At 48.6% G+C, this 114,174-nt stretch overlaps 1 pseudogene across 1 annotated transcript; it reads right to left on the bottom strand.

Moving 5' to 3' along the window:
* Positions 1-11,930: 11,930 nt before the first annotated feature.
* On the bottom strand, positions 11,931-84,435 carry LOC147101924 (zona pellucida sperm-binding protein 4-like; annotated as a pseudogene). The gene is made up of 12 exons (XR_015073317.1): positions 84,418-84,435; positions 84,253-84,307; positions 83,981-84,170; positions 83,587-83,734; positions 83,357-83,429; positions 82,624-82,734; positions 13,324-13,497; positions 13,069-13,166; positions 12,860-12,993; positions 12,560-12,749; positions 12,169-12,316; positions 11,931-12,011 (listed from the first exon to the last, which is right to left on the bottom strand). The product of XR_015073317.1 is annotated as a zona pellucida sperm-binding protein 4-like (transcript).
* Positions 84,436-114,174: the final 29,739 nt, after the last annotated feature.

Genomic DNA, 114,174 nt, shown 5'->3' with positions numbered 1-114,174 from the left:
ATAGTTCAGGTGCAGTTGAGGTACTTTCCAACGAGGGGGAAAGGCAGGGCAACTAAAGTCAGGGCTCGCTGGATGATGAAAGAGATAGAGAATATGATGAAGCAGAAAAGAGCGCGTATGACAGATGTCAAGTTGCAAATGCATCTGAGAATCAGGCTACATATAGAAAGGTCAGAGGAGAAGTGAAAAATCAAATAAGACGGGCAAAGAGAGGGTATGAGAATAGAATTGCAGCCAACATAAAAGGTAATCCAAAAGTCTTCTTTAGGCATATAAATAGTAAAAGGGTAGTAAGAGGAGGGGCGGGGTCGATTAGGGACCAAAAAGGAGACCTATTCATGGAGGCAGAGGGAATGGCTGAGGTACTAAATGAGTATTTTGCATCAGTCTTCACCAAGGAAGAGGATGCTGCCATAGACATAGTAAAGGAGGAGGTAGTGGAGATAATTGATAGGATAAAAATTGATAAAAAGAGGTATTAGGAAGGCTGGCTGTATTTAAAGTAGATAAATCACCAGGAGCGGATGGGATGCATCCTTGGATGCTGCGGGAATTTAGGGAAGAAATCGCGGTGATACTGGCCATAATCTTCCAATCCTCCTTAGATACGGGGGTGGTGCCAGAGGACTGGAGAACTGCAAATATTATTCCCTTTTTCAAAAAAGTGTTTAAAGATAAACCCAGCAACTACAGGCCATTCAGTTTGACCTCGGTAGCGGGGAAGCTTTTAGAAACAGTAATCAGGGACAAAATTAACAGTCGCTTGGAAAGTGTGGTTTAATTAAGGAAAGCCAGCATGGATTTGTTAAAGGCAAATCGTGTTTAACTAACTTGTTTGAGTTTTTTGATGAGGTAACAGGGAGGATTGATGAGGATAATGCAGTTGACGTGGTGAACATGGATTTCAAAAAGTCGTTCGACAAAGTGCCACATAATATGCTTGCCAGCAAAGTTGAAGCCCATGGAATAAAAGGGACAGTGGACATGGATACGGAATTGGCTGAGTGACAGGAAACAGAGAGTAGTGGTGAACGGTTGTTTTTTGGACTGGAGGAAGGTATACAGTGGTGTTCCTAAGGGGTCGGTTCTAGGACCACTGCTTTTCTTGATACATATTAATGACTTGGACATGGGTGTACAGAGCACAATTTCAAAATATGCAGATGAGACAAAACTTGGAAGTATAGTGAACAGTGAGGAGGAGAGTGACAGAAGTCAGGAAGACATAGACTGGCTGGTGAAATGGGCGGACACGTGACAGATGAAATTTAGCACGGAAAATTGTGAAGTGATAGATTTTGGTAGAAAGAATGAGGAGAGGACACATAAACTAAATGGTCCAATCCTGAAGGGGTTGCAGGAGCAGAGAGACCTGGGGGTATGTGTGCACAAATCGTTGAAGGTGGAAGGACAGGTTGAGAAAGCAGTTAAAAAGGCTTACGGGATTCTGGGCTTCATAAATAGAGGTATAGAGTACAAAAGTGTGGAAATTGCAGTTGACTTTAAATTGGCAATTGCCGGTAATGAGAAGAGTCAGCTCCACAAGTGTCCCTCTTAAGGAGGCAGCAATAATAGAATTTAGACACCGAGTCTCATTAACTCGAGAAACCTATAATTTTAAATGATAATCGTGTTGTTTGTGTCAATGAGAGACTCGGTACCTTGCGGTGCAGCGAGGCAGCTTCCATCCCGTGGACATTGGGGAACATTGATTCAGCACCACACCTAACCCCTCTCAGAGACCCCATCTCCTGGAATCAGAGTGATACAGCACCGAAGGAGGCTGTTCGGCCCATCGTGTTTGTGTCGGACTTTGAAAGAGCAATCCAATAAATCCCAGTCCCTGCTCTTTCCCCATGGCCCTGCTAATTGCTCCTCTTCAAGCACATATCCAATTACCTTGGGAGTGGTATTTCTGAATCTGCTTCCGTCATCCTTACAGGCAGCGCATTCCAGATCACAACAACTCGCTGTGTAAACAAATTCTCCTCATCTTCCCCCCTGGTCTTTGGCAATTGTTTGAAATCAGCGTCCTCTTGTTGCTGACCCTACTGCCAGTGGGAACAGTCTCTTCATATAATCTCTATGAAAACCCCTCATAATTTTGAACATCTCTATTAAATCTTCCATTAACCTTCTCTGCTCTAAGGAGAAAAACCCTCAGTTTCTGCAGTCTCTCCACATAACCGAAGACTTTCATCCCTGGAACCATTCCAGTAAATCTCCTCTGCACCCTCTCGAAGGCCTGGACATCCTTCCTAAAGTGCGGTGCCCATTACTGGATGCAATACTACAGCTAAGGCCTAACCAGTGATTTTTGAAGCTTTACCATTACTTCCTTTACTTTGTCCCTTTATTTATAAAGCAAAGGATTTTTAAGAGCCATATGAACTTCAAAGATTCGTGTACGTACACCCCCAGATCTCTCTGTTCCTGCATTCGTTTAAAACGGTACCATTTAGTCCATATTGCCTCTGCTCATTTTTCCTCCTAAAATGAAACACTTCACACTTCTCTGCATTAAATGTCATCTGCCATGTGTCTGCCCATTTCACCAATCTCTCTCTGTCCTCCTGAAATCTGTTACTATCCTCCTCACTGTTTACTACATTTCTGAGTTTGGTATCATCTGCAAACTCTGAAATGATGCCTCCTTTACCCAAGTCCAGGTCAGTAATAGATCTCAAGAAGAGCAGTGGTCCCAATACCGCCCCCTAGGGGACACCACTGTAAACCTCCCTCCAGTCTGATAAATATCCCTTCACCACTACTCTCTGCTTTCTGTCTCATAGCCAATTTAGTTTCCAAGCTGTCACTGCCCCTTTAATCCTGCTGTCTCCTTATAACTCCAGTGTAGTGGAAGGATATCTTTTCAAACTCCCCCAGAGATCCCATCTCCTGGAATGGTCTCGGTGTGATCCCTGTAGTGGACAGATCCCTGTCCAAACTCCTCCTGTTAAAGGCTCTGAGAATCAGAGGGTGCATCACTAGTCCAAATGGAAATGACAATGTCAGCAACACCTGCCATGGTACAAGCCCTGGCCCGTGGCTGAATGGAATTCCAGCCGTGGCCAGAATCTGGTTGATGCAATGTTCATTCTGAAATGTAGGACTGAAACTTGTAGACCCCGGAAAATGTAACAGAGCACGGCGGGGCCCGTGGGTTTACTGCCACCTCCCAATCACCTATTATATGGTTTACAGTCATTTGTGTCCGTAGATTGTGAGTGATGTCCACTGTACAAGAGACATGGTTCGGAGAAACTTACAGAACACAACATCCACTTTACAACAACAACTTGCATTTATATAGCGCCTTAACGCAGCAACACGTCCCAAGGCCCTTCCCAAAGTTATCACACAGCAGGCCTTTGACCGTGTGTGGCGAGAAGGTCTCTGGCATGCCTTGTGGATGTTCGGTGTTCCTGAGAAACTTGTCAGACTGTGAGAGAACATCTCCCAGAAGTCCCTGTGTGCGCTGGAGTGGACAGGGAACTAGCGGAATGGTTTGGATCAACAGTTGGGGTGAGATAAGGGTGCACATTGTCACCTGGTAGATTTAGGGGGAGAAATTCGGTGTCGCCCCGTTTGGGGCTCAATTATCGGCCGGGCCCAATGTTTAGCGCCTGGCGCTAATTATCGCCTCCGACTGGAAACTTGGTGTTTATCACCCCTGGAGGTGATTGGAGCGCTAAATCAGGCGCTACACACCTGTCTTAAGGCGCAAAGGCCGAGGAGCGAGGCGCTAACTCAGAGCGCGGGTGAAGCGCAGGTGATGTCAGCTAGCAATGGAACACAGACGCACTGGCACCGACCAGTTCTTAAAGGGGAGGATGGATCTTGCTCTCCAGCCACATCCTGCTCATTGCAGGCTTGAATCTCGGCCTGGACAGACCTGTGCCTAAATTTTTCAGCCAAGGACTATGGAGAGGGTAAGAGAACGAGCTCAGCGCTTCAGTGACCGGGCCTTGGAGGCTCTGGTTGGTGCGGTGGAGTGCAGAAGAGCTATATTGCAGCCTGCGAGTGGGAGGAGGCTATTGCCGCGTGACTACAGAAGAGTCTGGAGGGAGGAGCCTCATCACGTCTCCTCCAGGAGCATGGTGCCCAGGACCCACATCCAATGTCGCAAAAAGTTCAACGCCCTCACTCGGGTGGTCAGGGTGAGTGGCTGTTGTTCAATACCTCTCCATCCCTCCATCTCAACCTCACTCTATGGCCACAGGGTCTTAAAAACCCAATGCCCAACACTTATCCAACATGAAGATTCACCAGACTGATACCTGGGATGGCAGGAATGACGTATGAAGAGCGATTGGGCTTATACTCGCTGGAGTTTAGAAGAATGAGAGGGGATCTCATTGAAACTTATAAAATTCTAACAGGTCTAGGCAGACTAGCTGCAGGAAGGATGTTCTCGATGGCCGGCGAGTCCAGAACCAGGGGTCACAGTCTAAGATAAGGGGTAAGCCATTTAAGACTGAGATGAGGAGGAATTTCTTCACCCAGAGAGTGGTGAACCTGTGGAATTCTCTACCACACAAGGCAGTTGAGGCCAATTCATTAAATATAATCAAGGAGGAGTTAGATATATTTCTTAAGGCTAAAGGGATCAAGGGATATGGGGAGAAAGCAGGGACAGGGTACTGAATTTGGATGATCAGCCATGATCGCATTGAATGGTGGAACAGGCTCGAGGGGCCGAATGGCCTACTCCTGCTCCTATCTTCTATGTTTCTGTCTCTGACCTTCCCTTTTGTTCTTTGCTTCCCTCATCCCTTTCCCTGCCCCGACACTTGCTTAAGCATCTCTTACATCTCTAACTTATTCCAGTTCTGACGACGGGTCATTGACCTGGAACGTTAACTCTGTTTCTCTCTCGACAGATCAAAAAAGTTCAACGACCTCACTCGGGTGTTCAGGGTGAGTGGCTGTTGTTCAATACCTCTCCATCCCTCCATCTCAACCTCACTCTATGGCCAGAGGGTCTTAAAACCCCAATGTCCAACACTCAACCAAGACCTAGGGCCATTTCATAAAACACACACGCACATTCCACACCTTGCACACATTGAGGGTTATTCAACTATGGGAGGCACAACAGGCAAGACCATGGCGGCACATTTACTCAGACACCGTCATTTTTCTTGCAGGCCAAGCTATGTCCTAACAGGCCACAGCAGCAACAGACAGGTGGAGGGCCACCTCAGGTGCAAACACTCAGCGATCTTGAGGTGTGCGTCCACAGGATTGTGGCAATCCAGGTGATCAGTCCCATCACCCATGGAGAGGTTGACCCCGTTCGGGACAGCAATGGTAAGGTCATCAGCTTTCTCTCCTCTCTCATTCCACTTGTCCCTCACAACACCAGCCTTTGACACTTTCAATCCAACTTAGTAAATCGCTGCACTCCTTCCTCCCTTACTGCCCCCCTGTCCTGATGCTAAAGCCACTCTTGTACCTCCCTGTTTTCAGATGGTGATTCACCAGCTGAGGAGACGGGCCCTCAAGCTGCTAGTGGGAGTGAAGCCATAGGCGAGGAGGAAGAGGAATCCGGAGCCTCAGCGCCACCCTCTCCCAAGGAAGCCCATGTCCACACTGGGACCACATCTTCCCTGGAGGGGCGCAGGGTCTGATGAAGGTGAAGCTCTGGGACCCAGCAGGCTGCAGCAATGCAACGGGGGTAGGGAAGCTCGGTGTCCTTCTCCCCAGAGGGAGTGTAGGCCAGCGAGTCCTGCTGCACTGGACGCAGAGGAGGAGCGGCTCATCATTGAAATGAAGCCCCAGGCGGTGGAAAGGCACACTCAGCTCATGGGTGCAGTGGGAAGGGTGCCCCAAAGCATTGATGCACTGGCAAGGAGTGTGGAGCACTCCGCTACAGCACAAGCAGACACAAGTTCTGCTTAGTGCTGCTATTCAGTCACTGGCTGCCGTGATCCAATCGCGGACTGCTCTCCTGCAGTCTCAGATTGAGGCCACGCAAGCACTGACTGCTGCCATCATCGCTGGTTCGGACACATTGACCCGGGGCTCTCACGGTACTGCAGCAGGCCAGCATTCTGTGCTCCAGCAGATTGCTCCGGTTGCTGAAGTGCTGCCCCGTGGGAGTGCCAGTGTGTTGGTCAAGCAGGGAGGTGCTGTCCTCGCTCAGGTTGACAGCATGCCTGCTCCCACCACTGGCACTTCCCCATTGCACTTGCCACCAGCTGTAGCCCAGACTGCTGCTACCTATACAGAGTTGGTGCAGTCTGCAGCCGAGCCCCCCAGACCCAGAGCTGGTCGAGGCCGTCCTTCAAGGGCATCTGAAGTCTCAGGTTCTGACAAGCAGCAGCCTTCCACCAGCGTGCTGCAGCCACTGGGGCCCCATTCTGGAGGAGCAGTAGGGTGGGAAGGGGGCAAGTGGCCAAGGGAAGGAGATCACCCTCGAAGGGCAAACAGTAGGAGGCCTGACAAAATGTTAGTAATGTTTTTATTAAAGGCCGAGGTTCATGTAATTACTTTTGTTTCGTGTTTTGGCCATTACCTCCAGGTTGTGAGAACCAGTTATGTTAATTAATGAATTGTTGTGTTTGTTTCTATTAGTTTGTCATGAATAAATGACACACAGTTTGTAAAACAAAAAGTTGTTGTATTCAAAATGTACATGTTTGGCCTTTGGAATCATTGCTGCCTTGGCCAGCTATAGGGATTGCGGGTTGCTTTTGATCATGTTGTTCTCTATGCCAGAAACCATTTCCTGAGTAGGGGCCTAGCGGCGTCTTATCAGCCGTTGATGGACAGCCCTTGCAGTTTCAACATTGTTGCTGATCATCCTCCTCTTCCGGTGGTGCACCAATCCCTGGTGGCATTGGCTGGGTCCTGAGGATTGCCAGGTTATGAAGAATGCAGCAAACAACTATGAAGAGGGAGACTTGCTCAGGCGAGTACTGCAGGGCTCCTCCCGAGTTGTCCAGACAGCAGAACCGTTGCTCGAGGACGCCGATCGTCTGCTCAGTGATGTTCCTGGTGGCGAGATGGCTCTCATTGTACCACAGCTCAGTAGGGGTGTTGGGGTAATGGAGCGATGTCATCAGCCAGGTGCAGAATGGATAATCCTGGTCTCCGCAGAGCCAACCACCTCGCTGTTGCACTGCCTGGAAAAGCTCTGGCACACCACTCTGGTGCAGGATAGAAGCATCGTGGCTGCTGCCAGGATAGCAGTCATTGACAGCAAGTATCAGCTGTCTGTAGTCACACACCAACTGGACATTAAGCAGTAGAACCCCTTGCGGTTTCAGAAAACCTCTGCATTCTTCTGCGGTGCCCGCAGTGCCACATGTGTGCAGTCAATGGCGCCCTGCACCGCCCACTATCCTTGCAAAGCACAATGCACGTTCATGGTGTGGCACCCCACTAGTTAGTTTGCCAAATGACCCATTTATCCTGACCCTTTTCTGTTAGCCAATCCTCTATCCATGCTAAAGTATTACCCTCAACACTGAGCTCTTATCTTGTGCAGTAACCTTTTATGTGGCACCTTATTGAATGACTTTTGGAAATCCAAATACACTACATCTACTGGATCCCCTTGATCCAGCCTGCTCGTTACATACTCAAAGAATTCTTATACATTTGTCAAACACGATTTTCCTTTCTTAAAACAGAACATAATAGTAGCAGGAGCAGGCCATTTGGCCCATCGATCCTGCTCTGCCATTCAATAAGGTCATGGCTGATCTTCTACCGCATCTCCACTTTCCGGCACTATCCCCCTATCCCTTTGTCAAAAATCCAGCGATCTCGGTCTTGAATACACTCACCGCCTGAGCCTCCACAGCCCACTGCGGTGGAGAATGCCAAAGATTCACCGCCCTCCGAGTGAAGACATTTCTCCTCCTCTGTCCTAAATAGCCAACCCCTTATTCTGAGACAGTGACCACTGGTTCTAGACTCCCCAGCCAGGGGAAACCTCCTGCCTGCATCTAGCCTGTCAATCTAAGAATTTCATATGTTTCAATGAGATCACCTCATTCTTCTAAACTCTAGGGAATATAGTCCCAGTCTACTCAATCTCCTCATATGACCAACCCCCAGCCCAGGAACCAGTCCGGTGAACCTTCGTTGCACTCCCTCTATAGCAAGTATATCCTTCCTTAGGAAAGGAGACCAAAACTGTCCACAATACTCTAGCTGTGGTCTCACCAGGGCCCTATATAATTGCAGTAAGCCATCTTTACTCTTCTATTCAAATCCTCTTGTAATAAAGGCCAACATACCATTTGCTTTCCTAATTGCTTGCTGTTCCTGCATGTTAACTTTCAGTGATTTGTTTATAAAGGACACCCAGGTCCCTCTGAACACCAACATTTCCCCAATCTCGCACCATTTAAAAAATGCTCTGCTTTTCTATTTTTCCCCTACCAAAGTGGTTAACTTCACATTTCTCTACATTATATTCCATTTGCCATGTTCTCACCCACTCACAGCCTGTCTATATCCCCTCAACTTCAATTCCCACCGAGCTTTGGATCAGCAAACTTGGATATATTATATTTGGTCGCCTCATCCAAATCATTGATGTAGATTGTGAATGGCTGAGGCCCAAGCACGGATCCCTGCAGTACCCCACTATTTACAGCCTGCCAGCCCAAGAATGACACATTTAGTCCTACTGTTTAGTGTTAACCAATCCTCAATCCATGCTAGTATACTACCCCCAATCCCAAGGACCCTAATTATGTTTAATAACCTTGTGGCACTTTATCAAATGTCTGCTGAAAAACCAAATGCACCACATCCACAGATTCCCCCTTAACTGTGCTGCTAGTTACAAACTCCAAAATCTCCAATAGATTTGTCAAACACGATTTCCCTTTCGCTAATCTGTTGACTCTGCACAATCCTGTTATTTTCTAAGTGGCATGTTGAGTTCAATGAAGAGGGACCAAGGACCAAGGCAGCTGAATTACATTCTAACTTTGTATTTGACACCAACATGATTCTTGCTCGACCACATTTACTGACCCATGGAGCTGCTCTCCACTCCTTCCATGTATTGAAGATGCAAGACCTCACCTTTCCCTACATTGAACCCAATGTGCCACTGACCCATGATCCTGGACAATCCATGGCCCAGAACACACTACCCACACAGTCCCAGTTTGGGGGGCTTGGATTGAAATTTTTCAATCTGCATCATTGCTGTGGGTCTTGCAGAAGCCCCACAGTCCCCACTATGGATCTACCTGCACCTGTCAGTGGGTGAAACATGGGGCCCCTGCCCCATTACCACTAACCATGGGCCACAGTGGCTTTGGTTCCGTAACCATCATCTTTCCCATAATTCAGGTCACATCTTGAAACTAGACCAATGAAAAGCAGAGCATTTCTTTCATCAATACTCCTGTCAGAGTTCTGTGCAGCAGCTCAAGCACCACCTGGCTTTGGGAAATCTCTGCTGACTGATCATTGTTAACTCCACATTCTCCAAAGTCAAACGCAAAGTATCCTGTATGGTCTAAACTAGTTTCTCAGCAACTGAAACTAGACTAGCCAATTGATAGTGACCTACCTTATCCTATTTATTCCCTCAATCCCAGACTTCCTGTAGAGGTTGTCCCCACAATAAAGGCTCCTTCAGGCACCAGTGATTGAGGAAAGCCTCTTGTGCAAGAGTTCCACTCCACACTGTGGGCATCACACCCCACATTGAGTGGGGTGACTGGATTAGCGCTTCCTACAGTTCCAGATCAGTAAGGATAAGAAAGGCCACGACGTCTCCACCCTCAATTGATGTGCTAATACTCCCCCTACTGCTTTATTGTATTGACTGGAGTTTTGATCGATACTGGAACTGGATTCCAAACCGTTGCTGGAAGGTTGGTCACAGCAGCTGTTGAAGACCAGGAGTGAGCTTGCCACTACTGGTCTAGCGAGGCCCAAAACAACCCAACTAGTGGTTTAATAAAAGCAGGAAATGCTGGAAATACTCAGGTCAGGCAGCCTCTGTGGAGAGAAAGAGTTAATGTTTCATGTCGATGACCCTTCATGGGAATGGGTAAAAGTTAGTGATGTAACAAAGTTTAAGCAAGTACAGGGGCAGGGAAAGGTGTGTGATAGATTTCAAGACAGCCAAACTGGTGCAATGGGCAGACCGATGAAATTTAACACAAACGTGCTAAGTGAAACATTTGGTGGGAAGAACGAGGACAGGCAATATAAACTAAAGGGTACAATCCTAAAGTGGCTGCATGAACAGAGAGACCTGGGAGTATGTGTGCACAAATCATTGAAGGCAGCAGGGCAGGTTGACAAAGCAATTAAAAAAGCATATGGGATACTGGGCTTTACAAGCAGTGGCATGGAGTACAAAATCAAGGAAGTTATGATGAACCTTTATAAAACATCAGTTGGCCTCAACTGGAGTATTGTGTCAATTCTGGGCACCGCTCTTTAGGAATGATGTGACGGCCCTAGGAGAGGGTGCATGGAAGAATGATTCCAGGGATGAGGGATGTCAGTTACATGGATGACTAGAGAAGCTGGGGTTCTTAGAGCAGAGAAGTTTCAGAGAGCAGAGAAGGTTGAGAGCAGATTTGAGAGGTTTTCAAAAGCATGAGGTGTCGAGACAGTAGATAGAGGGGAACTGTGGCCATTGGCAGAACGGGCCAGAACCAGAGGACACAGATTGAAGGTTAATTGTAAAAGAACCAAAGGGGACATGAAGAAAAACCCATTGTGTTTTTTTACTCGGAGTGGTTAATAACTGGAATGCACTGCCCGAAAGGTTGGTGGAAGCAGATTAAATCGTGGCTTTCAAAAGGGAATTGGATAAGCAACAAAAAAAAATTGCAGGGCTACAGGGAAAGGGCCGAGGAGTGGGACTAGCTGAAGGGCTCTTGCAAACAGCAGGCACGGGCTCAAGGGTGACAGCACAGAAGGAGGCCATTCTCTGAATACAAGACCAGGGTTCATGTATAACAGGAGTTTATTGTCCAACAGACACATCTACATTTCCATGGAGCTGCACTCGAAGCCCACCCTGCGGCGATGGTCCATTTTCCACATGGCAACAGTCCCGACCAACAGGGCCACGGAGAGCAGAGCTACCCCAACTGCTGCTCCAGGAAGAACACGGGAGGGGGAATCAGCAGCAGCATCTGTGGGGAGAAGGGAGGGTTAGATAGGCACCAGTTACTCCATCACTAGACAGTAGCAGGGGCCTCCTTTACCTTTCTCTTCCTGGTGGATCCCAGCACCCACACTCATCTTCCAGGAAAATGATGGCTCCATCAGAGGTCACCAAGGACCCAGCCCGGTCATCGGCGCTTCTTCACCTCTCTGGGGGAGACAAGAGGCAAGAGTTCAAGGTGGGCGATTCAATGTGCAGCTGTCTGAAGCCCTGAATCAGGTGTAAAATCCGATGGCCCAATGTAAAACCCTCGGGCAGTGAGTACCGGAGAGATTGGACTGCAGTTAAACACTGTTCCCTCACTGTCAGACTAAGATTCACTCCTGATTCTCAGAAGGACCCGCATCAACCCAGCAAAGTTTGCAGTCGTTGACGGGTCCAATGGCCAGGCTGGTCTCCTGGGGAAAGAGACCCGTTTTAAGCACTAGTTTGACGAGCGGTTACACTGGACATACACACATTGCCCAGGTCTCCCCGCCCCCAGATATCGGTTCAGTTCCACCCGGGAACTCCTGGTGACAGCAGGATGCTGGATCAATATTCAAGGCCAGAGGTGGATTCCATTCAGAACCAGTGCAAGATGTGCTCAGAGCCCCTGAGCCAGATTGCTATTCTGCTGTAGACTAACTGGGATAGAGTTGAGCGGGCATATTGAGGACACTGCTCCTGTGCCCACTGTTGGGCCCTTGCTGAGTGAGCCCAGTGTCCAGATGCCCCACACCCACCCCTCCACATCAAGGTTCAGTTTCTAGTCAGATCCCAGCTACTTACTGGGGCTGCAGGGAGCCATGCAGTTCTCTCGGGTGGAAGGGAAGCAAACCTCAGCACTGCAGTGGAAGTGAACCTGGAAAGAGACAGTGCGGTCTGGTCAGTGCCACAGCTCCCAGTCAGGAGATTTATGCTTTTACAGTCAGAGGGTCAACAGGGGCCTCCTCACTGAGCAAGACCCAGGGAACAAGTTCAACCAAGAGAGCCAGAGAGAAAGACTGAAGGAAACTCACCTCCCCGCTCAGAGCCCGGCCCGAAACTCGGTCCCAGAAAGCGAAAGTGCTGACTACAAACCGATTCTGGGGAGTTGGGAACGGCGAATGGGAAGCGGCGTCTACCGGGAGGAGGCGGGTTTTGTAATTGTCACCAGTAAAGGGGCACCTGGAACAGAGAAAGAGCGGGTTATATGGAGAGGGCACCTGGAACTCCCAACTACAGAGTTACAGCGGCACATCAAAGCAAAGTCCCGAGATTAGACTAGATAAAGAAACCAGTCCATTCAAGTCACCAATCGTCAACCTGGAGCTCAAATTGGTTTGATTATTGGCCGTTCCTTCACCCAGTCCATGTCGCCCCCCTCCCCAATCACCAGCCTGCCCCAAGGTCCCTCACTCGCTGCCTTACCTGCCCACCAGGAGGTCCCATCGGAGCCCCGAATGCGGCTCGGGGGTGGGGGTCGCCCAGCAGTCATTGAGCACCAGCACAAGGGACGGATCGTTCCGGTTCAGGACTCGAACCTCCACAAACACGGGGTCCCGGAGCACACTCAGGATCGGGTAGTCACTGGCCACGTACCAGCTCCGGTAGCCACCATCTGGAAAGAGAAAGATGAAGGACGGCCACTATTGAGAGAGAGAGAGAGAGAGAGAGAGAGAGTGAGAGAGCGCCTGAAGTTGGACACTAACCATCAGCAGCACTCGCTACCTCTCGCTATTCTCAGCTCCAGAACCAGGATCCCGGCCTCAGTGGCAGGCAGTGGCGGAGAAAGGCTGTAAACTCGGGGCTTCACCTGCAGTTCAGACTCCTGGCTCCCCTTGTAACTGCACTGGACATGGAGCCTGCAAGAGAAAGGACACGGCTGGAGAATTCAGCTCCTCACCTTCTCTACCCGCTCCATGTGCTCCCAATCTCACCTGAAGGGGCTGTCCCGGGTCACCGATCCCAAAGCTCCATCCAAGATCTCAAACTGACCCAACACATCCGTTTCATAGACGGCGTTCACCCCGTCCAGCTACAAGAGACAGAAGACCATCATTACAGAGAAATTGAGCAAGTCTGCCATTGCCTGATCACATGTCGTGTCTTTAAGGGCCCCCATTGCCCTTTAGACCCCTTCTTTCCCACCCGACTGACAGCCATTGATGGGGCTCCCAGCCCACAATACCTACCCGCTGAGTAGTGCCACACTCAGTGACTGCGAACTGAAAGAGCACAGTGTCTGCAGAGGCCACGGTCGGACTGCACTCCGCGTCCATCCTTCAGATGGACCGTTGTCAGGTCTACAGAAGGCAGCGTCAAATCCTTGGAGATGGCGATCAGGACCCGCCCATCCTTGGTGCACACTGCAAGAGAGTCAATGAAAGGCGGTTAGTTGCTGCACGGGGAATGGCAAGGGAACCGTTACCGGGAGGGGGAGAAACTCCGCCCAGCTCAGCATCAGCTTCTAGTTTCCTTCTCTCCCCGTCCACTCCCCAATTCTCCATCTAATGGAGACGGTTCACCAACTCCAGCCCTACTGGACTGGTTACACAAGACCTGCATCAAATCCACACCCTGTCCGGTCAGTGCCAGCCAGGGACGGATCTTCACTCTGCCCTCCTATCCTGGGGCGCAATTCAACCATCAGAAGTCCCAAGTCGCATAGAGAAGGAAGGAGATCTCCTGGGTCAGGATCTCAATGATCAGACTTTCAAACTGTAGAACTGAACACAGTTCCTAAACCCGCCAGCTCCCGGACTGGAGAGGTTGGAGACTCCAGCTGATGATTCAGGACAGGAGGAGAGAGGATACTGTCCAGGGAATCCCCAGTGCAGTTGGATTGCGGCTGGTCCTGGGAAGCCCTGGCCCAGAATATAGGCGAGCCGAGAATACACCCACCTGGCAGATTGTGGAGTGAATAGAAACACGGCGGCACATCCCGGCATCAAAGCAGCAGCCTCTCCGCACACACTCACTGCCTTCAATTCCCCCAAAGCCGCAGTCTTGGCGGAATTTGGGAGACAGCCAACATTGATCGGCGGGGAGAAGGAGAGAGGGCGACTGAGATGAACAGATTGTAAGAAAGAACAAGCCCAGAGCCCAGAACCCGCAGCCCCTCCATTCTAACAAGCGAGACTCCCAGGTAAGTGAGGCTGTGGAGCCGACTCCCCCTTTTTATCCCCTGTTTAACCCGCAGTAAATGAATGGTCTGATTGGCCCACGGGCTCCCCATGTGAACCCGTATTCCCACGGGGCACACGGAGATATTGGGGCCTTGTTTAAACTTATTTTTTTTTTTTTTATTTTTTTTTTTTGTGTCACTCTTTTATTTAAATCTAGTAATACTTGTTACAATACATCAACTTCATAATAAATCCATTACATTCATTAGCCGCAATAAAACAAAGCCTTAAAAACAGCTTTAGGACTAACAGTACAAATGCAGTGGTAAATTTTACAGACAAATCAACAATATTAACAGTACAGGTACCCATAGTGATAAACAATTTTACACCAGTCCTATTGGCAATCTAGTAACTCTTCATTTTTGCTTGGTATTACCTGCTGTCCTTTTTTTAAATGTTAATATTCATGTACAACATTACTTATACAACTCATCAATTACATAGTAAATCCATTACATTCATTGACCACAATAAAAAGGATAAAGCCTCGAAAACAGCTTAATGGTCAACAATATAAATACAATAATACATTTTTACAGGTAATTCAATAATGTTTACAGTACAAACTGCCACTGTTTAATAAACCAAGAAAAGAAAGAACCCGTATTCGCCAGTCCTACTGGCATCGTTGAATCATTCAGTCATTCATTCCTCTGTTCGTTCGCTCAAGTGTAAATTCCATTGTGAATGTCTGCGTGCGTGCGTGTCATTTGTCTCCCTGCGTGCATGCGTGCGTTCGTTCATCCGTCCAGACAGGCCTCACGCTCACCCAATAGGATGCCGACCTTCATCCTGGGGAGCGAATTTGAAGGGGCTGCTCCTCGATTTTTGGCTGCACTTCAGTCCCACGCTCCTGATCTTCGGTCACCCGGTGTGGAAGGGAGCGGGCAGGTCGGGGGACCTCCTCGTGGGACTGCTCCTGGGCCTGGCCAAAGTGGCCATTAACTGGTCCAGGCAGCGGGCGGTCCAGGGGGTTGTTCGGCCCGACTGCCTGCCTCTCTTCCACGGCCACGTTCACCCCTGGCTGGCCCTGGAGATGGAGCACGCGGTGTCCGCCGGCATGCTCGAGGCCTTCCGAGACCGATGGGCACCGCAGGGACTGGAGTGCTCCATCACAATAAGGAACAGTACTTTAATTTAATTTCTTCAATTTCCTTTTAACCTTTTTTAAAGTTACAGCACATGGTCATAGAACCATCGAATCATAGAATGGTTACAGCGGAGAAGGAGGCCATTCGGCCCGTCTAGCCCGTGCCGGCTCTCTGCAAGAGCACTTCAGCCAGTCCCACTCCCCCGCCCTTTCCCCGTAGCCCTGCACATTTCTTCCCTTCAGATACTTATCCAACTCCCTTTTGAAAGCTGTGATTGAATCTGCCTCCACCGCCCTTTCAGGGAGAACATTCCAAATCCTAACCACTCGCTGCATAAAAAAGTCTTTCTTACGTGGCCTTTGGTTCTTTTGCCAATCACCTTAAATCTCTGTCCTCCGGTTCTCCACCCTTCTGCCAATGGGAACAGTTTCTCTCTATCTACTCTGTCCACACCCCTCATGGATTTGAACACCTCTATCAAATCTCCTCTCAATTCTCTCTGCTCCAAGGAGAACAACGCCAGCTTCTTCAGTCTTTCAACGTAACTGTACTCCAGACCGGGGAATGAGGTTGGTCAGGTGGAGCAAGTTTCAGTAGGTGAACATTTAGGGAACAGTGATCATAGTATCATAATGTTTTGGTTAGCTATGAAAAAGGACAGAGAGCAATCGAGAGTAAAAATGTTTAACAGGGGAAAATGCAACTTCAGTGGGATGAGAACGGATCTGGCCCGGCTAAACTGGAATCAAAGATTGGCAGGAAAAACTGTAATGAACAATAGGCTGCCTTTAAAGAGGAAATAGTTCAGGTGCAGTTGAGGTACTTTCCAACGAGGGGGGAAGGCAGGACAACTAAAGTCAGGGCTCGCTGGATGATGAAAGAGATAGAGAATATGATGAAGCAGAAAAAGAGCGAGTATGACAGTTGTCAAGTTGCAAATGCATCTGAAAATCAGGCTATATATAGAAAGGTCAGAGGAGAAGTGAAAAATCAAATGAGGGGCAAAGAGAGGGTATGAGAATAGAATTGCAGCCAACATGAAAGGTAATCCAAAAGTCTTCTATGGCCATATAAATAGTAAAAGGTAGTAAGAGGAGGGATGGGGCTGATTAAGGACCAAAAAGGAGACCTATTTATGGAGGCAGAGGGTATGGCTGAGGTACTAAATGAATACTTTGCATCTGTCTTCACCAAGGAAGAGGATGCTGCCATAGGCATAGTAAAGGAGGAGGTAGTGGAGATAGTTGATAGGATAAAAATTAATAAAAAAGAGGTATTAGAAAGGCTGGCTGTATTTAAAGTAGATAAATCACCACGAGTGAATGGGATGCATTCTAGGATGCTGCGGGAATTTAGGGAGGAAATCGCGGTGGTATTGGCCATAATCTTCCAATCCTCCTTAGATACGGGGGTGGTGCCAGAGGACTGGAGAACTGCAAATTTTATTCCCTTGTTCAAAAAGGTGTGTAAAGATAAACCCAGCAACTACAGGCCATTCAGTTTGACCTCGGTAGTGGGGAAGCTTTTAGAAACAGTAATCAGGGACAAAATTAACAGTCACTTGGACAAGTGTGGTTTAATTAAGGAAAGCCAGCATGGATTTGTTAAAGGCAAATCGTGTTTAACTAACTTCACGAGTTCTTTGATGAGGCAACAGGGAGGATTGATGAGAGTAATACAGTTGACGTAGTGAACATGGATTTCAAAAAGGCGTTCGACAAAGTGCCACATAATAGGCTTGCCAGCAAAGTTGAAGCCCATGGTATAAAAGGGACAGTGGACATGGATACAGAATTGGCTGAGTGACAGGAAACAGAGAGTAGTGGTGAACGGTTATTTTTTGGACTGGAGGAAGGTATACAGTGGTGATCCTAAGGGGTCGGTTCTAGGACCACTGCTTTTCTTGATACATATTAATGACTTGGACATGGGTGTACGGAGCACAATTTCAAAATATGCAGATGAGACTAAACTTGGAAGTATAGTAAACAGTGAGGAGGAGAGTGATAGAAGTCAGGAAGACATAGTCAGGCAGGTGAAATGGGCGGACACGTGGCAGATGAAATTTAACGCAGAAAAGTGTGAAGTGATACATTTTGTTAGAAAGAATGAGGAGAGGACATATAAACTAACTGGTACAATCCTGAAGGGGGTGCAGGAACAGAGAGACCTGGGGGTATGTGTGCACAAATCATTGAAGGTGGAAGGACAGGTTGAGAAAGCAGTTAAAAAGGCTTATGGGATTCTGGGCTTCATAAATAGAAGTATAGAGTACAAAAGTGTGGGAATTGTAGTTGACTTTAAATTGACAATTGCCAGTAATAAGAAGAGTCAGCTCCACAAGTGTCCCTCTTAAGGAGGCAGCACCAATAGAATTTAGACACCAAGACCTAGAAATTCAGTATAGCCACATTTGGGGCGCTACAGCATGGCGTTCGCTAACTTTTGCGCCCGGCGCAACTTAGCACCACCTTCGCCGATATTCAGTTGCATCGCCCCAAGAGGTTGCTGCTGCGCTAAATCAGGCGATGCACGACTATCATTAGGCGCTAAGCCGGCGATCCAGGGTGCAAACACCGAGGGCGGGCGCAGCGCAGGTGCGGCGAGTTGCTCATTGAGGGCAGACAGTCAGGCGCCGGTCAGCACTTAAAGGGGGAGGGTGGAATTGCTTGGCTGCCACACCCTGCACGCTGCAGCCCTAAGGCAAGGCCTGAACACTGCTTCTGGAACAGCTCCATGCCCAGGAGAATGGAGAAGGCCAGGGAGAGAGTGCAGCGCTTCGGCGAGGGTGACCTGTGGCTGCTGGTTGGTGCAGTGGACCGCAGGCGCCATATCCTCTTCCCTGAGGGTGGCAGGAGGCCGCTGCCCGCCGAATATCGGAAAGCATGGAGGGATGTGGCAAACAAGGTCATGTCCAACAGCGTGGTTGGCAGGACACCAACACAGTGCCGGAAAAAATTCAACGTCCTCACTCGGGTTGTCAGGGCGAGTACCCTTTCCAGTATCCTCCTCATCCCTGCATGTGCACCTCACTTTATGGCCAAACGAGTCTGAAAGCTCTAATGGCCAGCCCTCATCCAGCAGCTATGGGACTGTCATGAAAAGCACTTGCACATTCAGGACTTTAGACACTGTCAGGGCTATTCGACCATGGGAGGCAGTGCGGGCAATATCAGGGCTTGACACTGTACTTAGAGGCGGTCCTTTCTCTTGCAGTCCAAGCTGGCGCATAACAGAAGACAGCAGCGACAGACCGGGGGAGGCCGTCCTGACCTGAAACAGCTGAGCGACCTCGAGCAGAGAGTGGAGCAGATCATGGCAGGCCGGCTGAGTGGCCCCGTCGCCACTGGAGATGCTGACCCTGTTCTGGGCACCAATGGTAAGGTCATCACCTTTTTGACCTCTCCCTTTCCACTTGCGCCTCACACCAGCATCCTTTGCCACTATCGAACCAATGCAGTGCACAGCAGCACTCATGCCTCCCTCGCTGCCGCCCTGTCCTCACTCTAAAGCAACTCTTGTGCCTCCCTGCTTTCAGATGGTGACTCGCCAGGTGAGGAGGCGGCCCCTCAAGCTGACACTGTGTCCGAGTCAGACATAGAGGAGGAGGAAGAGGTGATTGGGCAAAAGCATGGCAGATGCAGTATAATGTGGATAAATGCGAGGTTATCCACTTTGGTGGCAAAAACAGGAAGGCAGATTATTATCTGAACGGCAATAGATTGGGAGAAGGGGAAGTGCAATGAGACCTGGGTGTCCTTGCGCACCAGTTCATAGAGTCATAGAGTCATAGAGTTTTACAGCACAGAAAGAGGCCCTTCGGCCCATCGTGTCTGCGCCGCCCATCCATCCCTGTCCAGTCTAATCCCATTTTCCAGCATTTGGTCCATAGCCTTGTATGCAATGGCATTTCAAGTGCTCATCCAAATGCTTCTTGAATGTTGTGAGGGTTCCTGCCTCTACCACCCTTTCAGGCAGTGCGTTCCACATTCCAACCACCCTCTGGGTGAAAAAGTTCCTCCTCAAATCCCCTCTAAATCTCCTGCCCCTTACCCTGAATCTATGCCCCCTTGTTATTGACCCCCCTACTAAGGGGAAAAGTTCCTCTTTATCTACCCTATCTATGCCCTTCATCATTTTGTACACCTCAATCAGGTCCCCCCTCAGCCTTCTTTGCTCCAAGGAAAACAACCCCAGCCTGTCCAGCCTCTCTTCATAGCTGAGGCGCTCCATCCCAGGTAACATCCTGGTGAATCTTCTCTGCACCCTCTCCAAAGCAATCACATCCTTCCTATAGTGAGGCGACCAGAACTGCACACAGTACTCCAGCTGTGGCCTCACCAGCGTTTTGAACAGCTCCATCATAACCTCCCTGCTCTTATATTCTATGCCTCGGCTAATGAAGGCAAGTATCCCATATGCCTTTTTAACCACCTTATCTACCTGTTCCGCTGCCTTCAGGGATCTATGTACATGTACACCAAGGTCCCTCTGACCCTCTGTACTTCCTAGGGTCCTACCACTCATTGTGTATTCCCTTGCCTTATTTGTCCGTCCAAAATGCATCACCTCGCACTTTTCAGGGTTAAATTCCATTTGCCACTTTTCCGCCCATCTGACCAACCCGTTTATATCGTCCTGTAGCCTGAGGCTTTCCTCCTCACAATTTACCACCCCACCAATTTTCGTGTCATCTGCGAACTTACTGATCATACCTTTTACATTCTCATCCAAATCATTTATGTAGATCACAAACAACAAGGGACCCAGCACCGATCCCTGAGGTACCCCACTGGACAAAGGCTTCCAGTCACAAAAGCAACCTTCGACCATCACCCTCTGCCTCCTGCCACTCAGCCAGTTTAGGATCCAATGCGCCAAGGCACCCTGGATCCCATGGGCTCTTACCTTCTTGACCAGTCTCCTATGCGGGACTTTGTCAAAAGCTTTACTGAAGTCCATGTAAACCACATCCACAGCATTTCCCTCATCCACCCCTGAAGGTAAGCATGCAGGTGCAGCAGGTGGTTAAGAAGGCAGATGGTATGTTGGCCTTCATAGTGAGAGGGTTCGAGTACAGGAACAAGGATGTCTTGCTGCAGTTGTACAGGGCCTTGGTGAGACCACACCTTGAGTATTGTGTGCAGTTTTGGTCGCCTTATCTGAGGGAGGATGTTCTTGCCATGGAGGGAGTGCAGTGAATATTCACCAGACTGATACCTGGGATGGCAGGAATGACATATGAGGAGAGATTGGGTCGATTGGGCTTATACTCGCTGGAGTTTAGAAGAATGAGAGGGGATCTCATTGAAACTTATAAAATGATGACAGGACTAGACAGGCTAGATGCAGGAAGGATGTTCCCGATGGCCGGGGAGTCCAGAACCAGGGGTCTCAGTCTAAGGATAAGGGGTAAGCCATTTAGGACAGAGATGAGGAGGAATTTCGTCACCCAGAGAGTGGTGAACCTGTGGAATTCTCTACCAGAGAAGGCAGTGGAGGCCAATTCATTAAATATATTCAAGAAGGATTTAGATATATTTCTTAAGGCTAAAGGGATCAAGGGATATGGGGAGAAGGAAGGGACAGGGTACTGAATTTGGATGATTAGCCATGATCTCATTGAATGGCGGAGAAGGCTCGAGGGGCCGAATGTCCTACTCCTGCTCCTATCTTCTATATTTCGGCGACTGTCTGCGAGGGGCGCTGCTGTAGATGAGGCTGCAGTACCAGTGACTGTCTGCGAGGGGCGCTGCTGTAGATGAGGCTGCAGTACCAGTGACTGTCTGCGAGGGGCGCTGCTGTAGATGAGGCTGCAGTACCGGTGACTGTCTGCGAGGGGCGCTGCTGTAGAAGAGGCTGCGGTACTGGTTTATTTCTGATAGCCAAATACTGCGGATGCTGGAAATCCGAAATAACAACAGAAAATGGTGGAAAAACTCAGCAGGCCAGGCAACATCCATAGCGAGAGAAACAGAGTCAACGTTTCAGATCAAAACCCTTCGACAGGACTCAGAAAAAACACAGGAAATGAAACAAATTAAAAGGCCAGTTTGGAGGCTGGGAAATGGGGATAAAGAACAAAAGAGAAGTGAAGAGACATTAAGAGATATTCAAAACCAGACGAGATGGTGATGGGACCAGTAAAGAGACAAAAGACGGCTCTAGATTAAGACATGTCGGAAGCACTGGTGTGGAAGGTGGCATCGTCGGAGCAGATGCTGCGGAGACGGAGAAACTGGGAGAATGGAATAGAGTCCTTACAGGAGGCGGGGTGGGTGGAAGTGTAGTCCAGGTAGCTGTGGGAGTCAATGGGCTTATAGTGAATGTTGGTCAATAACCTATCCCCAGAGATGGAGACGGAGAAGTTGAGGAAGGGAAGGGAAGAGTCAGAGATGAACCATGAGAAGGTGAGGGAAGGGTGGAAATTGGGGACAAAGTGAATGAAATTGTCTAGTTCAGGGCGAGAGCAGGAAACGGCACCAATAGAGTCATCAATGTACCGGAAAAAGAGGTGAGGGAGGGGACCCGAGTAGGACTGGAACAAAGAGTGTTCCACATATCCCACGAATAGGCAGGCATAGCTAGGACCCATGCTGGTACCCATGGCAACACCTTTGATTTGGAGGAAATGAGTGGAGTCAAAGGAGAAGTTGTTCAATGTGAGAACAAGTTCAGCCAGGCAGAGGAGGGTGGTGGTGGATGGGGACTGGTTGGGCCTCTGTTCAAGGAAGAAGCGGAGCGCCCTCAGGCCATCCTGGTGGGGGATGGAGGTGTAGAGGGATTGTACGTCCATGATGAAAAGGAAGCGGTTGGGGCCAGGAAAGTGGAAACTGTTAAAGTGGCGGAGGGTGTCAGAAGAGTCGCGGATGTAGGTGGGAAGAGACTGGACAAGGGGAGAAAAGATAGAGTCGAGATAGGAAGAGATAAGTTCCGTGGGGCAAAAACAGGCTGAAACGATGGGTCTACCGGGGCAGTCCTGTTTGTGGATCTTGGGAAGGAGGTAGAAGCGGGTTGTGTGGGGCTGCGGAACTATGAGGTTGGTGGCCACGGGGGGAAGATCTGAGGGAGTGCCGCACTGTCGGAGGATCAGTACTGAGGGAGTGCTGCACTGTCGGCAGGTCAGTACTGAGGGAGCGCTGCACTGTCGACGGGTCAGTACTGAGGGAGCGCTGCACTGTCGGAGGGGCAGTACTGAGGGAGCGCCACACTGTCGGCGGGTCAGTACTGAGGGAGCACTGCACTGTCGGCGGGGCAGTACTGAGGGAGCGCCGCACTGTCGAAGGGACAGTACTGAGGGAGCGCCACACTGTCGGCGGGTCAGTACTGAGGGAGCACTGCACTGTCGGCGGGTCAGTACTGAGGGAGCACTGCACTGTCAGAGGGGCAGTACTGAGGGAGCGCCGCACTGTCGGAGGGACAGTACTGAGGGAGCGCTGCATTGTCGGAGGGTCATTACTGAGGGAGCGCTGCACTGTTGACGGGTCATTACTGAGGGAGCGCTGCACTGTCGACGGGTCAGTACTGAGGGAGTGCTGCATTGTCAGAGGTGCTATCTCTTTGATGAGACCGTAGCCGAAGGTTCCATTTATGGGTCAGGTAAAGGACACCATTGGAAGGATAGGGAACATTCTGCTCTCCACTACCACCAAACAAATACAGACCAACTGGTTTTACATCCCATTGTTGTCTGTGGGATCTTGCTGTACACCAATGACTGCCATGTTTTACTGCACCAGTGTCAATACTTCAAAAGTGAGCCAGTGGTTGCGATGTTGGGCTATGCTGGTGAAATCCTGGATCACTGCACATCTGTTCTTTCTTCTGGAATTGAGGAAGCCAATTCTAACGCTCTTTATTTGTTCATTTCAGATCTCGGGGTGCGATTTCTCAAAGGCAGCTGATTGGCTTGTGTTGGAAAGATCATTAACAGCAGCTGCATTTACTGATGCATCGCAATGATTTAGTGTAACACTGACTAACTCTAAACTAATCCAAAATAAACTTCTTGAATGTGCTGTACGCAGACCAATCGTGTCCTAATAGTTTTATCATTAAGTCTATAATGGTTCAAAACCGCAAACAAAGGAACACTTTTCCCTGGTATAAGCCCATCGAGTCCCAAGTACCCCTATTGTCAGCCTTGGTTCAGTGAGTAGCTCTCTCACCCCTGAGTCAGAGTGTTGTGGGTTCAAGCCCCACTCCAGAGACTGAAGCCTATAATCCTGACTAACACTTCAGGGCAGTACTGAGGGGGTGCTGCACTGTGGGAGAGGCCATCTCTCTAATGGTGCCCTCTCAGGTGTGCATACAAGATCCCAGGGCACTGTCAACCAAAAGCAGGGGAGTTCACCCAGGTGTGCTGGCCACACATTTACCCCCTCGACCTACATTGTGAAAGCAGATTCTCTCATTGCTGTGTGTGGCAGCTTGCTGTGCACAAATTGGCAGCTGTGTTACCTACACTTCAACAGTGACAACACTTGAAAAATAAAAGTACTTCTCTTGGCTGTAAATCACTTGGGACATTGTGAAAGGTGCTACAGAAATGTAAGTCTGCCCCTTTCCTGCAAGGACCCTTATTGTTTGCCAGTCAGTGAGACCAGCATCAGTCCTTCACCCTGCAGCCTCAGGTAGCCCCAGTCTGGGGGCTCCAGCTGTAACTTGGATGGTCAGCAGACTTTGTGGGGGGGGTGGTTAGGGAGCAGCGGGCAGGGCGGGGGTCAATGAGTTTGCGCACCTAGCTTTCTCTTATGGGGCCCAGGACACTCAGCACCAGAGCTCTGAGGGAATTGGTTCCAGAATTATACAGCAGTGAGGCTGAAGCCCCTTCACATGGGCAAACACTGAAGGTCAAATTCTCAGCTTGAACTTTTAAATTTCATACAGGCATTCTGTGCATTAACAGCATTCTCTCTGTGCTTCTCACAAGAGCTCCCCCTTGCCCACGTGTAGGGGCGTGTAGCTTCTCTCCACTACTTACACAGGTCCCATGAGAAAGATCAGGGATTTTGAGCCTGTCCCAATGGGTGCAGCAAAAACCTGGTGGCACTACAATCCTCCCTTAGGGAGACCACTAGGAACGCTGGTGTGGGAAATGAAAAGGAGGGTAGATGATGCTGAAAAGGGAGCATTAAATCAGATTTCCCATCCAGTGGACACGAAATGGACAGCAAGTCCAAGGTACAAAGCCTTGTGCCATACTTGACCTGGAAGAGACTGATGGGACAGTGTAGAGAGGTTATTGGGCTGAAAGTGGCGTACTGTGGCTGCAGTGTGTACCATCTACAAGATGCACTGCAGCAACTCGCCAAGGCTTCTTTGACAGCACCTCCCAAACCCACGACCTCTTCCACCTAGAAGGACAAGGGCAGCAGGCGCATGGGAACACCACCACCTCCAAATTCCCCTCCAAGTTACACTATCCTGACTTGGAAATATATTGTCGATCCTTCATCGTCACTGGGTCAAAGTCCTGGAACTCCCTAATAGCACTGTGGGAGCACTTTCACCACACGGACTGCAGTGGTTCAAGACGGCAGCTCACCACCTCCTCAAGGGCAATTAGGGATGGGCAATAAATGCCAGCCTTGCCAGTGACACCCACATCTCAAACACATTTTTAAAAACTGACCCGAGAATGCTGGCCATCAGTGTCATTTGCCATCGTCTCTCCGGCCCGTGTTCCAGTGTACCATCAGGAACCAATTAGAAATTAGTTTGCATTCCCTTCCTGGGTCCCTCTCAAGTTAGATATTTCATCAGTTTTGCACCAAAAGAGCAAATTGTATCAGTGAGTGAACACTGAACCGAGCCCATTCGATTTATTTCCTTCGTTACCAGAGTTAAACCTGAAGCTCAACCTTGGCCATTCCAATTGTCCTAACATTCGCAGCCCTGGGGCCATTGGAGGAAAGAAAGTTCAATGGCCTAGAAATTCAGTATCGCCACGTTTGGGGCGCTACAGCCGGGCGTTCGCTAAATTTAGCGTCCGGCGCAACTTAGTGCCACCTTCGCCGAAATTGAGTTGCATCGCCCCAAGAGGTTGCTGCTGCGCTAAAGCAGGCGATGCACGACTATCATAAGGCGCTAAGCCGGCGAGCCGAGGCGCTAACACCGAGGGCGGGCACTGCGCAGGTGCGGCAAGTTGCTGATTGAAGCAGCACGGTGGCATAGTGGTTAGCACTGTTGCCTCACAGCGCCAGGGACCGGGTTCGAATCTGGCCTCGGGCGACTGTCTGTGTGGAGTTTGCACATTCTCCCCGTGTTTGCGTGGGTTTCCTCCGGGTGCTCCGGTTTCCTCCCACAGTCCAAAGATGTGCAGGTTAGGTTGATTGGCTATGATAAATTGACCCTTAGTGTTAGGGGGATTAAATACGTGAGGTTACGGGGATAGGGTGGGATATGCGTTGGTGTAGGGGTTACGGGGATCGGGTGGGATATGTGTCGGTGCAGGCTCAATGGGCCGAAATGGCCTCTATCTGCACTGTGGGGTTTCTGTGATTCTGTGATTCTGTGAAGGCAGACACGCTGGCGCCGGTCAGCTCTTAAAGGGGGAGGGTCGATTTGTTTGGCTGCCACGCCCTGCACACTGCAGCCCTGAAGCAAGGCCTGACCATTGCTGGTTCAACAGTTCAATGCCCAGGACAATGGAGATGGCTAGGAAGCGAGCGGAGCGCTTCAGCGAGGGTGCCGAGGCTACTGGTTGGCACAGTGGAGCGCAGGCGACCTGTCCTCTTCCCTGACAGTGGGAGGAGGCTGCTTCCCAGCAAGTACCGAAAAGCCTGGAGGAAGGTGGCAAACAGGGTGACCACCAACAGCATGGTTGCCAGGACTCCAGTTCAAAGCAGAAAAAATTTCAACGACCTCACTCGGGTTGTCAGGGTGAGTACCCTTTCCACTATCCTCTTCATCCCGGCATGTGCACCTAAGTTTCTGGCCAAAGGGACCTGAAAACCCCAATGCCCAGCCCTCATCCAAGAGCTATGGGACTCTCATGAAAACCACTTGCACATTCAGCACTTTACACACTGTCAGAGCTATTCCACCATGGGAGGCAGTGCAGGCAAGATGAGGGCTTGACACTGTCAGGGCTATTCCACCATGGGAGGCAGTGCAGGCAAGATCAGGGCTTGACACTGTCAGGGCTATTCCACCATGGGAGGCAGGGCAGGCAAGATGAGGGCTTGACACTGTCAGGGCTATTCCACCATGGGAAGCAGTGCAGGCAAGATCAGGGCTTGACATTGTACTCAGAGGCCGTCCTTTCTCCTGCAGGGCAAGCTGGCCCACAATCCCAGGCAGCAGCTACGGACTGGGGGAGGCCATCCTTACCTCAAACAACTCAGCGACCTGGAGCAGCGTGTGGAGCGCATTATGGCAGGCCGGCTGATTGGCAGCACAGGCTAGGAGTCAGCAGGACTTCGCTGCATCACAGGCGGCTTCCAGCCAAGTGCTCAGTCATGCCGTGCATTCACTGGCTGGTCTGTTGCAGACACAGATCAGGGCCACACGGGCACTAACTGCTGACACCCTCGCTGGATCGGCCAGGCATCGCCAGGGCCCTCGCCATGCCGCAGAAGCCCAGCAGTCTGTGCTTCAGCAGATTGCTGCGCATGCTACAGTGCTGGCCCGTGCGAATGCCAGTGTATCAGCCGACCAGGGAGTGCCTGTGCTCTGTCAGGTTGGCAGCATTCCTCCTCCACTGCAGCTGCCATCACCCGTAGGACAGACTGCTGCCGCCCAAGCAGAGTTGGAGCAGACAGCAGCCGGGCTCTCCAAGCCCAGAGCTGGTCCAGGCCGTCCCCCAAGGGCATCTGCCGTCTCACCATCTGACCCTCAGCAGCCTTCCCCCAGCCTTGCTGCAGCCACTGGGGTCCCATTGAGGAGGAGCTGCAGGGCGGAAAGGGGCCACTCGCGGAAGTGAGGCAGATCACCCTCGCAGAGAAAAAAGTAGGTGTGGCCAAATGTTGTGTTTACATATGAAGGCCGCGAATGTTTTTTTTATATATGAAGGCTGAGACTGTTGGGTTTGTTTTTTATATGAGGGCCAGGAATGTTGTGTTTGTTTTTTATATGCGGGGCAGGAATGTTTGTTTTTTATATGAAGGCCAAGGATCATGGTCATTTTTGTTTAACTGTTTTTTTGATTTTCTGAAGGTTGTGAGAGCCAGTTATGTCTCTGACTGTTTTTTGGGGGTTTTATCTGAATTAGTTTGTCATGCAGGAAGGGCACAGAGTTTACACAATAAAAAATTCCCTTTATTCACATTGTCCATGTTTGCACTTTGAACTAGTTGTTGCCTTAACCGGCTGAGGGCTTGCGGAGCGGCTCCATTCATGTTCTTTCATTGGCACAAGCCATTCCCAGAAAGGGGGCCTAGAACCGAGTTGCAATAAGCCACCGACGGACGGCCCTTGCACTTTGTGCCTCCCTGCCGCCTTGGTTCTCCTCCTCTGGTGGTCCTCCAATGTCTGCTGGCAGTGGCTGAGACCTGAGGATAGCCAGGTTGTGCAGCATGCATCACACTACAATAAAATGGGAGACTCACTCAGGCGAGTATGGTAGGGCTCCTGTGGCACATAGAAGATAGGAGCAGGCCATTCGGCCCTTTGAGCCTGCTCCACCATTCAATGAGATCATGGCTGATCATCCAAATTCAGTACCCTGTCCCGGCCTTCTCCCCATATCCCTTTAGCCTGAATATATACAACTACTTCTTGAATATATTTAATGAACTGGCCTCCACCGCCCTCTATGGCAGAGAATTCCATAGGTTCACCACTCTCTGGGTGAAGAAATTCCTCCTCATTTCAGTCCTAAATGGCTTACCCCTTATCCTTAGACTATGACCCCTGGTTCTGGACTCCCCAGCCATCGGGAACATCCTTCCTGCATCTAGTCTATCCAGGCCTGACAGAATTTATAGGTATCAATGAGATCCCCTCTCAATCTTCTAAGCTCCAGTGAGTATAAGCCCAATCGACACAATCTCTCCTCATAAGTCATTCCTGCCACCCCAGGTATCATCCTGGTGAATCTTCGCTGCACTCCTTCCATGGCAGGAACAGTCTAGACAGTGGAACCGTTACTTGAGCATAGCGATTGTGTGCTCAATGATGTTCCTGGTAGCTTGATGGCTGTCATTGTATCGCTCTTCAGCAGGGGTGCTAGGCGCAGGAAGCGGGGTCATCAGGCAGGTGCACAAAGGATAGCCCTGTCCCCGAGAAGCCATCCTCATGGGTGAGCCTGGGCTTCGAAAATGTATGCCACAGAAGTCTGGCGCAGGATGAAGGCATCGTGGCTTCTGCCTGGAAAGCAGGCATTGACAGCTAGTATGAGCTGCCTGTGGTCACACACCAACTGGACGTTGAGCGAATGGCAGCCCTTGCGGTTGCGTTAATCCTCGGCATGCTGTAGAGGTGCCCGTCAAGCCACATGCGTGCAGTCAATGGCGCCCTGCACCACGGGGAAACCCGCTATTCTCCCAAATCCCATTGCACGCTCTTGCTGCTTGTCCAGGGTCATGGGGAAGGACATAAGAAGTAGGAGCAGGAGTAGGGCATACGGCCCTTCGGGCCTGCTCCGCCATTCAATAGGATCATGGCTGATCCGAATCTAGATTCACATCCACTTCCCTGCCCTCTCCCCGGAACCCCTAATTCCCTTATCTGCTAGGAAATTGTCTATCTCCATTTTTAATTTATTTAATGTTGCAGCTTCCACAGCTCTCTGGGGTAGCAAATTCCATAGATTTACTACCCTGAGTGAAGAAGTTTCTCCTCATCTCAGTTTTGAAAGCGCAGCCCCTTATTCTTAGATTATGCCCCCTTGTTCTAGTCTCACCCATCAGTGGAAACATCCTCCCCGCATCCACCCGATCAAGTCCCCTCACAATCTTATATGTTTCGATAAGATCGCCTCTCATTCTTCTGAACTCCAATGAGTAGAGTCCCAACCTACTCAACCTTTCCTCATACGTCAACCCCCTCATCTCCGGAATCAATCAAATGAACCTTCTCTGAACCGCCTCGAGAGCAAGTATATCTTTTCTTAAATATGGAAACCAAAACTGCACGCAGTATTCCAGGTGTGGCCTCAACAATACCCTGTATAACTGCAGCAAGACTTCCCTGTTTTTATACTCCATCCCCCTTGCAATAAAAGCCAAGATTCCATTGGCCTTCCTGATCACCTGCATACTAACTTTTTGTGTTTCATGCACCAGGACCCCCAGATCCCTTTGTACAGTAGCACTTTGCAGTTTCTCTCCATTTAGATAATAACTTGCTCTTTGATTTTTTCTGCCAAAGTGCATAACCTCACACTTTCCAACATTATATTGCATCTGCCAAATCTCTGCCCACTCACTTAGCCTGTCTATGTCCTTTTGCAGGTTTTTTATGTCCTCCTCACTCATTGCTTTCCCTCACATCTTTGTATCGTCGGCAAACTTGGATATGTTGCACTCGGTCCCTTCCTCCAAATCGTTAATATAGATTGTAAAGAGTTGGGGTCCCAGCACTGACCCCTGCGGAACACCACTAGTTACCGATTGCCAGCCCGAGAATGAACCATTTATCCCAACTCTTTGTTTTCTGTTAGATAGCCAATCTTCCACCTATGCCAGTATATTACCCCCAATCCCATGATTTCTTATCTTGATCAGTAATCTTGTGTGGAACCTTGTCAAATGCCTTTTGGAAGTCCAAATGAACTACATCCACTGGTTCTCCTTGATCCACCCTGTATGTTACATCCTCAAAGAATACGAGCAAATTTGTCAAACATGACTTCTGTAATGAAATGTGTTTGTCTTGCCTGTATTCGTTTTGCACTCATGTATATTACCCTCCCCCACACGGTGTATAGTTTCACTTCCTCTTTCCTGACTAACCTGGAATGTTCCAGGTCTTGGCTCTTGGCACCGCCCCTGACTTCTCTTACATAAAGATCCCAGGATCTGTATGACTCATTCCTGCGAGCCAGTCAGTGTGTTGAGATGTTAGAGTCATAGTCATAGAGTCATAGAGTTTTACAGCACAGAAAGAGGCCCTTCGGCCCATCGTGTCTGCGCCGCCCTTCCATCCCTGTCCAGTCTAATCCCATTTTCCAGCATTTGGTCCATAGCCTTGTATGATCTTAGTGATTAAAAGCCAACTTGTTAAAGTCTGAAACTTCTAGTTTTGTGGTTATTGAAGGCACATCAATTTTAATCACGAAAGAATACTAGGCCCGGACGAGATGTATCCCAGGCTGTTGTGTGAGGCAAAGGAGGAGATTGCAGGGGCACTGACACAAATTTTCAGAACCTCTCTGGCCACAGGGGATGTACCAGAGGACTGGAGAACAGCTAACGTAGTACCATTATTCAAGAAGGGTAGCAGGGATAAACCAGGGAATTACAGGCCAGTGAGCCTAACATCTGTGGTAGGGAAATTATTGGAAAAAATTCTGAGGGACAAAATTAGTCTCCACTTGGAGAGGCAAGGATTAATCGGGGATAGTCAGCATGGCTTTGTCAAAGGTAAATCATGTCTGACCAATCTGATTGAATTTTTCGAGGGGGAGACTAGGTGTGTGGATGAGGGAAATGCTGTGGATGTGGTTTACATGGACTTCAGTAAAGCTTTTGACAAAGTCCCGCATAGGAGACTGGTCAAGCAGGTAAGAGCCCATGGGATCCAGGGGGCCTTGGCGCGTTGGATCCTAAACTGGCTGAGTGGCAGGAGGCAGAGGGTGATGGTCGAAGGTTGCTTTTGTGACTGGAAGCCTGTGTCCAGTGGGGTACCTCAGGGATCGGTGCTGGGTCCCTTGCTGTTTGTGATCTACATTAACGATTTGGATGAGAATGCAAAGGGTATGATCAGTAAGTTTGCGGATGACACGAAAATTGGTGGGGTGGTAAATTGCGAAGAGGAAAGCCTCAGGCTACAGGACGATATTAATGGGTTGGTCAGATGGGCGGAAAAGTGGCAAATGGAATTTAACCCGGAAAAGTGCGAGGTGATGCATTTTGGACGGACAAATAAGGATAGGGAATACACAATGAGTGGTAGGACCCTAGGAAGTACAGAGGGGCAGAGGGACCTTGGTGTCCATGTACATAGATCCCTGAAGGCAGCGGAACAGGTAGATAAGGTGGTTAAAAAGGCATATGGGATACTTGCCTTCATTAGCAGAGGCATAGAATATAAGAGCAGGGAGGTTATGATGGAGCTGTACAAAACGCTGGTGAGGCCACAGCTGGAGTACTGTGTGCAGTTCTGGTCGCCTCACTATAGGAAGGATGTGATTGCTCTGGAGAGGGTGCAGAGAAGATTCAACAGGATGTTACCTGGGATGGAGCGCCTCACCTATGAAGAAAGACTCAACAGGCTGGGGTTGTTTTCCTTGGAGCAAAGGAGGCTGAGGGGGGACCTGATTGAGGTTTACAAAATGATGAGGGGCATAGATAGGGTAGATAAAGAGGAACTTTTCCCCTTAGTAGAGGGGTCAATAACAAGGGGGCACAGATTCAGGGTAAGGGGCAGGAGATTTAGGGGGGATTTGAGGAGGAACTTTTTCACCCAGAGGGTGGTTGGAAGCTGGAACTCACTGCCTGAAAGGGTGGTAGAGGCAGGAACCCTCACAACATTCAAGAAGCATTTGGATGAGCACTTGAAATGCCATTGCATACAAGGCTATGGACCAAATGCTGGAAAATGGGATTAGACTGGACAGGGATGGATGGGCGGCGCAGACACGATGGGCCGAAGGGCCTCTTTCTGTGCTGTAAATCTCTATGACTCTATGGATCGACTCCTAAAACCAGAGCGTCTGGACTTGGATCCACATTCTGCTGAAGCATCAAATCAATTTGGACACTGGCTCAAATGTTTCGAACTCTTTGCGAGGGCCTCATCCACTAGCGAGGTAGATAAACCGAGTCTACTGACTACTCGCGTTAATCATCGGATTTATTCGTTCATCCGGGACGCCATCTCTTACACGGAGGCCATCACTATCCTGAAGGCCCAATACCAGAGGCCAGTAAACGAAGTATACGCCAGACATCTGCTGGCTACATGCAGGCAGCGACCTGAGGAATCAATGGACGATTTCTTACAGGGCCTAAAGGACTTGGTCCGGGACTGTAACTGCAAGGCCGTGATGGCCAACGCATACTCTGACGAATTGGTCCGCGATTCCACACCCGTTGACAAAATCCATGATGGACATACAGGTAAACGGGAATTTAACGAAATGTTTAATTGACTGTGGGAGTACCGAGAGTTTTATCCACCCTAGCCTGGTACGGCAGCACTCATTAACGGTAACCCCTACACGGAGCAGAATTGCTATGGCTGCTAAGCCCCACACTTCGGACATTTTGAGCTACTGTGTGGTAACACTGACTGTAAAAGGCATGGACTACAAGGATTTTAAACTCCTCATGATGCCAGAACTCTGTGTTAATGTAATCTTGGGCCTGGACTTCCAGTGCCACCACGAAAGTGTCACGCTAGCATATGGCGGGTCCCAGCCACCACACAGTCTGTGGCCTATCAACCTTAAAAATCAGCCCGCCCTCTTTATTCGCTAATCTCGCTCCGAACTGTAGGCCCATAGTGACCAAAAGTAGATGGTACAGTCTGGAAGACAGACACTTTATCAAGGCGGAAGTGGACAGACTCCTGCGGGAAGGCATTATTGAATGCAGTACCAGTCCGTGGCGTGCCCAAGTAGTCATAGTTAAAAATAGCGAAAAGAAACGGATGGTAATTGTCTACAGCCAGACTGTTAATATTTATACCCAGCTGGATGCCTAACCTTTACCCCGCATATCAGAAATGGTCAACCAGATCGCGCAATACCGAGTCTTCTCGACTATCGACCTCAAATTCGCATATCACCAGCTCCCCATTAGAATGGAGGACGGCCCATACACCACCTTTGAGGCGAACGGACGCCTCTACCATTTTCTCAGAGTGCCCTTCGGGGTAACAAATGCGGTCTCGGTCTTCCAACGCGAGATGGACCGCATGGTTGACGAGAATAAACTACAAGCTACCTACCCCTATCTGGACAATGTCACTATCTGCGGGCACAACCAGCAAGACCACGATCTAAATCTTGCGAGATTTTTAAAAACTGCCCTAAAGCTGAATCTAACCTACAACGAAGACAAATGCGTCTTCAACACAACCCGTCTCTGTATCCTCGGCTGTGTGGTGGAAGATGGGGTAATTGCACCGGACCCTGACCGATTACGCCCCTCAAAGGAACTGCCCCTGCCACACAATCCCAAAGCTTTAAAAATGTGCCTGGGATTTTTTTCGTATTATGCCCAATGGGTGCCCAATTACTCCAATAAGGCCCGACCCCTCATTAAATCGACGTCCTTCCCACTATCAGCTGAAGCTCAGGAGGCTTTCACCAGTATCAAACAGGACATTGAAAGGGCTGCACTGTGTGCAGTGGACGAAAGCATTCCCTTTCAAGTCGAAAGCGATGCGTCAGACTTTGCTTTAGCTGCGACCCTCAATCAGGCTGGGAGACCTGTGGCCTTCTTCTCCCGAACCCTTCAGGGACCTGAAATCAGGCACTCTTCTGTCGAGAAGGAGGCACAGGCTATAGTGGAGGTAGTGCGGCACTGGAGACACTACCTAGCCGGCAAACGTTTCACCCTGCTCACCGACCAGCGGTCGGTGGCTTTCATGTTTAATAACAAACAAAGGGGCAAAATCAAGAATGACAAAATACTCAGGTGGAGGATCGAACTATCCACGTTCGACTATGATATTATGTACAGGCCGGGAGCCCTTAATGAACCCCCAGACGCCCTATCGCGGGGAATGTGTGCCAGCATTCATACGGACAAATTACAGGGTCTCCACAACGACCTCTGTCACCCAGGGGTCACCCGACTATACCATTTTATAAAGTCCCGCAATCTGCCCCACTCCATCGAGGAGGTCAGGGCAATGACCAGAGCCTGCCGCATCTGTGCAGAATGCAAGCCTCGTTTCTACAGGCCTGACCGTGCACACCTTATCAAAGCCACACGGCCATTCGAGCGCCTAAGTCTGGACTTCAAGGGACCCCTTCCCTCTGCCAACCGTAACGTATACTTCCTCAATATCATCGATGAATATTCCCGCTTCCCCTTCGCCATTCCCTACCCAGACATGACCAGTGCCACGGTCATCAAGTGTCTCGGTAATCTATTCTGCATTTTTGGCATGCCGAACTACATACACAGCGATAGGGGGACGTCATTTATGAGTGACGAACTGCGCCAGTTCTTGCTCTCAAAGGGGATAGCCATTAGCAGAACCATTAGCTACAACCCCCTGTGAACCCCCGGGGTAATGGGCAAGTGGAAAGGGAGAATGCTACTGTTTGGAAGGCTGTCACGTTAGCCTTAGTCAAAAGGCCTTCCGACCTCCCGCTGGCAGGAAGTCCTCCCAGACGTGCTCCACTCCATAAGGTCTCGGTTATGTACAGCCACTAACGCTACCCCTCACGCAAAGATGTTAGTTTTCCCCCGGAATCTACCTCGGGCATATCTCTACCCACGTGGCTGATGTCTCCGGGGACAGTAATATTGTGGAAGCACGAGAGAGAGGCCATAAAACAGACCCCCTTGTGGAAAAGGTACAGCTCCTCCATGCAAACCCTCAGTACGCCTATATCGAATACTCTGACGGGAGAGAGGACACTGTTTCCCTAAAAGACCTCGCTCCCTCGGGGAGCGGAGAGAACGATGAGAGACTACCCGAGGAAGACCTACACCAAAAAGAGACAGGACGCCCAGAGGTATCAATATCCAACTTTAACATGGAGGATACTGCGGAGGCCCGGACAGCGGAGAAACCAGAATCCACTCCCCTAGAGGCACGCCAACCGGCTTTGCGCCGATCACCGAGAACCGCAAAACCTCCTGACAGACTCACTTATACCAACTTTTAAGAAACATCACCCCGATGGACTAAATCTAAAGAAGGGGTGAATGTAATGAAATGTGTTTGGCTTGCCTGTATTCGTTTTGCACTCATGTATATTACCCTCCCCCACACGGTGTATCGTTCCACTTCCTCTTTCCTGACTAACCTGGAATGTTCCAGGTCTTGGCTCTTGGCTCCGCCCCTGACTTCTCTTACATAAAGATCCCAGGATCTGTATGACTCATTCCTGCGAGCCAGTCAGTGTGTTGAGATGTTAGCTCTGATCTTAGTGATTAAAAGCCAACTTGTTAAAGTCTAAAACTTCTAGTTTTGTGGTTATTGAAGGCACATCAACTTCCCCTTCATAAAACCATGCTGACTCTGTCCTATTAAATTATGTTTATCCAAATGCTCTGTTACAGTTTCCTTAATAATGGACTCCAACATTTTGCCAACCACAGATGTTAGGCTAACTGGTCTATAGTTTCCAGCTTTTTGGTCTACTTCCCTTCTTAAATAAGGGTGTTACATTAGCAGTTTTCCAATCTGCCAGGACCTTTCCTGAGTCCAGGGAGTTCTGGAAAATAATCACCAATGCATCCACAATCCCTACCGCCACTTCTCTCAAAACCCTAGGATGTAGGCCATCAGGTCCAGGGGATTTATCCGCCTTAAGTCCCATTATTTTACTGAGTATCATCTCCTTAGTGATTTTAATCGTGTTTAGCTCCTCTCTCCCCCCTCATGGCCCCCTGTTTGTCCAGTGTTGGGATATTTTTAGTGTCCTCCACCATAAAGACTGATACAAAATATTTGTTCAGCATCTTTGCCATCTCCATGTTCCCCACCAGTAGTGTCCCGGTCCCATCCTCTAAGGGACCAACGTTCACTTTAGCCACCCTTTTCCTTTTTAAAAAAAAAAAAATATATAGCCGTAGAATCTCTTGCTATCTGTTTTTATATTTGTTGCTAGTTTACTTTCATAATCTATCTTCCCTTTTGTAATTAATCTTTTAGTTATTGTTTGCTGGCTTTTAAATGCTTCCCAATCTTCTATCCTCCCACTAGATTTGGCTACTTGATATGCCCTTGTTTTCAGTTGGATACTATCCTTTATTACTTTACTAAGCCACAGATGGCTGTCTTTTCTTTTACTCCCTTTTTCCTCAGTGGAATATATTTAGCTTGAAAGATGTGAAATATCTCCTTGAATGTAGACCACTGCTCTTGTACCGTCTTACACTTGAATCTGTTTTCCCAGTCCACTTTAGTCAATTCTACTCTCATACCTTCATAGTCTCCTTTATTTAAGCTCAGTATGCTGGTTTGAGATCCAACTCACCCTCAAACAGAATTTGGAATTCAACCATATTATGGTCACTCATTCCAAGGGAATCCTTTACGAGGACATTTTTATTAATCCGGTCTCATTACACAACACCAGATCTAAGATTGCCTACCCCCTGGTTGGTTCAGTTACATACAGCTCAAGGAACCCATCCCAAATACTCTCGATGAACTCTTCCTCAAGGCTGCCATGCCCAATTTGATTAGTCCAGCCCATATGAAAGTTAAAATCCCCCATGATTATAGCTGTTCCCTTATTACAAGCCCCAACTATTTCCTGATTTATAATCCGACCCAGAGAGTTACAACTGTTAGGAGGCCTATAGACTACGCCCACTAGTGACTTTCCCCCCCCTTCTTATTCCTCATCTCCACCCAAACTATTTCACTACCCTGATCCTTTGACCCAATATCATTTCTGACTATTGCAGTGATTCCATCCTTGATTAACATAGCAACCCCACCTCCCTTTCCTTCCTGTCTGTCCTTCCTAATTGTCAAATACCCTTGTATGTTTAGTTCCCAGTCATGATTATCTTGCAGCTATGTTTCCGTAATGGCCACCAGATCATACCCATGTGTAGTTATTTGTACCGTCAACTCAGCTCAATTTTGTTACGAATGCTGCGTGCATTCAGATAAAGAACTTTAATATCTTTTGGCAATTTATTCCTGCTTTTACTACTTTACCTTTATTATACATTCTGTCCCTTCCTGACACGCTCTGGTTTTTAATTCCCCCACTGCTACCTTGCTCTATTGCCTTCTCTGCTGTCATTTTTCGCTCTTCAATCCTCCCCACCCCCCCTAATTAGTTTAAAGCCCGCTCTACAGCCCTAGTTATTCGATTCGCCAGCACTCTCGTCCCAGCACTGGCCAAGTGAAGTGCATCCCAACAGAACAGCTCTCTCCTGTCCCAGTACTGATGCCAGTGTCCAAGGAAGCAAAACCCATTTCTCCCACACCAGGCTTTGGAGCCACGTATTTAACTAATTTTATTTACCCTAGCCAAATTTGCATGTGGCTCAGGTAGTAATCCTGAGATTATTACCCTTGTGGTTCTGCTTTTTAATTTGACCCCTAGCTGCTCAAACTCACTCAGCAGAACCTCTCATCTGAAAAGGGCATTTGTCACCTGCTGGATGCAGCAATGTACCGTGAACTGGGAGATATTGGCAATGTCCCCAATAGCAGATTGGAAGGAGCCAGTGACATAGAAGTTGAGCCACCATCACCTTCACTGCCACCGACAGACATCCTGCTCCTCATCTGTGGCTGCAGATCTCTGCGAAGCAGGTGGCAGATCTCAGTGACCACCTCCCTTCTGCATCACAGCCTCCGAACACACTACTCCTCAGACATGTCCAGATATGAGAACTGCTGGCGGTATAGCCTGGGTAGGCAAGGCCTCCTGTGCCAACACCTGTTGGCCCTTCTGTCTGGCCACGATTGGCACTCACGGCATCGGAGTCGTTTGAATGCAATGCAGAAAGCCAACGTTTCCACCCATTGCAGCCCCTATTAGATGTGGCGACTCTAGGCTGTGGCACTGAAAGTTAAATCCAAGTACAAAGCTCTGGCCTGAAGCCAGAAGTACCTGTGCGAGCACTGAGTCAAAGCAGAAAGCTCTCCCCCAGAAGGATTGGCACAAAATGGCATTGGCCTTCTTAATCAATTGCTGCACCTGCATACTAACTTTTTGAGTTTCGTGCACCAGGACCCCCAGATCCCTTTGTACTACAGTACTTTCCAGTTTCTTACCATTAAGATAATAACTTGCTCTATGATTTTTCCTGCCAAAGTGCATAACCTCACACTTTCCAGTATTGTATTCCATCTGCCAAATCTCTGCCCACTTACTTAGCCTGTCTATATCCCTTTGCAGGTTTTTTATGTCCTCCTCACTCACTACTTTCCGTCCCATCTTTGTATCATCTGCAAACTTTGATATGTTACACTCGGTCCCCTCCTCCAAATCGTTAATATAGATTGTAAAGAGTTGGGGACCCAGCACTGACCCCTGCGGAACACCACTAGTTACTGGTTGCCAATCTGAGAATGAACCATTTATCCCAACTCTCTGCTTTCTGTTAGAGAGCCAATCCTCCACCCACGCCAGAATATTACCCCCAATCCCGTGATTTTTTATCTTGAGCAATAATCTTTTGTTTGGCACCTTGTCAAATGCCTTCTGGAAGTCTAAATACACTACGTCCACTGGTTCCCCTTTATCCACCCTGTATGTTACTTCCTCAAAAAACTCAAGCAAATTTGTCAAACATGACTTCCCGTTACTGTCTCCTTAATAATGGACTCTAACATTTTACCAACCACAGATGTTAGGCTAACAGGTCTATAGTTTCCAGCCTTCTGCCTACTACCCTTTTTAAATAAGGGTGTTACATTAGCTGTTTTCCAATCTGCCGGAACCTTTGCTGAGTCCAGCGAGTTTTGGAAAATTATTACCAATGCATCCACAATCCCTACTGCTACTTCCCTCAAGACCCTAGGATGCAAGCCATCAGGTCCAGGGGATTTATGCGGCTTAAGTCCCATTATTTTACCAAGTACCACTTCCTTAGTGATTTTAATCGTATTTAGTTCCTCCCCCCCTAGAACCCCCTGTTTGTCCAGTGTTGGGATATTCTTAGTGTCCTCTACTGTAAAGACTGATACAAAATAATTGTTCAGTGTTTTTGCCATCTCCATGTTTCCCACCATTAATTTCCCAGTCTCATCCTCTAAGGGACCAACATTTACTTTAGCCACCCTTTTTCTTTTTATATAACTATAGAAACTTTTACTGTCTGTTTTTATATTTTTTGCTAATTTACTTTCATAATCTATCTTCCCTTTCTTAATCAATCTTTTCGTTATTTTTTGCTGTCTTTTAAAGACTTCCCAATCTTCCATCCTCCCACTAGATTTGGCTACCTTATATGCCCTTGTTTTTAGTCGGATACTATCCTTAATTACTTTACTTAGCCACGGATGGCTATCTTTTCTTTTACACCCTTTTTTCCTCAGTGGAATATATTTTTTTTGGAAGTTGTAAAATAACTCCTTAAATGTACACCACTGGTCATGTACCGTCTTACCCTTTAATCTATTTTCCCAGTCCACTCTAATTAATTCTGCTCTCATACCTTCATATTCTCCTTTATTCAAGCTCAGCACGCTTGTTTGAGATCCAACCTTCTCACCCTCTAATTGAATATGGAACTCAACCATGTTATGGTCACTCATTCCAAGGGGATCCTTTACTAGGACATTTTTAATTAATCTTGTCTCATTACACAGGACCAAATCTAAGGTTGCTTGCCCCCTGGTCGGCTCAGTTACATACTGCTCAAGAAACCCATCCCTAATACACTCAATGAACTCATCCTCAAGGCTGCTCTGCCCAATATGATTTGTCCAGTTAATATGATAATTAAAATCCCCCATAATTATAGCTGTTCCCTTATTACAAGCCTCAACTATTTCCTGATTAATACTCCGTCCAACAGAGTTGCAACTGTTCGGAGGCCTATAGACTACACCCACTAGTGTTTTTTTCCCCTTATTATTCCTTATCTCCACCCAAACTGTTTCACTATCCTGCTCCTTTGACCCAATATCATTTCTCTGTATTATAGTGATTCCTTCCTTTATTAACATAGCCACCCCACCTCCTCTCCCTTCCTGCCTGTCCTTCCTGATTGTTAAAAAACCTGGTATGTTTAATTCCCAGTCATGGTCACCCTGCAGCCATGTTTCTGTAATGGCCACAAGATCATACCCATATGTCATTATTTGTGCCGTTAACTCATTCATTTTGTTACGAATGCTACATGCATTCAGATAAAGAACTTTCAAATATGTTTTGTAACACTTAGTTCCTGTTTTTTCCCCTTTTAGTACTTTACTTTTTACTCCATACCTTCTGTCCCTTCCTGACACATTCTGTTTTTTAATTCCCCCACTGCTACCTAAGTCTATGACCTTGTCTGTTGTCATTTCTATTATTTGCTCTCTAGAAACCTCCCCCCCACTAATTAGTTTAAAGCCCTCTCTACAGCCCTAGTTATATGATTCGCCAGGACTCTAGTCCCAGCACTGGCCAAGTGGAGTCCGTCCCAACAGAACAGCTCCCTCCTGTCCCAGTACTGGTGCCAGTGTCCTAAGAAGCAAAACCCATTTCTCCCACACCAGTCTTTGAGCCACGCATTTAACTCTTTAATTTTATTTATCCTAGCCAAATTCGCTCGTGGCTCAGGTAATAACCCAGAGATTATTACCCTTGAGGTTCTGTTTTTTAATTTGACCCCTAGCTGCTCATACTCCTTTAACAGAACCGTCTTCCTTGTCCTATCTACGTCGCTTGTACCAACATGGACCACGACAACTGGATCCTCCCCCTCCCACTCCAAGTTTCTTTCCAGCCCAGAAGAGATGTCCTTAACCCTGGCACCAGGCAGGCAACACAGCCTTCGGGACTCCCGCTCTTGACTGCAGAGAACCCTATCTATCCCCCTAATGATACTATACCCTACCACTACAACATTTCGTTTTACTCCCTTCACTTGAATGGCCCCCTGTACCACGGTGCTGTGGCCAGGTTGCTCATCCTCCCTGCAGTCCCCACTCCCGCCCTCACAGGGAGTAAGAACCTCGATCCTGCTGGACAAGAACAAGGGCTGCGTCTCCTTCAACACTACATCCTGGATCCCTGTACCTTCCTCACTCGTAGTCACACCGTCCTGTCCCTGACCACGGACTACATCTGCAGTAATTAACTTCATAGGTGTGACCATCTCCTGAAACATAGAGTCCAGGAACTTCTCCCCCTCCCTGATGTGTCGCAGTGTCTGAAGCTCGGTCTCAAGCTCCATAACATGGAACTTGAGTTCCTCTAGCAGCAAACACTTGTCGCAGATGTAATCACCGTGAGCCTCAATGGGGGTCACCGGCTCCCACATCTCGCAACAGTAACACATCACCTGCTCCATTCTATATAATTAATTAAATTTCTTATTATTAGTTATGAAGACTCTGCCCGGATATATATGATAATATCACACCACTATTCAATAGGACTTACCAACTTAAAGGTATAAAAGAGAAGAGAAGGAAGAAAACCAACCAACCAGCTGATCACCAACCTCCTCCTTGAATACTGTCTGTGGGGCTTGTTGGTTGACTTGTCTCACTGCTCCGCCTCCGCAGTGCTGTCTAAGCCTGGGAGTGGGGAACAAAACAGAGCAATAAACACACCCTCACCTCCCACTTATCCGAACTCTCCCACTTAGCAAAACTCCAACAGCACTCACTGCACAAAGCACTCCTTGCACTGCACCAGCCCCTCCCCTTTTATACCCGGATTCTACTTCCTGTTTAAACTGCCCAAGAGTTTAAAAAGCCCTTAAAAAATTAAATTTACTTCAAATAATTGACTTCTTAACACACTAAAATTCACAAAATACACTTAAATGATTTTTCTCCCACTTCGCAAAACTCCAACAGCACTCAATGCACAAAGCACTCCGTGCACTGCACCAGCCCCTCCCCTTTTATACCCGGATTCTACTTCCTGTTTAAACTGCCCAAGAGTTTAAAAAACCCTTAAAAAATTAAACTTACTTCAAATAATTGACTTCTTAACAAACTAAAATTCACAAAATACACTTAAATGATTTTTCTCCCACTTAGCAATACTCCAACAGCACTCAATGCACAAAGCACTCCCATCGGAGAGTTGCAGGGGAAGCTGTGGAGAGCTGGGCCTGGCTCCCCAGTCGAGTTGTTCCAGCAAGTCGTGCTGGTAGCAGGTAGTGCGCTTACCCTTCCGGACTGCGGCGGGCTTGGGCTCCATCGAAAGGCTCTGCAAAGGGGCCGTGCAGCGTCGTCGGGAGGAAGAGAGAGAGAGAGGGTGGAGCGCACAGGGCGCGGTCGGTGCTCAAGAACCGGGCAGCATGGAGAGGATAGAACGAGGGGAAAGAAAGTGATACGCGCCGAAGCCGCGGGTTGCCACCATTACCCTGTAAAATGCTAGGAGCAGCGTGGCAGCAAGGGGAAGAAGGAAAAGCACGGGAGGCGCCATTTTATTCCATTGAGGAAGAAGGGAAAGCGCGGGAGGCGCCATTTTATTCCATTGGGGAAGAAGAAAAAGCGCGGGAGGCGCCATTTTAAATCACTCAAGATGCCGAAGAGTGGCAGTATCACTGCTTTCGACAACGAGGTAGAAGACTGGAAAACGTATGTGGAAAGAATTGAAGTGTACTGCGAGGCAAATGAGGTGGCCGATGGAAAGAAGGCGTCGGTATTATTAAATTTGATGGGCGCGAGAACGTACGGCCTATTGCGGAATTTAATTACCCCAGCTAAACCAATGGAGAAAAGTTTTGAAAAGATTGTTAATATCTTACAGGAACACCTAAACCCTACACCGCTGCTGATAGCAGAAAGATTCAAGTTCCATAAAAGAAACCAGCACAAAGATGAGAGCAATGCTAACTATCTTACGGAACTACGCAAGTTATCGAAGCACTGCCAGCTCGGAGCAGGACTGGCAGACACCTTACAGGATAAGTTTGTCTGCGGGCTCCAGAGTGAAGGAACCCAGAAATGACTACTTTCGGAAAAGGACCTGACGCTAGAACAGGCTTTCAGCGTGGCAGTACCCTACGAAGCAGCAGCACGGGGAGCTGCGGAAATACAACAGAAACCACAAGAATACAGCGCTAATGAAATGGCGTATGGAGCAGAAAAGTGCTATCGCTGCGGCAGAACAACCCATGACCAGAAGGACTGCTGGTTTAAGGACAAAGTATGCAGGCAATGTGGGAAAATGGGACACATAGCAAGAGTCTGCAGGTCGGGAAAGCAAACCAGCACTACAAGAACTACTAAGGAAAAGAACAAGAAAGTAAAGAAATTGACAGACAGTAGTTCGGAAGATCAAGAGAGTGATAAGGACTCCGGGAGCAGGAGACTAAGTTGTCTAAAGTTACACAACGTGATCGCAAAGGAGGATCACCGAACCATTTGGGTCACCCTCATGATAGCAGGGTCCCCAGTAAAGATGGAATTGGACACATGATCAGCCCTAACTGTCATGAATTGACGAGACTATGAGCGGCTATTCTCACACTGATATACCTATCAATTCATCCAATGAAAAGCGACGAGTTAAGATAGTAACTATAGGTTTTTATTGGCTAAATAACAGAGCCCACCCTCGTCGGTGATCGGATCCAACAAGGAGGAATACCAGCCAGTCGACCACCTTTATACCTGGGCAAGTAGGCGGAGCCATGGGCGGAATCAGCAGTGGTCAGCCCAGGTATAACAGCGTGACAAGAGGCGACCTCGTGTAGTGATACAACAGTGTAAACAGTGAAACAGTGATAACCATAGTGTAATGATAGTGAACGATAAAAGTGGTTTACCACATTCACCCCTTGTTTAGATTTGAGTCCGGCAGGGTGAAGTGTACTACCAGTTCGGGTATGTCAGTCTGTCCGGAGGCCTCGTAAGCCTTTCCGATCGTCGCAGCAGCGGCGGCGGTGATGCAGTATCCGATGTTAATGCTGGTGTCTGCGTGGTCGGCGGAGGCTCGTGGGGTTCCGGCATGCCGTCTACCTGGGCTGGATTTGGGGGGATGGTGGGGGATGCCCGAGGGTGCGAGGTCTCGTAAGGAGACTGTGTCCTCCTGCCCGTCTGGGTATGCCACATAGGCGTACTGGGGGTTGGCATGCAGGAGGTCCACCCTCTCGACCAGGGGGTCCGTTTTATGGGCCCTCACGTGCTTTTGCAGCAAGACGGGCCCCGGGGAAGTCAGCCAAGTTGGTAGCGTGGTTCCCGTAGTCGACTTCCTGGGGAAAACAAACATTCGTTCATGGGGGGTGGCGTTAATGGCAGTGCAAAGCAGTGACCAGATGGAATGCAGCGCTGCCGGGAGGACTTCCTGCCAGCGAGAGGTTGGGAGGCGCTTAGGCCTAGAAATTCAGTGCCCTTAGCACCGATTTTGCGGCGATAAAGGGCCTAGCGCTGCAATTTGCGCCGTTTCTGAAATTGACTGGGGCCGTTCCGCGGCGGTAGACCGGTAGCGCTGCGCCGGCACCGATGACGTCATCGGTGTGCGCAGCGTCCCGGTTGCCGTGGTAACCCGGCCCCACGCCGAAATTCAGTTGCGGCCGCCTCGCCAGTGGCAGCCGCAACTAAGACTCTGTAAAAGGAGTCTTCAGGGTCCTTGCGCCGGCGCAATTAAGGTCGCGGGGCGGCCGGCCGCTTTCCCGCCGGCCGCCTGCCCGCACCTCCCTCCCCGCACTCCTCCCCCCCCCCCCGGAACAGATGCATCTCGGCTGAGAGCCCGGCACTTGTCCGAGGTGCCGGGCTCATTTTTTCAAACATTTGGCCGGCCAGCGGGCGGGTGCAGGCAGCTCCTCCTTAAATGAAGGAGGAGGCCTGCACTTCCCGAGCCTGCCACACCGCAGCGGGCGCCGCAGCGCCGGAATAGCACCGCAATGCGGCGCGTTGCGCCAGTTTTGGGCACGAAAACCCTTCAGTAGCGCCAGCAGCCGTTTGGGCGCTGCGCTACTGAATTTTTGGCGCGCGCAAATGGCTAATTTCCGGCGCTAAAGCCCTGGCGCAGCGCAAGCTCAATTTCTAGGCCTTAGACTTTAAGGCTAAGAGGACGGCCTTCCAGACAGTCGCATTCTCTCTTTCCACCTGGCCGTTCCCTCGGGGGTTGTAGCTGGTGGTCCTGCTTGCAGCAATACCTCTCGCTAGTAGGAACTGGCGAAGTTCCTCGCTCATGAAGGAGGAGCCCCAGTCGCTGTGTATATAGTTTGGGAACCCGAACAAGGCAAAGAGGTCGTTCAGGCATCTGATGACCGTGGTACTGGTCATGTCTGGGCAGGGGAAGGCAAAGGGGAAACGGGAGTACTCATCAATAATGTTGAGGAAGTACACATTACGGTCAGAGGACGGGAGGGGCCCCTTAAAATCGATGCTCAAGCGCTCGAAGGGGCGGGTGGCCTTGATCAGGCTTGCTCTGTCCGGCCTAAAGAAATGCGGTTTGCATTCGGCACAGGTTTGGCAGTTCCTGGTCATGGCCCTGACCTCCTCAATGGAGTAGGGCAGGTTGCGGACCTTAATGAAGTGGTAAAGTCTGGTGACCCCGGGGTGGCAGAGGTCGATGTGGAGGGTCTGCAGTCTATCAATTTGCACGTTAGCGCATGTACTTCGTGATAGAGCATCTGGGGGTTCGTTCAGTTTACCAGGCCGGTACAAGATATTATAATCATAGGTGGAGAGCTCGATTCTCCACCTCAAGATCTTGTCGTTCTTGATTTTGCCCCTCAGCTTGTTATTAAACGTAAAAGCGACCGAACGCTGGTCGGTGAGGAGGGCAAACATAGGGACTAATGAGAGGGAGGAGCTGACAGAAATTAGTATCTCTAGGGATATGGTGTTGGGTAAGTTGAGGGGACTGAAGGCCGACAAATCCCCGGGGCCTGATAAACTACATCCTAGGGTACTTAAGGAGGTGGCCCTGGAGATAGCAGATGCTCTAAGGATCATCTTCCGGAACTCCATTGACTCGGGAACAGTACCCGTGGATTGGAGGGTAGCTAATGTTACCCCAATATTTAAAAAGGGGGGTAGAGAGAAAGCAGGGAATTATAGACCAGTAAGCCTTACATCGGTTGTGGGCAAAATGCTAGAGTCCATTATTAAGGATAAAATAGCGGAGCACTTGACAAATGGGGAAAGGATCGGACAGAGTCAACATGGATTTACAAAGGGTAAATCGTGTTTGACTAATCTGCTGGAATTTTTTGAGGAAGTAACTGGTAAAATAGATGGGGGAGAGCCAGTGGATGTGGTGTACCTTGACTTCCAGAAAGCCTTCGATAAGGTTCCACACAAAAGATTATCATGCAAAATTAAGGCTCATGGGATTGGGGGCAAAGTATTAACGTGGATAGAGAACTGGCTGGCGGATAGAAAACAGAGAGTTGGACTAAACGGCTCGTTTTCGGAGTGGCAGGCAGTGACCAGCGGGGTGCCGCAAGGATCTGTCCTGGGACCCCAGCTGTTCACAATATATATAAATGATCTGGATCAGGGAATTGGATGCAATATTTCCAAATTCGCTGACGACACTAAACTAGGAGGAGGGGTGGGCTCTGATGAGGATGTCAGGAGACTACAGTGCGATTTGGACAGGTTGGGGGAATGGGCGGATACGTGGCAGATGCACTATAATGTGGATAAATGCGAGGTTATCCACTTTGGGGGTAAAAACAGGAGGGTAGATTATTATCTAAATGGCAATAGATTGGGAGATGGGGAAGTGCAGAGGGACCTGGGTGTTCTTGTGCACCAGTCACTGAAGGAGAGCATGCAGGTGCAACAGGCGATTAAGAAGGCAAATGGTATGTTGGCCTTCATATCAAGGGGGTTCGAGTATAGGAATAGGGATACCTTACTACAGCTGTACAAGGTGCTGGTGAGACCGCATCTGGAGTATTGTGTACAGTTTTGGTCGCCCCATCTGCGGAAGGATGTTCTTGCCATGGAAAGAGTGCAGCGGCGATTCACCAGGCTGATACCTGGAATGGCGGGAATGACCTACGAGGAGAGATTGAATAGTTTGGGCTTGTACTCACTGGAGTTTAGAAGATTGAGAGGGGATCTCATCGAAACATATAAAATTATGGCAGGCCTGGACAGGCTGAATTCAGAGAGAATGTTTCCAATGGCAGGGGAGCACAGAACCAGGGGCCACAGTCTAAAAATAGCGGGCAAATCATTTAAAACAGAGATGAGGAAGAATTTCTTCACTCAAAGAGTGGTGAGCCTGTGGAATTCCCTGCCACAGAGGGCTGTGAAGGCTAATTCAATAAATATTTTCAAGAGAGAATTGGATATATTTCTGAAGGCTAAGGGGATTAAGGGTTACGGAGAAAAGGCGGGGACGGGGTACTGAACTGGTAAGATCAGCTAAGATCTCAGACGAAGATCAGCCATGATCTCATTGAATGGCGGAGCAGGCTCGAAGGGCCGAATGGCCTACTCCTGTTCCTATCTCTATGTTTCTATGTTTCTATGTAAATAGTTTGCCTGCCAGGTAATGCCTCCAGCGTCGTACAGCCTCCACGATCGCCTGGGCCTCCTTCTCGACCGAAGAGTGTCGGATCTGAGGGCCCTGGAGGGTCCTTGAGAAGAAGGCCACCGGTCTCCCCTCCTGGTTAAGGGTTGCGGCTAGGGCGAAGTCGGATGCATCGCTCTCCACTTGGAAAGGGATAGACTCATCCACCGCGTGCATTGTGGCCTTAGCAATGTCTCCCTTAATGAGGGAGAAGGCTGCACACGCTTCTGTCGTCAGGGGGAAGGAGGTGGACTTCATGAGGGGTCTGGCTTTGTCCGCATAATTGGGCACCCATTGGGCATAGCAGGCGAAGAGCCCCAGGGTTCTCTTCAGCGCCTTTGGACAGTGGGGGAGGGGAAGCTCCATGAGGGGGTGCATTCTTTCGGGGTCGGGGCCGATGACTCCGTTCTCTACTACGCAGCCGAGGATGGCAAGGCGCGAGGTGTTAAACACACATTTCTCCTTATTGTAGGTGAGGTTCAGCCGTTGGGCCGTACGGAGGAATCTCTCCAGATTAACGTCATGGTCCTGCCGGTCGCGGCCGCAGATGGTGACGTTATCTAGATAGGGGAACGTGGCGTGCAGCCCGTTCTGGTCAACCATCCGGTCCATCTCCCTTTGGAAGACCGAAACCCCGTTGGTGATGCCGAAGGGAACCCTAAGGAAGTGGTAGAGGCGGCCATTCGCCTCGAAGGCGGTATACTGGCGGTCCTCAGGGCGGATAGGGAGTTGGTGGTAGGCCGACTTAAGGTCGATGGTAGAGAATACTCGGTACTGTGCAATCTGATTGACAATATCAGATATGCGGGGAAGGGGGTATGCGTCCAGCTGGGTGTACCGGTTTATGGTTTGGCTGTAGTCGATGATGAGGCGGTTTTTATCGCCGGTCTTAACGACTACGACCTGGGCACGCCAGGGGCTGTTGCTCCTCTCGATGATGCCCTCCTTCAGGAGACGCTGCACCTCAGAGCTAATAAAAGCTCTGTTCCCGGCGCTGTACCGCCTGCTCTTGGTAGTGACGGGTTTACAGTCGCGGGTGAGGTTGGCGAACAGGGAGGGGGGCGGAACCCTGAGGGTGGATAGGCCGCAGGTGGTACGCGGTGGGCGGTTTAAAGGCTGCTGGTTGTCGACTGTGAGTGGGGGGAGGGGTACACCGTATGCCAAAGTGACACTTTGAAGGTGGGATTGGAAGTCCAGCCCTAGTAGGACGGCAGCGCAGAGTTGGGGCAGGACGAGAAGTTTAACATTTTTATACTCCGTGCCCCTAACCGACAGGGTCACAACGCAGTAGCCGCTGATGTCTGTAGAGTGGGACCTCGACGCCATCGAGATCCGGTTGCGTGTTGGCCGGACAGTGAGGGAGTAGTGGCTCACCGTGTCTGGATGGATGAAACTCTCTGTGCTTCCGCTGTCGAACAGGCAGGTCGTGGCATGGCCATTTACTTTGATGTCCATCATGGACTTGGACAGGTGATGCGGGCAAGCTTGGTCAAGTGTGATGGAGGCGACTGTATGGCTGAGCGAGCTGCTGTAGTCTGCGGGTGAGGCGCTGGTCGGGTCTGGAGACAAGGTGGCGGTCGAGTGTGGTGAACAAAATGGCGGTGCCCACGACGTTGAATAAAATGGCGGAGAAGATGGCCGCCCCCACAACTCACATGAGGCACTGCCGGTGTCGGTGGCCTTGATCAAAGATGGCCGCCCCCACGACTCACACGAGGGGATACTGGCATCTGTGGCCTTGATGAAAGATGGCCGACCCCACAACTCGCATGAGGCACTGCTGGCGTCTGTGGCTTTCCCCCTGCAGGCCTTCGCGAAGTGGCCTTTCTTGTGGCAGTCGGAGCAGGTCGCATTTCTTGCAGGGCAGCGCGCCCTTGGGTGTTTCGCCTGGCCACAGAAAAAGCAGCCGGCGGCCTGATCGCGGGGCTCCGATGTCGCAGCTGGTACCGGGGGTGGCGGTCCCGATCGGGTCCGGGACGCTGACGCTGAGGTAGGTCCCAGAGGCGGCGGTGCGAGGGGTATTGCGATCAGGGTCGGGCCCGAGTCCCAGGGTCGCGCAGCACAGTACCTGGAGTACGCCTCGAGGTCCCGATGGGCCACTTCCAGAGAGCGAGCGAGGGCTGCAGCTGTGTTCAGGTCGAGGTCCTTTGATTCTAGCAGTCTTTGCCGTGAGTAGTCGGACCGAAGGCTTTTCACGAAGGCATCGCGGATATTCCCTTCAGTAATTTCTGCAGCCGTTACAGCTTTAAAGTCACAGTCCCTGCCGAGTGTTTGTAGCGCCCGTAAAAATTCATCTACAGACTCTCCTGGCTGTTGCGAGCGGGATCTTAGGAGATGTCTGGCATACATAGAATTTACCGGGCTCCGGTACTGCTCTTTCAGCAGGTTGATGGCAGCATCGTATGTAGTGAGGTCCTGGATGATTGCAAATACTTTAGGGCTCACTTGGGCGGTCAGAACTCTTAGTTTGGATCCCGGAGGCACGCCGGATTCTCCCAGGTAGGATTCGAAACAGCTCAGCCAGTGTTTGAAGTCGAGGGCTGAGTTTGCTGCCTGTGGGTTTAGATCCAGGTACGGCGGTCGGAGGGCTCGCAGCCAGGCCGGCTGCTGTGGCTGTTGTAGCTGGACGTCTGACTGGTCGTTTGGCTGCTCCGTTAAGGACATTTCAAAATTTAGCCAGTAAAATTGATATACCTATTAATTCATCCAATGAAAAGCGACGAGTTAAGATAGTAACTATAGGTTTTTATTGGCTAAATAACAGAGCCCACCCTCGTGGGTGATCGGATCCAACAAGGAGGAATACCAGCCAGTCGACCACCTTTATACCTGGGCAAGTAGGCGGAGCCATGGGCGGAGTCAGCAGTGGTCAGCCCAGGTATAACAGCGTGACAAGAGGCGACCTCGTGTAGTGATACAACAGTGTAAACAGTGAAACAGTGATAACCATAGTGTAACGATAGTGAACGATAAAAGTGGTTTACCACACACACATACCCTTGAAGGACACGTCCATTGTATTGAAGACATACACGGGGCAAAAATTCTACCCCAGAGGAAAAATAAGGGTGCCAGTTGAATACAATGGCAAGGAAACACAGAAACTGTATCTATATATACTACCAGATGGAGGACCACCATTATTGGGACGTGAATGGATCCGAAAAATACAATTGGATTGGCATTCCATTCAGGCGCTAACTGTGACTGATAAAAAGGATGATGACGTCACACCTGGTCGACTGTCAAAAATTCTAACTGACGCGAAAGAGGTGTTCCAACAAGGACTTGGGACTCTAAAAGGAATAACGGCAATGATAAAAATCGAAGATAACGCAAACCCCAAATTTTTTAAGGCCAGACCGGTACCTTACGTGATCCGCCCAGCCATTGAAGCAGAGCTGGAGAGTCTGGAGCGTTCGGGTGTGCTGTCCAAGGTGGACTGGAGCGAGTGGGCCACACCCTGTAATGAAGAAATCATTGAGCAGCATGCCTGGGGAACCGAAGAAGGTTCGCATCTGTGGGGACTTCAAGGTAACTGTGAACCCAGTCCTGCACACAGTACAATATCCACTTCCACGGATAGAAGATATTTTCACCTCACTATCTGGAGGGAAATGCTTTACAAATATTGACCTGGCCCAAGCGTATCTACAAATGGAGGTGGAAGAAGCGTCTAGGAAATACCTCACGATAAACACTCACAAAGGCCTTTACCAGTTGTGGTGATTATTCCTTGATTAGTAAAAGTATTATGATTCGTTGGTTGTTAACTGCCATGGGATATGTGTTGTAATCTCATTGGTAGTTGATGATCACATGATGTGTTGTGGCTACCTTAAATTCAGTCCTTTTCTAGTCTTGGTTGGGACTGGATGTAGGAAGATATGTTGTGATTTTAATGTTAATAAAGCCTAACTTTGGAAGGCAAATCTATTCTTTATTTCAATTTATTAACTTTATGTTAGAATGGAGCGATATCTTCAACCAGAACGATTCAAGGCTGACCCCAATTCTGCTGGAGTGGATGATAAATGGAAACATTGGTATTGTACATTTAAAAACTTTTTGGGTGTGTTGGATCAAGAGGCTTTAAATAAGCTGAATATGCTGATCAACTTCATTGACCCGGATGTATATAAATATATTTTGCACTGTAAAACTTATGAAGAGGCTATTTCTACATTGGAAAAGATTTTTGTTAAACCAAAGAATGAGGTATTTGCACGTCACCTTTTATCTGCCCGTAGGCAGCAGGTGGGAGAATCTTTGGATACTTATTTACAAGCACTTCGGTGCCTTAGTGTTGACTGTAATTATAAGGCTGTGACGGCTGAAGAACATAAGGATGAATCGGTACGGGATGCTTTTATTAATGGATTACTGTCTAGATCAATTCGTCAGCGGTTGTTAGAAAATAAGACTCTGGATTTTAAAAGTGCTTTTGAGCAAGCTTCTACATTGGATGTGGCTCCGAGAAGTTCGGATTCTTATGCTCTTTTTAATCGGCCTGCGACTATGGTCTCGGCAGTTTCGGATAAAAAAGAATTATGTGGACTTAATGGGAGTGGTTTGCTAGATTTTGAAACAGTTTCTACTTCGGCGGCCGTTGCCTCTAGGATTCAGAAGTGTTATTTTTGTGGGAATATCCGGCACCCTCGTCTGAAGTGTCCTGCTCGGGAGGCTGTGTGTAGTAAATGTGGCAAGAGAGGTCATTATGCACGTGTGTGCAAATCAACAGCTCCAACAGGTTCAATTACCTTCCCTTCTGGTGTGGGAGGGTCTTCCTCCACTACCTCTTCTGTGACTCTTCAGCCTTTAGATAGGGCGTTTATTGCATCAATTTCTGCTGCATTTGCTCATGGCCTAAACAAAGCTATAGTTACGGCTCAAGTTAATGGGTTGGAAGTGAAGGCCCTTATAGATACGGGCAGTACTGAGAGTTTTATAAGTCTTCAGTTTGCGAAGGAGAAGCATTTGAAAATTTCGCCTGTTACGTACCAGGTGTGTATGGCTCAGACAACCCTTATTTCACAAATAGCTGGTTGTTGCTTTGTGAAAATGGTTCTTCTGGGTAATACGTATACTGATATACGCCTATCTGTTTTGCCTAATCTCTGTGCGGATATTTTGATTGGACATGATGTGCTTCAGTTACACGAGTCTCTTAGTCTTTCATTTGGAGGGACTAAGCCACCTTTATCTATTTGTGGATTAACCTCTTTATCTATTCCTCCATTATCACTTTTTTCCAATTTGATGTCGGATTGTAAGCCAATTGCTACCAAGTCAAGAAGATATAGTAGTCAGGATAGAGAATTTATTAATTCTGAAGTTCAACGTCTCTTATTGGAAGGAATCATTGAACCTAGTTGTTCGCCTTGGCGAGCACAGATAGTTGTCACGACTAATGAGAGACACAAGAAACGAATGGTGATAGACTATTCCCAAACTATTAATAGGTATACTCAATTAGACGCGTACCCTTTGCCTAAGATTGATGAGCTTATCAATAAAGTATCTCAGTATAAAGTTTTTAGCACTATTGATTTAAAGAGTGCTTATCATCAGATTCCTATTGTTAAGAAGGATCAACCATATACGGCCTTTGAGGCTGGTGGAAAGCTGTATCAGTTTTGCCGAATACCATTTGGTGTTACTAATGGTGTTGCTTGTTTTCAACGAGCAATGGATGCTTTTATAAGTGATAACTCCCTCTCTGACACTTTTTCATACTTAGATGACATCACAGTGTGTGGCAAATCAAGGGTGGAGCATGATTCTAATTTAAAAAGATTCCTTCAAGCTGCGGAAAAGGTTGGTTTAACTTTTAACAAAGAGAAATGTGTCTTTTCGACTACTGAGGTGAATCTATTGGGGTATATTATTTCGGGAAATAAGATTAAACCAGAGCCAGAACGTCTGCGACCATTGATCGATTTACCTTGTTCTACTAATTCTAAGGCTTTGCAACGAGTTGTTGGGCTGTTTTCTTATTATTCTAATTGGATTGCAAATTTTTCACAGAAGATCCGGCCTCTTATTCGGGTTACGACATATCCTCTATCATGGGAGGCCAGGACATGTTTTGAGAATTTTAAAAAGGATATTTTAGGAGCAGTAGTGCATTCCATTGATGAGCAGGTTCCCTTTGTGATTGAGACGGATGCTTCGGATTTTGCAATTGGGGCTACTTTGAACCAAAATGGAAGACCTGTGGCCTTTTTCTCACGTACTTTGAATAATAGTGAAAAGAGACATTCCTCAATAGAAAAAGAGGCATACGCAATAGTAGAAGCATTGCGTAAATGGAGACATTATTTATCGGGACGACATTTCACGTTGGTAACTGACCAAAAATCTGTGTCCTTTATGTTTGATGTTAAACATTTTGGAAAGATTAAAAATGATAAAATAATGAGATGGAGGGTTGAGTTGGCATGTTACCATTTTGACATAGTTTATCGTCCGGGGAAGGATAATGTTGCTGCTGATGCACTGTCGAGGGCTTATTGTTCGGTGGTTCACGGAGATACGCTTATTAATCTTCACAATGCCTTATGTCATCCTGGGGTTACGAGGATGATACACTTTGTACGCAGTAAGAACTTGCCTTTTTCAGTTGAAGACGTCAAGCGGATGACTTCATCATGTTCTATCTGTGCTCGGTGTAAACCGAATTTCTTTAAGCCTCAACGAGCTCATCTTATAAAGGCTACTTCTCCTTTTGAACGTTTGAGTGTTGATTTTAAGGGACCTCTTCCTTCAACTACTCAAAACCGATATATATTTACTGTTGTGGACGAGTTTTCAAGGTTCCCTTTTGCTTTTCCTTGTGCAGATGTATCAGCTGCTACAGTTATTAAATGTTTGACTCAACTTTTTGTCATCTTTGGGATGCCTGCGTATATCCATTCGGATCAGGGAAGTTCTTTTATGTCTTCCCAGTTGAAGGAATACCTTCAGAGTCGGGGAATTTCTACTAGTAGAACTACCCCGTATAATCCCCAGGGTAATGGACAGTGCGAACGATACAATGGGGTGATCTGGAAGGCAGTTATGTTGGCATTGACATCCCGGAATCTTAAGAATACACAGTGGGAAATGATGCTGCCTGATGCCCTGCATTCCATTAGATCATTGCTTTCAACGGCTACTAATGTGACCCCCCATGAAAGGCTCTTTAACTATCCGCGGAGATCTACTATGGGATATTCGGTACCTTCATGGCTTACTATGCAGGGACCTGTGTTGCTTCAACGCCATGTTAGATTGTCAAAATATGACCCCTTGGTGGAGGAGGTGGAGCTGTTGGAGGCAAATTCCCAATATGCTCATATTCGATTCCAAGATGGGAAAGAAAGTACTGTTTCAATTAAAGACTTGGCTCCTTGTGGGGGCCAGCCCTCTTCTGAGGATATTAATAATGGTCGTGATTTGGATAATGTGGATGCTGTTACAGATACTACGAATATTTCCAATCCGATTGCAGATAATCATACTTCTATTAGTCAGCCTTTGATAGATGTTTATGACCGTCCCAGTTCATCTTCTGATGGGATTTCTAATCCGGAAACCGTTGAGAATCGGGATATGGATAGCCTTCCTGTTGAAGATACTTCTGTGCCTTCTGGTGTGGGAGGGCAAGGAATTTCACCAAGGTTAAGAAGGTCGACACGAACAAGATATCCGGTCGACCGATTGAAAATGGACTTTTAAATTGATAATGTTTTAAAAATTGTTGAAATATTGTTTTAGTTGAGAGATACTTAATATTTATGCGTAATGTTATTATTGTTGTTCTTTTAGTATTGTGTTATGTAAATAGTTTTATTCTTATGCATAGTTTAGTTGTAAATAATTAATTGCAAATTTGGAGTATATTTTAAAAGGAGGGGTGAATGTGGTGATTATTCCTTGATTAGTAAAAGTATTATGATTCGTTGGTTGTTAACTGCCATGGGATATGTGTTGTAATCTCATTGGTAGTTGATGATCACATGATGTGTTGTGGCTACCTTAAATTCAGTCCTTTTCTAGTCTTGGTTGGGACTGGATGTAGGAAGATATGTTGTGATTTTAAAGTTAATAAAGCCTAACTTTGGAAGGCAAATCTATTCTTTATTTCACCAGTACAATCGACTGGTATTCGGGGTAGCATCAGCCCCGGCTATTTGGCAGAGGGCGATGGAACAAGTCCTGCAAGGGATCCCGGGGATCCAGTGTTATTTGGACGACATCCTGGTTACAGGCGAAAATGACAGTGAACACCTTGCCAACCTGAAGCAGGTGCTCACGAGATTACAGGAATATGGGCTACGAGCCAAACACCCCAAATGCGAGTTCTACAGGAGACAAACCTCATATTGTGGCCTCATGATTGATGAGGAAGTGTTGCATAAGTCGCCGGACAAGATTGAGGCTGTAGTCAAGGCTCCAGCACCGGAAAATGTGTCGCAACTGAGGTCGTTCCTCGGGTTGGTGAACTACTACCATAAGTTCTTGCCGAATTTATCTACAATTCTGCACCCACTGAATGCCCTACTGCAAACTGGAGTAACATGGAAATGGAATGATGAGTGTAAGCGTGCCTTTCAGAAATGTAAATGCCTAATCACTTCAAAAGAAGTATTGGCCCACTACAATCCAACACTACCGATTCAGTTAGCATGTGATGCGTCTCCTTACGGCATCAGAGCGGTGCTGTCACACAAATTTCCTGACGGTTCAGAGAGGCCAATAGCCTTTGCGTCATGCTCGTTAACCTCAGCTGAGCGTAACTACGCCCAGATTGACAGGGAGGCCCTCAGCCTGGTGTGGGGAGTGAAGAAGTTCAATCACTATCTGCACGGGCAGAAATTCACCCTACTGACTGATCATCAGCCCCTGGTTTCCATTTTTAACCCAAAGAAGGGCGTTCCGGTGATGACGGCGCAACGGCTGCAAAGAGGGTCACTTTTTCTAGGGGCACATCAGTACGACATAGAGTACAAGGGTACGAAACAGCATGGAAACGCTGATGGGCTGTCGCGCCTACCGTTGCCTACGGTAGAGGAAGCACCTGCAGTGGACATTGTTGAGATATTCCATGCGACCATAGTCGAATGTCTACCTGTTACAAACTCAAGTATAGAGAAGGAAACCCGAAATGACCCGACACACTCTCGGGTCTATGATTTGACGGTGAAGGGATGGCCAGCACATGCCGACTCACTGTTGCCAGCATTCTCGCCAAGGAGAGAACAGCTGTCAGTGTGCTGGGGGACCTTGATGTGTGGATCCCGAGTGGTAATTCCACCCAGGTTGAGAGAAAGATTACTCAATGAGCTTCATGAGGGTCATATGGGAGGGGTAAAAATGAAGAGCCTAGCCAGGGCGTTTGTGTGGTGGCCGGGAATCGATAAAGAAATCGAGGATATGACCAAGAGATGCACAGGATGCCAGAAGGTCCAAAACGCTCCACCACAGGCCCTGCTACATCCATGGAAGTGGCCCTCATCTCCATGGCAATGGGTACACATTGATTTTGCTGGTCCATTTATGGACTCAATGTTCCTAATCGCTGTGGACGCCCATTCGAAATGGCCAGAGGTCATCAAAATATCCTCCACCACCACGTAGAAAACTATTGCAGTCCTACGGACCATCTTCGCCAGGAATGGCTTACCAGAACAGATTTGCTCCGACAATGGGCCACAGTTTGTGTCAGAGGATTTCCGGAGGTTTCTGAGGAATAATGGGGTGAAGCATTACACATCTGCCCCATATCATCCACCCACAAATGGATTGGCTGAGAGGTTTGTTCAGACCTTTAAAAAGGCCATAAAGGCAATGCATAATGACGACATACCACTACAACACAAGGTGGATAATTTCTTGTTAGCTTACCGGAATGCGACACATGCAGTCACCAACCAAGCTCCAGCCATAATGTTCTTCAACCGAAGGCTAAGATGTCGCCTGGATTTGCTCAAACCAAACATAAGACAAGATGTTGAGGATAAGCAATTCCAGCACATAAATGAGAAGCCAACCAGGAGCTTCAAGATAGGGCAACCAGTCTTGGCCCGCGACTACCGAACAGAAAAATGCAGCCAGGAACGATGTGCACACAGCAGGGACCACTAATGTACACAGTGGACGTTGGAGAGAGCATCGTGAGGCGCCATGCTGACCAGATTCTAGAGCCACAGGAACAAGCCAAACCCATACCACGAGCAGGTGCATCTGGTAATCAACCCGAAGTACAGATTGCATCTACCTCAGAAGCAGTGGTATTGGAAGCTGACGAACCAACCAATGACAATGAGCCAGAATTAACTCCGCCGCAAGAACAGGATACTCGAGGAAGGCGCTATCCAGTCAGGATCAGTAAGCCTCCTCAAAGACTGAACTTATAAATGATTATTTCAGTTGATGTATATAGTACAGAGAAAATTTTAATTGTAATTAGTTATTATTTAGTTGTTAAATGAATGTTATGTACTGTTTATCTAAAAGGGGAGGAATTGTTGTGTATGTACCTTTAAGAGAAGAACTGATTCTATACTGCAGTACCGGCAGTGACCACCCCTGTATATAAAGCCATAGAAGGCTTCTGTATTTCAGTCTTGAGGTCCCCTCTGTTCAGTAAATACCTGTTTTATTGTTCTGCAGTCCGAGTATTATTGATACCCGGACACTACAAAGACCTGGTCAAGGGCGTCCTTCAAGGGCATCTGTAGTCTCAGGATGTGACATTCAGCAGCCTTCCACCAACCTTGCTGCAGCCGCTGCGGCCCCATGATGGAGGAGCAGTCGGGTGGGAAGGGGGCAAGTGGCCAAGGGAAGGAGACCACCCTCGAAGGGCAAAAGGTAGGAGGTCTGACAAAATGTTGGGAATGTTTTTATTAAAGGCTGAGGTTTGTGTAATGACTTTTGTTTAGTGTTTTGGCCATTATCTCCAGGTTGTGAGAACCAGTTATGTTAATTAATGATTTGATGTGTTTGTTTCTATTACTTTGTACTGACTAAATGAAACACAGAGTTTGTAAAATATTAAAGTTGTTATATTCAAAATGTACATGTTTGGCCGTTGGAATCATTGCTGCCTCTTCTTCCTCTTCTTCCTCCTCTTCCTCCTCCTCCTCCTCTGCTGGTGCACCAAGGCCTGGTGGCATTGGCTGGGTCCTGAGGATTGCCAGGTTTTGAAGAATGCAGCAAACAACTATGAAGAGGGAGACTCGCTCAGGCGAGTATTGCAGGGCTCCTCCTGAGTGGTCCAGACAGCGGAATCATTGCTTGAGGATGCCGATCATCTGCTCAATGATGTTCCTGGTGGCGAAATGGCTCTCATTGTACCACAGCTCAGTAGGGGTGTTCATTTGGGGGCTGACAAATTATATTGTTCACAAAATAAAACAAGGAAAGGAACTGTTTTAATTACAGTCAGTAACCAGACAGTATTTGTAGGAAAGCAAATCTTCTGGCCCCATACCATAGAGATTAGTAGGGATTTCTGTTTAAAATGCCTGGGCTCTGCACCATGTTTACTATCATGCTGGGCCATATATATATATACTAGCTGGAGTGCCCGGTGGTGCCGAGGGTTTTTTGAGGGCATGTTGTTATGAAAAAAGTACAAATAATTTTTATCTATATATAAATGAGTTTGTCTGTCTGTCTGTGTGGGAGACTGGGGGGAAGAGAGAGAGAGAGACGGGGGAGCGAGAGAGAGAGAGAGACTGGGGGAAGAGAGAGAGAGAGAGACGGGGGAGAGAGAGAAAGACTGGGGAGAGAGAGAGAGAGACGGGGGAGCGAGAGGGAGACTGGGGGGAGAAGAGAGTGATGGGGGGAAGAGAGAGAGAGAGTCTGGGGGGAGAAGAGAGAGACGGGGGGAGAGAGAAAGAGGGAAGGAGAGAGAGAGGAAAGGGGTGGGGGAAGGGGTGTTGGGGGGAAAGGTGGTGTGTGGGGGGGAAGGGGGGGTGTGGGGGTAAGGGGGAGTGTGGGGGAAAGGAGGGATGTGGGGGAGCGTGGGGGAAAGGGGGGGTGGGGGGTAAGGGGGTGGGGGGAAAGGGGGAGCGTGGGGGAAAGGGGGGATGTGGGGTAAGGGGGTGGGGGGAGAGGGGAGCGGGGGGTTGGGGGGAATGGGGGATTGGGGGAAAAGAGGGGGTGGGGGGGGGAAAGGGGGGTGTGGGGCCTTGGTTACCCGGAGCCCTGCTCGCTTTCGGTCGGGCTATCGGGACGCGCGGTTTACGCCGCAGGGAAGGCTGTGCGTGGCGGCTCCCGCTCCGGACCGTCGCAACGGCTTGCCTGCGGCCTAGCCGAGGGGGGGAAAGCCCGAGTCCCCGGCCCGCGGCCGCAAACTGAACCGAACCCCAAGACCGGGCCGAGGGGGGGATAGCGCGAGTCCCCGGCGCGCGGCCGCAAATGGAGCCGAGCCCCGGGGCCGGGCCAAGGGGGGGGAAGCCCGAGTCCCCGGCGCGCGGTCACAAACGGAGCCGAGCCCCGGGACCGGGCCGAGGGGGGGATAGCACGAGTCCCCGGCGCGCAGCCGCAAATGGAGCCAAGCCCCGGGACCGGGCCGAGGGGGTGGAAAGCCCGAGTCCCCGGCGCGCGGTCACAAATGGAGCCGAGCCCCGGGACCGGGCCGAGGTGGGGAAAGCCCACGATTCAAAAAAGGTGGTAGAGAAAAAGCGGGGAATTACAAACCGGTAAGCCTGACATAAGTACTGCGGAAAATGCTAGAATCTATTATAAAAGATGTAATAGCAGAGCACTTGGTAAGCAGTGACAGGATCAGACAAAGTCAACATGGATTTACAAAATGTAAATCATGCTTGACTAATCGACTGGAATTTTTTGAGGATGTAACTGGTAAAATAGATAAGGGAGAAGCAGTGGATGTGGTGTATTTGGACTTTCAGAAGGCTTTCGATAAGGTCTCACATAAGAGATTAGCATGCAAAATTAAGGCACATGGGATTGGGGCAAGGTACTGACTTGGATAGAGAACTGGTTGGCAGACAGGAAGCAAAGAGTTGGAATAAACGGGTCTTTTTCCAAGTAGCAGGCAGTGACTAGTGGGGTACCGCAGGGATTGGTCCTTGGACCCCAACTATTCACAATATATATTAATGATCTGGACGAGGGAACTAGATGTAATATCTCCAAGTTTGCAGATGACACAAAGCTGGGTGGGCTTGTGTGCTGTGAGGAGGATGCCGAGAAACTCCAGTCTGATTTGGACAGGTTGGGTGATTGGGCAGATGCAGTATAATGTGGATAAATGCGAGGTTATTGGTGGCAAAAACAGGAAGGCAGATTATTATCTGAACGGCAATAGATTGGGAGAAGGGGAAGTGCAACGAGACCTGGGTGTCCTTGTGCACCAGTCGCTGAAGGTAAGCATGCAGGTGCAGCAGGCGGTTAAGAAGGCAAATGGTATGTTGGCCTTCGTAGCGAGAGGGTTCGAGTACAGGAACAAGGATGTCTTGCTGCAGTTGTATAGGGCCTTGGTGAGACCACACCTTGAGTATTGTGTGCAGTTTTGGTCGCCTTCTCTGAGGAAGGATGTTCTGGCCATGGAGGGAGTGCAGCGAAGATTTCCCAGACTGATACCTGGGATGGCAGGAATGACGTATGAGGAGAGATTGGGTCGATTAGGCTTACACTCACTGGAGTTTAGAAGAATGAGAGGGGATCTCATTGAAACTTATAAAATTCTAACAGGACGAGACAGACTAGAGGCAGGAAGGATGTTCCCGATGGCCGGGGAGTCCAGAACCAGGGGTCACAGTCTAAGGATAAGAGGTAAGCCATTTAGGACTGAGATGAGGAGGAATTTCTTCACCCAGAGAGTGGTGAACCTGTGGAATTCTCTACCACAGAAGGCAGTTGAGGCCAATTCATAAGAACATAAGAACATAAGAAATAGGAGCAGGAGTAGGCCAATCGGCCCCTCGAGCCTGCTCCACCATTCAATAAGATCATGGCTGATCTGATCCTAACCTCAAATCTTCTATCACTCTGCATCCACCCGAACCCATGTGATCTCCCGGGAGAGGCGAAAAACCAGATCATTAAATATATTCAAGAAGGAGTTAGATATATTTCTTAAGGCTAAAGGGATCAAGGGATACGGGGAGAAGGCAGGGACAGGGTACTGAATTTGGATGATCAGCCATGATCTCATTGAATGGTGGAGCAGGCTCGAGGGGCCGAATGGCCTCCACTTACTCCTATCTTCTATGTTTCTATGTTTCTATGAAGGAGGGTGTGTCTTATGAAGAAAGGTTGAGCAGGTTGGGCCTATACTCATTGGAGTTTAGAAGAATGAGAGGGTATCTTATTGAAACATAGGATTCTGAAGGGGCTTGACAGAGTAGATGCAGAGAGGATGTTTCCCCTCGTGGGGGAATCTAGAACTCGGGGGCATAATTTCAGAATAAGGGGGCACCCTTTTAAACCGGAAATGAGGAGGAATTTCTTCTCAGAGGGCCGTGAATCTTTGGAATTCTCTTCCCCAGAGAGCTGTGGAGGCTGGGTCATTGAATATATTTAAGGTGGAGATCGACAGATTTTTGAACGATAAGGGAGTCGAGCGTTATGGGGAGTCGGCAGGGAAGTGGAGTTGAGGCCAAGATCAGATCAGTTATGATCTTATTGGGCTCGAGGGGCCAAATGACCTACTCCAGCTCCTACATCTTATGTTCCTATGTTCTGATGAGCCCACCTATCCACTGTATTCCCTTGGTGCGTTTCTAATAACTCTGAATCCCATTTGTTGATAAGAACCTGTCTAGTTCCTTCTTGAAACCCATTCAGGTTTCTTGTTCCATTATCCCGTGCTTTTAAAATCATCTAGCTGTTTGATTTAGGTGCCTGCATGGCCCAGTGGTAGCACGTACTCTAAGCTGACACTTCAGTGCCATACTGAGGGAGTGTGGCACTGTCGGAGGTGCCGTCTTTCGGATGAGACGATAAAACGAGGCTCCATCTATCCTCTCAGGTGGACTTAAAAGATCCCATGGCCAGTATTTTGAAGAAGGGTAGGGGAGTTCTCCTGGGCCAACATTTATCCCTCAACCAACATCACTAAAAAAAACAGATTATCTGGTCATTATTTCATCGATATTTGTGGGAGCTTGCTGTGCGCAAATTGGCTGCTGCGTTTCCTACATTGCAGCAGCGATTACACTTTAAGGAAGTGCTTCATTGGCTGAAAAGTGATTTGGGATGTCCTGATGTTGTGAAAGGTCTATCAATGCAAGTTCTTGATGCACTACTGAGAAATTGGAACGTGTAAATCAGAATTGCCTTGTGCTATTGTTTACCTGGTATCAACATTGGAAAGTTGGTCTTTGCTAAATTCAGCACCAACCTTTCAGTCGGTCCTTTATCCTTCAACATTGTCCTTGTAATGACCAGACCCTAAACTATTCACCCATTTTTGATGGCAGCACATGGATTGGATCTCACGGTGCAATATCCTCACTGTTTTAAAAAAAATCAATTTGTTTGTGTTTCTAGGCGACACGTGTGGTGAGCATGTTTGTCTATCAAGCTCCAATAGCTCACGTTTGCAAATCGAAGACAATGGGGTAATTAAACCAAGTAATTTAATGTCGGGAGCCGGATAAGAAACAAAGAGAATAAATATCAGGATTATCATCCAGGGTCATTTCTCACCTTGAAGAAGGAGCTGGCTTGATATCTGTTGTGAGAGCGGATTGAAGGTTATCTTCAGCAGCTGTCCAGTGAAGGTGCAGTGTTAATTGTGTCCATTGCTTCTTTCTTAGTATTACTATTTGGCATCTCATTCTACTCTCTAAAGTGCCTCGGGGCACTAACCATGTGAACAGTGTGTTATACACCCAGGTTACCTGGGGAGAATCCTGGCGCTAAACCGGTGAGGCAGTTCCCAAAATAGTCATTCTCAATGTCAATTGAAAATGAAAGTTCTTTAAACTTCCGGGGAGCGAAGGGTTAACACTGTGCTGATTGGTTGTGAGTTCTAACACCTGTGATTGAAAGAAGATCCAGTTGTTTCTTGGCAAGCCGTGTGGTAATGAGTTTGGGAGTTAAGTACTTCCAAAATAAAGCCTATTGTATCACAAGTTAATTACTGTGCCATTAATGTGCAGCCATTCTGTTTGTTAAAGTGTTATTTAGACCCACTTGTGCCTCAGTGGTCAGTGATTATTCAACAGGTTTCACATTCTGCACGTGTGTGTCTTGGTGCCAGCCACAATTATCAACGCATGCTATTTTATTTTGTCATCATGGTATATAAATCGCATGAGTCACACAACACGGGTCGCCATCTCTGATTGGACATATTCCTGGTGCTTTTATCATGTGACCTGCTGGATCCAACCGCCTTTTTCCCCCGTTTCCAATATTTTTATAAATGAATGAAAGTGGTCAAAGAAAATGGGAAAAAAATCATTTGCTTTAATGCCCTGTTGACTTTTATCCCAGGTTTGCTCACAGCTGCAATTGGGAATGGTAGCACAGTGGTTATATTACCAGTACTAGCAATCCAGGGACAGACTTAGATTAAACAATCTGTGAGACATGAGTTAAAATCCCACCACATGGCAGCTGGGGAATTTAAATTCAGTCACTTAAATAAATCTGGAATAAAAAGCTACCATCAGTAATGATGACATGAAACTATTGGATTGCACTAAAATCCCACCTTGTTCACTAATGTCCTTTAGGGAAGGAAATCTGCTGTCCTTACCCGGTCTGGCCTATATGTGACTCCAGACCCACAGCAATGGGGTTGACTCTTTAACTGCCCTCTGAAATGGCCAAGCAAGTCGCTCAGTTGTACCAAACCGCTCCTGTGGGAGCACCTTCACCTCACGGACTGCAGCGGTTCAAGGCGGCGGCTCACCACCACCTTCGCAAGGGCAATTAGGGATGGGCAATAAATGCTGGCCTTGCCAGCGAAGTCCACATCCCATGAATGAATAAAAAAAATCCAGGAGATTAAATTCCTGGAGACTCCGGGACATCCTGCAGAGTTGGAAACCCAACACACGACTCTGCCTCTCAGTACATGCCAAGTGTTGTCTTGTTTCCCCCACTCAATTCTTCACCCCCAGCCCCTCCCCACTCGTATTTGTTTTTGTACCAATTCAATACTTTGTTGTTTAATTGTGTTTGGAGGAGTTCCTTGACGTGGCCTGAGACTTTGAAACTGCCATTGGTGTTTTAGTGACTGAATAAGCCCAATCCAGGTTTTACTGACTGGGGGATTTGACAATTTAGTTACTGGAACTTTGGGGATCACATGACAGAATTCCACCAACTTATAATTCCATCCACTGTAACTTTCAGAAGGAAATTGGGTAAATGCTTGAAAAGGAAAAATTTGCTGGGCTACGGGGAAAGAGCGGGAGAGTGGGGCTAATTGGATAGTGCATTCAAAGAGCTGGCAGAGGCACGATGGGCCGAATGGCCTCCTTCTGTGCTGTATGATCTTGACCAGTCCCTGAGAGGACATTACCAGTTACAGCGAGAATTAGTGGTTAGTTTAGATTGTCATCTGTTGGGGGTTGGAGAGCAATTGGCAGAGATTTTTCCTGAATTGGCCATGTTTCTTTGTCTGTTTCCAGAGATAGCGTAACTGGTAGGTGGGACGGCAGCATGTGAGGTCATACTGTCTACTGGATGGGGTGAGCTTAATGGGCCTGATAGTCTTCATCTACTTTTGTATGTCTTTTTGTATGTGCAGACTGGGGAATCAATCTGGGTCCAGCCTAGTGTGTGGCTCAAAGAGTTCACCCAGTCAGTAACTGAGCCCAGGGACAATCAGAACTCATCTCTTCCCCTTTCTGTTCCCTTCAATGATCCATGCACAAATCAGGAGACACACAACAGTAAGTTTGTTCATTTTCAACCCACGTTTATTTTCAGATGTTAAACTTCTCACATTTCAGTTGTTGAAACATGACTTGTAATATACGAAATATCACGCACAGGAAATGACTCTCTGGTCCATCCAGCCTTGTCCATCGCAATATATAGACCCCCCACCATGTGATCTCCTGGGAGAGGCGAAAATCCAGACATAAAAACCCAGGCCAATTTGGGAAAAAAATCTGGGAAATTCCTCTCCGACCCCCTTAGGCGATCGAAACTAGTCCAGGAGATCATTATGGCCCAAATATTCTAAGACAATTGCTTTCTCACTTCAACTCTGCTAACATCAATTGAACACAGTCCCCAGGAGCCTGGTCTTCAGCAATCTCCAGTCTAGTTCTGTAGCAGCAGTCACAAACCCAATATTCAGCGATGATGAGAAACTGGTTGGCAGGTTGTCTAGAGTTCCCACTTCTGTCGTTCCAGGTTGAACGAAAACTGTCCCCAATCTTTTCTTTAAAGTGTTAACTGTGACACCCTTTAATTTGCTGGGAACATCCGTTCCTAAACATTGACAGGCCGAATTGGGGGTGGAATGTGGATCTAATTACCGGGATGCATCGGCACAATCTGCCTGGGGAAAATCTCTTAAGGCGTGACCTTCCCTGTTAAGACATTTTGTTAAGACGTCCTAACTTTGACGGACAAACCCAATTGTTTTTCCCCTCCCTCCCCGACTCCCGTGCAGTGTTAACTTTTAGCACACCCCAGAACCCAGTTTGTTGACACCCAAAGACAACCCAGAACGAGGACAAGACATACCAACACTCCCCACTAGACCCAAGAGACAACCAGGTGGGTGGCAAATGCCGCGTCACTTGAAGAATGAAGAGGAGCTTACAAGGGAGCAGCTGACACGGGAACAGCTGACAAGGGAGCTGTGATCTTCATTCAGGCATTCTGCACACACTGCTGGCGACTAACCAAGTAGTACTGAGGACGAGGAAGGTGGAGGTACTTGTATGGGAACAGAGGCATAAATGACCAGGACAGACACAATAAAGTGAGCATTACCCATGAGTGCCGCACTGCTGGTATACCCTAATCTGACGGGCATTCCATCTCAACTGCCAGGCCATCAATCAGAAGCTGGCAGGATCCAAATCCAGATCCTGACGGTTCAGCTTACTGTTTGGATCTGGCGCTGGCACCCGTGAATAACACCCACTTTGATCTATTTGTCCTGGGAGCCGGAGAATCTGTTCACTTGCAGGTACGGTCCGCCCTTCTCACCCTGAGTACCAGTTGGACAATGTCCAGCAGTGTGTGGAGAATGTCAGAATGAAAAATTCCCTAAAAAAGGTAGGGTCCTCTATACTCTAAAAATGACTTGGATTTCTCCCGTGGGCTCCTGAAATCAAAGTGTGTATTCAACACCCGGGTGTCCCTGAAGCACGGTTTGTGAGGTAACTAAAGGGTTAACCAGAACCACCAGCTGCTGCAATTTCCTGGAGCATCCTGGAGATCAGGCAACCCTGAGCAACAGAATCCAGAAACAAAAGCACGAAAGACTGCCGGGCCTCCGCCCCGACAGCCTGAGGTCCTCCAGCAGATTGGTGATTATCCGGTGATGCGAGCAAGTCGATCGACCTGGTAAACCCCCCAAGTCCTGAAGATGTTCTGGACTACCTCAGTGTGGATCATCCACTAGTTAGGGTGGACTACAGAGCAGCTGAGTGTGCCGACTGTTGTGTTGTCCTCCCCGTGCCAAATGTGGCAGCAAGAGTGTCACCCCGTCGTTCAAGCTCCAATGGGAAGCAATGCATCATCTTGACAGAGGGACCCAGGAAGGAGAGTCCCCACCCTGTTTGTTGACTTACCAGACCCTTGTCATATTGTCTGTCTGCAGACACACTGACTTACCCTGCACCGAGTCTGAAAGTGGAGATGCCCTATTATATCGTTCACACCCCGAGCCTGTTGAAATGCCAAGTGAAATCACTGGCCGAGAAGACCATTCATCCTGTGGATACATTACTGGCAGAGCGATGGCCATCCAGAAAGCTCAACTGGAGAAATATCCCCAACAGTTGAGCCTTCTGGATGACGATCACTCGCTCTCACTCGCCCTGCATTCCAGGTCCTAATCTGGAATGACGGACTAGCAAGATACAAAGGACATCGTGCTCCGGATAAAGCCTTGAATCGGCTGGTGGAGGTGAATGGATTGGTGGTGGTGAGTGGAAGGGGCCTATAGATGGGGTGGGCTAAGCTACAAAGTGAGCATTGCCCCCCCCCCCACCCTTGTGTGTCAATTTGGGAATGCCTGAAGGTTCTGCTACAGCAGATCCTCCACTTGCTCGCCAAAGAAGCCCTCGGCACCAATGGGCATCTGCAGAACCTGAAGGATCCCCAAGGTGTGAGGACAAACTAAGTGGCGATGCAAGATCCACTGGACGATAGATCCTGCTCCTACATTGAGAGCACCCACACAGTCTGCTGCTGCAGCAGATGCTCTCTGAAGGTGGTCCTCTCTGGCAGGGATTGCTCCCTCAACTCACCTGCTGGTCAGTGAAGCCAGCCCCAGTGGATTTGATGGCAGGGAATTTGGGATATGCGCCAAACCCTGCAGGAAGGTCCGCCAGACCCACATGTCCCACCATTTGGATTCTGGTGGGTGGAACAGGACTAGTTTCCTGGGCAGTTCCCTTCCTTCTGAGGCTTTCACGACTGAAGTTCGCCAGCTGTACCAGCGAACCTTAAGTTGTGAGGCAGAGTGGCGGGGCTGTCTACCTTGGCCATAACTGGGGCGCGCCTATCAAGTCCGCCCAAACCGCCTTGGAAATTGGGAGGGGGAATACAACAAAGGTCGATGCCTGAGGCCTTTGCAAGACCCCAGGTAAAGACTCAACCCACACAAGTGATGGGACTTCCGGAACTCACAGTTTCAGACTCGAAGTCACCCTTGTTTTGAATACATGGAAGAACCTCAACGCACGGAAGCTGTGGTTCCCAGTTTGGTTTCTGGAGCGCACGCACCCTCCCTGGGAGTGCCTCTCGAGTGTCATAGGGAGCGGCTGAAGGTGGGTCCACAGTGGTGGGTGGGAGCCACAGATCTATAAATAGAGATCTGCAGCTGCACTCACCAAAGTGGACATCACCCGCAGCATAGGTGACCCTGTGTAGGGTCGAGTCCACCGAGGGTGGTGCCCCCAAATGAGCTGGCGCCAACTGGAGACCAATGTCCCGGGGCTGCGTTGGTGTCACCAGGGGGGACGGATGCCTCTGGTGAAGGACACACCAACAGTAGCTGGTGGCGCTTGGGGGAACCAGCCTGATTCTGGCACCAGTAGGCACGGACACCTCCGAACCAGCTGGTGCCAGAGGAGGACTCTTCCTCTATCCTGGGAGGCCTCAGTACAAGTGGTACCGGGGTTTCACCCGATGTTGACTGGGATGGATTGGCTTTAACCAGCTCATCCCATTCCACGCCATCGAGGCAACAACCGGAGCGTCCACCCTTGAGACTTTCCTGTTCAGTCCCAACTTGGACCACCGGTCGACATCAGACGGAGATGACTTTATGGACTGGGCCCTATCCAGTGCCAGTGCAGTTAACCCCGAGCAATGCCGAACTGAGCCTGGAGTTGGAGCAGGGTTGATGCTTGATGCCGATGCGGGGTCCTTTGGGCTGGACGTGAAGGTCCAGCCCAGGGGAGAACTAGGGAGGAGGGAGAGGGGCGTGGGAATTTTTTTTAAATGGGAAAGAAAGGTGCCAGAAGGGAAAGAGTTGGTGTAACACCATCTCCAATCATTGGCTGCGCATTTAAATGGATCTGTTATTGCCCGTCATATAAAGAAATTAAAAGATGTACAGTTGATACTAAAGAAATGAATGGCACACAGAGGGATGGGCGTGAGGGGTATTTCAGTGTTGCTGTTTCCTCCTTTGTGGTATCTCTGCTGGCATTGATGTGATTTTGGTCAGGATGTGTGATCCAGTTGTCTTTGTGGTTTTGTTACTCACAACTTTAGTCTGTTGGTAGTTTGATGAAACCGTCCATTTCCTCTCACTCATCCTGACACCAACCGTGTACCTGTGGCAGAAGAAGAAATGACAAAAATCGCTGGATTGCAACAAGGACAATGACAGGCATTTTATCGCTCCCGTCGTATAGTAAACCATATAACCTGTAAAAGGATTTATCAAATTCCCTTTAAAAAGTCAACACCTGGGCCAGCGTCGAGCTGTGTGGGCAGGTACCAAGCTCGGTCAAGGCAGCTCCAGTGGCATTACTGCCCAGGAGTACATTCTTTGAGCCTTAACCCTGAGCGCTCAGTGCTGGTGAACACGTTGAGAAACTGATTATTCAGTTGTTAACTCTCCCTGTCAGCCTCTCTTATTTAGAGCCGTTCATTCAACACCAATCAACGGTTTCAAGAGGGACGCTCTTGACTTTTTAAATGGTCGGGCTGAGCTGTCCCACAGACTATCCCCGTGTCCAGGACAGGTTGATCAGAACAACCAGCATGTACTGACCTGGTTTCAGTTTCCAGGATTTGAGCCTTTATATCTGCACGGATTTTGCTGTAACTCACTCTGACTTTCACGGGGAATGATACAAGTTGGAACTACAGCTCCAAACACAGTTAGTCACAGTCAGTAAATAGTTGTCTACATTTACAGAGCAGGGAGTGAGCATTAAACTCCAGGACTGGGAGGAGTCGGTCAGTGAGGAGCTGAGTCAAGTGGGGCTCAGTAACCATCAGTAACCAGGCTCCGGGACCCAGACTACCGATGAGCAACGCTAAGGAAGAACTACCAATAACAAACTGAACTATTCCACCCGACTGTGCATCAATATTACTGTTCATATTACTCATTATGACTTTCACTAATAATACAAGATAAACAGGTTAAGACATAGAAACATAGAAGATAGGAGCAGGAGTAGGCCATTCAGCCCCTCGAGCCTGCTCCGCCATTTAATGAGATCATGGCTGATCATCCAAATTCAGTACCCTGTCCCTGCTTTCTCCCCATATCCCTTGATCCCTTTAGCTTTAAGAAATATATCTAACTCCTTCTTGAATATATTTAATGAATTGGCCTCAACTGCCTTTTGTGGTAGAGAATTCCACAGGTTCACCACTCTCTGGGTGAAGAAATTCCTCCTTATCTCTGTCCTAAATGGCCTACCCCTTATCTTTAGACTGTGACCCATGGTTCTGGACTCCCCTGCCATTGGGAACATCCTTCCTGCATCTAGTCTGTCTCGTCCTGTTAGAATTTTATAAGTTTCAATGAGATCCCCTATCATTCTTCTATACTCCAGTGAGTATAAGCCCAATCGACCCAATCTCTCCTCATACGTCATTCCTGCCATCCCAGGTATCAGTCTGGTGAATCTTCACTGAACTCCCTCCATGGCAAGAACATCCTTCCTCAGATAAGGCGACCAAAACTGCACACAATACTCAAGGTGTGGTCTCACCAAGGCCCTGTACAACTGCAGCAAGTCATCCTTGTTCCTGCACTCGAATCCTCTCTCATTCTTCTAAACTCCAGCGAATATAAGCCCAATCTCTCCTCATACATCCATTCCCGCCATCCCAGAAAGACAAGCCTTTCAAAGTTCACGAACTTCTGTCCACGCTGCTGGTTGATGTTGCTTCAATTGTTCGTGTTGTCTTCATAAAGCAAAGCTGTTCAGATGTTCGAGCCGACTGCATCTCCCTTTCCTTTACTTAAACTGGGTTGTTTCGCCTCCTGCCTCACATTTATTTAGCTTACAAAGCTATTGTGCTGTTTCATCTCAGTGTGATGTGCAGTGTGAGGGTGAGGCCTACTCTGTGATGTCACGGTTTGACCTGTCCAATTAAAGCGGCCTCACCTTGACACCATATTTGGTAAAAACCTTTGTGCTTTATTTAAGTTACACTGACTTGTTTCGCTAGAAAGCAATAACAGGTTTCCATGTGGTTACGACCCAGAGCACAGTGTGCTTAGGCGATGGGCAGTGATGGGATTGTTTGCCTTCTACCAATTATGTTTAGTAATTGCATACATTTAAAGCAACAGGAGTAGGCCATTCAGCCCCTTGAGCCTGCTCCAGCATTCAATTAGAGCATGGCTGCTCTGCATCTCAAATCCGTTTACCTGTCTTTGTTCGATATCCCTTGATTAACTTAGGAGCAGGAGTAGGCCATTTAGCCCCTCGAGCCTGCTCCGCCATTCAATAAGATCATGGCTGATCTAATCTTGGCCTTAACTCCACTTCCCTGCCCGCACCCCATAACCCTCAGAGGTTGCAGATTCCTCTGAGGAGTCTGGAATCTCAGGCTCTTCCTCCTGCACAGTGGGGACGGGGGCTCTTGATGGTCCTGTGGGGGAGTAATGGAAAGAGTTAGAGATGTGATGCCAAGGTTACATGCACATTGCATTTTGCAGATGATCATAAGTCCATATGATGTAGCTTCAGAATCATTATCAGCGACTCATGCAATGCCAATGAGAGAGATGGAAAACTATTCTGTCACCAGCTTGCGGGGATGCACCTGTCTGTCCTTCCCCAACTTCCACCTCTGTATCATCCCCGACAACCTCCAGGACGGCTTCCTCCCATGTGGGTGAGCTGCGCTAATGAGGGTGGTCCTCATCCTGTCCTGGCTCGCTCTCTCCTGTTGTGAGCTCTCTTTTCCTGCAATGAGGGAGACAAGTGGAGGTTGAGTGAGAATGAGGGAGTGAGTGTAGAGATTGCATAGCATTGATACTTAGAAGGAGACAAAGATGGAGTGAGGTTGCAAGACCAAGGGCCCTCCCTGTGTGTACTGGAAGCAGTGATGACCTTTGCACTAAAAGATAATATTGGAGGAGGCTCCTTATGGGGCAAGAATTTAAACAATCTCAATTTTGCTGATCATTGACTTGATGCAACATCTAAGGCAGATTAGCAGAGACTGACTGATAAGGTGTTTGCGGAGAGTATGGATTACCGATTCACAAAAAGACAAAGATGATGTAATTTGGGAAGCATCAGGAAGATGGTGAGATTACAATTGGAGGGGGAGGGGTTGAACAGGTGGAAAAGGTTGTACACCTTGGAGGGTTAGTGTCAGAGAATGGGAGTTCTCACAACCCTGTGAGATATCTGCGCTCCTCTAATTCTGGCGCACACTCGGAGGGCGAACTCCAAAAAATCGTCAAAACCTTCAGCGAAACGTACGAGAGTGTGCGCCTTACACTAAACATCCATAAGATAAAGGTCCTCTACCAACCTGCCCCCGCCACACAGTACTGCTCCCCGATTATCAAAATCCATGACGAGGCTTTGGACAACGTGGACCACTTTCCATACCTCGGGCGCCTACTGTCAACAAGGGCAGACGTCGATGACAAAGTCCAACACCGTCTTCAGTGTGCCAGTGCAGCCTTCAGTCACCTGAGGAAGAGATTGTTTGAAGACCAGGACCTCAACCCCAGCACCAAGATCATGGTCTACAGAGCAGTAGTGATACCCGTCCTGCTGTATGCCTCAGAGACATGGCCCATGTAGAGCAGGCACCTCAAAGCACTGGAGAGGTACCACCAATGCTGCCTCCGCATGATCCTGCAAATCCATTGGCAGGATAGGCGCACCAACGTTAGTATTCTCACTCAGTCGAACTTCCCCAGCATCGAAGCTTTGACCACGCTCGATCAACTCCGATGGACGGGCCACATTGTCTGCAATTCCGATACGAGACTCCCAAAGCAAGCGCACTTCTCGGAGCTCCGACATGACAAGCAAGAGAGCCCCAGGGAGGCAGAGGAAACATAGAAACATAGAAAAATAGGAGCAGGAGTAGGCCATTCGGCCCTTCGAGCCTGCTCCACCATTCAATATGATCATGGCTGATTCTCTATCTCAATGCCATATTCCCGCTCTCTTCCCATACCCCTTGATGCCTTTTGTGTCTAGAAATCTATCTATCTCCTTCTTAAATATATTCAGTGATTTGGCCTCCTTAGCCTTCTGTGGTGGAGAATTCCACACGTTCACCACCCTCTGAGTGAAGAAAGAGAAACACTTCAAGGACACCCTCAAAGCCTTCTTGAGAAAGTGCATCATCCCCACCGACACTTGGGAATTCCTGGCCCAAGACCGCACAAAGTGGAGGAGAAGGCACCGAACACCTCGCGTCTCTTCGCTGGGAGCAAGCGGAAGCCAAGCACAAACAGCGGAAGGAGCGCACGTCAACACAAGAACCCCACCCACCTGCCTCTTCAACCACCATCTGCCCCACCTGTGACAGAGACTGTAGGTCCCGCATTGGACTCATCAGTCACCTGAGAACTCATTATTAGTGCGGAAGCAAGTCATCCTCGGTTCCGAGGGACTGCTTGAGAAGAAGAGAAGTGAGATATCTGCACTCATCTAAATCTGACCTCTTGCACATCCCCGATTTTATTCCTTCCACCATTGCTGGCCGTGCTTTCAGCTGTCCGGGCCCTAAGCTCTGGAATTCCCTCCCTAAACCTCTCCCATCATCGCTGGTTCGGACACATTGACACGGGGCTCTCACGGTACCGCAGCAGGCCAGCATTCTGTGCTCCAGCAGATTGCTCCGGATGCTGAAGTGCTGCCCCATGGGAGTGCCAGTGTGTTGGTCAAGCAGGGAGGTGCTGTCCTCGCTCAGGATGACAGCATTCCTGCTCCCACCACTGGCACTTCCCCATTGCACTTGCCACCAGCTGTAGCCCAGACTGCTGCTGCCTATGCAGAGTTGGTGCAGTCTGCAGCCGAGCCCCCCAGGCCCAGAGCTGGTCGAGGCCGTCCTTCAAGGGCATCTGAAGTCTCAGGGTCTGACAAGCAGCAGCCTTCCACCAGCGTGCTGCAGCCACTGGGGCCCCATTCTGGAGGAGCAGTAGGGTGGGAAGGGGGCAAGTGGCCAAGGGAAGGAGATCACCCTCGAAGGGCAAACAGTAGGAGGCCTGACAAATTGTTAGTAATGTTTTTATTAAAGGCTGAGGTTCATGTAATTACTTTTGTTTAGTGTTTTGGCCATTACCTCCAGGTTGCGAGAACCAGTTATGTTAATTAATGATGTGTTGTGTTTGTTTCTATTAGTTTGTCATGAATAAATGACACAGTTTGTAAAACAAAAAGTTGTTGTATTCAAAATGTACATAGAGTCATAGAGTCATAGAGTAATACAGCACAGATAGAGGCCCTTCGGCCCATCGTGTCCATGCCGGCCATCAAGCCCTGTCTAATCTAATCCCATATTCCAGCATTTGGCCCGTAGCCTTGTATGCTATGGCATTTCAAATGCTCATCCAAATGCTTCTTAAATGTTGTGAGGGTTTCTGCCTCCACAACCCTTTCAGGCAGTGAGTTCCAGACTCCAACCACCCTCTGGGTGAAAAAGTTCTTTCTCAAATCCCCTCTAAACCTCCCTCCCTTTACCTTGAATCTATGCCCCCTAGTTATTGACCCCTCTACTAAGGGGAAAAGCTCCTCAGCATCCATCCTATCTATGCCCCTCACAATTTTGTACACCTCAATCATGTCCCCCCTCAGCCTCCTCTGCTCCAAGGAAAACAAACCCAATCTGCCCAGTCTCTCTTCATAGCTGAAGCGCTCCAGCCCTGGTAACATCCTGGTGAACCTCCTCTGCACCCTCTCTAACGCGATCACATCTTTCCTGTAGTGTGGCGACCAGAACTGCACACAGTATTCCAGCTGTGGCCTAACCAGTGTTTTATACAGCTCCATCATAACCTCCTTGCTCTTATATTCTATGCCTCGGCTAATGAAGGCAATTATCCCATATGCCTTTTTTACCACCTTATCCACCTGTTCCGCCGCCTTCAGGGATCTGTGTACCTGCACACCCAGATCCCTCTGACCCTCCGTCTTGCCTAGGGTCTTACCATTCATTGTGTATTCCCTTGCCTTGTTAGACCCCCCAAAGTGCATCACCTCGCACTTTTCCGGGTTAAATTCCATTTGCCACTGTTCCGCCCATCTGACCAACCCATCTATATCGTTCTGCAGACTGAGGCTACCCTCCTCGCTATTTACCACCCTACCAATTTTAGTATCATCCGCGAATTTACTGATCATACCCTTTACATTCATATCCAAGTCATTAATGTAGACCACAAACAGCAAGGGACCCAGCACCGATCCCTGTGGTACCCCACTGGCCACAGGTTTCCAGTCACAAAAACAACCTTCGACCATCACCCTCTGCCTTCTGCCACTAAGCCAGTTTTGTATCCAATGTGCCAAGGCACCCTGGATTCCATGGGCTCTTACCTTCTTGACCAGTCTCCTGTGCGGGACTTTATCGAAGGCCTTACTGAAATCCATGTATACCACATCCACTGCGTTACCCTCATCCACACACCTAGTCACCCCCTCAAAAAATTCAATCAAATTAGTCAGACATGATCTTCCCTTGACAAAGCCATGTTGACTATCCCTGATTAATCCTTGCCTCTCCAAGTGGAGACAAATTTTGTCCCTCAGGATTTTTTCCAGTAATTTTCCTACCACTGATGTTAGGCTCACTGGCCTGTAGTTCCCCGGTTTTTCCCTACTACCCTTCTTGAATAATGGTACTACATTAGCGGTTCTCCAGTCCTCTGGCACATCCCCTGTGGCCAGAGAGGTCCTGAATATATGTGTTAGAGCCCCCGCAATCTCCTCCTTTGCCTCACACAGCAGCCTGGGGTACATTTCATCGGGGCCTGGGGATTTATCCATTTTTAGGCCAGCCAAAACCGCCAATACCTCCTCCCTCTCGATGTTAATATGTTCGAGCATATCACAGTCCCCCCGCCCTATTTCTATGTCTACATCGTCCTTCTCCATAGTGAAAACAGATGCAAAAAATTCATTTAGAACCCCTCCTACATCTTCCGGCTCCACACACAGATTGCCACTTTTGTCCCTAATGGGCCCTATTTTTTCCCTAGTTATCCTTTTACCCTTAATATACTTATAAAACATCTTCGGATTTTCCTTTATTTTGCTCGCCAGTGTTATTTCATGGCCCCTCCTTGATCTCCTAATTTCTTTTTTAAGTATCCCCCTGCACTTTTTGTACTCCTCTAGGGCTTCCTCCGTCTTTAGCCTTTTGTATCTACCAAAAGCCCTCCTTTTTTTCCTAATCCATTCCCGTATATCCCCTGACATCCACGGTTCCCTGTGGTTTTTGGAACCACTCTTGACCTTTATGGAGATCATGTTGCCCTTGTATGATCTCAATCTCCCTTCTGAAAGCCTCCCATTGCTCCGATGCGGATTTTCCTACAAGTAGCTGATCCCAGTCCATTTTGGCCAGATCCTGCCTTATCCTATTAAAATCGGCCTTCCCCCAATTTAGAACCTTTATTTCCGGCCCATCCCTGTCCTTTTCCATGACCACCTTAAATCTTACCATATTATGGTCACTATCACCAAAGTGCTCACCTACTAGCACTTTTTCCACTTGGCCGGCCACATTCCCTAGAATTAGGTCCAGTACCGCCCCCTCTCTTGTAGGACTTTCTACATGCTGGCTCAAAAAGCTCTCCTGGATGCACTTTAAGAATTCTACACCCTCTGAGCCTTTCACACTTTGACTATCCCAGTTAATATTGGGGAAGTTGAAATCCCCCATTATTATTACCCTATTATTTGCACATTTCTCTGAGATTTGCCTACATATCTGTTCCTCTATCTCCCCCTGACTGTTTGGAGGCCTATAGTACACTCCCAGCAAAGTGCTTGCCCCCTTTTTGTTTTTAAGCTCCACCCATATGGCCTCATTAGAGGACCCAGCTAATATATCATCCCTCCTTACCGCAGTAATTGACTCCTTAATTAATATTGCGACACCCCCTCCTCTTATACCTCCCCCTCTGTCTCGCCTGAAGATTCTGTACCCCGGAATATTGAGCTGCCAGTCTTGCCCCTCCCTCAACCATGTCTCAGTGATAGCAACAATATCATACTCCCATGTGTTTATCAACACCTTCAGTTCATCCACCTTATTTGCAAGGCTCCTTGCATTAAAATAGATGCCATCCAGCCTTGCCCTTATATATTTGCCCTGCCTACCAAGCTGACTTGTTTTTTCCTCCATAATTGGCAGCACATCCCCCCCTACTTCAGCTCCCCCCTGTATCCCATCCCCCTGCCAAGTTAGTTTAAACCCCCCCCGACAGTGCTAGCAAACCTCCCCGCAAGGATATTTGTCCCGCTCTGGTTCAGGTGCAACCCGTCCGACTTGTACAAGTCCCACCTTTCCCAGAAGCAGGCCCAGTGATCCAGGAAAGTAAAACCCTCCCCCCTACACCAACTCTTTAGCCACGCATTCATCTGCTCTATCCTCCCATTCCTATACTTACTAGCACATGTTTGGCCTTTGGAATCATTGCTGCCTTGGGCAGCTATAGGGATTGCGGGTTGCTTTTGATCATGTTGTTCTCTATGCCAGAAACCATTTCCTGAGTAGGGGCCTAGCGGCGTCTTGTTATCAGCCGTTGATGGACGGCCCTTGCAGTTTCAACATTGTTGCTGATCATCCTCCTCTTCCGGTGGTGCACCAATCCCTGGTGGCATTGGCTGGGTCCTGAGGATTGCCAGGTTATGAAGAATGCAGCAAACAACTATGAAGAGGGAGACTTGCTCAGGCGAGTACTGCAGGGCTCCTCCCGAGTTGTCCAGACAGCAGAACCGTTGCTTGAGGACGCCGATCGTCTGCTCAATGATGTTCCTGGTGGCGAGATGGCTCTCATTGTACCACAGCTCAGTACGGGTGTTGGGGTAATGGAGCGATGTCATGAGGCAGGTGCAGAGTGGATAATCCTGGTCTCCGCAGAGCCAACCACCTTGCTGTTGCACTGCCTGGAAAAGCTCTGGCACACCACTCTGGTGCAGGATAGAAGCATCGTGGCTGCCAGGATAGCAGTCATTGACAGCAAGTATCAGCTGTCTGTAGTCACACACACCAACTGAACATTAAGCAGTAGAACCCATTGCGGTTTCAGAAAACCTCTGCATTCTTCTGCGGTGCCCGCAGTGCCACATGCGTGCAGTCAATGGCGCCCTGCACCGCCCACTATCCTTGCAAAGCACGTTCATGGTGTGGCACCCCACTAGTTAGTTTGCCAATTGGCAAATGACCCATTTATCCTGACCCTTTTCTGTTAGCCAATCCTCTATCCATACTAAAGTATTACCCTCAACACTGAGCTCTTATCTTGTGCAGTAACCTTTTATGTGGCACCTTATTGAATGACTTTTGGAAATCCAAATACACTACATCTACTGGATCCCCTTGATCCAGCCTGTTCGTTACATACTCAAAGAATTCTTATACATTTGTCAAACACGATTTTCCTTTCTTAAAACAGAACATAATAGTAGCAGGAGCAGGCCATTTGGCCCATCGAGCCTGCTCTGCCATTCAATAAGATCATGGCTGATCTTCTACCTCATCTCCACTTTCCAGCACTATCCCCATATCCCTTCGTCAAAAATCCAGCTATCTCGTTTTGAATACACTCACCGACTGAGCCTCAACAGGCCACTGTGGTGGAGAATGCCAAAGATTCACCGCCCTCTGAGTGAAGACATTTCTCCTCCTCACTCCTAAATAGCCAACCCCTTATTCTGAGACAGTGACCACTGGTTCTAGACTCCCCAGCCAGGGGAAACATCATCCCTGCATCTAGCCTGTCAATCTAAGAATTTCATATGTTTCAATGAGATCACCTCATTCTTCTAAACTCTAGGGAATATAGTCTACTCAATCTCCTCATATGACCAACCCCCAGCCCAGGAACCAGTCCGGTGAACCTTCGTTGCACTCCCTCTATAGCAAGTATATCCTTCCTTAGGAAAGGAGACCAAAACTGTACACAATACTCTAGCTGTGGTCTCACCAGGGCCCTATATAATTGCAGTAAGCCATCTTTACTCTTATATTCAAATCCTCTTGTAATAAAGGCCAACATACCATTTGCTTTCCTAATTGCTTGCTGTTCCTGCATGTTAACTTTCAGTGATTTGTTTAAAAAGGACACCCAGGTCCCTCTGAACACCAACATTTCCCCAATCTCTCACCATTTAAAAAATGCTCTGCTTTTCTATTTTTCCCCGACCAAAGTGGTTAACTTCACATTTCTCTACATTATATTCCATTTGCCATGTTCTCACCCACTCACTTAGCCTGTCTATATCCCCTCAACTTCAATTCCCACCGAGCTTTAGATCTGCAAACTTGGATATATTATATTTGGTCGCCTCATCCAAATCATTGATGTAGATTGTGAATGGCTGAGGCCCAAGCACTGATCCCTGCGGTACCCCACTAGTTATAGCCTGCCAGCCCAAGAATGACACATTTAGTCCTACTGTTTTGTGTTAACCAATCCTCAATCCATGCTAGTATACTACCCCCAATCCCAAGGACCCTAATTATGTTTAATAACCTTGTGTGGCACTTTATCAAATGTCTGCTGAAAAACCAAATGCACCACATCCACAGATTCCCCCTTAACTGTGCTGCTAGTTACAAACTCACAAATCTCCAACAGATTTGTCAAACACGATTTCCCTTTCGCTAATCTGTTGACTCTGCACAATCCTGTTATTTTCTAAGGGGCATGTTGAGTTCAATGAAGAGGGACCAAGGACCAAGGCAGCTGAATTACATTCTAACTTTGTATTTGACACTAACAGGATTCTTGCTCGACCACATTTACTGACCCATGGAGCTGCTCTCCACTCCTTCCATGTATTGAAGATGCAATGCGTCACCTTTCCCTACATTGAACCCAATGTGCCACTGACCCATGATCCTGGACAATCCATGGCCCAGAACACACTACCCACAGTCCCAGTTTGGGGGGCTTGGATTGCAATTTTTCAATCTGCATCATTGCCGTGGGTCTTGCAGAAGCCCCACAGTCCCCACTATGGATCTACCAGCACCTGTCAGTAGGTGAAACATGGGCCCTGCCCCATTACCACTAACCATGGGCCACAGTGGCTTTGGTTCCGTAACCATCATCTTTCCCATAATTCAGGTCACATCTTGAAACTAGATCAATGAAAAGCAGAGCATTTCTTTCATCAATACTCCTGTCAGAGTTCTGTGCAGCAGCTCAAGCACCACCTGGCTTTGGGAAATCTCTGCTGACTGATCATTGTTAACTCTGGATTCTCCAAAGTCAAAGAATTCTCCAAAGTCAAACTCAAAGTATCCTGTATTGTCTAAACTAGTTTCTCAGCAACTGAAACTAGACTAGCCACTTGATAATGACCTACCTTATCCTATTTATTCCCTCAATCCCAGACTTCCTGTAGAGGTTGTCCCCACAATAAAAGTTCCTTCAGACACCAGTGATTCTGAGGAAAGCCTCTTGTGCAGGAGTTCCACACCGCAATGTGGCCATCACACCCCACATTGAGTGGGGTGACTGGATTAGCGCTTCCTACAGTTCCAGATCAGTAAGGATAAGATAGGCCACGACGTCTCCACCCTCAATTGATGTGCTAATACTCCCCCTACTGCTTTATTGAATTGACTGGAGTTTTGATCGATACTGGAACTGGATTCCAAACCGATGCTGGAAGGTTGTTCACAGCAGCTGTTGAACACCAGGAGTGAGCTTGCCACTACTGGTCTAGCGAGGCCCAAAACAACCCAACTAGTGGTTTAATAAAAGCAGGAAATGCTGGAAATACTCAGGTCAGGCAGCCTCTGTGGAGAGAAACAGAGTTAATGTTTCAGGTCGATGACCCTTCATGGGAATGGGTAAAAGTTAGTGATGTAACAAAGTTTAAGCAAGTACAGGGGCAGGGAAAGGTGTGTGATAGATCAAGACAGCCAGGCTGGTGCAATGGGCAGACAGATGAAATTTAACAAACGTGCAAAGTGAAACATTTAGTGGGAAGAACGAGGACAGGCAATATAAACTAAAGGGTACAATCCTAAAGTGAACAGAGAGACCTGGGAGTACGTGTGCACAAATCATTGAAGGCAGCAGGGCAGGTTGACAAAGCAATTAAAAAAGCATATGGGATACTGGGCTTTACAAGCAGTGGCATGGAGTACAAAATCAAGGAAGTTATGATGAACCTTTATAAAACATCGGTTGGCCTCAACTGGAGTATTGTGTCAATTCTGGGCACCGCTCTTTAGGAATGATGTGACGGCCCTAGGAGAGGGTGCATGGTTCCAGGGATGAGGGATGTCAGTTACATGGATGACTAGATAAGCTGGGGTTCTTAATGCAGAGAAGTTTCAGAGAGCAGATTTGAGAGGTTTTCAAAAGCATGAGGTGTCTAGACAGTAGATAGAGGGGAACTGTGGCCATTGGCAGAACGGGCCAGAACCAGAGGACACAGATTGAAGGTTAGTTGTAAAAGAACCAAAAGGGGACATGAAGAAAAACCATTTTGTTTTTTTACTCGGAGTGGTTAATAACTGGAATGCACTGCCCGAAAGGTTGGTGGAGGCGGATTAAATCGTGGCTTTCAAAAGGGAACTGGATAAGCAACAAATAAAAAAAATTGCAGGGCTACAGGGAAAGGGCCGAGGAGTGGGACTAGCTGAAGTGCTCTTGCAAACAGCAGGCACGGGCTCAAGGGTGACAGCACAGGAGGCCATTCTCTGATTCTCTGAATACAAGACCAGGGTTCATGTATAACAGGAGTTTATTGTCCAACAGACACATTTACATTTCCATGGAGCTGCACTCGGAGCCCACCCTGCGGCGATGGTCCATTTTCCACATGGCAACAGTCCCAACCAACAGGGCCACGGAGAGCAGAGCTACCCCAACCGCTGCTCCAGGAAGAACACGGGAGGGGGAATCAGCAGCAGCATCTGTGGGGAGAAGGGAGGGTTAGATAGGCACCAGTTACTCCATCACTAGACAGTAGCAGGGACCTCCTTTACCTTTCTCTTCCTGGTGGATCCCAGCACCCACTCTCTCATCTTCCAGGAAAATGATGGCTCCATCAGAGGTCACCAAGGACCCAGCCCGGTCATCGGCACTTCTTCGCCTCTCTGGGGGAGACAAGAGACAAGAGGTCAAGGTAGGCAATTCAATGTGCAGCTGTCTGAAGCCCTGAATCAGGTGTACAATCCGATGGCCCAATGCAAAAACCCTCGGGCAGTGAGTACCGGAGAGATTGGACTGCTGTTAAACACTGTTCCCTCACTGTCAGACTAAGATTCACTCCTGATTCTCAGAAGGACCCGCATCAACCCAGCAAAGTTTGCAGTCGTTGACGGGTCCAATGGCCAGGCTGGTCTCCTGGGGAAAGAGACCCGTTTTAAGCACTAGTTTGACGAGCGGTTACACTGGACATACACACATTGCCCAGGTCTCCCCGCCCCCAGATATCGGTTCAGTTCCACCCTGGAACTCCTGGTGACAGCAGGATGCTGATCAATGTTCAAGGCCAGAGGTGGATTCCATTCAGAACCAGTGCAAGATGTGCTCAGAGCCCCGGTGCCAGATTGCTATTCTGCTGTAGACGAACTGGGATAGAGTTGAGCGGGCAGATTGAGGACACTGCTCCTGTGCCCAGTGTTGGGCCCTTGCTGAGTGAGCCCAGTGTCCAGATGCCCCACACCCACACCTCCCCATCAAGGTTCAGTTTCTAGTCAGATCCCAGCTACTTACTGGGGCTGCAGGGAGCCGTGCAGTTCTCTCGGGTGGAAGGGAAGCAAACCTCAGCACTGCAGTGGAAGTGAACCTGGAAAGACAGTGCGGTCTGGTCAGTGCCACAGCTCCCAGTCAAGAGATTCATGCTTCTACAGTCAAAGGGTCAACAGGGGCCTCCTCACTGTGAGCAAGACCCAGGGAACAAGTTCAACCAAGAGAGCCAGAGAGAAAGACTGAAGGAAACTCACCTCCCCGCTCAGAGCCCGGCCCGAAACTCGGTCCCAGAAAGCGAAAGTGCTGACTACAAACCGATTCTGGTGAGTTGGGAACGGCGAATGGGAAGCGGCGTCTGCCGGGAGGAGGCGGGTTTTGTAATTGTCTCCAGTAAAGGTGCACCTGGAACAGAGAAAGAGCGGGCTATATGGAGAGGACACCTGGAACTCCCAACTGCAGAGTTACAGCGGCACAGAGTCAAAGCAAAGTCCCGAGATTAGACTAGATAAAGAAACCAGTCCATTCAAGTCACCAATCGTCAACCTGGAGCTCAGATTGGTTTGATTATTGGCCGTTCTTTCACCCAGTCCATGTCTCCCCCCTCCCCAATCACCAGCCTGCCCCAAGGTCCCTCACTCGCTGCCTTACCTGCCCACCAGGAGGTCCCATCGGAGCCCCGAATGCGGCTCGGGGGTGGGGGTCGCCCAGCAGTCATTGAGCACCAGCACAAGGGACGGATCGTTCCGGTTCAGGACTCGAACCTCCACAAACACGGGGTCCCGGAGCACACTCAGGATCGGGTAGTCACTGGCCACGTACCAGCTCCGGTAGCCACCATCTGCAAAGAGAAAGATGAAGGACGGCCACTATTTGGAGAGAGAGCCTGAAGTTGGACACTAACCATCAGCAGCACTCGCTACCTCTCGCTATTCTCAGCTCCAGAACCAGGATCCCGGCCTCAGTGGCAGAGAAAGGCTGTAAACTCGGGGCTTCACCTGCAGTTCAGACTCCTGGCTCCCCTTGTAACTGCACTGGACATGTAGCCTGCAAGAGAACGGACACGGCTGGAGAATTCAGCTCCTCACCTTCTCTACCCGCTTCATGTGCTCCCAGTCTCACCTGAAGGGGCTGTCCCGGGTCACCGATCCCAAAGCTCCATCCAAGATCTCAAACTAACCCAACACATCCGTTTCATAGACGGCGTTCACCCCGTCCAGCTACAAGAGACAGAAGACCATCATTACAGAGGACCAGGAGTAGACCGATTGCAGGGAAATTGAGCAAGTCTGCCATTGCCTTATCACATGTAGTGTCTTTCAGGGCCCCCATTGCCCTTTAGACCCACTCTTTCCCACCCGACTGACAGCCATTGATGGGGCTCCCAGCCCACAATACCTACCCGCTGAGTAGTGCCACACTCAGTGACTGCGAACTGAAAGAGCACAGTGTCTGCAGAGGCCACGGTCGGACTGCACTCCGCTCCGTGTCCATCCTTCAGATGGACCGTTGTCAGGTCTACAGGAGGCAGCGTCAAATCCTTGGAGATGGCGATCAGGACCCGCCCATCCTTGGTGCACACTGCAAGAGAGTCAATGAAAGGCGGTTAGTTGCTGCACGGGGAATGGCAAGGGAACCGTTACCGGGAGGGGGAGAAACTCCGCCCAGCTCAGCACCAGCTTCTAGTTTCTTTCTCTCCCCGTCCACTCCCCAATTCTCCATCTACTGGAGACGGTTCACCAACTCCATCCCTACTGGACTGGTTACACAAGACCTGCATCAAATCCACACCCTGTCCGGTCAGTGCCAGCCAGGGACTGATCTTTACTCTGCCCTCCTATCCTGGGGCGCAATTCAACCATCAGAAGTCCCAAGTCGCATAGAGAAGGAAGGAGAGATCTTGGGTCAGGATCTCAATGATCACACTTTCAAACTGTAGAACTAAACACAGCTGATGTTTCAGGACAGGAGGAGAGAGGATACTGTCCAGGGAATCCCCAGTGCAGTTGGATTGCGGCTGGTCCTGGGAAGCCCTGGCCCAGAATATAGGCGAGCCGAGAATACACCCACCTGGCAGATTGTGGAGTGAATAGAAACACGGCGGCACATCCCGGCTCCCGGCATCAAAGCAGCAGCCTTTCCGCACACACTCACTGCCTTCAATTCCCCCAAAGCCGCAGTCTTGGCGGAATTCGGTATCCAGCCAACATTGATCGGCGGGGAGAAGGAGAGAGGGCGGCTGAGATGAACAGATTGTAAGAAAGAACAAGCCCAGAACCCGCAGCCCCTCCATTCTAACAAGCGAGGCTCCCAGGTAAGTGAGGCTGTAGAGCCGACTCCCCCTTTTTATCCCCTTGTTTAACCCGCAGTAAATGAATGGTCTGATTGGCCCACGGGCTCCCAATGTGAACCCGCATTCCCACGGGGCACACGGAGAGATTGGGGCCTTGTTTAAACTTATTTTTTTCTTTTTTTGTGTGGAACATATTTATTTAAATATGGCAGTACTTGTCACAACTCATCAATTACATAATAAACCCATTACATTCATTAACCACAATAAAACAAAGCCTTAAAAACAGCTTTAGGACTAACAGTCCAAATGCAGTGGTAAATTTTACAGACAAATCAACAATATTAACAGTACAGGTACCCATAGTGAAAAACAATTTTACACCAGTCCTATTGGCAATCTAGTAACTCTTCATTTTTGCTTGGTATTACCTGCTGTCCTTTTTTTAAATTTTAATATTCATGTACAACATTACTTATACAACTCATCAATTACATAGTAAATCCATTACATTCATTGACCACAATAAAAAGGATAAAGCCTCAAAAACAGCTTAATGGTCAACAATATAAATACAATAATTCATTTTTACAGGTAAATCAATAATGTTTACAGTACAAGCTGCCACTGTTTAATAAACCAAGAAAAGAAAGAACCCGTATTCGCCAGTCCTACTGACATCGCTCAATCATTCAGTCATTCATTCCTCTGTTCGTTCGCTCAAGTGTAAATTCCATTGTGAATGTCTGCGTGCGTGCGTGTCATTTGTCTCCCTGCGTGCATGCGTGCGTTCATTCATCCGTCCAGACAGGCCTCACGCTCACCCAATAGGATGCCGACCTTCATCCTGGGGAGCGAATTTGAAGGGGCTGCTCCTCGATTTTTGGCTGCACTTCAGTCCCACGCTCCTGATATTCGGTCACCCGGTGCGGAAGGGAGCGGGCAGGTCGGGGGACCTCCTCGTGGGACTGCTCCTGGGCCTGGCCAAAGTGGCCATTAACTGGTCCAGGCAGCGGGCGGTCCAGGGGGTTGTTCGGCCCGACTGCCTGCCTCTCTTCCGCGGCCACGTTCACCCCTGGCTGGCCCTGGAGATGGAGCACGCGGTGTTTGCCGGCACGCTCGAGGCATTCCGCGACCGGTGGGCACCGCAGGGACTGGAGTGCTGCATCACCATAAGGAACAGTACTTTAATTTAATTTGTTCAATTTCCTTTTAACCTTTTTTAAAGTTACAGCACATGGTCATAGAACCATCGAATCATAGAATGGTTACAGCGGGGAAGGAGGCCATTCGGCCCGTCGAGCCCGTGCCGGCTCTCTGCAAGAGCACTTCAGCCAGTCCCACTCCCCCGCCCTTTCCCCGTACACTGCACATTTCTTCCCTTCAGATACTTATCCAACTCCCTTTTGAAAGCTGTGATTGAATCTGCCTCCACCGCCCTTTCAGGGAGAACATTCCAAATCCTAACCACTCGCTGCGTAAAAAAGTCTTTCTTACGTGGCCTTTGGTTCTTTTGCCAATCACCTTAAATCTGTGCCCTCCGGTTCTCCACCCTTCTGCCAATGGGAACAGTTTCTCTCTATCTACTCTGTCCACACCCCTCATGGATTTGAACACCTCTATCAAATCTCCTCTCAATTCTCTCTGCTCCAAGGAGAACAACACCAGCTTCTTCAGTCTTTCAACGTAACTGCACTCCAGACTGGGGAATGAGGTTGGTCAGGTGGAGCAAGTTTCAATAGGTGAACATTTAGGGAACAGTGATCATAGTATCATAATGTTTTGGTTAGCTATGAAAAAGGACAGAGAGCAATCTAGAGTAAAAATGTTTAACAGGGGGAAATGCAACTTCAGTGGGATGAGAACGGATCTGGCCCGGGTAAACTGGAATCAAAGATTGGCAGGAAAAACTGTAATGAACAATAGGCTGCCTTTAAAGAGGAAATAGTTCAGGTGCAGTTGAGGTACTTTCCAACGAGGGGGGAAGGCAGGACAACTAAAGTCAGGGCTCGCTGGATGATGAAAGAGATAGAGAATATGATGAAGCAGAAAAAGAGCGAGTATGACAGATGTCAAGTTGCAAATGCATCTGAGAATCAGGCTATATATAGAAAGTTCAGAGGAGAAGTGAAAAATCAAATGAGGGGCAAAGAGAGGGTATGAGAATAGAATTGCAGCCAACATGAAAGGTAATCCAAAAGTCTTCTATGGCCATATAAATAGTAAAAGGTAGTAAGAGGAGGGATGGGGCTGATTAAGGACCAAAAAGGAGACCTATTCATGGAGGCAGAGGGTATGGCTGAGGTACTAAATGAATACTTTGCATCTGTCTTCACCAAGGAAGATGATGCTGCCATAGGCATTGTGATAAAAATAATAACTTCCGGGAAGTTATGTCATCACTTCCTGTGAACTGTGAACTGTGAACTATGAACTTGTACATACCTCACTTCCTGTCATGTCACTTCCTGTTGTACTGGTATAAATACTAGTCTGTTCAGTATTGTAAGAGGCTTCTACCAGAGGCATGGTAAAGACCTCTCTCTGTATATAGTGTGTTTATAAGTTACTTAAAGCTTAATTTAAAGTTACTTGATGGCAAGTCTCCTTTTCTTACATCAATTTAAGTAACTTAGTATTTACACTGACAAATACTCGACCTTCAGACAAACTCGGAAGTTAAGGATCCAGGGAACCACCCATCATGGAGAAAATCCTTAGACCTATTCGTCTGGACTTGGACCCGAATACACCAGCAGCTGGCAGGGTATGGAAGCATTGGTATCGTACTTTTGAGAATTTTCTGGATGAATGTAAAGCGGATGCTGCTGCTAAATTGAAGATACTTGTCAATTATGTGACCCCAAAAGTATTCGAATATGTTGATGAATGGGATAATTACGAAGAGGTGATTCGGGCACTTAAGAAACTGTATGCGAAGTCCCCAAATGAGGTCTACGCTAGACATCTACTGGCCACAGCCCGACAAGGGCCAGGGGAATCAATTGACGAATTCCTGCAAGAACTTCGCAGGCTCAGCGTAGATTGTAACTTTCAGGCAGCCTCAGCTGAGCTGTACCGCCAAGAAATGATTCGTGATGCTTTCATCTGTGGGATTGCCTCTCCATTTATACGCCAGCGTCTACTAGAAAGTAAAACACTTGAGCTACAAAAAGCTTTTGACCTAGCTTGTTCTCTGGATTTGGCAAAGAGAAATGCAGACCTCTATCAGCTGCCCAGATCTCGATCTGCTGCTGTAGCTGCAACCAGACAATTCAAGCGGTCTCAGGTGAACCCTATCATGGGGGAATCTAATTCTGATAATTCCGATGAAGAAGACGAGGATGATCCCACTTTAGCAGCCTCTTGGCAATCTAGGAAGGAATGCTTCTTTTGTGGAGATGCTTTTCACCCTAGGAAAACCTGCCCTGCTCGCAATGCAATCTGCAGTTATTGCGGGAAAAAAGGACACTTTGCTAAAGTTTGCCTATCAAGGGCCTCTACGAGGGCCAATCCAGCTAAGGCCTACCGAACTGCCCCAATTAGGGCCTATCAAGATGCTCCAGCTAGGACCTATCAAGCTTCCTCTCGAGCTCTCTCCCGAAGAAGCACACCGAGAGTTTTAGCCTCTCTCTGTGCAACGACACCAATTACAGCTGCTTGCCCACAGAACCTGTCTCATGCAGCCACAAAAATTTCAATTAAAGGGCATACCTTAGATGCCTTAATTGACTCAGGAAGTACTGATAGTTTCATTAAGGAACAGATTGTTGCGAAATTGAAACTACATGTCTTCCCATCGGACCAGGCAATTGCGATGGCCCAGTCATCACTTAATACCAGAATCTCCGGCTTTTGTGTTGTTGATATGACACTTCATGGTCGTATGTATCCCTCCACCCGACTTTCGGTGCTCAAGGACTTATGTAGTGATCTCCTCTTAGGGCTGGACTTCCAAAAACAGCATAAGAAACTCACCATTGAGTTTGGTGGATCCAAACCCGGACTTACTATTTCTAATATACCGTCTAAATTACCATTTTGTGCATTATCAGCAGCTTCACTTGATGAACCCTCATTATTTGCCAGTATTCCGCCTCAATGCAAACCAATAATAACGAAATCGCGGCGCTTTAATCAGGAAGACCAATCTTTTATTGCGGCTGAAATCTCTCGACTTCTAGCAGAGGATATCATCGAACCATGTTCGTCGCCCTGGCGGGCTCAAGTCGTCATTGTCAAGAACCCTCTAAAACCTCACAAACAGCGACTATGCATCGATTATTCGCAAACCATCAATCAATATACCGACTTGGACGCCTACCCATTGCCACGCATTGATGATATGGTTAATAAACTGGCCGAATACAAAGTGTTCTCAACTTACGATTTAAAAAGTGCCTATCATCAGTTACCCTTGAAGGTCTCAGATAAGCAGTACACGGCCTTTGAGGCTAATGGACGGCTGTACCAATTTCGTCGCCTCCCATTCGGGGTTACTAATGGAGTGGCTGTCTTCCAACGGGCAATGGAAGGCCTGGTTAAGCAGGAAAACCTAAGGGACACCTTTCCCTATCTTGATAACATTACCATTGCAGGTCACGATCAACAGGAACACGACGCCAACCTCCAAAAATTTCGGGATGCCCTCCATCGCCGTAATTTGACCCTGAATGAATCCAAATCTGTTGAGTCGCAACCGACCATCAACATCCTTGGCTACTGCATAGGCAATGGTATCATTAAACCAGACCCAGAAAGACTTCACCCGCTCCAAGAGCTCCCGTCACCTAAGAATCCGGCTTCTTTACGTCGGGCTCTCGGTCTGTTTGCATATTACGCTAAATGGATTCCTCATTTTTCGGACAAAATCCGACCCTTGCTGCATGCTAGATCATTTCCACTGGGAAAAGCGGCTGTTGCAGCCTTTAACCTTCTCAAAAAACAGTTGGAGAAAGCGGCTCTTCACTCCATTGATGAGAATCTCCCTTTCACGGTTGAATGTGATGCCTCGGAGGTGGCGATCTCGGCTACTCTGAATCAGGAAGGTCGTCCTGTAGCATTTATGTCCAGGACCTTACAAGGTGCAGAGCTACATTATCCTCCGGTTGAGAAAGAAGCCACAGCCATCATAGAGGCAGTACGGAAGTGGAACCATTTTCTAGCTCGCCAGCACTTTACATTGATCACGGACCAACGATCAGTTGCCTTCATGCTCGATAATCGAAAACGAACCAAAATTAAGAATAATAAAATACAACTTTGGAGGATGGAACTGGCCTCTTTTGGTTATACCATTCTCTATCGGCCTGGCAAGGAGAATGTGGCCCCGGACACCCTCACACGGGCATTCTGCTCCACTATGTCATCCTCTACTCTCATGGATGTCCACAATGGATTGTGTCATCCTGGCGTTACGCGCATGCTACATTTCGTACGATCACGGAATCTCCCTTTTTCCACTGGAGATGTAAAGAAAATATGCTCAGAATGCCGGCTTTGTGCGGAATTAAAACCTCAGTTCTTCCGCCCCTCAGATGGTATACTCATACATGCAACCCAACCGATGCAACGACTTGGCATCGATTTTAAGGGCCCAGTGCCCTCTTCAACTCGGAACACATATTTGCTCACCATGATCGACGAATATTCACGTTTTCCGTTTGCCTTCCCCTGCTCCAATATGCTGGCGTCCACAGTAATCTGCTGCCTTGAGCAGGTATTTTCTCTCTGTGGCATGCCGGCTTATATTCACTCAGATCGGGGTCCATCCTTTATGTCAAGAGAACTCAAGGACTACCTCTCAGAACGGGGAATTGCTACAAGCAAAACAACACCATACCATCCCATCGGAAACGGGCAGGTAGAGAGGTATAACGGTATCATCTGGAATTCCGTACGTCTCGCTTTAAGATCTCGGGGCCTACCAGACCAGCAATGCGAAACAGTGCTTCCGGATGCATTGCACTCTATACGGTCCCTGCTTTCTACAGCCACAAATACTACACCTCATGAGCGGTTCTTTGGATTCCAGCATCGCTCATCTCATGGGACATCACTCCCGTCATGGCTACCTACTCCTGGACCTGTATTACTCCGAAGATACGTTCGGACGTCTAAAAATGACACCCTTGTAGACGAGGTCGAACTAACCGATGCCAACACCACCTATGCAAACATACGATATTCCGAAGGCCGAGAATCTACCGTATCATTACGGGATCTGGCTCCCTGCCCACCAGGACCTAGTGGGACATCGGGTGATGGTATTTCACCAGGAAACTCTTGTGACCTATCGGGTACCCCTCTCCAGGATCCTGATCGGACACCAACTAGCTTGGTGCCGGTAGAACCTCGTGCTCAAGGTTGCGACCCTCCCAGTACCGCGCATGAAAGTACTGATCTACCACAGACCAGCTCTGCACCTCCCTCTGAACAGAGGCAGTTCGACTTTGAACCTATTGGGGCTCGTACTCGAAGCCATGATCTCCCCGACCCTTCACAGGGCAATCCAGACTCTGACCAATGGCCAACCGCATGTAAGCGGACCAGCGACCCTCTACGACGGGAATCCAAACGGGTGCGACTCTTCCTTGTTCGGCGGCTGCGGACCAAAAGGTAGACCACAGCCTCCGAATTCTGCAGGAGGGAAGAATGTGATAAAAATAATAACTTCCGGGAAGTTATGTCATCACTTCCTGTGAACTGTGAACTGTGAACTATGAACTGTGTACATACCTCACTTCCTGTCATGTCACTTCCTGTTGGACTGGTATAAATACTAGTCTGTTCAGTATTGTAAGAGGCTTCTACCAGAGGCATGGTAAAGACCTCTCTCTGTATATAGTGTGTTTATAAGTTACTTAAAGCTTAATTTAAAGTTACTTGATGGTAAGTCTCCTTTTCTTACATCAGGCATAGTAAAGGAGGAGGTAGTGGAGATAGTTGATAGGATAAAAATTCATAAAAAAGAGGTATTAGAAAGGCTGGCTGTATTTAAAGTAGATAAATCACCAGGAGTGGATGGGATGCATTCTAGGATGCTGTGGGAATTTAGGGAGGAAATCGCGGTGGTACTGGCCATAATCTTCCAATCCTCCTTAGATACGGGGGTGGTGCCAGAGGACTGGAGAACTGCAAATTTTATTCTCTTGTTCAAAAAAGTGTGTAAAGATAAACCCAGCAACTGCAGGCCATTCAGTTTGACCTCGGTAGTGGGGAAGCTTTGAGAAACAGTAATCAGGGACAAAATTAACAGTCACTTGGACAAGTGTGGTTTAATTAAGGAAAGCCAGCACGGATTTGTTAAAGGCAAATCGTGTTTAACTAACTTCACGAGTTCTTTGATGAGGCAACAGGGAGGATTGATGAGGGTAATACAGTTGACATAGTGAACATGGATTTCAAAAAGGCGTTCGACAAAGTGCCACATAATAGGCTTGCCAGCAAAGTTGAAGCCCATGGTATAAAAGGGACAGTGGACATGGATACAGAATTGGCTGAGTGACAGGAAACAGAGTAGTGGTGAACGGTTATTTTTTGGACTGGATGAAGGTATACAGTGGTGATCCTAAGGGGTCAGTTCTAGGACCACTGCTTTTCTTGATACATATTAATGACTTGGACATGGGTGTACAGAGCACAATTTCAAAATATGCAGATGAGACTAAACTTGGAAGTATAGCAAACAGTGAGGAGGAGAGTGATAGAAGTCAGGAAGACATAGACAGGCAGGTGAAATGGGCGGACACGTGGCAGATGAAATTTAACGCAGAAGAGTGTGAAGTGATACATTTTGTTAGAAAGAATGAGGAGAGGACATATAAACTAACTGGTACAATCCTGAAGGGGGTGCAGGAACAGAGAGACCTGGGGGTATGTGTGCACAAATCGTTGAAGGTGGAAGGACAGGTTGAGAAAGCAGTTAAAAAGGCTTACGGGATTCTGGGCTTCATAAATAGAGGTATAGAGTACAAAAGTGTGGAAATTGTAGTTGACTTTAAATTGACAATTGCCAGTAATAAGAAGAGTCAGCTCCACAAGTGTCCCTCTTAAGGAGGCAGCACTAATAGAATTTAGACACCAAGACCTAGAAATTCAGTATAGCCACATTTGGGGCGCTACAGCATGGCGTTCGCTAACTTTTGCGCCCGGCGCAACTTAGCACCACCTTCGCCGATATTCAGTTGCATTGCCCCAAGAGGTTGCTGCTGCGCTAAAGCAGGCGATGCACGACTATCATTAGGCGCTAAGCCGGCGATCCAGGGCGCAAACACCGAGGGCGGGTGCAGCGCAGGTGCGGCGAGTTGCTCATTGAGGGCAGACAGTCAGGCGCCGGTCAGCACTTAAAGGGGGAGGGTGGAATTGCTTGGCTGCCACGCCCTGCACGCTGCAGCCCTAAGGCAAGGCCTGAACACTGCTTCTGGAACAGCTCCATGCCCAGGAGAATGGAGAAGGCCAGGGAGAGAGTGCAGCGCTTCGGCGAGGGTGACCTGAGGCTGCTGGTTGGTGCAGTGGACCGCAGGCGCCATATCCTCTTCCCTGAGGGTGGCAGGAAGCCGCTGCCCACCGAATATCGGAAAGCATGGAGGGATGTGGCAAACAAGGTCATGTCCAACAGCGTGGTTGGCAGGACACCAACCCAGTGCCGGAAAAAATTCAACGTCCTCACTCGGGTTGTCAGGGTGAGTACCCTTTCCAGAATCCTCCTCATCCCTGCATGTGCACCTCACTTTATGGCCAAACGAGTCTGAAAGCTCTAATGGCCAGCCCTCATCCAGCAGCTATGGGACTGTCATGAAAAGCACTTGCACATTCAGGACTTTAGACACTGTCAGGGCTATTCGACCATGGGAGGCAGTGCGGGCAATATCAGGGCTTGACACTGTACTTAGAGGCGGTCCTTTCTCTTGCAGTCCAAGCTGGCGCATAACAGAAGACAGCAGCGACAGAGCAGGGGAGGCCGTCCTGACCTGAAACAGCTGAGCGACCTCGAGCAGAGAGTGGAGCAGATCATGGCAGGCCGGCTGAGTGGCCCCGTCGCCACTGGAGATGCTGACCCTGTTCTGGGCACCAATGGTAAGGTCATCACCTTTTTGACCTCTCCCTTTCCACTTGCGCCTCACACCAGCATCCTTTGCCACTATCGAACCAATGCAGTGCACAGCAGCACTCATGCCTCCCTCGCTGCCGCCCTGTCCTCACACTAAAGCAACTCTTGTGCCTCCCTGCTTTCAGATGGTGACTCGCCAGGTGAGGAGGCGGCCCCTCAAGCTGACACTGTGTCCGAGTCAGACATAGAGAAGGAGGAAGAGGTGATTGGGCAAAAGCATGGCAGATGCAGTATAATGTGGATAAATGCGAGGTTATCCACTTTGGTGGCAAAAACAGGAAGGCAGATTATTATCTGAACGGCAATAGATTGGGAGAAGGGGAAGTGCAACGAGACCTGGGTGTCCTTGTGCACCAGTCGCTGAAGGTAAGCATGCAGGTGCAGCAGGCGGTTAAGAAGGCAAATGGTATGTTGGCCTTCATAGCGAAAGGGTTCGAGTACAGGAACAAGGATGTCTTGCTGCAGTTGTACAGGGCCTTGGTGAGACCACACCTTGAGTATTGTATGCAGTTTTGGTCGCCTTATCTGAGGGAGGATGTTCTTGCCATGGAGGGAGTGCAGTGAATATTCACCAGACTGATACCTGGGATGGCAGGAATGACATATGAGGAGAGATTGGGTCGATTGGGCTTATACTCGCTGGAGTTTAGAAGAATGAGAGGGGATCTCATTGAAACTTATAAAATGATGACAGGACTAGACAGACTAGATGCAGGAAGGATGTTCCCGATGGCCGGGGAGTCCAGAACCAGGGGTCTCAGTCTAAGGATAAGGGGTAAGCCATTTAGGACAGAGATGAGGAGGAATTTCGTCACCCAGAGAGTGATGAACCTGTGGAATTCTCCACCAGAAAAGGCAGTGGAGGCCAATTCATTAAATATATTCAAGAAGGATTTAGATATATTTCTTAAGGCTAAAGGGATCAAGGGATATGGGGAGAAGGAAGGGACAGGGTACTGAATTTGGATGATTAGCCATGATCTCATTGAATGGCGGATAAGGCTCGAGGGGCCGAATGGCCTACTCCTGCTCCTATCTTCTATGTTTCGGCGACTGCCTGCGAGGGGCGCTGCTGTAGATGAGGCTGCAGTACCGGCGACTGTCTACAAGGCGCGCTACTGTAGATGAGGCTGCGGTACCGGTGACTGTCTGCGAGGGAAGCTGCTGTTGATGAGGTTGCGGTACCGGCGACTGTCTGCGAGGGGCGCTGCCGTAGATGAGGCTGTAGTACCGGTGACTGTCTGCGAGGGGCACTGCTGTAGATGAGGCTGCGGTACCGGCGACTGTCTGCGAGGGGCGCTATTGTAGATGAGGCTGCGGTACCGGTGACTGTCTGCGAGGGAAGCTGCTGTAGATGAGATTGCGGTACCGGCGACTCTCTGCGAGGGGCGCTGCCGTAGCACTGGCTGAGCATCCTGCTTTAGCTGGATCTTGTAAGTGAATGGCAGAACTCCAAATCCTTTGAACACATCCTGGAAATTATTCACTACAGAATCCACTGTGTCATCTGGTCTGCTTATGGCACATTTTATACGGTAGACTCTCTTGACCAGTTCTAAATCCTCACAAGCTTTGTCACCCAGTAGTGAATCAAGTCTTTCAGCCACAACAGAAAACATGAGATGATGCACTTTGTCTTTGACTGTCACTTTAAGTCTGCATACACCTAAGCTATCTATTTTCTGTCCATTATAGTCCTTCAGTAGTACTGACTTTTTCTGTATTTTGGGCTTTTCTTTCATATTGTTAATGTCACTCATACTGATTAAGTTTGCTTTTGCCCCAGTGTCTAGTTTCAAGGTAACTAATTCTCCATTTACCTACAGTGGGATCATCCATTTGTCCTCTTTTACTGCATTAACTTTATGTTCAGCATTGTCCATTTCTGAGGGCTGCACATTTTCTGTATCCTTTTTGATATTGTCACATGACACCATTCCTACAAAAAAGTCTCACTTAAATCAGTGTCCTCAATTACATTAACCCTTTGCCCTTTCTTAGTTTTTACTTTTGACAAGCATTGTATGGCAAAGTGATTCTTTCCATTACACTTTGTGCACATTTTTCCAAACGCTGGGCATTGTCTTAACTGGTGTTTGTAACCACAGCGTTTACAATTAAAAATGTCATCCTCTGATTGCTTTTCATTTCTGTTCTGTCCACATTTCTTCCCCTTGTAGGACACAGCACCGACAGCAGCATTATCATTCATTACAATCGCATCATTACTGATTTCACTGAAAATCTTCGCGTGCTTTCGAGCTAGCTCGCTGGCTTGGCATATTTTCACAGCATTTTCCAAATTTAGTTCGGTTTCTCTCAACAAACGTTCCCTGACTTTTATATCATGAATACCAAACACAATCTGGTCACGAATCATGGATGCATTCAGCTCAGAGAAATTACATGTCTGTGCTTTCAGTTTCAGATCAGTTATAAAGCAATCAAAAATCTCATTTTGCTGCTGTGTCCGAGAACAGAAGATGTATCTTTCATAGGTCTCATTCTTTTTGGGAGAGCAATGTGCATCAAATTTTTTTAGCACATCTTCTAATTTTTCTCTGCTCTCCTCTGGATTAAATACAAATGTATTAAATACCTCTATCACCTGTGGGCCTGCAACCGTAAGCAGCAACGCTATCTTCCTTGCGTCTGGCTTCGTACCGAATCCGATGGCTGCAATGTAGAGTTCGAATTGTTGTTTAAAAGTCTGCCAATTGTAGTCGGTATTTCCTGTGAGTTTCAAACGCTCTGGTGGCTTCAAATTCTCCATGTCGCTTTTCACAATTTTCAGCTGATCTTCACCAATCCTGGTACCATCTTATGTTCATTAATAAATAGACATTCTTATTATGAACACAGCTAGCTTTTGCTAGACACTTTATTGAGCCCATGTGGACTAGGTACAGTATCTGTAGAGGCATCCATATTGACTGCTGCCTTGTGGGTAGCCTAGTGCCTCATGGGTAATGTAGTCTTAATATACATACAGCTGGGTAGTGTAGTCTTATATACATACAGCTATATACAGCTCTACACAGCTCTACGGCTCCACCTAGTGTCCACTATAGAATGATATGTTATTGATCATTACACCATCCTGATCTGATTGTGAAAACCTCCAACGTGTAGAATGTATCCTCTCAGCACAAGACCTCTTTCTGATCTGCATGCTCTCTCACCTGTCATGTGTGACATTCTCCTGCAAACAGACAGCAAAGGGTTAAAGGGATATATGTTGGACTAAGGGATATGAGAAAAGATGTGACCCAGGTATGCAGCAGCTAATTTGTGTGAGTGTGAGAACGTGCAGCAGGTACCTGGCATTGACAATATATTTGCCATTTGATGGGCCACAGGGAATAGACTAACGTGAGAGCAATGAGGAGCCCTGCTAAAAGATGCACAGTCTCTCCATTTGCATGATGACCAGCATCTCTTTAATGTGACATCAATGTTTCAACCCATGTGTCAGCCTAATGTTTTACAAGAAAAATCTACTTCTTTTCCCTGGCAGTGAAGGTTTTCAGTATCAACCCCAATCGGACCTCTCGAAAGCTGGGACTGGAGCTTGTTAGAACAAGATAGGTTGGAGGGAGAGAATCAGAGTTCCTTTGCTTATCATGTTATACTGTATTAAGCAAACTTGAGAAAGTTTTTTTCAAGAGAAGCGTTTTTTTATAATTGTACCGGAATGTGAATTATTAACTAGGGGTGATGTATATCAGAAGATCTGATGGCTTACCTGACGAAGGAAGAATGAGAAATATCTCAAAATTTTTTTGAGACTACGTGACTTAGATTGCATTTACTGGAACAGAATATTGTGACCCAGCTACCATAGATAAACAGGTTGGTGCATACGTTACAGAAGGAGTGCAACCAGACATGTAAATCAACAAACAGCTATCTGTATTCAGAAGATATAAAAAGGCCTTTTCCATCTGGTGGCTCTGCAGTCGGTGCGGAAGACAGAAGAGCCATCTCGGAGGAAGTCAAAGGGAGAAGATCTCAAGCACCACAGAACTGATCATTCCACTGCCTCGGAACTCTCAAAGGAACAGGTTCTCTGTTTTATTGTTTAGGAAATGGAACTGTAATTTAGTTTACCAATCCGTTGTATGGTATTATGTGGCTCTTAATCGCTGGGGTCAATAAATCCTGGTGGAATAGTATTACTACATTATTACCCCAATCAGACCTCGTAAAAGGTTGGAATGGAGCCCGTCAGAAGCAGACAGGTTGGAGGGAGAGAATCATAGAATCACACAGCTGGGAATGTGACCATTTGGCTCATCGTGCCTGTGCCAGCTCTTTGGTCGAGCGATCCTATTACTCCCACTCCACCTGCCCCTTCAACAACAACAGCTGGCATTTATATAGCACCTTTAATGTTGTAAAACATCCCAAGGAGCTTCACAGGAGCGATTATCAAACAAAATCTGACACCGAGCCACATAAGGCGATATTAGGGCAGGTAACCAAAAGCTTGGTCAAAGAGGTAGGAGCGTCTTAAAGGAGAAAAGAGGTAGAGAGATTTAGGGAGAGAATTCCAGAATTTAGGGCCTAGGCAGCTGAAGGCACGGCCGCCAATGGTGGAGCGATTAAAATCAGGGGATGGGCAATAGGCCAGAATTGGAGGAGTGCAGAGATCTCGGGGAGGTGGCGGGGGGGGTGGAGTTGTAGCTCTGGAGGAGATTACAGAGATAGGGAGGGGCGAGGCCATGGAGGGATTTAAAAATGAGGATGAGAATTTTAAAATCGAGGCGTTGCCGGACCGGGAGCCAATGTAGGTCAGCGAGCACAGGGTAGATGGGCGAACGGGACTTGGTGCGAGTTAGGACACGGGCAGTGAGCACAGGGTAGATGGGCGAACGGGACTTGGTGCGAGTTAGGACACGGGCAGTGAGCACAGGGTAGATGGGCGAACGGGACTTGGTGCGAGTTAGGACACGGGCAGTAAACACAGGGTAGATGGGCGAACGGGACTTGGTGCGAGTTAGGACACGGGCAGCAGAGTTCTGGATGACCTCAAGTTTAGAGGGTAGAAAGTGGGAGGCCAGCCAGGAGAATGTTGGAATAGTCACTCAGCTCCTTAAGGAATAGCTGGAGAGGGTCCTGGCATCCCCTTCCACACTCTGCAATGAGCATTATAAAATGGCAGATTCATTCACGCACCACGAGTAACATCTCAGGATGGTAAAAGCCTTGGAGAGGGGCCGTGGAGATTCATTAGAATCATACAAGGGATGTGGAATTTCAGATATGTGGAGAGTCTGGAGGAGCTGGGGGTTGTGGAGAAGCTGGGGATTGCGGAGAAGCGGGGATTGTGGGGAAGCTGGGGGTTGTGGAGAAGCTGGGGGTTGTGGAGAAGCTGGGGGTTGTGGAGAAGCTGGGGTTTGTGGAGAAGCTGGGGATTGCGGAGAAGCTGGGGGATTGTGGAGAAGCTGGGGGATTGTGGAGAAGCTGGGGATTGTAGAGAAGCTGGGGATTGTAGAGAAGCTGGGGATTGTGGAGAAGCTGGGGATTGTGGAGAAGCTGGGGATTGTGGAGAAGCTGAGGATTGTGGAGAAACTGGGATTGTGGAGAAACTGGGATTGTGGAGAAGCTGGGGATTGAAGAGGAGCTGGGGGTTGCGGAGAAGCTGGGGGTTGCGGAGAAGCTGGGGGTTGCGGAGAAGCTGGGGGTTGCGGAGAAGCTGGGGATTGCGGAGAAGCTGGGGGATGCGGAGAAGCTGGGGGTTGCGGAGAAGCTGGGGCTTGCGGAGAAGCTGGGGCTTGCGGAGAAGCTGGGGCTTGCGGAGAAGCTGGGGATTGTGGAGAAGCTGGGGATTGCGGAGAAGCTGGGGGATGTGGAGAAGCTGGGGGTTGCGGAGAAGCTGGGGGTTGCGGAGAAGCTGGGGGTTGCGGAGAAGCTGGGGATTGTGGAGAAGCTGGGGATTGTGGAGAAACTGGGATTATGGAGAAGCTGGGGATTGTGGAGGAGCTGGGGGTTGCGGAGAAGCTGGGGGTTGCGGAGAAGCTGAGGGTTGCGGAGAAGCTGGGGATTGCGGAGAAGCTGGGGATTGCGGAGAAGCTGTGATTGCGGAGAAGCTGGGGATTGTGGATAAGCTGGGGATTGTGGAGAAGCTGGGGATTGTGGAGAAGCTGGGGATTGTGGAGAAGCTGGGGATTGCGGAGAAGCTGGGGATTGTGGAGAAGCTGGGGATTGTGGAGAAGCTGGGATTGTGGAGAAACTGGGATTATGGAGAGGCTGGGGATTGTGGAGGAGCTGGGGGTTGCGGAGAAGCTGGGGGTTGCGGAGAAGCTGGGGGCTGCGGAGAAGCTGGGGGTTGCGGAGAAGCTGGGGGTTGCGGAGAAGCTGGGGATTGTGGAGAAGCTGGGATTGCGGAGAAGCTGGGGATTACGGAGAAGCTGGGGGTTGCGGAGATGCTGGGGGTTGCGGAGAAGCTGAGGGTTGCGGAGAAGCTGGGGGTTGCGGAGAAGCTGGGGTTTGCGGAGAAGCTGGGATTGTGGAGATGCTGGGGGTTGCGGAGAAGCTGGGGGTTGTGGAAGAGCTGGGATTGTGGAGAAGCTGCGGATTGTGGAGAATCTGTCTGCACAGAGCAGGATTAAACAGACTGTTTTATTTGGGAATTTGGAAAGAGTGGGAATTTCTGGTTAATATTGGGTTAGTAGAAGTTGTAAAAAGTGATATTTAGTTTAAGCTTTTGTTTTTAACCTCGAACTTTAAAAACTCTGGTTAACAGGAGCTGCCTGCCAGTGGGGGTTAACTGTCAGTCAGCTGCAAGTGTTTGCCTTGAATAAGTGCCAATCACCAAGGGCAGGGGAGCTGAGTCAATACTGGGAAAGTGGTCGAGGCTCGAGTGGATAAAAGTAAACATTTCTGCACAGCACAAAGCGGTCTGCACAGAGCCTACTTAAACAGAGTGTTTTATTTGGGATTTGGAAAGAGTGGGGATTTGGAGAGGAGGGGGAAGGAGTTGCTGCTTTTTGTCTACACTGTGGTGTATGTAACCGTTCCACCTTTAAGAGAACTATTTTAAGAGATGCACTACTTTATCTTGGCTGCTGTATACTGTAATACCGGTGGTGACCACACCGGTATATAAGTGCTGTGTAATGATTTATTGGGCAGTTCAGCCTGACCTCCGACTAGTATAGTCCTGTTGAATTTACTCTTGTGGTCTGTGTGCAGTGATTCTTATTAACAATAACTAGAACACACAGACTTAACAGTGGCGACAATGACGATCTTACCCTGCGGCAGAGATATATCCAAGGCAGTTTAATGGGCATCGAGAAGAGGCATCCGCCCTCATCATCCTGCTGAGAAAAGACTCGGGTCTGAAGAGCAAGGAAGAATCCTGACACGAAGCCTTCCATCAGCAACAGGCAGTGATCATCCCTTCTATCACGGTGGTGGGTAAGCCGATCAGCGATGAGCAGCAAGTCGGCCACGTTGGCTGTGAAGTAGGGGAGGGAAAAACGGAGGATATAAGGGCGGAGAACTCGACCACGGCCGGGGAAAAGAGCCGGACAGAAGTCGGGGCCAGAGGCACTGAGACTGGGGCAGCGTAAGGCATGGGAGCCGCGGTGAATGCAAACGCAGCCGGTGTAAAAGACCGGGCTGCAAGCGGGCTGGGAGACGCAACAGCGTCGAGAGAGAGCTCGACCGCAACCGGGGAAAAAGGCCGGGCAGCTACCGAGGCCGCGAGGCGCGGGATAAAAAATTTTAAAAACCGGGGAGAGCTCAGCCGCAGCCGGGGGAAAGGACCGGACTGCAAGAGGGGCTGGGAGGCACGATTTGAGAACCGCTGGGGAGGGCGAACGCAGCAATACGGCAATCGCCATTACAGCCAGCGGGGGAGAAAGGCAAATGCGGGAAGCCGCCATTTTCGTAGGCGGGGGAAGAAGACAAGCGCGGGAAACCGCCATTTTGAAAAAAAAAATAAAAGAAAAATTTCTTTTTGTTTCTCAAGAAGATTGCGAGGATGCCCAAGCGTGGTAACATCAACGATTTCGATCCCGATGTTGAAGATTGGGCCACGTATGTAGAACGTATAGAGATTTATTGTAAGGCAAATAAAATATCAGATGAAGATAAAGCACTAACCGTACTAAACTCAATGGGTGCGAAGACATACGGGCTATTGAAGCATCTTCTATCGCCAGCTAAACCGGCGGATCAGGCTTTCGCTAATATTGTTGCTGTCCTGAGAAATCATTTGAACCCCACACCGCTGATGTTAGCAGATCGATTTAAATTTTATGCGAGAACGCAACTGAAAGAGGAAAGCAACGCGGAGTATTTAATTGAACTACGTAAGCTAGCGAAATACTGTCAGTTTGGGGAAAGACTGACAGAGGCACTGAGAGACAAATTCGTGTGTGGATTGTCGAAAGAAGGAACACAAAAGCGGCTGCTTGAAGAGAATGATCTTACACTTGATAAGGCTGTCACTATTGCAGCATCGCACGAAGCCGCAGCGAGAGGCACTGCGGCAATGCAGCTGAAGGCAGTGGTACTCAGCGTAGATCAAATGGCTTTGGGTACAGTGAAATGTTATCGTTGTGGAAAGACAACACACGATCAGAACCAATTCTGGTTTAAAAATCAGGAATGTAGAAAATGTGGCAAGCTTGGTCACATAGCTAAAGTATGCCGGTCAGGAAAGAAGACCAGCAACAAAAAGTCACCACAGGAAAAGTGCAGAAAGGTACATAAGGTGGCTGAGAAGAGTTCGGATGAACAGAATTCGGATTCAGACTCCAACAGCAAGGAACTAGGTAGTCTGAGAATTCACAATGTGAGTAAGGAAGCTGACCTACAAACTATCTGGGTCACACTTCAGATAGCAGGAGTCCAAGTGAAGATGGAATTGGACACCGGATCGGCGTTGACGGTCATGAATAAGCAAGATTACAAAAGGTTATTCACACATATTCCCCTATGGGATACGGAGATAGTATTGCAGACATACACGGGGCAGGAAAAAATTGGAATTGGAATTGGAGTATACCCCATCGGAAAGATAAAAGTCAAGATGGTACACAAGGGCAAAGAACACCAAGGAATGGACTTATATGTGCTACCTGAGGGAGGTCCACCACTTCTGGGACGGGAGTGGATCAGGAAAATAAATATGGACTGGCACTTCCTAAAAGCAATAACGGTAGATTCCGGAAAAAAAGATGTCAAACCTGAACGCTTGTCCAGAATATTGGATGAGGCTAAAGACGTGTTCCAACAGGGACTGGGAACACTGAGAGGAATTACGGCAAAAATCAAGATTGCAGAACATGCAAACCCAAAATTTTTCAAAGCCAGACCGGTACCTGATGCGATACGACCTGCTGTGGAAGCTGAGCTGGAAGGGCTAGAACATTCAGGAGTACTGTCTAAGGTGGATTGGAGTGAGTGGGCCACGCCCATTGTTCCCGTCATGAAGCGTTCATCGAGTAAAAAGCCAGGGGAACCGGGGAAGGTCCGCATCTGTGGAGACTTCAAGATCACGGTTAATCCGGTGCTTCACACGGTGCAATATCCGCTTCTGCGGATTGAGGATATCTTTGCTTCATTGTCTGGCAGGAAACACTTCACCAAGATAGACCTGGCGCAAGCATACTTACAGATGGAAGTTGAGGAAGAGTCGCGCCAGTATCTCACAATCAACACGCACAGAGGCTTGTATCGATATAATAGACTGGTTTTTGGAGTGGCTTCGGCTCCAGCAATTTGGCAGAGGGCCATGGAGCAGGTATTACAGGGAATTCCAAGCACTCAATGTTACTTGGACGATATCCTGATTACAGGAGATGACGATGAGGAACACCTTGCAAATTTGAAACTGGTGCTCACCAGATTGAAGGAATATGGACTTCGAGTTAATCGCCAGAAATGTGAGTTCTTTCAGAAACGGATCTCGTACTGTGGTCATGTCATTGACCAAAAGGGGCTGCACAAGTCACCTGACAAGATCGAAGCTGTTGTGAAGGCTCCCGCTCCGGAAAATGTATCCCAGTTGAGGTCGTTCCAAGGGTTGATTAACTATTACCATAAGTTTCTGCCAAATCTATCCACGGTGCTGCACCCGCTGAATGCTCTTTTGCAGAAAGAAGTACCATGGAAGTGGAGCGAGGACTGTAAGAAGGCCTTTCACAAAAGCAAGGCATTGATCACCTCAGAGGAAGTGTTGGCTCACTTCAACCCAACGCTACCTATTCGTTTAGCTTGTGATGCTTCTCCTTATGGTATTGGAGCAGTACTCTCACACAAGTTGCCAAATGGCTTGGAAAGGCCAGTCGCATTTGCATCCAGATCATTGACCTCCGCTGAGCGCAACTATGCTCAGATAGATAGGGAGGCTCTCAGCCTTGTGTGGGGAGTAAAGAAGTTTAATCACTACCTGCAGGGCCAGAAGTTTACACTGCTGACAGACCACCATCCGTTGGTATCCATTTTTAACCCTAAGAAGGGTGTTTCGGTGATGACAGCGCTCCAGAGATGGTCCCTTTTCCTAGGGGCACATCAATATCAGATAGAATTCAAAGGTACAAAGCAGCATGGTTAATGCTGATGGGCTGTCGCGCCTGCCACTACCTACTGAGGAGGAGGCACCGACGGTTGACCCGGTGGAGTTATTTCACTCGACCATCAGCGAATGTTTACCTGTCACCAATGCAAATATTGAAAGGGAGACTAGGAATGACCCGACACTGTCCCAGGTCTACGAATTGACAGTAAAGGGATGGCCAGCCCATGGTGATCCACTGTTACCGGCATTCTCAGCAAGACGAGAACAGCTGTCCATCTGTCAGGGAACATTGATGTATGGAACAAGGGTGATTATCCCTCCTAAGTTAAGAGAGAGAGTTCTAAAAGAACTACATGAAGGTCACCTGGGGGGAGTCAAGATGAAAAGCCTTGCTAGGGCTTATGTGTGGTGGCCGGGTATCGACCAACAGATAGAGGATCTGACGAAAAGCTGCTCAGGGTGCCAAAAAGTCCAAAATGCACCTCCAATTGCACCGCTGCATCCATGGGAATGGCCTTCAACCCCATGGCAACGTGTACATATTGACTTTGCTGGTCCATTCATGGATTCCATGTTTTTAATTGCGGTGGACGCACATTCTAAATGGCCAGAAGTGATTAAAATGACTACCACTGCCTCGGAGAAGACGATCGCAGTGCTAAGAATGATATTTGCAAGAAATGGATTGCCAGAGCTAATATGTTCAGACAACGGACCACAGTTCATGTCAGAGGAATTCCAGAAATTCCTGAAGAAGAATGGGGTGAAACATTATACCTCTGCCCCATATCATCCAGCTACGAATGGGCTGGCCGAGAGGTTTGTACAGACGTTCAAAAAGGCAATAAAGGCCATGAGCGAAGATCAGATTCCACTGCAACACAAGGTGGACAATTTCCTACTGGCATATCGAAACGCCACCCATGCAACAACAAACCAAAGTCCTGCCATGATGTTCTATAACAGAAGGTTGCGATCCAGGTTGGACTTGTTAAAACCAAATGTGCGGAAGGAAGTTGAAAACAAACAGTTCCAGCATATCAATAACAAGCCCACTCGGAGTTTTGAAATAGGACAACCGGTGTTAGCCAGGGACTATAAAAACGAGAAATGGCAATCTGGAACAATTCGGGCCAGCCAAGGACCCCTGATGTACATGGTAGATGTTGGTGAAAATGTAATGCGACGTCATGCTGACCAACTGGTGGGATCGAGAACAAGGGTTGAGCCCATGGTTATGACAGAGACAACCGTGGAGGAAGTTAGTGAACCTGAAGCATCTACCTCAGAAGTGAATATACCTGATGATGATGTCCTATCCATAGGGGATCAACGAGATGAGTCACCCCAGCAACGAGAACCAGAGACCTCTGAAAGGCGTTATCCATCTCGGATCAGGAGGCCTCCTCAGAGACTGAATCTGTGAACTGTTTTTACATGAAGTTGTGTATATATGTTATTATGTTATGTTAAATGGGGAATATATACTGTTAAGCTAAAAAGGGAGGATTGTGGTGTATGTAACCGTTCCACCTTTAAGAGAACTATTTTAAGAGATGCACTACTTTATCTTGGCTGCTGTATACTGTAATACCGGTGGTGACCACACCGGTATATAAGTGCTGTGTAATGATTTATTGGGCAGTTCAGCCTGACCTTCGACTAGTAAAGACCTGTTGAATTTATTCTTGTGGTCTGTGTGCAGTGATTCTTATTAACAATAACTAGAACACACAGACTTAACAAGGAGGAACTACTTCACTCAGAGGGTGGTAGGTCCATGGAATATGCTGCCCCAAAAAGCTGTAGAAGCTACATCATTACATAAATTTAAAACAGAAATAGACAGTTTCCTAGAAGTAAAGGGAATTAAGGGTTACGGGGAGCAGGCAGGAATTTGGACATGAGACTAGGTTCGGATCGGTCATGGCCCTGTGGGTAGTGGAGCGGGCCCAGGGGCCGTGTAGCCTGATCCTGCTCCTATTTCGTGTGTCTAATTCTGTTAGATTCAGGAGATGGTTCTGTGATAGTGGATTGGCGGTTAGGATCAGATCAGCCATGATCTTATTGAATGGTGGAGCAGGCTCGAGGTGCCGACTGGCCTACTCCTGCTCCTATTTCTTATGTTCTTATGTTCTTATGACTCCTTCATACTGTGCCAGTATAGTGTGCCTCCGCTATTCAGTCTGTCAGACCAATTTAACGGATGGCTACAAGGACACAAGAGCTATCCCCTGAAGACGTGGCTAATGACACCATTGTGGAGCCCATCAAATGAAGCTGAGGAGAGCTACAACTCCAGCCTCATGTCCACCAGAGCCATAATCGAGCAAACCATTGGTTTGCTGATGATGCACTTCAGATGCCTGGACAGATCAGGTGGAGTCATGCAGTACTCAGCAGCCAGGGTCTCCAGAATCGTTGTGGTTTGCTGTGCACTTCACAACATGGCACAGCGTCGTCACTAGCAGATTCCTGAGGACCAAGTGGCTCCTCACATATCCTCCTCCTCCTTGGAGTGCGAAAACGAGCATCCTGCAAAGGTCCATCAAGCAGCAGCAGCCTTACACGAGAACATTGCTGCCCGGGATGCAAGGAACGCACTCATCCTGGCCAGATTTGATTAGCCTAGTCAATCAAACACTTTTGCCTCGCAGCTTCTTAGCAGAGCATTGACAATGGCCAAGAACCAGAGGATTCCTAGCACTCTGACCACCATACTGACAGTTGCAAGTATTCCTAAGGCCTCAATGTGGAAGTCCCAATAGTGAAATGACAGACGCCACAGCTGCAAAATTTGCCATCAGAATTTTTATGTACAATTACGAAGTGATGGCATTTTTACAGTAAACACAAAATTGCACCAGAGTGACTACCCTTGTGACTACTTGTGCAGTATTTTCCTCTTGCGCATACTCCTACGTGGTGCCTCCCCTGTGGCTTCAGCAGGTGTGGAGGCCCCTTGCTCACTTTGCTGTTGCTCCTGTTTCGACACCTTTGGTGGGTGTCCTCTGGGGTTGCGAGCCTGTGAACATAAGAACATAAGAACATAAGAAGTAGGAGCAGGCGTAGGCCAATTGGCCCCTCGAGCCTGCTCCGCCATTCAATAAGATCATGGCTGATCTGATCCTAACCGCCAATCCAGTATGACAGGACTATCTCTTGAATCTAACAGAATTAGACACACGAAACAGGAGCAGGATCAGGCTACACGGCCCCTGGGCCTGCTCCGCTACCCACAGGGCCATGACCTATCCGAACCTAGACTCATGTCCAAATTCCTGCCCGCTCCCCGTAACCCTTAATTCCCTTTTCTTCTAGGAAACTGTCTATTTCTGTTTTAAATTTATGTGATGATGTAGCTTCTACAGCTTTTCGGGGCAGCATATTCCATGGACCTACCACCCTCTGAGTGAAGTAGTTCCTCCTCATCTCAGTTTTGAAAGAGCAGCCCCTTATTCTAAGACTATGCCCCCTAGTTCTAGTTTCACCCATCATCTGGAACATCCTCCTTGCATCCACCTAATCCAACCCCTTCATAATCTTATATATTTCAATAAGACCGCCTCTCATTCTTCTGAACTCCAATGAGTAGAGTCCCAATCTACTCAACCTCTCCTCATATGTCCATCCCCTCATCCCCGGGATTAATCGAGTGAACCTTCTTTGTACTGACTCAAGAGCAAGTATGTCCTTTCTTAAGTATGGACACCAAAACTGTATGCAGTATTCCAGGTGCGGTCTCACCAATACCTTGTACAACTGAAGCAATACCTCCCTATTTTTATATTCTATCCCCCTAGCAATGAAAGCCAACATTCCATTGGCCTTCTTAATCACTTGCTGCACCTGCATACTAACCTTTTGAGTTTCGTGCACCAGGACCCCCAGATCCCTTTGTACTTCAGTACTTTCAAGTTTCTTGCCATTAAGATAATAACTTGCTCTATGATTTTTCCTGCCAAAGTGCATAACCTCACACTTTCCAGTATTGTATTCCATCTGCCAAATCTCTGCCCACTTACTTAGCCTGTCTATGTCCCCTTGCAGGTTTTTTATGTCCTCCTCACTCACTACTTTCCCTCCCATCTTAGTATCATCTGCAAACTTTGCTGTGTTACACTCGGTCCCCTCCTCCAAATCGTTAATATAGATTGTAAAGAGTTGGGGACCCAGCACTGACCCCTGCGGAACACCACTGGTTACTGATTGCCAGTCTGAGAATGAACCATTTATCCCAACTCTCTGCCTTCTGTTAGATAGCCAATCCTCTATCCATGCCAGAATATTACCCCCAATCCCGTGATTTTTTATCTTAAGCAATAATCTTTTGTGTGGCACCTTGTCAAATGCCTTTTGGAAGTCTAAATACACTACGTCCACTGGTTCACCTTTATCCACCCTATATGTTACTCCCTCAAAGAACTCCAGCAAATTTGTCAAACATGACTTCCCCTTCATAAAACCATGCTGACTTTGTCTTATTAAATTATGATTATCCAAATGTCCTGTTACTGTCTTCTTAATAATGGACTCCAAAATTTTACCTACCACAGATGTTAGGCTAACCGGTCTATAGTTTCCAGCCTTCTGTCTACTGCCCTTTTTAAATAAGGGTGTTACATTAGCAGTTTTCCAGTCTGCCGGGACCTTTGCTGAGTCCAGGGAGTTTTGGAAGATTATTACCAATGCATCCACAATCCCTACCGCCACTTCCCTAGGATGTAAGCCATCAGGTCCAGGTGATTTATCCGCCTTGAGTCCCATTATTTTACCGAGTACCACTTCCTCAGTGATTTTGATCGTGTTTATCTCCTCCCCCCCTATAGCCCCCTGCTTGTCAAGTGTTGGGATATCCTTGGTGTCCTCTAGTGTAAAGACTGATACAAAATATTCATTCAGTGTTTTTGCCATCTCCATATTTCCCACCATTAATTTCCCGGTCTCATCCTCTAAGGGACCAACATTTACTTTAGCCACCCTTTTTCTTTTTATATAACTATAAAAACTCTTACTATCTGTCTTTATATTTTTTGCTAATTTACTTTCATAATCTATCTTCCCTTTCTTAATCAATCTTTTTGTTATTTTTTGCTGTCCTTTAAAGTTTTCCCAATCCTCTATCCTCCCACTAGATTTGGCTACCTTATATGCCCTTATTTTTAGTCGAATACTATCCTTAATTTCTTTACTTAGCTACGGATGGCTGTCTTTTCTTTTACACCCTTTTTTTCTCAGTGGAATATACTTTTTTTGGAAGTTTAAAATAACTCCTTAAATGTACACCACTGATCATGTATCGTCTTATCCTTTAACCTATTTTCACAATCCACTTTACTCAATTCCACTCTCATATCTTCATAGTCTCCTTTATTCAAGCTTAGCACGCTTGTTTGAGATACAACCTCCTCACCCTCGAACTGAATATGGAATTCAACCATGTTATGGTCACTCATTCCAAGGGGATCCTTTACTAGGACATTTTTAATTAATCCTGTCTCGTTACACAGGACCAGATCTAAGGTTGCTTGCCCCCTGGTTGGTTCAGTTACATACTGCTCAAGAAACCCATCCCTAATACACTCAATGAACTCATCCTCAAGGCAGCTCTGCCCAATTTGATTCGTCCAATTTATATGATAGTTAAAATCCCCCATAATTATAGATGTTCCCTTGTTACAAGCCTCAACTATTTCCTGATTGATACTCCGTCCAACCGAGTTGCGACTGTTCGGAGGCCTATATACTACGCCCACTAGTGTTTTTTTCCCCTTATTATTCCTTATCTCCACCCAAACTGTTTCATTATCCTGATCTTTTGACCCAATATCATTTCTCTGTATTACAGTGATTCCTTCCTTTATTAACATAGCCACCCCACCTCCCCTTCCTTCCTGCCTGTCCTTCCTGATTGTTAAATAACCTGGTGTGGCGACACGCCACCACTGGACATAATCCGCTCACGGCGGCACGGACAGTCTAAGCAGAAGCCCCCAGCCGGGGGCCCTTTCCTCCAGCAGCTTGTTTCCCGCAGGGACAGGCTGCCGGGTGCACTTCCTGTCTGGGAAGTATTTAAGTGGATGCGCGGGCTTTTCTAGTTCCTGTTTGCCATGTAGCTTGAATAAAGCAGTTGTGTTTTCAATAGCTCTGTCTCGACTCCCACGCTTGCCGCGGTATCTCAACACTGGTGACCCCGACGCTCAGGATGATTCCTAAGCTAGCATGGCGGATACAAACGCAGTCACGGTTAAATTACCTGACTTTTGGGAGAACCTCGCCGAAGCCTGGTTCGTTCAAGCTGAGTCCAGATTCCGGCTGAAAGGCATTACAGTCGACGCCACAAAGTATGACTACCTCGTCGCCTCACTCACCTACGCTACAGTCCCCAAGGTTTGGGAAACGCTGCAGAATCCACCAACAGAGGGCAAGTACGAACATCTGAAGGCTGCGCTACTTAAAAAATTTCAAACCTCCTCTTATCAGCGCCACTGCCAACTCCTGGACCTCCCTGGTCTCGGTGATGCTTCACCATCAGACCTGCTTTCCCACATGCTGTCCCTCTCAGACGACAAAAATCCCGGCGCCTTTTTTCGCACGCTTTTCACTCGGCAGCTCCCCGCCAGCATCCGCCCGCTCATTGTGGAGTCTGACTCCACGGACCTGAATGATATAGCCAAAAAGGCCGACCGACTGCTCTCTGCACAGGCCACTTGCGACGTCGCGCCCGACCTCACGGCAACGACCACGCGGTCTTCCCGGGCCGCTAGGCACGACCGCCCTACCACTCCGGGTCACTGCTACTACCACACCCATTTTGGCGCTAGGGCTCAACGCTGCACGCCACCATGTACCTTCAAACCCCCTCCCGCACCGGCCCCCGCGATGGCCGCGGGGCAAAAGCGGCCCCTACTGTACGTCACTGACGACAGAACAAACCGCCGATTTCTGTGCGACACAGGGGCCCAGCACAGCATCACCCCTGCCTCCGCCCTTGAAATCCAACGCGGCACACGGGGTATCACGCTGGCCGCAGCCAATGGCTCGGACATCCGCACATATGGCACCCGCATGGTCACGCTCGACCTCGCGGGCCGACGCTACCGCTGGGAGTTCCTCACAGCCAAGGTCCTCTGCCCAATCATCGGCGCCGATTTCCTACGCGCCCACGGCCTCCTTGTCGACATTCCCAGGCACCGCCTCGTCGCCATCAACACTATGGCCCCCATCCCCGGCGCTTTTAAACCGGCCCGTTCGGCTGACCTGACGACCCACTGCCTCGCCAGAGCCACGGATGACTACTCGGCACTCCTAGCTGAGTTTCCCGCCCTCACTAACCCGACCTTTTCGGCCAAAGCCGCCAAGCACGGCGTAGAACACTCTATCCCCACCACCGGCCCCCCAGTTTCTGCCCACGCCCGCAGACTCAACCCGGCCAAGCTGGAAATCGCGTGGGCCGAGTTCACCACCATGGAACAACTCGGCATCATCCGCCGCTCCAGCAGCCCTTGGGCCTCACCCCTCCACATCGCCCCCAAGCCCGGCGGAGGCTGGCGCCCTTGCGGGGACTACCGCTGCCTCAACGACGCCACCACCCCCGATCGATACCCGGTGCCACACATCCAGGACTTCTCGGCCCGACTGGCCGGACGAACCGTCTTTTCCAAAGTCGACCTGGTGCGCGGTTACCACCAAGTCCCCGTACACCCCGCGGACATCTCCAAAACGGCCATCATCACCCCATTCGGCCTGTTCGAGTTCCTGAGGATGCCCTTCGGCCTCAAGAATGCAGCACAGGCTTTCCAGCGCCTGATGGACTCAGTCCTCCGGGACCTGAACTTCCTATTCGTCTATCTGGACGACATTCTCGTGGCCTGCTCCTCCAAACAGGAGCACCTCGAACACCTTCGCATCCTGTTCGGGCGCCTAGCCCAACACGGGCTCATCCTCAGCCCGGCGAAGTGCCAATTCGGCCTAACCGAGATCGATTTCCTCGGTCACCACATCACCCCTGCTGGGGCCGTTCCCCTGCCCAACAAGGGGCAGGCCGTCCAGCAATTTCCCCGCCCCACAACCATCAAGGGCCTCCAGGAGTTCCTCGGGATGGTGAACTTCTACAACAGGTTCATCCCCAGAGCTGCAGACCTCATGAAGCCCCTATACGACTCCCTCCGAGGAAAGTCCAGCAAGATGGACGTAGCCTGGACCACTGACACGGCAGCCGCCTTCGACGCCACCAAAAACGCACTCGCCGACGCCACTCTGCTCGCGCACCCGAGGGCCGATGCCCGGGTCGCGCTCACCACCGACGCCTCCGACCACGCGGTCGGGGCCGTGTTCGAGCAGTGGGTCAATGGCGCGTGGCAGCCACTTGCCTTCTACAGCCGCCAACTGCGCCCCCCGGAGGTCAAATACTCCACTTTCGACCGCGAGCTTCTCGCGCTCCACCTGTCGGTCCGCCATTTCAGGTTCCTCCTGGAAGGCCGCCTCTTCACCGCGTATGTGGACCACAAGCTGCTCACATACGCGATGGCCAAGCACACCGAATCCTGGTCCGCTAGGAAGCAACGCCAGCTCGCGGCCGTGTCTGAGTTTACTACGGACATCCAGCACGTCTCCGGTAGAGACAACGTGGTCGCCGACTGCCTTTCCTGTCCCGCCGTCTGTGCGAATCACTTCGCGGTCGACTACGCACAACTAGCAGCGGCCCAGCTCACGGACCCAGACACCCTCTCGGCGGCTACCAGCCTGCCAGGGCTACGCCTAGCCAAGGTCGCGCACGGGCCTGAAGCCACAGCAGTCACTTGCGACGTCTCACTCGACCAACCCAGGCCGGTCGTCCCTGAGACCTGGCGCCGCCGCGTCTTCGACGTGCTCCACGGGCTCTCTCACCCAGGTTCCCGCGC

Source organism: Somniosus microcephalus, chromosome 23 (genome assembly GCF_052327205.1).
Source record: "Somniosus microcephalus isolate GS21.2 chromosome 23, FLI_Smic_1.0, whole genome shotgun sequence".
NCBI classification, from domain to species: Eukaryota; Metazoa; Chordata; class Chondrichthyes; order Squaliformes; family Somniosidae; genus Somniosus; species Somniosus microcephalus.
This window is presented reverse-complemented; position numbering and strand designations above follow the sequence as displayed.